The sequence below is a fragment of the Lactuca serriola genome, chromosome 3, assembly GCF_051521515.1.
Source record: "Lactuca serriola cultivar US96UC23 chromosome 3, Lser_US96UC23_V15, whole genome shotgun sequence".
NCBI classification, from domain to species: domain Eukaryota; kingdom Viridiplantae; phylum Streptophyta; class Magnoliopsida; order Asterales; family Asteraceae; genus Lactuca; species Lactuca serriola.
In genome coordinates, this window is record NC_136410.1 from 88,192,023 (window position 1) to 88,335,733 (window position 143,711).

General features: G+C 38.3%; 8 protein-coding genes, 1 non-coding gene and 1 pseudogene across 9 annotated transcripts; 7 read left to right on the forward strand and 3 right to left on the reverse strand.

Moving 5' to 3' along the window:
• Window positions 1–17,639: 17,639 nt before the first annotated feature.
• LOC145092835 (uncharacterized) lies at window positions 17,640–21,058 on the reverse strand. Its single transcript, XM_079030819.1, has 2 exons — window positions 18,265–21,058; window positions 17,640–18,118 (listed from the first exon to the last, which is right to left on the reverse strand). Exons 1-2 carry the CDS (start codon window positions 20,909–20,911, stop codon window positions 17,820–17,822), a joined length of 2,946 nt encoding a protein of 981 aa, XP_078886945.1. The 5' UTR covers window positions 20,912–21,058; the 3' UTR covers window positions 17,640–17,819.
• Window positions 21,059–22,605: 1,547 nt separating this feature from the next.
• Window positions 22,606–25,602, reverse strand: LOC145092837 (THO complex subunit 4D-like). The gene is made up of 7 exons (XM_079030821.1): window positions 25,344–25,602; window positions 24,657–24,890; window positions 23,774–23,917; window positions 23,620–23,688; window positions 23,341–23,525; window positions 23,197–23,247; window positions 22,606–22,987 (listed from the first exon to the last, which is right to left on the reverse strand). The coding sequence occupies exons 2-7, from the start codon at window positions 24,837–24,839 to the stop codon at window positions 22,798–22,800; spliced, it is 822 nt and encodes a 273-aa protein (XP_078886947.1). The 5' UTR covers window positions 24,840–24,890; window positions 25,344–25,602; the 3' UTR covers window positions 22,606–22,797.
• A 1,417-nt stretch (window positions 25,603–27,019) lies between these two features.
• On the forward strand, window positions 27,020–27,875 carry LOC145094568 (citrate-binding protein-like). Its single transcript, XM_079032713.1, has 2 exons — window positions 27,020–27,300; window positions 27,386–27,875. The coding sequence occupies exons 1-2, from the start codon at window positions 27,031–27,033 to the stop codon at window positions 27,782–27,784; spliced, it is 669 nt and encodes a 222-aa protein (XP_078888839.1). The 5' UTR covers window positions 27,020–27,030; the 3' UTR covers window positions 27,785–27,875.
• A 25,020-nt stretch (window positions 27,876–52,895) lies between these two features.
• Window positions 52,896–55,987, forward strand: LOC145092838 (uncharacterized). The gene is made up of 2 exons (XM_079030822.1): window positions 52,896–55,387; window positions 55,531–55,987. The coding sequence occupies exons 1-2, from the start codon at window positions 52,951–52,953 to the stop codon at window positions 55,815–55,817; spliced, it is 2,724 nt and encodes a 907-aa protein (XP_078886948.1). The 5' UTR covers window positions 52,896–52,950; the 3' UTR covers window positions 55,818–55,987.
• A 7,659-nt stretch (window positions 55,988–63,646) lies between these two features.
• LOC145095502 (citrate-binding protein-like) lies at window positions 63,647–70,381 on the forward strand. Its single transcript, XM_079033366.1, has 3 exons — window positions 63,647–63,857; window positions 69,581–69,855; window positions 69,986–70,381. Exons 1-3 carry the CDS (start codon window positions 63,647–63,649, stop codon window positions 70,379–70,381), a joined length of 882 nt encoding a protein of 293 aa, XP_078889492.1.
• Window positions 70,382–103,060: 32,679 nt separating this feature from the next.
• Window positions 103,061–103,167, forward strand: LOC145096374 (small nucleolar RNA R71). Its single transcript, XR_013703782.1, has one exon. It is a non-coding gene; the product is annotated as a small nucleolar RNA R71 (small nucleolar RNA).
• A 16,263-nt stretch (window positions 103,168–119,430) lies between these two features.
• Window positions 119,431–120,489, forward strand: LOC145095503 (citrate-binding protein-like). The gene is made up of 2 exons (XM_079033368.1): window positions 119,431–119,703; window positions 120,100–120,489. Exons 1-2 carry the CDS (start codon window positions 119,431–119,433, stop codon window positions 120,487–120,489), a joined length of 663 nt encoding a protein of 220 aa, XP_078889494.1.
• Window positions 120,490–125,229: 4,740 nt separating this feature from the next.
• On the forward strand, window positions 125,230–128,719 carry LOC145095504 (citrate-binding protein-like). Its single transcript, XM_079033369.1, has 4 exons — window positions 125,230–125,254; window positions 125,724–125,796; window positions 128,007–128,247; window positions 128,330–128,719. The coding sequence occupies exons 1-4, from the start codon at window positions 125,230–125,232 to the stop codon at window positions 128,717–128,719; spliced, it is 729 nt and encodes a 242-aa protein (XP_078889495.1).
• Window positions 128,720–129,754: 1,035 nt separating this feature from the next.
• Window positions 129,755–130,252, forward strand: LOC145092839 (histone H4). Its single transcript, XM_079030823.1, has one exon. The coding sequence runs from the start codon at window positions 129,827–129,829 to the stop codon at window positions 130,136–130,138; it is 312 nt and encodes a 103-aa protein (XP_078886949.1). The 5' UTR covers window positions 129,755–129,826; the 3' UTR covers window positions 130,139–130,252.
• A 94-nt stretch (window positions 130,253–130,346) lies between these two features.
• LOC145095505 (egg cell-secreted protein 1.3 pseudogene) lies at window positions 130,347–130,790 on the reverse strand (annotated as a pseudogene).
• Window positions 130,791–143,711: the final 12,921 nt, after the last annotated feature.

The following is a 143,711-nucleotide window of genomic DNA, read 5'->3' on the forward strand; positions in this document are numbered from 1 at the left end:
CAAGTCACCCTTCACAAGTACATGTGAAAGGGGTGATGGTCTATTGGACCTAATACATACTGATGTATGTGGACCGTTTAGATCAACCACGAAGGATGGGAACCGCTTCTATGTGACTTTTACCGATGACTATAGTAGATATGGGTATATCTACTTAATCAAGCAAAAGTCAGAAACTTTTGAAAAGTTCAAAGAGTTCAAAAATGAAGTGGAGAATCAATTGGGCAGGAAAATCAAGATGCTTCGATCCGATCGAGGAGGAGAGTACCTAAGTCTTGAATTCCACGATTATCTCAAGGAGTGTGGAATAGTTTCACAGTTGACGCCACCTAGGACACCATAATTAAATGGTGTGGCAGAAAGGCGTAATCGAACCTTGTTATACATGGTTCGCTCTATGATGAGTCGTGCTTCACTACCTATCTCTTTTTGGGGGTATGCCTTAGAGACTGCCGCCCATATCCTTAACTGAATCCCTAATAAGAAGGTTGCCAAAACACCTCACGAGATGTGGATGGGGAAAGCTCCCTCGTTAGCACACATCAAGGTTTGGGGTTGTGAGGCTTTCGTGAGACGAGATACTCACGACAAGCTCGAACCTCATAGTGAGCGATGTATTTTCATCGTTTACCCGCAGAAATCCTTTGGATATCTCTTCTATAGACTTAAGGACAATGTAGTCTTCGTTACGAGGAGAGGAGTTTTCCGAGAACGAGAACTCATAAGCCAAGGAGACAGTGGGAGGCAAATCGAACTTGAAGAGATTCAAGAGTCGATAGATGAAGGAACCTCTACCGCTGGCACTCAACTGAGGAGGAAACTCCGGTTGAACCTATTGACCAGTCCTTACCTCTTAGACGTTCCGAAAGAGTTAGAGTTCAACCCCAATTTTATGGTTTTCATATTACTACCTAAGGGGACATGTATATTAGTGATGGTACACTAATAAATTTAGATGAACCTAATAGCTTTAAGGAAGCCATGGCAGGCCCGAAGTCTGCAAAATGGAAAGAGGCAATGGACAGGGAGATCCAGTCCATGTATGACAACCAAGTTTGGAATTTGGTTGATAATGTGCCCGGACGTAAGACCGTTGGGTGCAAATGGATCTTCAAGAAGAAGACCGACGTGGATGGAAACGTACACACATATAAAGCGCGATTGGTTGCGAAGGGCTTTACTCAAACTCGCGGAGTTGACTATGATGAGACCTTCTCACCAGTTGTGAAGATAAAATCTATTAGAGTGATGCTAGCTATTGCCGCATTTCATGATTATGAGATTTGGTAAATGGATGTCAAAACTGCTTTCCTTAATGGGAAGTTGGCCGAGGATGTTTACATGGCTCAACCAGAAGGTTTTGTCGATCCGAAGCATCCAAATAGAGTGTGTAAGCTTGAGAAGTCCATTTATGGACTTAAGCAAGCGTCTCGCAGATGGAATCTTTGCTTCAATGAGAAAGTCAAAGAGTTTGGATTTGTACGAAGCGAAGATGAGTCGTGTGTATATGTCAAAGCCAGTGGGAGCATAGTTAGCTTTCTCGTTTTAGATGTTGATGACATACTACTCATAGGAAACGACATTCCGACTTTGCTGGAAGTTAAGTCCTGGCTCGGGATGTGCTTCGCTATGAAGGACCTCAGAGAGGCTTCCTATATTTTGGGAATAAGGATAGTGAGAGAAAGAAGTAAGAGACTAATAGGACTTAGTCAGAACACTTACTTAGATAAGTTACTAAAACGTTTTAGTATGGAAAACTCAAAGAAGGGAGAATTACCGATACAAAGTAATGCCAAGTTGAGTAAGACTCAAAGCCCGAGTACCGAAGCTGAAATAGCCGAAATGAGCCGAGTACCATACGCTTCCGCAGTTGGCTCAATCATGTATGCTATGACTTGTACTCGCCATGATGTAGCCTTTGCTTTGAGCATGGTTAGCAGATATCAAGGGAATCCTGGCAGAGCCCATTGGATTGCAGTGAAGAATATCCTTAAGTACCTTCGGAGGACGAAGGAATGGTTCTTAGTCCTCGGAGGGAGTGATGACTTGAAGGTGCGAGGGTATAGTGATGCCAGCTTTCAGACCGACAGGGACAACTACCGTTCGCAGTCGGGCTGGGTCTTTACCCTGAATGGAGGAGCAGTGACTTGGAAAAGTTCCAAGCAGGAAATCGTAGCTGATTCAACGTGCGAATCAGAGTACATTGCAGCGAGCGAGGCATCAAAGGAGGCAATATGGTTAAAGAACTTCATCGGTGATCTTGGAGTTGTACCTGCCATAAAGGAGCCCATGGAGATTTTCTGTGATAATGAAGGAGCGGTTGCCTTGACCAAGGAACCAAGAGATCATGGTAGATCTCAACATATCGACAGAAAATATCACTTTATTAGACATCGTGTAGAAGAAGGACAACTCATAGTGAAGAGGATATCATTAGAAGATAACCCAGCATATCTGCTTACGAAGGGACTGAGTAGGGTTAAGCATTTGCAGCATGCTAGGAGTATTGGGCTGAAGGATGATATTAGTATAGATTAGATAGTAGTGGAAACGTGTAATAGATAAATGTAATTAACATTTGATGATTAAATAAAAGAGTATTATTTATGAGTAATGTTACTGTCTTATGTTAATTGTTTAACTATTGTCTCATTTTGCATGTTTTGACTTCGAGAATAATTGAATTTATTAAGAATAATCGAATTATTCAAATAGTCCACAATCGTTCATATTTTCGAAGTAGATATGAATGAAGATTGTCATGAATTTGTGTGTAGATTGTCTAACTGGTATTAGACATAGCAAAAGTTTGCTGCAACGTTCATGAGTGCTTATGAACTAGTTTTGAGCATTGGAACAAACCCACGCTTGCTGGAATCACCTTATGGAATATGATAAAAAAAAAGGGTGATCGCAAGACGATAATATCATATGGTCTTAAAACCTAGATATATGGTTTGTTATTTGTTAATTGGTTGTACATTGATAATGCGAAACCGCATCAGTAACTTGATGTTATAAAACGCATTGTTGTGTATAGTTGATTAATGAATAAGTAAATGCATACAAGTCGAAGTTTATCTGTTACTTTTATGCTAAGAAGATAAAAGCGATATCTCAGCCGCTCGATGATTTGATTTGACTTATGTGTCGGGCCCGGTCAGAACAGAATTGATGTCTTCGATTAAGTTCTATGTCAAATAAATCGGAGATCGAGAAACCAAATGCTAGACAAATTAGTTCCATATATATGTCAGCATGATATCTAAACAGAGGATTATACGATCCCTTATCTAAAGGACAAGATTGATTAGATCAGAGTTTGACAGCGTCTTTGAGACCTACGATTGCTAATCGGATTATACTTGCGCATATAGTTAGTAGACTTATCCAATGGGGAGAATGTTGGAATAGTGTCTAAGGCTGCAACTATATTAGGCAAGTATTTGACCCGGTTGTGCATGGTCCTTTTGGGTTGCCTTTGTCACACCCCGAAACCGATGGCGGAAACGTTCCGGGGCGGAGGACGTCATGAAGTATCGCAACCAATGTACATAGTAAGCATAGTAAACACAAAACAATACATTACATATGAATAATTACATTTGTTTGAAACTAAAGTGTTACAAGTGTCATACATATATATGATATGAACAAAAGTTAAGACGAGTCTTCTATATGCTCCGTCTTCTCCAAAAGATTGCGGTGTACCTGTCTAATGTGGACCTGAGAATACAAGCAGTTTGAAAATCAGCATAAAGCTGGTGAGTTCATAAGATGTTTGTTTTCTGAAAATGTTTAAGTTTCCTTTAGTTTTCCGAAAAGTTACGAATCCAAGAAAATCCTATATTTTCTTACACGATTCTGGTTATGTATAATTGTTATCCCAGGAAAATCATATATTTTCCTAAAAGTAAAGTTTTAGTTAAAAACCACATTGTATAGTTTTACACATAAAACTATTTACTGAAAATCATGGGATTACTATCTTGTACCAGTTATAAAATAGTTTGATATACACAAAACTATAGATAGATATAGATTTAAAACCATAGGACTATCATCCCGTACTAGATATAGATTAAAAACCATGGGATTATCGTCCCGTACTAGATATAGATTCAAAACCATAGGACTATTATCCTGTACTAGATATAAGATACAAAACCAGGGGACTACCATCCCATACTAGATATAGGAATTATAGATAGAAAGTAGATGTGAAATTAAATTCCGTGAATAAGCTTATATTAATACGTATTGTGAGTCGGGTAACCATGCTGATACAACAACGAGACCTCCTTGATGTTTGTCACACGTCGAAACAAGATCCAGAATTTGTCACCCCAGGCGTGCCCGCCTAACTGTAACTAGCAGTTTAGGTGTGGGATTGTCAGTCCCGAATATATCTATCCACAAATTCCACGCTCTCCCTCTAGGAGACTCTAGTTACACTTCCGGGGAGGATTTACTAATAATAATGATGACGAACCTCACAAGCTAGTATTATATTATTCACGATGTTCTCGGATGTTATCAAACATACTATCATTTAGAAACATAATACAATACAAACAGTTTGATACAATGAAATGATCTGGCAATATATTCTAAATTAAACGGAGATAAACTGAATAAGACATAGTTTATCTATTAACTTTATGTAATTCTATATTCATAAAACAAGAGCTAAAGATCCCAAATTATTCCCATAATAATTTAATTGATTTGGTTGTTTCTTTTACTGAAATTCACGTAGTTATAGCCGAGAAAACATCCCTTATGCTCAACATAATACATAAGGGGTAAAGATATTTAAAAGTTAGCCAGATATTTATAGAAATATATCAGTATTAGGTTTTTGAAAACATTTGTAGTTTTGCTTGTATTCCCCCATGAAAACATTGAAAAACACCGAAAAAGGGTAGGGGTATGAACTCACCGGTCGAGAAACGTGTCGGATTGGATGCTAAACGTCAGTTCAAGGCTTGAAAATGCGCGAGGTTCCTATGTATTGTGAAATAATATACAATGGTATCTAATTAGACTTTAATTCACTAATTAGATATGATTATACACTCCAAGATGCGAAAACACTTCGAATCAAGTGTTTGGAGTGACCCGGGTGACATCTAAGGACGTGTAGGACCTAGATATGAAGTTTACTCTTCAAGAGTAAACTCCTTGAGGAGTTCACGGTCCATTGACTATATCCCCATGAGTTTACGGCCGTAAACTCATGGGTGGTGGGTTCTTGGATGCCAAATGGTCATACAATGCACACGGGAAGGTTCTAGGATTGATTCCATGGCTTAGGAAGTGATTGGGACTCTAAATGACCTTGGGTAAGAGTTTACGGTCTATGAAGATGTTCTTCAGGAGTTTACTACCTGAAGCACGAGTTTACTACCTTAAACACGAGTTTACTACCTTAAACACGAGTTTACTACCTTAAACACGAGTTTACTACCTTAAACACGTGTTTGTCCATGATTCATGAGTTTTAGTGGTTGAAAGTTAAGCATACTAAGTTCTAGACCCATTTCTAAGCCATACAAGGTGTTAAGGGCACTTTAACACCCATGGAAGGAGTTTAAGGTCTAAGGAGATGAGTTTACGGTCTAAGAATGTTCTTGGACCATAAACTCAAGCTTGTCCCATTTGAATAAGTTTTGGTGCATTTCTTGAAGGATTATAGGGTTCTATACTCTCATGGAAGCTTGTTGGAGGTGTTTAGGGGCATACTAACACCTTAAATTGAGTTTACTCCCCAAGAATAGGTGTTTATGGTCCAAGCATGTGCTTGGGCCGTAAACTCATGCTTATGTCCCAAATGATGAGTTCAAGGTGTTCCAAGTCCATGCAAACAAGTCCTTAGGTCATATCTAGGCTCCAAATGAGGTTTGGAAGGGTTTTAAGGCTCAACCCCCCCCCCCCTCCCCATAACATGTGTTCACGGCCTAAGGAGGTTCTAGGACCGTAAACACATGTTTATGGTCCTATTCCTCATATTTTTCACGAATTTGAAGGCCAAAGGTGTTATACTAGGAGCTAGGATAGTTACCTTGATGATTTGGAGCTTGTTTTGGATGATTTTGGCTTGATTTCGAGTTTTAGAGAGAGAGAGAGAGAGTAGAGAGAGAAAGTATAGAGATAGTGGAAAGGCTTCAAATGAGGCTCTCTCAACTTTATATATGTTCAAAGTTTGGGACACGGTGGAATTCTACACGGTGGAATTCTACCCGATACTGACTCTAGACGAAGCTTTTGGTCGCACCCGATTAATTACCGTAATTACGACTTAGATGAAAACTAAATATTTTCTAAATGAAAATAGAAAATATTTTAATGAATTAAAATGTATCCCAACACTTATGAAATTTAAGTAGAAGTCGCAAATAAAATAAATTAAAACAAAGTTAATGGAAAATTTCGGAACGTAACGGCTTTATTAACGGAACCAGGTTACGATAACGGAATGAACTTCGGGTTGTCACATTATCCCCCCGTTCGAGGGAATTTCATCCCAAAATTCAAACGTTAGTTGCGACTCTCGGATTTGGAAAAAGAATACGGATACTTTTGTTCTATTGGATCATCATGCTTCCAAGTGAATTAAGATTCTCGCATGGCATTCCAGCGAACCTTCACTATCGGGATACGGTTTTGTTTCGTATGTTTAATCCCTCAATCTATGGTTTCGATTGGTTCTACCATGATGTTCAGAATTTCGTTGATTTCGGTCTCATCAAAGGGATCACTATGGTTTCGTCGGGTAGGTACTTCTTAAGGACAGAGACGTGAAATACCGGATGGATGCTGCTAAGTCCTGAGGGTAGTCGGAGTTTGTATGTTACGGGATCGATCCTAATGAGGATTTCGAAAAGTTCTGTGCACCTCGGGATACGCGTTTCAGAATGTGACATTCCTTCTTCAATTGCTACATGGCTAAAGGAAATGGTTAGACCGAAGGGTATCACTACATCTTCGTAGTGAGTATATCGAGTCCTGAATGTTGTTTTGGAAACGTCATTCTTGTGAGCTTGTAGCTGACTGGGTAACTTCTGCATTTCTGCTGAAGTCTATCGATACAGAGATTTGACTACAAGGTTTGCTCCAGGAATTTGATCGATGCGAAACCTTACTTGACGTTCTGGAGAAATTTCCAGAAGTTCTTCGGAAGGACATCAGGAAAGTTGCGGACCTCGGGGATGCAACTTCCTGTTTCTCGATGGTCACATAGACTAAGAATTTATGGCACTGCCTTCAGAGAAGCCTTTTGAGCTTTGATGTACGAAATGATGCAACAACTGAAACTAAGTTCATCGTCGCACATTATAAGAGTTTGACCGGGGGAAGGTTGAGATGGATAGATTTTTTAGAAAATGGATATCAGCACAATTGGGACTCAATCAATCCATGCCAATGAATACTTCGAAGCTCTTAATTGAAAAACTGGTATAAGATCGATGGGAAAAGTATGATCGTCGAGAGTAAGGGTTCAACCTATGAATATATCGCTAACATCCTCTTTCTCGTTGTTAGACATATCGGCGGTAGACATTTCGGTTGTTAATGGAGGACTAAGGTTAAGATAATGTTTGATTTGAATAGATAACAAATTCTCTTTCAACAATATAATCGAAAAGGTTTGCAAGATTAAGGGTTGTCGAGGAAGAATATATACATGTGGCAACGGTGGGATCGGCGGCTGCCTCAACTTGTCCCATAGCTAGGACTCTCCCGGTGTTGCCAGTTGTTGCTGCCTTGGGGCAGTTTCGCTTGAAATTTCCGGCTTCGCCGCAACCGTAGCAGGCCGGACTGATTCCTGCTCCGGAAACTTGATTGGTTGATTGAGTTGGTTTTCTGCAGTTTCGAGTAAGGTGGCCCTTCTTGCCACAGTTGTTGCATAGTCTTTCGCGACATGGCCTGGGAATACGATGATGGTAGTTGCACTTGTCGCACCAAGGAAGGGTACCGATATATCCACTGGTAGTAGTTTGAGCTGTGGATCCAACGGCAGAGATAGCTGCAGGGACAGTAGCAGCGCAGACTGCTATCGTTTGCTGTTTCTTAGAGGATCCCTGTGTACTTTGGGCCTTCCGCTTGTTCCAGAATTCCTTTTTACTTCCACCACTACTCTTAATTAGCCTAGGAGCGGTGGTGTCCTCATCAGGGTTATCTTCGTGATCGATCAGGATTTGCGCAACACATTTGGCGCTGTCATAGGTGTCTGGCTTCGCAGCCAAGACATTTCCCTTGGTTGGCTGGGTCAACCCCAGATGAATCTCTCAATCTTTTTACTCTCCGGGGTAACCATTCCCGGACAGAGTAGCGCCATGTCATCAAACCTTGAAGTATAAGCGGCTATGTTGGAACCTTGCATCTTTAGATTCCATAGTTCATGTTCTAACTTTTGCATCTCACCTCGTGGGCAGTACTCGGCAAGAAGAAGATCCTTCATGGCCTCCCAACCCATAGCATTAGCTACAGGTAGAGTTAGAGATTTGACTCGGCCGTTCCACCAAGTCAAGGCTTTATCGGTGAAGGTACAAGCGGCGAACTTCACTTTATCCGATTCAGAGCAAGCACAAATTTCGAAAATAGATTCGATTTTCTCGAACCATCAGGTTAGGGAAATGACACCTCCAGTGGCATCGAAGGATGTGGGTTTTGCATTCATAAAATCTTTATAAGAACACTCTTTCCGGTGTCCCTGGCTTCCTTCCTGAGATTGGGACTGGGGAATACCTCCTGAACCACCGGGGTTCATTTGAGACATGGCGGCTGCCACTGCGGCAGTAACAGCTGCCTGGAACATTACGGGATCAAATTGAGGAGGAGGTGGTTGTGGAGGAGGGTTGTTGTTGTTCTTTGAGCCGGGTCTCTTTCTTGGAGGCATCTTGTTCTATAAAGATCAAGAAAGAGAGGTTCATAAGTCCTCTGAATTGAATTAAGAGATATGGAACAGAGGATATCTCACTAAGACATATATAGAATTCCATTAAACGATAAAGCAGGAAAGAGTTATCAAAGCAGATAAACTATCGTTAAGGAATGATTGAGAAACAACGCTGGGATGAGAATTTCTATAACAGATTTGGCTCGAGAAATACCCCTATAGTATTTCATGATTTGTTGAGACGACGGCTCGTTGTTTAGATATTGGGTAAGTTTTAGGCACGCTGCATACCACAGTCACTCCCAATCACATGTTGGCCATGTCTCGAATGAATATAGTTGGCCAGGCTATATTGATCCTAGACACGACTACATAACTGCCCAGGTTTAACCGCAGCGTACAACACCCGTTTACTTATGTTTTGTTCTACTTGTAGTTACGGATTTTGACGGTTGGGTATACTTGTATACTCTTGAAAATACTTATATTTTAAAGTATACTTTTAGTTCAGAGCACTTAGTCCCCTTAGTGTTTATAGTCTTATACCATGTAAGGTTTGGTATACTAGTTCACTATAAACAAGGGCTCTGATACCAATCTGTCACACCCCAAAACCGATGGCGGAAACGTTCTGGGGCGGAGGACGTCATGAAGTATCGCAACCAATGTACATAGTAAGCATAGTAAACACAAAACAATACATTACATATGAATAATTACATTTGTTTGAAACTAAAGTGTTACAAGTGTCATACATATATATGATATGAACAAAAGTTAAGACGAGTCTTCTATATGCTCCGTCTTCTCCAAAAGATTGCGGTGTACCTGTCTAATGTGGACCTGAGAATACAAGCAGTTTGAAAATCAGCATAAAGCTGGTGAGTTCATAAGATGTTTGTTTTCTGAAAATGTTTAAGTTTCCTTTAGTTTTCCGAAAAAGTTACGAATCCAAGAAAATCCTATATTTTCTTACACGATTCTGGTTATGTATAATTGTTATCCCAGGAAAATTCTATATTTTCCTAAAAGTAAAGTTTTAGTTAAAAACCACATTGTATAGTTTTACACATAAAACTATTTGCTGAAAATCATGGGATTACTATCTTGTACCAGTTATAAAATAGTTTGATATACACAAAACTATAGATAGATATAGATTTAAAACCATAGGACTATCATCCCGTACTAGATATAGATTAAAAACCATGGGATTATCGTCCCGTACTAGATATAGATTCAAAACCATAGGACTATTATCTTGTACTAGATATAAGATACAAAGCCAGGGGACTACCATCCCATACTAGATATAGGAATTATAGATAGAAAGTAGATGTGAAATTAAATTTCATGAATAAGCTTATATTAATACGTATTGTGAGTCGGGTAACCATGCTGATACAACAACGAGACCTCCTTGATGTTTGTCAGACGTCGAAACAAGATCCAGAATTTGTCACCCCAGGCGTACCCGCCTAACTGTAGCTAGCAAATTAGGTGTGGGATTGTCAGTCCCGAATATATCTATCCACAAATTCCACGCTCTCCCTCCAGGAGACTCTAGTTACACTTCCAGAGAGGATTTACTAATAATAATGATGACGAACCTCACAAGCTAGTATTATATTATTCACGGTGTTCTCGGATGTTATCAAACATACTATCGTTTAGAAACATAATACAATACAAATAGTTTGATACAATGAAATGATCTGGCAATATATTCTAAATTAAACGGAGATAAACTGAATAAGACATAGTTTATCTATTAACTTTATGTAATTCTATATTCATAAAACAAGAGCTAAAGATCCCAAATTATTCCCATAATAATTTAATTGATTTGGTTGTTTCTTTTACTGAAATTCATGTAGTTATAGCCGAGAAAACATCCCTTATGCTCAACATAATACATAAGGGGTAAAGATATTTAAAAGTTAGCCAGATATTTATAGAAATATATCAGTATTAGGTTTTTGAAAACATTTGTAGTTTTACTTGTATTCCCCCCCCCCTGAAAACATTGAAAAACACGGAAAAAGGGTAGGGGTATGAACTCACCGGTCGAGAAACGTGTCAGATTGAATGCTAAACGTCAGTTCAAGGCTTGAAAACGCGCGAGGTTCCTATGTATTGTGAAATAATATACAATGGTATCTAATTAGACTTTAATTCACTAATTAGATATGATTATACACTCGAAGACGCGAAAACACTTCAAATCAAGTGTTTGGAGTGACCCGGGTGACATCTAAGGACGTGTAGGACCTAGATATGGAGTTTACTCTTCAAGAGTAAACTCCTTGAGGAGTTCACGGTCCATTGACTATATCCCCATGAGTTTACGGCCGTAAACTCATGGGTGGTGGGTTCTTGGATGCCAAATGGTCATACAATGCACACGGGAAGGTTCTAGGATTGATTCCATGGCTTAGGAAGTGATTGGGACTCTAAATGACCTTGGGTAAGAGTTTATGGTCTATGAAGATGTTCTTCAGGAGTTTACTACCTTAAACACGAGTTTACTACCTTAAACACGTGTTTACTACCTTAAACACGTGTTTGTCCATGATTCATGAGTTTTAGTGGTTGAAAGTTAAGCACACTAAGTTATAGACCCATTTCTAAGCCATACAAGGTGTTAAGGGCACTTTAACACCCATAGAATGAGTTTAAGGTCTAAGGAGATGAGTTTACGGTCTAAGAATGTTCTTGGACTGTAAACTCAAGCTTGTCCCATTTGAATAAGTTTTGGTGCATTTCTTGAAGGATTATAGGGTTCTATACTCTCATGGAAGCTTGTTGGAGGTGTTTAGGGGCATACTACCACCTTAAATTGAGTTTACTCCCCAAGAATAGGTGTTTATGGTCCAATCATGTGCTTGGGCAGTAAACTCATGCTTATCTCCCAAATGATGAGTTAAAGGTGTTCCAAGTCCATGCAAACAAGTCCTTAGGTCATATCTAGGCTCCAAATGAGGTTTGGAAGGGTTTTAAGGCTCAACCCCCCCCCCCCATAACATGTGTTCACGGCCTAAGGAGGTTCCCGGATCGTAAACACATGTTTATGGTCCTATTCCTCATATTTTTCATGAATTTGAAGGCCAAAGGTGTTATACTAGGAGCTATGATAGTTACCTTGATGATTTGGAGCTTGTATCCCAAAACTTATGAAATTTAAATAGAAGTCGCAAATAAATTAAATTAAAACAAAGTTAATGGAAAATTTCAGAACGTAACGGCTTTGTTAACGGAACCGGGTTACGATAACGGAACGAACTTCGGGTTGTCACAGCCTTCACCATAGCAACTTGACAGGATGATTTATAATGAGAGAAGGTATATTATTGATATATTATAAGGAATAATAATATTGTTATAAGTCATAAATTAATTAGGAATTAATTTGGTGACTTAAAGAGATTAATTAAACAAAGGGGTATAAACTGTCAATTGTTTAATAGTTGCACTTTGGGCTTTATATCCTTTAAGGATAAGGGGTGGACGATTTCTAGGGCTTGGGATAGTCATAAAATCGTCCAAGGCTTATCATGGAAAGGATTTGGATTGCTTAGGGCTTAAGTTATCCAATTAGGGTTTAAGGGTGAAACCCTAGGAGCCTTACAAGTATAAATAGGCCCTATGGGTTATAGAAATCGGCACTTGTGTGTTTAGAAAGAAACCCTGGCCGATTTTATACCCTTTCCTCTCTCCTAAATCATCTTCTTGCTAGTTGGTGTTTGTAAGCCATTAGAGGAGTGACAATTGTGACTCTAAAGCCTCAAGGACAACAAAATCAAGCAAGTGATTCAAGGTAAACTTCTAATCTCTGATTTCATATTGTTATTATAGTCTATTAGTCATTAGAAGTCTTGGATTCAATGTATATTCAATTAGAGAAACCTAGATCCAAGCATTAGGGTTGCATGTTCACATAGGAATGTTCATATGGCTAAAACCCATCAACCTCAACTCGCCAAGTACCCTCGGCTACTCACCGAGTTCCTTGAAGCAAATTCCAACTCGCCGAGTCATCGAGGTGACTCGTCGAGTTCCTTCGATTCTCGATCAAACCTTAAGGCCACCTATCGAGTTTCCTCCTTACAACTCGACGGATATACACACAAACATATCTTGGAGAAAACTCATCTGACTCGCCGAGTTGTTCTTCAACTCCTCGAGTCTTATGGCAATCTTCATCGGACTCGTCGAGTTGTTCGTCCAACTCGTCGAGTTCACGGCCATCTTCATGTGACTCGCCGAGTCAACCTTGCGACTCGTCAAGTCTATTCAGTCCTTTTTCCATACAGACTTGTTTTGAGCCATGTAGTGGCTCCAAATCACAGATCCAAGCTTCTAAGGCATGCTTATCACGTAAAGTTGCAAACTTTACGAGCATGCATGGCTTTAAAGGCTCTAAATGCCTATTTTAAGTTCTTAATGGAGCTTCATGCTCAAGAGGGACCTCAATCATGACTAAAACTGCAACTTTATGCTTCTAGAATCCAAGGAGGGTCCAGATCTAAAGTTACAACTTTAGATCTAGCCCATACCTCATCTTATCAACTTAATGTTCCACAAGAAACCCTAAAACTCAACCAATAGAAGAGGTTTACAAGGAGAATGACGATTTGAGTACCTATGGAAGATGATAACTGAGATAGTGTTTGATTCCCACACTCTACTTGCTCCAAACTCCTCCTCCAAGCCTTCTTCCTCCAAAGATCTTCTTTTCAAGCTTCAACCACACAATGGCCCAAGGAAGGCTAAGGCTCCTTTAAATAGGGGTGCAAACCCCGGGATTTAAGTTTTCATCTGTCAGCTCCTACTCGCCGAGTCCCAATATGGACTCGTCGAGTAGGTCACTTAACACGTGATCCCATCCCGCTGCTATTCGACGAGTAGGTTAACCAACTCGTCGAGTAGAGCTTAACTCAATAAATCTTATTTAAACAATACCTAAGAATCGGGGCGTTACACGCCCTACTTTCTATTACAACATATCATATTTGTGTATTTTTTTTTTCAAATTAAGGAATCATACTATGAAATATCTTATCCAAATTATAGCATTGTACTTTCATACTTCATCTTATTAGGACATTGTTATAATTGCGTAGATTCTTCAAAGTATGATATGATGTAATAGGAATAAATAATACTAATATTGACAAAAATATAGTAAACCCTACCCAGATGTACGATTAAATGCAGCCCCCACTACAAGAAATTAGAGTATTATCGGCGACATGCGTCGCCGCTAATAGTAGCGTTTGTCGCTGCTAATAGTATTAGCGGCGATGCGCCGTCACTAAAAGGCCGCCGCTAATGCTTTGTTGCTGATAATCAAGATGTCACTGGTAATGCTAGGTGTCGTCACTAATAACTAGATTTCACCGCTAATAACCAACTGTCAGCACTAAAGGTGTCGCCGGTATTGGTATTTTTTTTTGTTTCACATTAAAAAAAAAAAACTTTATAAAAAGTATAAAAACTATTATGATATTAATTAAGCTAATCCTACATCCTTCCATTCTAAAATATTAATCCAACATCCGTTTAAAATACTCATCCAAGTTAACATAATACAAAATATTGAAAATACTAGTCTAAATTACTTACAAAAACAAAACATACAAAAATCCTACAATTAGCTACCCGTCATCATCGCTCTCATCGTTTCCTCCGGTCTCATTTCATTGTGGCAACGAACGAAACCAATCTTCAAGTGCGGCACTACATGTCGGATCTTTTAACATTGTTTGAAGCATTTTCAACTACAAATAAAACAACAAAGTCTTATAAGTTAAACCAACATTATAACATTCTATATACAAAATACATTCCACATACAAGCAAAGTACAAAATATAGCATTGTACAATAACTAACAATTACCAAACTACAAAATACCATTATAGCATTGTACTTTCATAAACTAACAATTACCAAATTACATATATTGCATATAGCACATTATAGCATCGTACTATAACTACAATTACCAACCTACAAAATACCATTATAGCATTGTACTTTCATAAACTAACAATTACCAAATTACACATATTGCATATAACACACCATAGCATTGTACTATAATTACAATTACTAAACTACAAAATACCATTATAGCATTGTACTTTCATAAACTAACAATTACCAAACTACACATATTGCATATAACACATTATAGCATTGTACATTTTTTCATTTTTTCCATCATAGCATTGTACTTCCATAAACTAACAAAATACATGTCAGTGGTTGTTCCTGATCGTATATCAACAAAACCTTAGAAGGTTTACGCCCGATGCTTCTGATGTGGCCCAAGGCCCTATCTTTGACTATTAATATTTAATAATCCAAACCTACTACTACCCAATTTGACTATTCCAACACCACAACCCAAACCCAATTTGCTTAACCCATTACTTGGTCCATTTAAATAAATGAGTGGGACAAGCCTTATAAGGTGGGAAAAAGTTTTCTCTTCCACTAATGTGGGATAAGTCCCACATTGTAATTTTATAGAGCAAAGTTCCAACAATTAGTTCTGTAACTGAGACTATTATAGAGATGATCCATGTGAAAACTGTGTGAATGGAGTCAATGGAGATAGGGACATAACATAATGGTCCTTTAAAAGAATCTAAAAAACAAATGGACATGGTGTGTTCATTGAAGGTGTGAATGATGGAAAACCATAAATTGAAGAATATAAATAGGAAGATAATTAAATAAAAACTGATGGTTTTTGTTGTTCCCTGCAATCTATTTCATTTGTTAATTCTTTTTAACTCCTGAAGCGTCTAAAGCGTCATACTTACATAGACTTAAAAATAAAGATAATTAAATAAAAAATGAAATACAACTGTATTATTATTTGTTTCTCATATTTCTGCAACTGATTAGTTTACACAAATCATTAGAATTCATCTACACATCCCATTTCGTGATCAATTCTTTCTCTTAGGGTCCTTATCTTCACATATTAGTGACAGAATACTCAGACAGATTTTTTGTTGGGATAAAAAGTGAAATGTAACTCAGAATACATTTATGTTTGTTTTCCAAGTAATTCTAATAAATCTTTCTTTCCAAAAGAAAACACACCTATCAAAATGATGAATGCTCCCAATTCAGCAGCCAGAAGAAAGGAGGAATTAATAAGTCTTGAAAAGAAAGCAACACCAAAAAAACGGTTGAATTTTACCAAAGCAACACCAGGGGCAAAATGGTCAAAAATTGAATCGGAAAAAGAGAAAGCCATCTCACAGCATGTATGTAGCAGCACCAACCAAAAACGTTGAATTTTACCAAAGCAATGCAAGGGACAAAATAGTCAAAAGTTGAATCGAAAGGGAGGAAGTCATCTCACAGCATGTATGTACAACACCATAAAACTACTGCCTCTGCTACTTATCCATTCATCAACACCACAAAGCACCAGACCCCCCTCCCCTGAGAATGCAGTCAGGAAGAAAGAGGATCAATGCAACAGTTCTCCATTGCAAGTTTGAATCTACTGCCTCTGTTATTTACCCAGTTGAAGGATGATAGCAATTGAATCTCATCAAACACTTTATCTTTAATGATTGTAACAATGATTAAAAACTCTGGAAGTGCGTGTTTTCCAAACAGATCAAACACTGTATAACACAAGGCACCCAACATTTCTATACCTTCAGACCCCTGTTTGGAGAAGTTCACAACATCCTCGCCATCTCAGACATTGAAGATGAGGGTTTCAAGACTAGCTTACACCATTGACAAAACCAATTCGAGATTCCGAAGAGACCATATATAGCACAAGGCACCCTACAATTCTACTTTCCCACCCCTGCTTACACCATGGACGAAGTCAATTTATCCATCCAAATCATTAGAATCCAAGTGCAGAAACCACAAGCAAATCATTTGAATCCATCCAAATCGCACAAAATTTATCAACTTAAAGTCAGATTGGTGATTACACGAAAGTGTGAATCCATTTCCATAGTAGACGCAGAGTGGTTTGAAGTGGTGGTCAGGATCGTTGAAGTGGATATCAGTTAATTAAAAGGTATGTATTGGTGTCTTTCCTCATTTTTCTGTTCTATCTTCTTCCAACACTCCATTTAGGATCGCTTGTACATGCTCCTTGCAAAAATGTTAGTCTAATGAATATTAACTGTTTGATGAAATGCCTCAATGATTTTTTTTTTTAATTTTTTTTTTCTGAATTTAATGCCACATCAGCTGTATGGTATTGGTTTGTTCATAGTGTAGTGTATTGATATTATAGAGTACTTGAAAACAAAGAATATTTACAGAAAATAAATGATCTCCAAGACACCCAATACACCAATACAGAATGAGAGAAGTATGATTTCCAGGCAATGCTATTGACATATTAGCTGATTTTACACTTAAAATGTGAACCAGACTTACCTATTTTTGTAGCTGTTTAATGTTCTTATGGTGTCTTTGCAAAAACTTGGTTAGCATTAAATAGCATGTCTTTGGAAAAAATTGATGCCCATCAATATATGTGGAGGGAGAGACCTTGTTTTATTTCTTTCCTGATTTGCAGTAACAATATTCTCAAATGACAATCACTTTGCAATTTCTTCCATCATCCATTGAGTATCCATGGTGTCATTTTGGTGCTAGCTACCAATAGACATGGAAGGGAGATTCAGATGAAGAAGCTTTTTATACTTGCATTAATAAGATTACATCCAACACTCAGGTAGTCAAAGCTTGAATTTTTTGTGATTTTCATTTACTTATTTGTTCACAAACATATGTGAATTTTCTTAACAAAAAGCCATTCATATGAATACATATTGACATGATGCATATAGGGAACAAAAGAAAAGTAAAAAGAAAACTGAAAGTACACTATTTCAATCAGCCCAAGAGATGTCAATTCAAAGCTGATCCTTCATTAACAAATTTGAAACTTGTTGCATTGTTGGCCTTTCATGTGGATTGGAGTTCAAACATGCTCTTGAGAGACTCAAAACCAACCTAACTTGTTTCTCAAGTTGTGATGAGGGAGGAGGTATCCGACTATCTTCCACATTTACTGGCACCAGATAATCATCAGACAATGTTGGTAAAGAAGCTATCAATTCTCCAGGATGCTTTCCCATTATCACTTCTAGTGCAACAACTCCAAAGCTATACACATCGCATTTCTCAGTAGCCACCATTGTATAAGCAAGCTCTACATTCAAACAAACATGAGACAAAAACAAAGAGCTATATCAACCCCACTAGATTCTGACATAGATACATATATGTGCATATACTTATTTATATATATCATGAAACTTAAGAATATGTAGAGGCACAATCAAAAGAATGTGTTACCTGGTGCAATATAACCATAGGTGCCTGCAATTGTAGTCCAGTTGGATGAATCGAGCTTCAAAAGCTTGGATGTGCCAAAATCAGAAATATGTGCTTCATAATCAGTGTCAAGAAGGATGTTGGCTATGGATATGTCTCTATGAATTATTGGAGGCGAGCAGTCGTGATGCATATAAGCCAAACCATTAGCTATTCCCTTTACAATATTTACTCTTTTCAACCAATCCAATTCTTTTGCTAAGACATCGCTTCTTAAGATTGATCCAAGGCTTCCCTTTTCAAGGTATTCATAGATCAAAAATGAGTGGCTAACGTGGGAGCAATATCCATAGAGTTTCACTATGTTTCGATGCCTTATGTTCGTTAACGCTCGTACCTCATTTAGGAATCCATTGGGATCAACATTCTCAGATGATGAGTGAAGTTTCTTGACAGCTACCACATTGTCAGGTTGTAGCTCGGCTTTGTACACAGTCCCATATCCTCCGGTCCCAATGCAGTATGCTTCATCGAAATCATTTGTTGCCTTCAAGATATTAACATACACTACTTTTCCATCAAAACTTGTAATGGAGAAATAATCACCACTTTCTTCGTCCGATGGTTTTTGTGGAGACTCTTTCTTTTGTTGTTGATAAGCAATGAGGCCATACGCGAATACACCAAGTAAAACAGCCCCAATAAGAGGGAGTGTAATTACAAGGATGCGCTTGTGATGAAAGGGATCATTTTTCTTCTTCATAATCTGACTTGGACAAAGTTTCAATCCGGTAATATTCCCACACAAATTTGGATTGCTTTCTATGGACGCATTCACAAAGTTAGCTGAAAGGGGGACTGGACCTGAGAGCTTATTGAAAGAAAGGTTGATATCAATACCACGAGGTAAATTTACAAAAGCATCAGGAATAGAACCAGATAATCTATTATGAGAAAAATCCAATTTTTGCAAACTCTGCAAACTTTGAACTTCAGCTGGTATCTCTTTTGTGAGAAAATTCTGAGATAAATCAAGATCTGTAAGATGAACTAATTTACCAATCTCGGATGGAATTTTCTCACTGAGCTTGTTATTACTAAGATTCAAGTAGTGGATGTGTTCCCATTGACCAATACTTGTTGGAATCGACCCATTCAATCTGTTTTTGGATAGATCGAGTACTTCAAGAAGTTCACAAAATCCAAGCTCTAGAGGTATAACACCTGAAAGTTTGTTGCCAGCCAAGTACACTTCCAACATACTATTCATCTTCCCAATCTCCTTTGGGATCTCACCAACCAAATGATTCGAGGACAGATTAAGTCTTTGTAGTTGAGTTAAATTTCCAAACTCTGGAGGAATAGAATCACTAATTTGATTGTTGTTCGCCCGAAAATCAGTGAGATACTTCAACTTCCCAAGTTCACCAGGAATGGGACCAACAAGCTCATTTTGATGCATATAAAGGAGATTTAAAGATGTCAAATCACCAAATGATGAAGGAATAAAACCATTAAGCAGATTTCTGCTCACCGCAAGATGAGTGAGAGACTTCAACTTCCCAAGTTCACTAGGAATGGGTCCAGATAAATCATTGACACCGAGGATCAACCACTGTATGTTGCTGAGGTTTGCAAGTGATGAAGGAATAGAACCACTAAGTTGATTATCGCTCGCATCAAGGTTATTGAGGGACTTCAAATTCCCAAGTTCAACAGGAATGGGACCAGAGAGTTGATTGGTGTGCAAATAAAGGAGATTCAAAGATGTCAAATTACCCAATGATGAAGGAATAGAGCCATTAAGTTGATTCTCATTCACAGCAAGATCAGTGAGAGACTTCAAATTCCCAAGGTCAACAGGAATGGGACCAGAGAGCTGATTGGTGTGCAAATAAAGGAGATTCAAAGATGTCAAATTACCCAATGATGAAGGAATAGAACCAGTAAGTTGATTGTAGCTCAGACCAAGCTTAGTGAGAGACTTAAAATTCCCAAGTTCAATAGGAATGGAACCAGATAATTTATTCGCACCTAGGTAAAGAATCTGTAGGTTACTCAGCTTTGCTAGAGATAAAGGAATAGAACCACTAAGTTGATTGTAGCTCATGAAAAGTTCACTGAGACACTTCAAATTGCCCAAGGATGAAGGAATTGAACCAGATATATTGTTTGTGTTTAGGTACAAGATGGTTAGCTGGTGCAGATTTCCTATTTCAGGTGGTATTACTCCAGAAAACTTATTCTCAGAAAAATCAAGATATACAAGTTTGGACAAAAGTTGAATTTCTGGTGGGATGGGGCCAAAGAAGTTGTTTATACTGAGATTAAAATGTGTAAGATTGTGTAGCAAAGAGAATGGAAATCGATGAAGCGTACCCTTTAATCCAGATGATGTGAGGTTCAACTTCTGAATGCTCCCATCAGAATTGCAAACTACTCCAGACCAAGAAGTGCATGGAACCAATGCACTGGAATTCAAAGGGACGGGAATCCATGAAGAGAGCAAGGAGTTTTTTGGGATTTCAAGGCTTTCTTTCCATTTAAGAAGAGCATTGGCTTCCTCCAAAGAAGCAGATGCGAAATTTGGTATGGTGGAGAGTGTGATGATTAGTAGAGTCAGATAGAAAAATAACAAGTTTGAAGAAGACATTATTCGCTTTGCCATGTAGCTTTTAATAAATAAATAAAAATGGTTTGCATGTCCTAATTTATACTTGAGCTACCTTTTTCTCTTGTTTTCTTTTTCACGTATTCGAAAAGAGAATTTGCCCAATGTCATATTTTTCCAGAAGGAGTGTCTTTTACGTTAGAAGTCGGTGTCAAATTTTTCCACAAAGGAGTGTTTTACACTTTGAATTGTATCTATCTGTCATAACATTACTCATTATTCTTATAACAAAAAAATTCGTTGTAACCCAAAATTTAGCAAGGAGCTATGATTTCGAAAAGACAACATGCAGTATTATATGTTATGGTGGAATTTAACAATGTCATAATAAAACTTAACTTGATTATTTAGACATATTTCTTTTCGTTTTCTGATTAATGCTAATAGAAGTTTCACTCAAACTGTGTTTTAGTTGATAATCAGTTCTATAAATGAGTATTATGTAGATGATCCACGTCAAAACTGTATGAAGGGGTCAATGGAGATAGGGACATAAGGGTCCTTTGAAAGAATCTAAAAAACAAATGGACATGGGTGTTCCTTGAACGTGTGAATGAGGGAAAAGAATATAAATATGAAGATAATAAAATAAAAACTAATGGTTCTTATTGTTCCCTGCAATCTATTTCATCTGTTAATTGACTTACATTCTTTTATCTCCTGAAGTGTCTAAAATGTCTCATATACTTACATAGACTTAAAAATGAAGATAATTAAATAAAAAGTGAAATACAACTGTATTATTTTTTGTTTCTCATATTTCCACAGCTGATTAGTTTACACAAATCCTTAGAATTCATCTACACATCACATTCCGTGATCAATTCTCTCTTAGTGACAGAATTCTCGACCAAATTTTTGTTAAATAAAAAGTGCAATATAACTTCGATTAAATTGAGACATATTTATTTATTGTTTTCCAAGCAATATTAATAAAACTTTCATTCCAAAAGCAAATATACCTATCAAATTGATCAATGCTCCCAAAGGAGAAATTAAGTCTTGAAACAAAGCAACACCAAGAAAACTATATACTTTGATATGAAAGAATTGTGCACATGAAGCTTGCTTTGAGATGAAAGCAAGGGCAGCACACTAAAAAACGGTTGAAATTCGCCAAAGCAACGCCAGGGGCAAAATGGTCAAAAATTAAATCGAAAAGGAGAAAGCCATCTCACAGAATGTACCAGCAGAAATGTTGAATTTCACCAAAGAAACACCAGGGGCAAAATAGTCAAAAGTTGAATCGAAATGGAGTAATCATTTGTACATGTGAGTCTAATGAATGTCAACTGTTAGAAGAAATGCCTGAATGAATTTTTTTTTTTTGAATTTAATGCCACATCAGCTGTATGGTATTAGTTTGTTCATAAGTGCAGTGTTGTGATTTCATAGAGTAGTTGAAAACAAAGAATATTTACAGAACATAAATGGTCTCCAAACATTTGTTACTTCTGCCCCAAAAAACTGATTACCAATGGCTGGTTGCCTGGAAGTCACAAGTTACCCTTTAAGCACAGAGTGTATACAAGTATTGGTAGTTGTATATTGCATCATCCACAAATAGATCCAAACCTAGCACATTGCATTAGTGGCCATGACAATATGTTTTATATTAGAAACTATAGTATTGATGGGTAGACTTTGGTGAAGTTTTTTCAAAAAATCAAATAAAGGTAAAACAACATAAATTAAGACCTAATAATAATAATAATACCCACATTTTAAGGTGTCACATGAAGCAACAAAACACCCACAACTTACAAAAGCAGAAAACACAATCTCCACTCTTTCAAAAACCAAATACGCTTTTTGTACACAACTAATCAAATATTAAATCTACTTGTATTTTTCAGTACTTGTGTTTTCCGAAAGCCTTATTATTAGGTCTGCATGGCATGATACTTCTCCAGTTCCTTATCAAGTTCATCAACCGACTTGTCACCCCCCGCCGCCTTCCTCCCTCTACCCCGCCCACGACCACCACCGCCCCCACCACGACCACCGCCACGGCCACGCTTGCTTACAATACCACCACCACGGCTACTCTTCATGCCCCCACGGGTCCTCCGACTAAAACACAAAAAAACACAGATATTAACTACTACACAAACAATTGTATGATTAAAACCTACTTCCATTTATTTGTAGTATTTATTGTTTTCCAATTAAGAAATCACACCATAAAATATCTACCCAATTGGATGACATTGCTATCATTGTGTAAGATTTTTCAAAATACAATGCTCTAATAGAAATAAATAAGAAACAATAAACCCTACCCAGATGTACGATTAAATGCACCCCCTCCTCTTCCACGAGCCACTCCAGGCCTGCAATGCAAGTGTACCCAATTTTACAAAACAGGAATTCAATAAAGAAAGCAAAGGACAAAAAAGTAATTTCACATAAGAAAGGCAACTTACATCATGACAACTGTCCTCTGTCCATTCACTCCTCCAACCAGATTGACACGTGGCGAAAGAGGAGCATCCGACTTTGACCCAACAATCTCAATCTTCATTGGCTTCCCATCCAACTGTACATTGTTGTAACGTTTAAACGCTTGAAATGCATCATTTCTTCTTGCAAATATCACTTCAGCTGTTCCCTAAAACAAAAATAACAAAAATAATTTTTTTTTAAAAAAACAAACTATATACTTTTTTTAATTAAAGAATTTGATACTCTTTAGTTACACTTACATTTGGACGACCACTTTTGTCATAATGAATTGCATATCTATTCAGCTCTCCTATCTCAGAAAACAGTTCCTGTGGTGGGGCCCAAATCATTTGTTAAACTTAAAGAAAATATTAAAAAAAGAAACAAATTGGCAATAATTGATAGTTGTGTTACCCTTATATCTTCATTGGTGACTCCAATGTCTAAATTGGAGACATATAATTTTGCAGCATTATCCAATCCTGGTAGACCTGCTGCTTTGAGGCTGTCTTCCAACAAGTCACGCTGCCATGGCAAAGGCTTGGGTCTGCGAAAAGACTGATGCGGGCATGCCACGTGTCAGCATATTATAATACAAAAAAAGTTTCACCTTTCTTCATGACCTATAATCAATTATCATGATTCATGGTGTATCTACAACTAATCCGAATCATTTTTTTTAAATAAAGATTGGATCTTGAGATTTCATTATTATAAAATGACAACCTATCTTTAACACTTGACATAAAAAGAGATCTTGAGATTTTGGGGAGTTGAAGACTAAACCCACTCCACTCCTTAAAACATGTGAGAATATGAACAGGAGTAAGCACCAGTCCTGTAGTTCAGTGAAGGAATCTCCTTTGCAGAAACACCATGAACTTAGGATAGTAGGATGCATCTTTGAACGCCATGAAAATCTCACTATGAGTATGAGAGATTCCAAATATAGCAGTAGGATGCATCATCAACTCCCTTTCCAAACATCCACAAAATTAAAGTAATCATGATTAATTAGTAATGATCAATGATCAGTGAAGCCCCTTATCATCAAGTAATTCGTGTAAGATCCAGAGAACAATCCATGAACATCATTAGGTGATAATTTCTTGGAAGGTGAATGGTTATGCCAAAATGAACTTCTCCATGAGCATTATACACTGTGTCATATATAGTAGCCCTTACACTTTGAAATTTGAAAAAGAGAGATGTAATGAGTAGTTCCTCAAGTTTGTGATTGAAATCAGAGTCTGAATCAAATGCATAAGGATAAGATATCCATAATTGTGGAGCTTGCCTTGGCAATGGTGTGAGCTGATGGCGGAGCAGAGTTCACCCTGAGGGGGCCTTTGCGAGGTGGCCCTGTGGCTGTGGGTCTTCCTTGTCCACGCCCCCGGCGGGCCCTACCTCGCCCTCTACCTCTCTCAGTATTGCGCCTGCTTTTAATCATATCATCAAGAGACATATCCAATGATGCCATTATAAACTAGGCTTTGCAACCTTGCTTTTAGTCTTCAGAAATAGAAAATTCCTGTCAAAATGGAAAAGGACAAGTCAACCACCATATTCTGTTTTCAATCATATCATGAAACCTAGGTCTAATAATATGAGAATGAGTACGATCCTTGATCTGACGTTTGAACTATCAATATACAGAGATTTCATTAAAAAAAAAAACCTATGTATCGAAATTTTGAATGTTTAATATGCTAATTATCATTCCACTACTGTTCGTATGATAAGATCTGGTAATAATATAAGACCGATCTCCGATTCCCAGGCTTACATGGGCAAAGAACTAATCCATATCCAAGGTTAATTAAAAAAGACGACGTTCGTCATAACACGTATGACGAATAGCTAATACTTATAAAAACAACGATAAATAACAGATCACAATCAGATGTGTAAAATTTAATGTGTATTCTGATATGCGTATATGGTTCTATACGTATAAATAAATCAATACGTAAAAGAAATTTACCTGAATCACAATAGATATGAATAGATCTTTGAATTTAGGGTACGAACTGCGACAAAGAACCGATTGCCGAAAACGTACGCAGACAAGGAGAGAGGTTAGAGGAAGAAAAGGATGATGAAATTGAAGATGTTGAAGAAAGGGGCATATAGATCTTAGATCGATCGTGAAGAGAAATTGGAGAGATCTGTTTGGGGAATAGAAATATAGAATTAGGGTTTGATTTGTACTTTGATTTCGATTGGCGAAAAGATGTTCTGAATCATGACGAAGAAGATAAGGGTAATAGTGAATAACGCGTTTGGGCCTCTATTGGGCCACAATAAATAGCTTTCTTAAGCCTATTTTATTTCCAATTTTTGAGAACATTATCATATAAGTTTTCCGATCTTTATTATTCGTTCTCTATAATTAAATAATTATTGAAAATGATTTACGTTTAGATTACTGGAGGACCTTTATAAATATTTACTCTGTATCTTAATAATAACATAGATGGTTATTAAATTATGCGTTAAATCATAAAGAAACGATTCGAGAGCTTCTATCTTTGTCTAGTGAACCATGCTACATTATACTAATTCAAGTCACAAATTTTGTTTATATAAGCCAAGTGAACAAATAAAGTAAATGAGTATGGGAAATTGGGACTACATGGAATGGATGGGTATGTATATTGCATTGATATAGTGTTTATCAACCAAACAGCATTTATGATGGTAAAATTCTCCGACATTAAACAAATTGTGAAACATTTGATTGTGTTATGTCTTATGCCACATGTGAATTGTGATATATTATCGCCTAAATACAAAATTAGCATGGCTCAAAATAACCACCCCATGCACATATCATTTGTTAGTATGAATTTATTAGAGGTGAGCAAAAAACCGACAAAAACTTAAAATGAGAAACTAAAACCGAAACGATAATCAAAGTTGCGGTTTTAGTGATGCAAAAGTGAGTAAAATATGGTATTATCAACAACTTGTGATAAGTATTAATGGATAAACAATTAATCTTGAATTATATTTGTAATGGGAAAGAAGGTATGTAAGTGAGAACAACCCAAAACAAAAATGTCACATTTCATAGACTAATAAACAATGAAAATCTAACATAAAATTAAAATGTATATAATAGTTCCGCCCTTGCAAGTTGCAACAAAATCATCACCACATATTGAATCAGTCGTCTTTCTCCAAATCTTTTAATATAAGACGAAATATGAATTGATATTTGTAAACTCTTTCTTTTTCTCTTTCTTGCTAAAACGCCTTAATTAATAATTTAAAGATTCTCACAATTATTGGGATCATCTAGAGGGAGTCTTTTTGGCCCAATAGATCAAAAAAACGTAATCAATAATCATGAACATGTTATGGAAATTCTAGATCGTGTATTAACTCTTATTACATAACGTAAGCCCTATAGCAATTTGGCCGGCATTTCGAATCATTTAGAAGCTTTTCAAGATTCATTTTGTTCTTGTTTTTGAACAATATCTATGTAACCATGAGGGATTTTCGATGATTCGTATCAATGGACCATTTCAACGTCAAAGCTATAACTAACTTGTTTTACTTTGTAATCTTCTCACTTTTTGTTCTATCTATATACTTGTCACTTTATATAATGCTCATTATATATAGTCGTTCACAACCATACACAACCAAACATCCAAGAAAATATGAACTCTCACTCAAATTTCATGCTCTACATTTCACTGGTTTTTCTCTTTGTATACAAAGCCATGGGGAGTGGACCTATTGATACCACCTTAGGGTTTGTATCACAACCACTCGGTCGCTCCAATTTCCGTATACAAAAGCCATATGATCTTCCAGTTGACAAACGATACAGCTTTATCAATGGAGTCCACAAGCTTTGGGTATTCAAGACAGATAAACCTCATTCAAGGAAAAGCAAAACCAACCCACGTACTGAAATTCGCATTCAAGTAAAGATATTATCATCCATGTTGCTTTTTTTAATTCCTCTTAAAGGCCAAGTTAACTAACATAAAGTTTTATCTTATTTTGAAGGGTTATGATTACTCTTCGGGTGTTTGGCAATTCGAGGCATATGGATATGTGCCTAGTGGCACTACCGGGGTGAGCGTAATGCAAGTTTTTGGGTCAAAACCCCCGTATGCTACAACCACAATGCTTACAGTATATAATAATAATCTTTACTATTACAGAAGAAATGTTATTCTTTCTAATTTATACAACAAGTGGTTTCGTTTAAATGTTATACATGATGTGGAAGGCAACAGTGTTAAAATCTATATAAATGGGGTTCTTAGACTTGAAGATCGACCTGGACGTAGTGGACCCAACGTACATCATTATTTCAAGTGTGGAGTCTACTCGCAAAATGATGGCTCCTCCTATATGGAATCCCGTTGGAAGGATATTAAAATCTTCAGACTAAGTGATTAATCTTTGGATTTTGTATGTTAAAATTTCAAGATACGATGATAAATTTATGGTATTCTTGAATCTTCATGTTCATGTCTTTCAGTTGATTTCCACTTGCGGCCATGTTTTATAATACTTTCCTATTTTATTCACTACTTTTTTTAACAGCAAAAAACTTATATTATAAAACTAGTAATGAGCCTATGAAAAAAATACAAGGCCTAAAAAAGCCATAGTTGAATCCTTAATCCAATCTATTCATTTAACATTATTCTTATCGTACTTTACTAGAAAATCAAAAGAACGATTGTGACAAAAGATTATCAAAAAGAGTAACATTTGTATGTTTCTAAGGTAGGGATGTCAACGGGGGCAAACAGGGCGGAGAGTGCATCTCCCGCCCCGCCCCCAAAAATTTTCCGTTCCCCTGCCTCCGCCCCCGCCCCCGCCCCCGCCCCCGCCCCCGGATTGTTCAGTCTTCCTACCCCCGCACCCGACCCCGAATCCCCTTTATTACCCCCACCCCCGCCTCCGATTGATTTTGGACTATTTTTTTTAGGTAAAAAATAATTATTTATAGTAGAATTTTACATTTTAAAAATAAAAAAGTTATGGCATTTTAAAAAATTATACTAACAACTTAAAAACATGTTTTTTGATAAACTTTGGAGCTCAAAATCATGTTATTGTTTTTTATATTTATATAATTAATATATTTAAATATATGTGTAATTTATTAACGGGGTCCCCATGGGGGTTTCGGGACGGGATTGCCTACCCCCGCCTCGGGCCCCAAAATTGAAACAGGGGTTAACCTTGTCCCCGCCCCCGATTTTTGAAAAAAAAAATCCCCTAAACTAAGCGGGGCCACACTGTGACATCCCCATTTTTACGGTCAGAAAAGACCGATTTTGTTTATACTTTGTAAAAATCAAAGTACTTCTTTTCATAAAAATGTTGCGGAATTTGTCCCCAGAAAAACACGATAAATACGTTATTAAAACATTTTCAAATAAACGTATTTTATTCATTTAAAACTTTTGGGATGTCATTGTCAATACATAAACATAAGCATAAACAGAACTTACATTCATTTACACTAGTGATCTACATCTCTTTTAAATCTCTCAGTGCAAAGTAGCTTCGTATCGACACATGTGATACAAATAAGCTGGAGTGGGTCAAGTTGGGAAACCTGGTGAGTACATAGGGTTTTCAACCTACAATAATATAACTATTATGTTTAACAATCAAACAATCAACCCAATTACACATCCCCATTATCTTCTTTAATCTTAAGGATCTACCCTAAAAATCAGTTATTCCTCGTTCATTCATTCCTAAGGAATCGGCAATAAATCCATCGTTGCCACGGTTTACACAACGGGTACTAAGTCTACATAGTCGCCAGGGTTTAGGCATCAAGTCTACATGATCACCAAGGTTTAGGCATCAAGTTTGCATGATCACTAAGGTTTAGGCATCAAGTATGCATGATCACCAAGGTTTAAGCATCAAGTCTGCATGATCACCAAGGTTTAGGCACCAAGTCTGCATGGTCACCAAGGTTTAGAGTACACCGGGTGAACACATCGTTCACAACACCTACAGGTTGCGAGCCTGCTAGTGTTCCACTGGACTGTCTAGAATAGTCCATGGTTGTCATCCATACTCTGCTGAATGACGGGGCCATCGTTTGGGAAAAGGCTTCTCACATCGTCCACCTCTCACCATCACCTCGTGGTCTATAACACCTCTCAACTCATATTCAATCTATTACATCTACCCATGTTTTACCCCAACATTATCGTAGATACAAAATACATATACAGTTTAAATCATTTAAAACATGTATAAAATCATTCATCCAGCATAGACAACAAGTATTCAGATAATATGCACACATAACACGTAATTTATATAAAATACTTCATATCTATGTGTAAGCTGAAAGGGACCATGCACTCACCTTGTAAGGTGGTGAGTCGGCACTCGAACAGCACTTCGTTTCTCTTAAAACAATTATCCCTTGACGAAACCTAGTATCATTACCACTAGAGTTTAGTCTAACGTTTGACGAGACTAATTAATAGTCTAGCTATTATTACTATTATATAAGTGTTAAACAATACTTATATAACCCATAGTAATAGCCCAAATACTCCTTATAAGGTCCTAATAACATTACTATATTGAAACATAAGTTATGCTAAAGAAATGGTAGGTATAGCTCACTTACAGCGGGTTTCCTTGGAAACCGGGCTCTGCCGGAGCAGAGTTTCTGAGCCGAAGGCTCTTCCTTTCGGAGCTGTCAGGCGCTCCGGGGCTTCCGCCTCGTGCTAGGGGGTTCCTAGGCTTTTTTTTTGGGGGGGGGGGGGGGGGGGGGGGGGTTAGGGCTTAGAGAGAAGTTCTAGAAAGAGAAAGAAGTGGGGAAAGGTGTGAGAAAAAGAGGCAGCCTCGAGCCTCTATTTATAGGCCTCCAGGGGCGTCACCACGTCATGGTGTTTCGTAGGCTCCAAGGTTTTGCCTGGTGCTGACATGTGGCGACGCACACAGGGTGGAAATCAACCGATTTTTAAAAATTCATAACTTTCACATATGAACTTCGTTTTCGACGTTCTTTATATCCATGCGTAGGTAAAAATAAGATCTACAACTCTCATTTAGACTTCGTCGGCTAATTCTCGACCGATCTTAAATTTAACAGTAGGAGGAGATAATATTGTTAAATGTCCGCGTAAAATTCATAACTTCTACATACGGACTCCGTTTTCGTCTATGTTTTTACCGTTGAGATCCTATTAATGAGATATTCAACTCTCATTAAGGTTGCGTAAGCCAAAAACCGCTCGAACTAAAATTCGAGTTTTGGGGTTGTACACTGCTAAGCCGAATCTTAGAAAAATCATAACTTCCTCATACGAAGTCAGATTTGGGCGTTATTTTTATGAATGTTTTTGGTTTAATGTATACTAAAATTTTGGTTTATATCACTAAGGCTAAAAAGTCCTCCATCGTAAATTCACTATTTATGTCTCCTGGTGTCGTGTCAGTTTTGCCGTAAAATTTCGACGGACCATAACTTCTTCGTTATAACTCGGATTTCGGCGCTCTTTATATGTAACATCTGGATTCCCAGGTATATTATTTTATTGTTTTATTTTGGAGTTTGTGGAGGAACTCAGCGAGTTGGTGCTTAGACTCGCCGAGTAGGGTCGCGGATTATCATCCGGGTTCACGACTAGCGTCGGCGAGTCCATGAGTGGACTCGGCGAGTCCACGCTGTTTAATGAAACCCTAATTTCCTGGGTTTTGGAGCCTATTTAAGGGCACTCATAGCCTCCCATTGCGGCTACCAGTCCCTTGAGAGAAACCCTAAGTGAGCTAAATCGTTTGTGAGGAAGGAGAGGCCATATTTGATCTTTCTATCATTGGTTTAGCAAGAAGAAGGTGATCAAGATCAAGAGAAGGCTAAAGGAGGTTCTATTTGGAGGAATTCTGAGCTTAGGAGTGCTTATTTGAGGTATAATCTCGATCCATCTTCTGTTTTGGTGATTGTTTATAGAGTTAGGGTTTTCTAGACCCTTTTGGTAGATGGTTTTGTTGAGTATATGGTTCCTATTCGTATTATGGTTTTGGATCTGGATCCATAGAGGTCCAGAGACCTTTCTCCTTTGAGCTTTATGAGGATTGTTGGTGAATATGAACTTAGGATGCCATATTAGAGGTCATTTCTTCAAATACAACCTTGGAGCCTTTGCATGGGCATCAAGATTCGAACTTTACGTGATTATTAGGAGTAGAAAGGACAGATCATTGAGTAGAGCATCAGATCTGACCTCAGGAAGCCATTTGAAGTTGAGCATGGATTGGACTCGCCGAGTCCATGAACAGACTCGATGAGTCGAGTCGAGTAACCCCGAGACTGTGAGTCTAGAGAATGACCCGCCGAGTTAAGTGAGTGACTCGGTGAGTCATAAGAGAATCAGAGGAGTAGAGTTCACGACTGGACTCGCCGAGTCGTTGAGACAACTCGACGAGTCTGGTCAAGGTTGACCGTTGACTTCGTTGACTTTTAGGGTTTTGGTCAACAATTGTACTTTCGGATCAGGAAGGGGTAAAATGGTCTTTTACCCTTCTGTGGAATTGTAGAAAGGGGTGTAGTCTAGCCTTGAGAGCCATTAATGATTGATATAATTACTTTATGTGATTAGGTGGGGCTAGGTCGTTGTTTCGAGGTTCAGAGATACCGAGTTGTGACTTTCTGAGACATTCTCGAGTTGAGTCTTCTCACTATACATTACCTAGTGTGGTAACCCTGAGCAGACCGGAGGGTCTTATATGTTATGTGCTATTTGTGTAGATGTGTTTGTGATATATGTATGCTGTGTGATATAGACCGCATCGGAGGGTCCAATGATATAGACCAAGCAGGAGGGTCCAACGAGACAGACCGGGTCGGAGGGCCCAACAATACGGAACTGGAGGGTTCCGCTGAGACACATCGACCGGAGGGTCATATTGTAGCCTTAAGTGGCGTATGTGTTGTATGTGGTATTTTGGAGAACTCACTAAGCATTTATGCTTACCGTGTTGTGTGAAATGTGTTTCAGGTACCAGGGAGGATCGCGGGAAGGCGCCAGCTTGATTGTACACATTGTTGGAGTATTTTGATGAGATTCTGGGGAGATGTTTTTGGATACTTATATTTTGAGATGGATGTTTATGATTTGAGATACATTTTGATTTTTATTATGAATTACGAAATTTGAAAATTTGTTTTGAAAAAACTTGGTGTTACAAGTTGGTATTAGAGCCTTGGTTTGAGGGATTCGGATTCACCTTCGGGTGTATTTGAACTCAAACTGAGGATTTGAGAAAATTTTTATAAAACAAACAAATTTTCTAGAAGTAAAGAAATATGAAAGAGATGGAAAGAATGTCACACCCCAAAACCGGAACGGCGGAAACGTTCGGGGGTGGAGGACGTCATGTTAAGTATCAGCAGATATGTATATTGTAAGCAAGTAATAAAAAACCACTTCATTTCAAAAGAAAGTGTTTACAAAGTGTGTTTACAAAACATAGAATTCATACACAAATAACAAAACAAGACTTAAAGCTGTAATGCTTCATCTTCTAAATCCCCAGCACGAGCACCTGTCTAATAGCCTCCTGAGAACTACAAGTTATTTGAAAGAGTTGATCAGCAATTAAGCTGGTGAGTTCATAAGATTTTAGTGATGTGAGTAAGTTGTAAAGTGTTGTTGAAAATGTACATGTAAAAGTGATGTAAGCTGTAAGGTGTTATGGAAAAATTGTAAGTTCTATTTTGAAAAGTTCGTCTGTTCCTCTAGAATATCCTATATTTCCTACTTGAATGAAAGTTAAGTAAAATGACACTACAAGCCTTTCTATGAGTACTAAGTGAGTACAAGTTATATATAACTCAGAGTAAACAAACAATCGATTGTGCGCATTTGCCCTAAACTCACAACCCAACGGGGAACAGAAAATGAGGCGGATTGCACATATCCCATTGGTTGTTAGATCGTTGTCATATATAACCCTGGTGTATTCACTTGTTACTCATGGAGTTAGTTGTAATGGTTCTTTTATATCTAATGAAAAGTTCATTTAAGAAAACATATATTTCTTATAGTAAAATATTGACCACAATGACCACTTTTATAATAGCTTTGTTTATACTGCTATATATGATCTGATATCGGGTAGAAAGTTAATTGGGTGCATCTGCCCTAAATCCACAACTCAACGGAGAACAGCAAATGAGGCAAAAAACACGCATTTAGCTACCTATTGGATATTAGTTTTATATATAAACATGGTGTATAAACTAAGGTATTATAGAGTTACTCACTTAAAGTGTTTAAAATTGTACTGGCTTAATAAAATGGATTAAGCCCTTAACTGGGAAATCTCTAGTTTTGTATATCAAAAGTAATGACTCTGAAAAGTATGTTTTGTACTAGAAAAATTGTGCTTCGACTCTGTGTCTTATAACCTGATCCATACTTGGTACCCTTATGATGACTTAATATATACTAAGCATAAATATATATAGATTCGAGTAGATAATAGATTAGGGGAACTCAGTTCAAGACCACAATCCAACGAGAACAGGAAATGAAGCGAAGGCACACATCCTACTAGCTGTCAGAATTTATTAGTATATATGTATCCTATAGTGTATACATTAAGGAATCATAAGATTAACACTATGGTCCTAACTTTTAAATGTAGCCTTCTACCAAGACTCGACTGTTTTGAAAGTAGTCTGCTACCAAGACTCGACTGTTTTGAAAGTAGTCTTCTACCAAGACTCGATTGTGTTGAAAGTAGCCTTCTACCAAGACCCAATTGTTTTGAAAGTAGCCTTCTACCAAGACCCAACTGTACGACTATTATTAATTAAATCTAATCTACCTCATCGATTATGTGAATATGACACATGGTAAAGGTATTAATAATATTGAAACTGGAATTTTATATCCTTCTGTAATTGTCGTGTTGATAGTGTAAGTGCAGTAGTATTTGAAATAAGGGACTACTTTTAGTACTATTGTGCCTTAATTGAGGGTTAAGGCATAATGTGATGGCTAGATCCTATGCTAGACGCTCCCTTGTCAAGAGATTCTAGGAACTACACGCGACCCCTGCATGAGTGCAAGTCGCGAACATCCACATTACTATGATCATGTATACCTAATATAACTATCACAAATGCAGAAGTGATTCATTGGTATAGTTAGATCCTGAAAACGTTCCATGCTATAGACTTGTGAACTAAACTGACTCTTTGTGTGCTTCATTGTACTAGAAGTAATGAATAGTGTTCTCCTATACTATCCCTATAATAGTTTACTAATGTTCCAACTGTACTACTACTGAAAAGACTGATTTATCTACCAAGTTATGCTTTATACTTTAAAAACGGAGTTTTATACAACCATAAAGTAGCATAACCTTTAAAGGAGTTTTGAAATGTATTGACAACTTATAAATAACATAAGTAACATTTTGAAAGATGTTTATAACAAACATTTAGACAATTATCATTGTGTTTAACTTGTATTCCCCCTTAAAACAGTTAAAATAGTTTAAAAGATTTATTACGGGGTATGAACTCACCTGATGTGGGTGATGCAAACGGGTATGCGCGTACGGATGATAAGTTCCATGAATGAAGTCCTGAGACACAATAAGTCCTAAATGAAATATAAGGACACATATTGACATGAATATAGTGTTTATAACAACTATGTGAAAGGAAACACCTTCAAGGACTAGGAAACACCTTGGTTAAGTGTTGGAATCACATGTGATTCAACAAAGGGAAGTGAAATGGTAACTGAGGGTGTTTAAGGTTTTGGGACCAACTCCACTTGAGTTTACGGTTGTAACCCATGAGTTTACTGCCGTAAACTCATGTTCCTTTGACCATTTTGTGCTTTGAAGTCCTAGAAGTCCTTTTGAAGCATCCTAACTTCAAGTCTTAGCCTTAGGAAGTGATTAGGGCAACATATCACCCCTTTATGGGGTTTACGGTTTTTGGACCATTTGTCTTTGGGTTTACGGTAGTAAACCCAAATGGTTTATGGTCAAATGATGTTTTCAAGTCTTATACACTTCTAGGTAAAGGTCTAGGCTAGTTTCTAAGCTTGAGGAAAGAGTTTGGGGCATTTAAACATGCCTTTGAGGTGTTTACGGTTTTGGGAGCTCCCCAAACTGTAAACACATGTACATGGGACATTTTTGTGGTTTTCATGTGCTTAACATATCAAAGGAAGGTTCTATGAAGCTTCTAGGTTTGTTTCCAAGGCTTGGCAAGAGATTAGGGGCACTTTGGCAACCTTTTTAGGGTTTACGGTCCAAGAATATTCTTGGGCCGTAAACACCTTATCCTTTGTGATTTTGTGTGTTTTCTTGATGCTCTTAAGTTTTAAACATGTCAAGGTTTTATTTTTATGCTTGTTTCCAAGGTCTAAAGGGACATTGGGCACATTTAAGCCACACTTTTAGTGTTCACGGTCCAAGAAGATCTTGGGTCGTGAACACCTTGTCCTTGGGATTTTTGAGTGATTTCATGATGTTAAACACTTGATCTAAACATATTAGGGCTAGAAACACTTACAAGTTGAAGATCTTGAAGAAAAACGGGATGATACTTGAGAGAGAAATGGCTTTAGTCTTTGGAAATGTGAAAAAGTGAATAAAATATGTAAGTCTCACTTATATAGCCTTTACGGTTTACGGTCCCAAATAAATTTTGGACCGTAAACTCCAAACTCTTGAAGTTTTGGGCACTTATTGCTACATAATAAACCCTAGGGTATCCACTCTCCTGATATCTTCTGAAGCACTAACTTTAAAACACTCAAACTTATTCCAAAAAGCTTGAAAGTTAGTAGAAATAGTTTTGATTCTTATTGAAGTGGGTGGTTGTTCAGAATAGAAATTTTTGGGTTGTCACATCATCCCTTCGTTAGAATGAATTTCGTCTCGAAATTTGCTCTCTTAGCATTACTACTGGGGTTGCGCTCTTCTGATTTGCAGAATACTCACTCGTAGATCCGGCAACTTGCCCTGGTGTTCTTGATAGGATTCATACTTGGTCCATCTATCATTACTTCGTGTATACAAGTTGTATATAATTAGGATTAGTTGGACTGTCGGATGTACGACTCTGCCCCAGGTCCACAACTCAACGGAGAACAGGATATAGGGCGGAAACACACATACTAGATCTGCGTAATCATACTCATATACCACTCTCGCGTATATACTAAATAATAATAGGTGGGTTGTATTCATCCTTAGCCTCTGTGCTCGAACTTGGTTTGTTGGACGAGTGGTATGTCGTGACAGTCTGCGGACGTCTAACGATAAGGCTTCGGAGGACAAAGTACTCTTCGCATGAGTACTTCGGGGGTTTTAGAGTGCAAAAGATAAAGTTCAGGTTTAGGTCGGACCTTCGATACGAATGACGAAAGTTTTGAGAATTTGCCGATCGAGGCGATAGGAACATATGAACTCAGTATGGTGAGGACCACGCCAACTCGTGACGAGAGAAAACAACGGACTCTATATTGAACAAAGTTTTGGTCAAATGAAAGAAACCTCTGATATACGACGATGTATCCCTGGTGTGCTCGATACTGTACTCCTAGTATGTTCAACAATGTACTCCTCGTATCTGATCTCATGTTTCCTGTTTTCTATATGAAGTTAACACTCTTATGTATCGTACCGCTATGTGCGCATGCATACAAATAAAAGTGCTTTATTAACTGAAGGGATACTTTTATACTATAATCCCCCTTGGTACCACTATCATCGCCCGCTATATACAAGTTTTGGATTATTAAGATGAGCCAGGCAGTCGACTAAGTATCTCTGCCTCAAATCCCCAACCAATTAAGGAAAGGGGGACCTAAGCGGAGTCACTCACTCTAAGTCTGCAACATCTTAGTTGTGCACAACCCTGATGTATGTAGTGGGCCATAATAGCTTCTCTGAGGGATCTTTTTAGTTCTCTTGAATACTGTGACCTATTTCAACATGTGGGTTGTTATAGTTACTTTTAAGTGTCATCCCCAAATGTTAATCTCATGTGAATATAAATTATTTTTAAAAGTAATTACTATTTTGAAAAACATACCACTACTCGTCGACGGCTCCGGGGTAGATTCTCCTACGGTGATCATCAAAATACGTTTATCCACTCCTGAGTTCTTTATTATTGGGCAGTCCCTTTGACAGTGTCCAGTCTCCCCACAACCATAGCAGGCTTGGTTCTCTTCAGTTTCGGGGACTTGGGAGATCGGTTAAGCCGGTGCCCTGTAGTAACGGATCGTGTGTCCATTTCTGTGGCAGTTCAGACACTGCATTTCCTGGCACACTCCAGTATGGTCAAAGTTGCACTTTCCACACGTCGGAAGGTTTCCAACATATCGACTGGCAGGTGCTGAAACAGTAGGCGTCGTAGCGGCGTACACAGTACTTGCTTGTTTCTCTCTCGGGGTGTCTTGTGTTGTTCGCTTCTTCTTCCTCTTGTTCCCCGACTTCTGATTATTGTCCTCTTCCCTTGATGGCTCGGGAATCGAAACTTTTACACTGTGGTGGACTCCATGATCGATGATTCGCTGAGCCAGGCGTTTAGCACTATCAAATGTGGCTGGGTTAGAAGATAACACATTTCCTTGGGTCGGAGCAGTCAGACCCCAAATGTATCTCTCTATCTTCTTCTTCTCCGAGGTAATCATCCCGGGGCATATAGCTGCTAGTTCGATGAAACGGTCAGTGTAGGTTACTATATCTGAGCCGACCATAGTGAGATCCCACATCTCTTGTTCCAGTTTTTGAATTTCGCCTAACGGGCAATATTCTTCCCGCATTAACTCTTTTAGGTTTTCCCAACCTATTGAGTTTGCCACTGATAGGGTCAGTGACTTAACATGGCTGTTCCACCATATTAGGGCCTTGCCATCGAAGGTACAGGCAGCAAACTTCACTTTGCTTCCTTCCGGGCATAAACAGATTTCGAAAACCGACTCTGTTTTCTCGAACCATTTCATAAGGGCAATGACCCCTTCAGTCCCATTAAAGGACTATGGCTGGCATCTGGTGAAGTCCTTGTAAGAGAACTCTCTCAGCGCACAGGGACCTCACCTTGAGTAGAATCGGTAGGCTTTTCACCTCCACTTGTACTGGTGGGGTGATATTGGGCCATGGCTGTTGCCACCGCCGCAGCCACTGCAGCGTTTATCATTGCCATATCGATTTGCGAAGAAGGCGGTATTGGAGTTATCGGAGTAGTGTGTATGGGTGATCTGTGAGGATGCATCTTTGCTAAAAAGAAAACAAAGATGAAACGGGATAAGCTTAAAGCAATGGACTCAAGCCGAAAGCTGAAAAGGCAAGGTTATCCTAGTTCTGGATGTATCGGGTCCTGACTTCCACAGGGTTCTAGAAACAATTCATAAATGAGTCTATACCTAATAAACTCTATGAATTGAAATGACTATCCTCAAATGAATATCTGTTTCATGAATAACTGTTACCAGCTGCATGTAAGAAAATTATTCTAACACATGTAATGTGAGCAGTGTTTCCACTCGCTCGATAAATTAACCTAATTAATATTTATTAGTGTGACGCGCAAGACGTTTTGGTTACTTCGGCTGATCTTTCCTTGAAAACTTCTCATGAACTTGTCCTTTTTCCTCCTGGACTCTTCTGTTGTATACTCTGAGGATGTGGTTACATTTATCTGGGTTTGTCGTGCGAGAATGAAAGTGACTAAAGAACCTATGAGCTTTAAGGTAACTTTATGGGGCGATCCTTACAGAATCCTCCTATAATTGTACAAGGTACACAAGTTTGTATATAATGGGGGATTAGATAGACTTTCGAATAATTGTTCCCACCTCAACACTACACCCTTTAGAGGAATGGATAGTGAAGCGTAGGCCATAGATTCTATGTCTATAAAATCCCGATTATATATAACACTTTAGGAATATACCTTGCAAGATTATAGACTTATCCGTAAGGGTCTTTTAAATTCTCACATAAGTTATTTATTTGAACTAAAATACTCCTATAGTATTCTAACGTAATGTACTTGGTATGTTCTAAACTCGTTATCGCGTAATCGTATCATAGAATACTCCCATAGTACTCTAATTCTAACTATACTTGTTCTGGCGTTCTCTTGACTGGTGATTAGGTAAGTTTTAACCCTGTTGCAACACCACATCATTCCCAAACACATGTTGGTCACATCTCGAATGAATATAGTTGATCAGGCTATATTGATCCTAGCTATGATTACATAACAGTTCGGGTTGACGACAGTGCCCAAACTTTAAATACTTTTAGTTCTGTTCTCCTCGTGACACTAGTTCTATTATGTACATGTATAAGCAAGTAGGTATATTTTTATAACTTGAAGTTATATTCTAAAATATATCATTATCCAGAGCACTTAAGCCCCATTGTATTTATAGCTGTATATCTTTTATCAGTTGATATACTTAGTTCACTATAAACAATGCTCTGATACCAATCTGCCACACCCCAAAACCGAAACGGCGGAAACGTTCGGGGGTGGAGGACGTCATGTTAAGTATCACGAGATATGTATATTGTAAGCAAGTAATCAACAACCATTTCATTTCAAAAGAAAGTGTTTACAAAGTGTGTTCACAAAACATAGAATTCATACACAAATAGCAAAACAAGACTTGAACTGTAATGCTTCATCTTTTAAATCCCCAGCGCGAGCACCTGTCTAATAACCTCATGAGAATTCTAGTTATTTGAAAGAGTTGATCAGCAATTAAGTTGGTGAGTTCATAAGATTTTAGTGATGTTAGTAAGATGTAAAGTGTTTTTAAATATGTACATGTAAAAGTGATGTAAGCTGTAAGGTGTTATGGAAAAATTGTATATGTAAAAGTGTTGTACGTTGTAAGTTCTATTTTGAAAAGTTCGCCTGTTCCTCTAGAAAATCCTATATTTCCTACTTGAATGAAAGTTAGGTAAAATGACACTACAAGCCTTTCTATGAGTACTAAGTGAGTACAAGTTATATATAACTCAGAGTAAACAAACAATCGATTGTGCGTATCTGCCCTAAACTCACAACCCAACGGGGAACAGAAAATGAGGCGGATTGCACGCATCCCATTGGTTGTTAGATCGTTGTCATATATAACCCTGGTGTATTCACTTGTACTCATGGAGTTATTTGTAATGGTTCATTTATATCTAATGAAAAGTTCTTTTAAGAAAACCTATAATTCTTATAGTAAAACATTGACCACAGTGACCACTTTTATAATAGCTTTGTTTATACTGCTATATATGATCTGATATCGGGTAGAAAGTTAATTTGGTGCATCTGCCCTAAATCCACAACTCAAAAGAGAACAGGAAATGAGGCGGAAAACACGCATTTAGCTACATATTGGATATTAGTTTTATATATAAACATGGTGTATAAACTAAGGTATTATAGAGTTACTCACTTAAAGTGTTTAAAATTGTACTGGCTTAATAAAATGGATTAAGCCCTTAACTGGGAAATCTCTAGTTTTGTATATCAAAAGTAATGACTCTGAAAAGTATGTTTTGTACTAGAAAAATTGTGCTTTGACTCTGTGTCTTATAACCTGATCCATACTTGGTACCCTTATGATGACTTAATGTATACTAAGCATAAATATATATAGATTCGAGTAGATAATAGATTGGGGGAACTCGGTACAAGACCACAATCCAACGAGAACAGGAAATGAAGCGAAGGCACGCATCCTACTAGCTGTCGGAATCTATAAGTATATATGTATCCTATAGTGTATACATTAACGAATCATAAGATTAGCACTATGGTCCTAACTTTTAAACGTAGCCTTCTACCAAGACTCGACTGTTTTGAAAGTAGTCTTCTACCAAGACTCGACTATTTTGAAAGTAGCCTTCTACCAAGACCCAACTGTTTTGAAAGTAGCCTTCTACCAAGACCCAATTGTACGAATATTATTAATTAAATCTAATCTACCTCATCGATTATGTGAATATGACACATTGTAAAGGTATTAATAATATTGAAACTGGAGTTTTATATCCTTCTGTAATTGTCGTGTTGACAGTGTAAGTACAGTAGTATTTGAAATAAGGGACTACTTTTAGTACTATTGTGCCTTAATTGAGGGTAAAGGCATAATGTGATGGCTAGATCCTATGCTAGACGCTCCCTTGTCAAGAGATTCTAAGAACTACACGCGACCCCTGCATGAGTGCAAGTTGCGAACATCCACATTACTATGATCATGTATACCCAATATAACTATCACAAATGCAGAAGTGATTCATTGGTATAGTTAGATCTTGAAAACGTTCCATGCTATAGAGTTGTGAACTGAACTGACTCTTTGTGTGCTTCATTGTACTAGAAGTAATGAATAGTGTTCTCCTAAACTATCCCTATAATAGTTTACTAATGTTCCAACTGTACTACTACTGAAAAGACTGATTTATCTACCAAGTTATGCTTTATACTTTAAAAACGGAGTTTTGTACAACCATAAAGTAGCATAACCTTTATAAGAGTTTTGAAATGTATTGAGAACTTATAAATAACATAAGTAACATTTTGAAAGATGTTTATAACAAACATTTACACAATTATCATTGTGTTCAACTTGTATTCCTCTTAAAACAGTTAAAATAGTTTAAAAGATTCATTACGGGGTATGAACTCACCTGATGTGGGTGATTCAAATGGGTATGCGCGTACGGATGAGAAGTTCCACGAATGAAGTCCCGAGACACAATAAGTCCGAAATGACATATAAGGGCACATATTGTAATGAATATAGTGTTTATAACAACTATGTGAAAGGAAACACCTTTCGGGACTAGGAAACACCTTGGTTAAGTGTTGGAATCAGATGTGATTCAACAAAGGGAAGTGAAATGGTAACTGAGGGTGTTTAAGGTTTTGGGACCAACTCCACTTGAGTTTACGGTTGCAACCCATGAGGTTACTATCATAAACTCATGTTCCTTTGACCATTTTGTGCTTTGAAGTCCTAGAAGTCCTTTTGAAGCATCCTAACTTCAAGTCTTAGCCTTAGGAAGTGATTAGGGCAACATATCACCAATTATGGGGTTTACGGTTTTTGGACCATTTTTCTTTGGGTTTACGGTAGTAAACCCAAATGGTTTATGGTCAAATGATGTTTTCAAGTCTTATACACTTCTAGGTAAAGGTCTAGGCTAGTTTCTAAGCTTAAGGAAAGAGTTTGGGGCATTTAAACATGCCTTTGAGGTGTTTACGGTTTTGGGAGCTCCCCAAACCGTAAACACATATACATGGGACATTTTGTGGTTTTCATGTGCTTAACATATCAAAGGAAGGTTATATGAAGCTTCTAGGTTTGTTTCCAAGGCTTGGCAAGAGATTAGGGGCACTTTGGCAACCTTTTTAGGGTTTACGGTCCAAGAAGATTCTTGGGCCGTAAACACCTTATCCTTTGTGATTTTGTGTGTTTTCTTGATGCTCTTAAGGTTTAAACATGTCAAGGGTTGTTTCTATGCTTGTTTCCAATGTCTAAAGGGGCATTGGGCACATTTAAGCCACACTTTTAGTGTTCACGGTCCAAGAAGATCTTGGGCCATGAACACCTTGTCCTTGGGATTTTTGAGTGATTTCATGATGTTAAACACTTGATCTAAACATATTAGGGCTAGAAACACTTACAAGTTGAAGATCTTGAAGAAAAATGGGATGATACTTGAGAGAGAAATGGCTTTAGTCTTTGGAAATGTGAAAAAGTGAATAAAATATCTAAGTCTCACTTATATAGCCTTTAGGGTTTACAGTCCCAAATAAATTTTGGACCGTAAACTCCAAACTCTTGAAGTTTTGGGCACTTATTGCTACATAATAAACCCTAGGGTATCCACTCTCCTGATATCTTCTGAAGCACTAACTTTAAAACACTCAAACTTATTCCAAAAAGCTTGAAAGTTAGTAGAAATAGTTTTGATTCCTATTGAAGTGGGTGGTTGTTCAGAATAGAAATTTTTGGGTTGTCACAAAGAAGCAGTGTGTATAATCAGCAAGGGCCTGAACGATGATTTCCCAAAATACCCTTACGTTTTATATTATGAGATATTATGTGATGAGTTATACATGCTTGAGTAGGCTAGGTAATTATGATAGGACTAGAGTGGCCTGATTTGTGATGCCTTAGCCTAGGAGATTCCTGCTAGTAAGAGAATACTTGTGAGTGAGTAAGTAGCAGTAAGGAGCTTATGAGGGCTGATTAGGGTATAGCCTGTATGTGGTATGCTTGTCATTTGGAATTCTAGGAAGAAGACTGGGAGTGAGTACTGATACGATGTGGAAGGTAGTATAGGGCCCGTACTACTGGAAGCATCGGATTAGTAATCAGTCCGAGTAAGATTCCTTAGGAAACCAAAGAATCAAGTAGGGTGAGTGATCGAGTGTGAGTGATCTCAATTGAGTCTCTGATTGTTTTGTGATTTTACTTTAGAGACAGCATGGTGGTTACGAGATGACAGGATGGGGATAGTGGTACTAGTGGTATCAGTGATGAGGAGATTCGGAGGATCATTCAGGAGGAGGTAGTTGCGGCTATTCGGGCGGAGATTCCCGATATGTTTGGGTCTATTAATAACATATTGATTGAGACATTTGACGAGCGTTATGATGCTTTGACTGATGCTGCTGTTGTCGTAGCCACTGCAGCTGTTGCTGCTGCGAGACCCCAGGGTGGTGATTCGTTGTTGTACCGAGAGTTCAGCAACACGAAACCACAAGAGTTTGATGGTACGCAGGATCCGATCGCTGCGATGAGGTGGATTTCAGACATCGAGGGATGTTTCTATACGTGTTCGTGTCCGGAGCACTTAAGGGTTCGGTTCGCGTTGAACCAGCTTCGCTTAGGGGCGAAGGACTGGTGGAAGTTTGTGACGGCGGACTTTTCGATGGAAGACCTGACTGCAGTAACCTGGGAGAGGTTTACTGTAATGATCTGTGATGAGTATGTTCCACCAGTTGAGAGGGAACGTCGAGCCCAGGAGTTTCTGACACTCAAGCAAGGGACTTAGTCGGTGACAGTGATTATGAGGATGTTCCATGAGCGGGTGTTGTTTTGCCCTGAGCAGGTGCCTACCGAGCAGGCTCATATGAGCCGTTATCTGAGCATACTGAGAAGGGATATCCGTGAGTTCGTGGCGAACTCGACTTACCGGACATTTGCTGAGCTCCAGGCAAATGCCCGGAAGAGGGAGATCGAGCTAGAGACCTAGGTGAGGGAGGAGGCTGAGTCTCAGAGGGGTGATCGGCGACCGACACAGTCGTAGCCGGCCACCAAGTGGGCGAAGCCCGCTGATTCGAGGTTTGGTGGTCCGAAGGGCCGCACTTGTGGGAAGTGCGGCAAGAGCCTTGATGGGGTGTGCAGGACGGGGGTGTGTTACAAGTGTGGGAAGGAAGGTCACTATGCGAGGGATTTCCCTAAGGAGTTCTTGGTTTGCTTTCATTGCAACCAGACCGGCCATCGGAAGGCCGAGTGCCCCCAGCTTCAGAGACCAGCGCAGGGATCTGCACCTGCTGCTAGAGTTACTGAGACCCGGCCAGCGAAGGCCGAAGCACCGAAGGCTAGGGGGAGAGCCTTCCAGTTGACTGCGGAGGAGGTCCGTGCAGCACCTGACGTCGTGGCTGGTATGTATTCTTTCATTTATTTATGCTGAGATTATGTTATTATGCTTATTTTATGATATGTGTAGGTACTTTTCTTGTGAGTTCTGTACCTGACTTGGTGTTGTTTGACTCGGGTGCGAGTCGGTCCTTTGTATCTTTAGCTTTTAGTCAGCATATCAGTATTCAGAGAGAGGCGTTGAGTCGACCTCTACGAGTTTCCATAGCAGATGAGCGAGCGGTGTATGCTACTGATGTGATCCGTGGGTGTGTACTTGAGATCTTCGGGGTGAAGTTTTTAATAGACTTGATTCCGATTGCTATGGGGGATGTCTGTGTCATTGTAGGCATGGATTCGTTGAGTAGATTCGGGGCGGTTATCGACTGTGAGCGACAGTTGGTGACCATTCGGAACCCTAGTGGGGGAGATCTTACAGTGTATGGTGAGGGTACACGATCGGGGTCAGCATTTTGTTCAGCCGCTAGAGCAAGACAGAGTCTACAGCAAGGCTGTCAGGGATTTGTAGCGTATGTGATGGACACGAGGATTGATTTAGAGAGACCGAGGTCAGTTAATGAGGTTCCGATAGTGCATGAGTTCCCGGATGTATTTCTAGAGGATTTGCCGGGTGTGACTCCCGAGAGGCAGGTAGAGTTCAGTATCGATTTGGTTCCGGGGGCTGCGCTTATCGCCAAGGTGCCCTATTGCCTTGCGCCTCCAGAGATGCAGGAGTTATCCTCGCAGCTTCAGGAGCTGCTGGGGAAGGGGTTTATTCGGTCGAGTAGTTTGCCGTGGGGAGCGCCTATCCTTTTTGTCAAGAAAAAGGATGGTTCACACCGGATGTGCATTGATTACCGGGAGTTGAACAAGTTGACGGTCAAGAACCGTTACTTGTTGCCGAGGATCGACGATTTGTTCGATCAGTTGCAGGGAGCATCTTGGTTCTCCAAGATCGATTTGAGGTCTGGATATCATCAGGTGAGGGTGCAAGATGAGGATATCCAGAAAACAGCTTTCAGGACTCGTTACGGGCATAACGAGTTCATGGTGATGCCTTTCGGGCTCACCAATGCACCGACGGTGTTCATGGACCTTATGAACCGGGTGTGCAGGCCGATGTTGGATCGTTCGGTGATCATATTTATCGATGACATTTTGGTGTATTCTAGATCTCGAGAGCAGCACGAGGAGCATTTGAGGGAGTTCCTCGGAGTTTTGAGATCGGAGAGGCTTTATGCCAAATTCTCCAAGTGTGATTTCTGGTTACGAGAAGCCCAGTTCCTAGGGTATCTCGTTAACCAGAAAGGGATATTGGTCGATCCGGCCAAAATTGAGGTAGTGATGAGTTGGGAGGTGCCGAGGTCACCTATAGAGATCAGGAGTTTCCTAGGATTGGCAGGCTATTACCGGAGATTTATCAGAGATTTCTTCAAGACCACCGTGCCACTCACCAAGTTGACCCGAAAGGGTGTTTCTTTTTCATGGGGCCCAGAGCAGCAGGCCTCCTTCGAGACGCTTCGCCAGAGACTATGCGAAGCCCCGATGTTAGCCCTTCTGGAAGGAATGGAGGATTTCGTGGTGTTTTGTGACGCGTCGATATCAGGGTTGGGAGCGGTGCTTATACAGAGGGGGCATGTGATAGCATACGCATCAAGGCAACTGAAGCCTCACGAGACGAGGTATCCCACCCACGATCTACAGTTGGGGCAATAGTGTTCGCCCTCAAGATCTGGCGTCACTATCTGTATGGGGTCCGGTGTACCATATACACGGATCACAAGAGCCTGAAGTACTTGATGGATCAGCCCAAGCTGAATATGCGACAGAGGAGATGGCTGGACGTGGTAAAGGATTATGATTGCGAGATCCTATACCACCTGGGTAAGGCTAATGTGGTAGCCGATGCCTTGAGCCGTAGGGCGGAGAGAGTCCCGATTCGAGACATCAGCATGAGATTGACAGTGATGACTCCGGTGTTGGACACCATTCGAGGGGCCCAGGCGGAGGCCGTGAGACCAAAAAACCAGATGAGAGAGCGAGTTATCGGGCAGGTATCGAATTTTGTTACCGATATCCGAGGGCTTATGACATTTCAGGGTCGGATTTGGGTACCGTTTGTGGGCGGGACGCGTACCATTCTGATGGAAGAAGAACATCGATCAAAGTTCTCGATCCATCCCGGGGCCACTAAGATGTATTTGGACCTGAAGAGGGAGTATTGATGGCCCTGTACAAAGAGGGACGTCGCGTGGTTTGTTGAGAGGTGCCTCACCTGTCGTAGGGTTAAGGTCGAGCACCAGAGACCGCATGGTAAGCTGCAGCCGTTGGAGGTTCCCGAGTGGAAGTGTGAACAAATTACTATGGATTTTATCACCAAATTGCCGAAGACTGTGAGGGGCGTCGATGCAATTTGGGTGATTGTAGACAGATTGTCGAAGAGCGCTCATTTCCTTGCTATCAGTGAGAGCTTTTCCACAGAGGTTGGTAGAGATGTACGTGAGGGAGGTGGTATCGCGGCATGGAGTGCCGATCTCGATTGTCTCCGATCGAGATGTGCGTTTCACTTCCAGATTCTGGAAGAAATTTCATGAGGAGTTGGGTACAAGGCTGCATTTTAGTACCGCATACCACCCACAGACTGACGAGCAGAGCGAACGGACGATTCAGACGCTCGAGGACATGCTCCGAGCATGTGTGTTGGATTTCGGCAGGAGTTGGGACACGTATTTACCCTAGGTAGAGTTTTCCTACAACAACAACCATCATTCGAGCATTGGTTTTCCACCCTTTGAGCTGTTGTATGGGAGGAGGTGTCGGACCCCCATTTGCTGGGGAGAGGTGGGGCAACGTGTAATGGGTAGTACAGAGATCGTGCTTCAAACGTCAGAGCAGATACAACAGGTCAGACAAAGGTTTTTGATCGCTCAGAGTCGCCAGAAGAGTTATGTGGACAGGCGTCGGTCCGAGCTCGAGTTTCTGGTCGGCGACTTCGTGCTCCTGAAGGTCTCTCCTTGGAAAGGAGTGATCCGATTCAGGAAGAGGGGAAAGCTGGGGCCCCGATATATTGGTCCTTTCAGGGTGATCGTGCGGGTAGGTAAGGTATCCTACCGCTTAGAGCTGCCTACAGAGTTGAGTCAGATTCACGATACCTTCCACGTGTCCCAGTTGAGGAAGTGTATCGTTGATGAGTCGGCAGTGGTTCCATTAGAAGATATTCAGGTGGATCTGGGTGTGAATTATATTGAGAAGTTGATTGCGATTCGAGATTAGAGGGTAAAGGTTCTGAGGAACAAGGAAGTGCCTATGGTGCAGGTCCAGTGGCAGCATCAGAAAGGGTCAGAGCTAACTTGGGAGCCGGAGCGTGAGATGCGTGAGCAGCATCCAAAGTTGTTTGCCGAGTGAGACTTCGAGGGTGAAGTCTGATTCTAGTGGGGGAGAATTGTAATATCCGGATTCCCAGGTATATTATTTTATTGTTTTATTTTGGAGTTTGTGGAGGAACTCGGCGAGTTGGTGCTTAGACTCGCCGAGTAGGGTCGCGGATTATCATCCGGGTTCACGACTGGACTCGGCGAGTCCATGAGTGGACTCGGCGAGTCCACGCTGTTTAATGAAACCCTAATTTCCCAGATTTTGGAGCCTATTTAAGGGCACTCATAGCCTCCCATTGCGGCTACCAGTCCCTTGAGAGAAACCCTAAGTGAGCTAAATCGTTTGTGAGGAAGGAGAGGCCATATTTGATCTTTCTATCATTGGTTTAGCAAGAAGAAGGTGATCAAGATTAAGAGAAGGCTGAAGGAGGTGCTATTTGGAGGAATTCTGAGCTTAGGAGTGCTTATTTGAGGTATAATCTCGATCCATCTTCTGTTTTGGTGATTGTTTATAGAGTTAGGGTTTTCTAGACCCTTTTGGTAGATGGTTTTGTTGAGTATATGGTTCCTCTTCGTATTATGGTCTTGGATCTGGATCCATAGAGGTCCAGAGACCTTTCTCCTTTGAGCTTTATGAGGATTGTTGGTTAAATATGAACTTAGGATGCCATATTAGAGGTCATTTCTTCAAATAGAGCCTTGGAGCCTTTGCATGGGCATCAAGATTCGAACTTTACGTGATTATTAGGACTAGAAAGGATAGATCTATTGAGTAGAGCATTAGATCTGACCTCAGGAATCCATTTGAAGTTGAGCATGGATTGGACTCGCCGAGTCCATGAACAGACTCAACGAGTCGAGTCGAGTAACCCCGAGACTGTGAGTCTAGAGAATGACCCGCCGAGTTAAGTGAGTGACTCGGTGAGTCATAAGAGAATCAGAGGAGTAGAGTTCACGACTGGACTCGCCGAGTCGTTGAGACAACTCGACGAGTCTGGTCAAGGTTGACCGTTGACTTCGTTGACTTTTAGGGTTTTGGTCAACAATTGTACTTTCGGATCAGGAAGGGGTAAAATGGTCTTTTACCCTTCTGTGGAATTGTAGAAAGGGGTGTAGTCTAGCCTTGAGAGTCGTTAATGATTAAAACAATTACTTTATGTGATTAGGCGGGGCTAGGTCGTTGTTTCGAGGTTCAGAGATACCGAGTTGTGACTTTCTGAGACATTCTCAAGGTGAGTCTTCTCACTATACATTACCTAGTGTGGTAACCCTGAGCAGACCGGAGGGTCTTATATGTTATATGCTATTTGTGTATATGTGTTTGTGATATATGTATGCTATGTGATATAGACCGGACCGGAGGGTCCAATGATATAGACCGGGCCGAAGGGTCCAACGAGACAGACCAGGTCGGAGAGCCCAACGATACGGAACTGGAGGGTTCCGCTGAGACACATCGACCTTAGGGTCATATTGTAGCCTTGAGTGGCGTATGTGCTGTATGTGGTATTTTGGGGAACTCACTAAGCATTTATGTTTACCGTGTTGTGTGAAATGTGTTTCAGGTACCAGCGAGGATCGCGGGAAGGCGCCAGCTTGATTGTACACATTGTTGGAGTATTTTGATGAGATTTTGGGGAGATGTTTTTGGATACTTATATTTTGAGATGGATGTTTATGATTTGAGATACATTTTGATTTTTATTATGAATTACGAAATTTGAAAAATTTGTTTTGAAAAAACTCGGTGTTACATAAATAATCTTTTGTCGAAAAGTCATTTTCGACCCATATTATCTCTAAATTGACTAGCTCGGATCTACGGGCGTTACAATTATCTCCCCCTTAGGATGATTACGTCCCGGAATCATCAACGAAACAGGGCTCGCATGATGACTCCATATGTTATCTCTTCATCCTAAGTAATAACCGTAACTTCAATGTTTCTTCGAACGAATATCTAACTCTAAGACTTCCTGATTGCAGGCGATGCTCGATCTTGCACTTGCTCCCTATCTCACGTTAGACTCCAAATTATGACCTTCAAGTCACGGCCTCGAACCTTAATGGAGACTCCTTCTTCTTCTTAACAAACTTAAGATAAGTATATTTGATTACTACAATAGGCCGATGTGTCACGTTCTAATGACCTCTCATCGTATGTTGCAACGCTCAGACTCAGGTCTCTTATAGTCAAATTCCAAAATAGACTATACCTTCCTTTATGTTCTAATGTGACAATCACATTTCAATATGTAGCATTTCTAGCTACCAACTTCTTTTAACATTCATCGCGATACTTCTACTGATCGCCTTGGTTAGCTTTCATTTCAATCTTCTGGTTTAAGTCAGATGCTACATCGAACTTGGTTCTCTGAACCACGTATCATACTCATCGTAGTCGGACTCAATTTGATATGACCACTAGGGTCGAAATAACAATCATCTTCTTAGTCATTATCGAAACGATGGTAACGACATGCTTGAATAAATAGGAATCAATTATTGGCTTCTTGGTAACCTTGTGACTTTCCCTGATCCAAGCGTGAGTCCTGTGCTTCCGGTAGTATATGCATCTACTACCTTTCACACCTACTCATACTTGTCCCAAGTATTGTCTCGCAGTCCCCAAGTCCTAAAATCACAAAACAATTTATCACATACGAGTGTGTCCAAATAATCATAAAAATTTCCCTAGACTCTACTAGGACTTCTTCCACGTGTATCTTCAATCATCAATTCTGCTTCAACTCGGTTGGTGATGGAAATTCAAGATGATAGGAAAACTTTAGGAATTACACCAATCTTTCTATCATCCCGCCAATCAAATGTGTACATTCAGATGTATCGTACTACTCTAGACGTACTGCTATTTTATCAGACGTATTCTAAAGGCAATATACCTCTCTTATGATATCTTCCGATATGTATCATTCACTATCATAATCCATCTCATTTCATCTGTTTTCTCAGTCTATCATGGTTCGCATCACTTCCTGAACTTCTGCCCTTGTCGAAAAGTCATTTTCGACCTCTATTATCTCTAAATTGACTAGTCCGGATCTACGGGCGTTACACCCCCACGGGACTTTTTGACATCCCTATTCTAAGGATGCGTACTGGAAAATCAAAAAGATGTTTCCTTAATTCTAGGTAGCCGTATTTTAAAAGGATTTGGATAGTAGCTACCAGATGAATGAGTAGTGGCGAGTGTAGAACAGAAAATAATAAGCTTATTAGTGGCAAATCTAAAAAGAAAATCATGTAGATCCCTAGCTAACTGAAATCGATAAAAATAAAAGTGTCAACGATGCTTGTGAAGAACCTGGTCATATACCTATAAACAACTCTTTCAGTCGCACTCTTACAAATATTTTTCTAGAAGTTTTTTATAGACCATATGTGTTCACAATTCACATTCTCATGGTTTATAAAAACATAGTTAAAGAGACAATATCAAAACGAGAGACTAAACTTGTTAAAGAAAGAAATATACATACAACAAAACCTCAAAGACGAGATGAGCCGTGGGCGACGGAGAGTGAGAGTTATTGACATTTTTTGGCTTCAATTATAACACGACGATCCGAGATTAGCACATGGGGTTAGTGGTTTTTTAATTTTTACTTTAAGGTTTCTTGATCTATTTTTTGACTTTTTTTATGGTTTATAAAAGTTAATAGTGAGCATGACTTATGGGCTTCTTTTTTATCAGTGTAGTTTCTTTGTTTTTATAATTACAATAAACAATAAAAAAAAAAAATTTATTATTTTAATTGTAAATCTGCTGCTAACAATTTACAGATTTTCCTCGGTTTAAAACATTTTTGGACTGTTTTAGTCATAGGAAACACCCTAAACTCTCAATATATTTAGTAAGTTATTAAACAAAAAAACGTAAGGTGGTTCCATATAGGAAACACCCTAAACATTTTTGGACTGTTTTAAATGAGTGTGCTTTGATAATTTGAATATGTGAAATAATAATTATGGTTACACGTCAATGTTTACTGAAATTTAATGGTGCGGACCAAATTTGCAATTTGTCAAACAAATCCGACAACTTACAGATCCACATTACAGGCTTGGGTGGCTTCGATGGCTTTTTTCTATTCTACAAGAATTTATTAGATATACCATTAAATTCAGAAGTAGACAAGATCCTATTTTGCTTTGTCAACGTTCCATCTACCCTTTGCATAATTGAATAATAACTTTAGCCATCAAATGATTGAAATTTTTGTCGACCACATACTAAGTAAGTAATGTAATTAGTCAGAATTTTTTATATTGTGAAAGTAAGTAACTTAATTAATCATAATTTTTTATATTGTGATGAAATTATATTATACTTATGTTGAACTAACATTACTCAGTTTCACTTTTAATCAATTTTCCTTGTAAAAATAGCTAGGGAGAATAAAAAAAAAGGAAAGAAAAAAGTTGCCAAGTATAAATTAGAGGGGGCACAAATCATCAATTTTCAAAAAATAACATGGCAAAGCAAATAATATCTTCTTCAAACTTGTTATCTTTCTCTCTAGCTCTACTAATCATAATGCTCTCCCCCATACCAAATCTTGCTTCTACTTCTTTGGAGGAAGCCAATGGTCTTCTTAAATGGAAAGCAAGCCTTGAAATCCCAAACAACTCCTTGCTCTCTTCATGGCTTCCCCTCCCTTTAAATTCCAATGCATCAATTCCATGCACTTCATGGTTTGGAGTAGTTTGCAATGCTGATGGGAGCATTCAGAGGTTGAACCTCGGTTCATCTGGTTTAAAAGGTACACTCCACCAGTTTTCATTCTCTTTGCTACACAATCTTACACATCTTGATCTCAGTGTAAACAACTTCACCGGACCCATCCCATTAGAAATCCAACTCCTCTCCAAACTTGTTTATCTTAATATTTCATTGAATAACTTTTGTGGAGTAATCCCACGTGAAATAGCAAATATTCGCCAGCTAACCGACTTGGACCTTTCAAAAAACAATCTAACTGGTTCCATTCCACAAGAAATAGGAACCATGGTGTCACTTAAGGGCATAAGCCTCGCTTTAAACCATCTATCCGGCTTAATTCCTTCATCATTGGGTGATCTAACATCGTTGAATATCCTTTATTTGTTTTATAATAAACTCTCTGGTCACATTCCCAATGAACTTGGGAATTTGAAGTCTCTCACTGATCTTGAGTTGAGCCTAAATCAACTTAGTGGTTCTATTCCTTCATCACTAGCAAACCTCATCAACCTACAACGTCTGTTCCTCGGTGCTAATTCTTTTTCAGGTTCAATTCCACAAGGACTCGGAAGGTTAGATTTGATTAAGCTAGAATTGGATGACAATCAGTTGTCTGGCAATTTGCCTGATGATCTGTGCCATGGGGGGATGCTTCAAAAATTGACAGTATCAGGTAATCAACTCACTGGTCCTATTCCAAGAGGTTTATTGAATTGTCCTAGCTTAATAAGAGTTCGTTTTGATCATAATCAATTAAGTGGAAATATATCGAATAGCTTTGGGTTCTATCCAAGCTTAGCTTACCTTGATATCAGTCACAATCGTTTTCATGGGGAGCTTTCTCAAAACTGGAGTAAATGTAAGAATTTAACAGTCTTAAATATGGGATACAACAACATCAGTGGTTACATACCTCGGGAGTTTGGAAGTTCAACTCAACTACAAAAGCTTAATCTTTCTTCAAATCATTTTATTGGTGAGATCGCAAAGGAGTTGGGGAAGATGACAAGTATGTTGTATTTGTCTTTGGATGATAACCATCTTTCAGGTATTATACCTCCAGAGCTTGGATCACTGCATGATCTCCTTGCTATCGATCTGTCCTCAAATAGATTAAATGGCTCGATACCAAGAAGTGTTGGTAATTGGACACACATCTACAACTTGAATCTTAGAAACAACAAGCTCATTGATAAAATTCCATCTGAGATTGGTAAATTAGTTCAGCTTACAGAACTTGATTTATCTCAGAATTTGCTCAAGGAAGAGATACCATCTGAAGTACAAAGTTTGCAAAGTTTGCAAAAATTGAATCTATCACACAATAGACTGTCTGGTTCTATTCCTGATTCTATTAAAAGTTTGCCTCGTGGGACTGATATCGACTTGTCTTACAATGAGCTCACAGGTCCAGTTCCCACTAACACTAACTTTGTGAATGTGTCCATAGAAGGCAATCTACATTTGTGTGGAAATTTTATAGGACTAAAATTTTGTGCAAGTCAAATCTCGAAGAAGAAAAATGATCCTTTTCATCATCAACTCATCCTTGTAATTATGCTCCCTCTTATCGGGGCAATTTTACTTGGTTTTTTCATGTGTGGCCTCATTGCTTATCGAAAACGAAAGAGACATTCTCCACAGAAACCATTGGACAAAGAAGGTGGTGATTATTTCTCCATAACAAGCTTTGATGGAGGAGTAGCGTATGATGACATCTTGAAAGCAACAAATGATTTTGATGAAGCATACTCTATTGGAACCGGAGGATATGGGACTGTGTACAAAGCCGAGCTACAACCTAACAATGTGCTAGCCGTCAAAAAACTTCACTCATCATCTGAGAATGTTGATCATAATGGATTCCTTAACGAGATACGAGCATTAACGAACATAAGGCATCGAAACATAGTAAAACTCTATGGATATTGCTCCCATGTTCGCCACTCATTTTTGATTTATGAATACCTTGAAAATGGAAGCCTTGGATCAATCTTAAGAAGCGATGTCTTAGCAAAAGAATTGGATTGGTTGAAAAGGGTAAATATTGTAAAGGGTGTAGCTAATGGTTTGGCTTATATGCATCACGACTGCTCACCTCCTTTAATTCATAGAGACATTTCAATTTCCAACATCCTTCTCGATTCTGATTATGAGGCACATATTTCCGATTTTGGCACATCCAAGCTTTTAAAGCTAGACTCATCAAACTGGACCACAATTGCAGGCACCTATGGTTATATCGCGCCAGGTAACCTAATCTTTTGATTGCAGTTCTGCATCTTCTTTAGTTTCATGATATATATAAAGTTGTATATGTGCATATATGTATTTATGTTAGAATCTTGTGGGATTGATATAATCTTTTCTTTTTTTATGTTTCTTTGGATATAGAGCTTGCTTATACGATGGTGGCAACCGAGAAATGTGATGTGTTTAGCTTTGGCATTGTTGCACTAGAAGTGATCATGGGAAAGCATCCCGGTGAACTACCAACATTGTCTGCTGATTATCTGGTTTTGGAAAATGTGGGAGATAGTCGGATTCCACTTCCCCCGCCACAAGCTGAGAAACAAGTTAAGTTGGTGTTGAGTCTCTCAAGAGCATGTTTGAACTCCAATCCAAACGGAAGACCAACTATGCGCCAAGTTTCAAATCTATTGATGAAGGATCTGCTTTAAATTGACATTTGTTGTCTGATCGATATAGTGTACTTTCAATGTTCTTTACTTTTATCAAGTTCCCTATATGCATCATGTCAATATATATGTATTCATTTGAATGCCTTTTTGTTAAGAAACTTTAGGTATGTTTGTAATAGGTAAACAGATAAGTCAATGAGATTGCTATACTTCTAAAACTCACTACCGGAAACCAAGGGCAAGGTCATACACAAATCTCCCAAACAGGAAATTATGTAAAATTTGTTGTTATACTTATATCTGTTTGCATTGGGAAATTTTGTGAGACACTTTGGCATTTATTATAAGTGAGAGGTGTCATTACAACGATGGCAAAATATTAAATATTAAGAAAAAAATTCAAATATTAAAGCAATTTAAACGTACAGCCTGGAAATTTTTTGACTCCCCACTCCATGTCTCCGGTCCTAGCATGCATTTGACCTATTGAGTTCCAATTAACATTTACACTTGTATTATAACTAATTAAATCCTTCAAACAAAACATACATGATTTCACACTACAAGAATATTGACCATTAGTGGCGACGGGCGTCGCCGCTAAAGGTCCCGAATGTCACCGCTAATACCTATAGCGGTGACCCGTTGCCGCTAATGGGTCGGCGTTGTTGGCTCGTCGCTAATGCTCCAATTGTCGCCGCTAATGTTTACCGTCGCACTAATGCCCTGTCGCCGATGATACTATCCGTCATCACTAAAAGTGTCGCCGCTAATTGTAGTTTTCTCTTTTCTTAGTTTTTTGAAAATGTTCATTCCATATACAAAACAAATGTTATAAAATTATTTAAAAAAAAACGTTATAAAAAATATAAAAATGTTATAAAAACATATAGCCAAAAACACATACATACATACATACTCAAATACATAAATAATACACATACAAAAACACATACATACATATATAATACATATACAAAAACACATATACATACATGATACACATACGAATACACAAATACATACATAATGCACATACAAAAACACACACACACATACAAGATATACATACAAATACACATACATATACAAAACATACATTCTTCATACAAAAAATAAAATAAACATATATAGAACATGTGGTGGTGTGTAATCCAGTGGAGAAGAGTGGTGGTGGACTGGTGGCGGTATTCCTGAAATAAGACCACTTTTCTGGCCAATTTTCGGCAGACAACAACAAATTCCGGCAGATCTTTAGCAATTACAGCAAAGGACCGAAACAATCCGACACCACCAACGAGTATGTCACATAGGGAGAAGATAAAGAATAAGAAAAACAGAAAAGGAGTTGTCAGCGTTGTGAAGAGAAAAGAGTCACAGAAGAAGAAAGAATGAGTTGAAGGGGGTTATATCTGCGAAGAGAATTAGCGGCGACGGCTTTTAGCAGCTATAGATAAAGTATTAGCGGCGACATATCGAGTATTATCGGTGACACCTTTGGCAGTGCCGGTGATGAGGTTGTGCAATCTGTACACATGCATAGGGCCTTCATCTTTTAGGGGCCCAAAAAAAAATTAATACTAATATACTATATCAGTTTTGGCCCAAAGTAAAGTCAATGCAAAATAGACAAATAGTCCACTAATGGGTCATGTAAGTAAGTAGGCGACATGAGCAATGTGATAAAACCAATTCGTAAATTGTTATTCACTAATTCTCCTTCTGCTCTAAGCCTTTATTCCTCTAAGCGACACAACGGGTCAGCAACGACAACAACATCAAAGGAGATCGACAACTCAGCCTCAGCGAGACAGGCAAACAACAACGACATCAACATTCAAGGGCAACAGTCGGTTTTAATCTATATTCTGTAATCACTAATTGTCAATCAGGTTGACAATCACTCAGGTAAACGATTATATCAAATTTAATTTTACAATCTACAGTTTATCAATTAGACAATTAAACAATTATCATTATCAGTTACAATATATTGACAAATTTAGTTTTTATTAGTTTTAATGTTTTATCAATTATCATTATCAGTTTTCCTTGAAATCTTGATTCTTGATTCTTGAATAGTTGAAATCTTGAATGTTGAAATCATGAATGTTGAATCATGAATGAATGTTGTCAGTGTTGGAATCCTAAACTAACTAAAAAACTTAAAATTGGAATGTTCTTCCCAAAATACCCCTTGGTCATATAATTGATTCAATCATTCTATGATTCGCGAATACTTGAAATTAAATTTTGAAATCCTGAATGTTGAATCATGAATGAATGTTGTTATTGTTGGAATCCTAAACTAACTCAAAAACTGAAAATTGGAATGTTCTTCCTAAAATACCCATTGGTCATATTATTGATTCAATCATTCAATGATTCTTGATACTTGAAATCTTAAATGTTGAAATCTTGAATGTTGAATCATGAATGAATGTTGTCATGTTTATTGCTAGAAAGTTTATCGTCGTTTTAAAAAATATCAATTTATGTAATTTTATTCATTCTTAGGAAGGAACTCGACGAGTTGGATGCCCCAAACTCGTCGAGTAGGAAATGGATTTGGACGCGGGTTTTAAAGTCTACTCGACGAGTTGGAAGCCTCAAATCGACAAGTAGGACTGCCAGAGTGAACCCTAATTTCAGGGTTTTGCACCCTATTTAAACACATTAATTCCTAAAGACTGGCCTCATGTACAACGTCCAAGTCCCAAAACCCTAGCCACGAAACCCTACAGCCTTGTATGAGCTTGTGAGACCTTTTTTTTAGAGAAAACTTGTGCTTTTGAAGCTTGTGGAAGAAAAGGAAGCTAGAGGACTCAAGAAGAAGAGAGTAGATCCATAAACTTCACTCCACTTGCAACATTTTTGGGTAAGCAAGTCTCAAACTTTCTCAATGATTTCTTAGATCTCTTCATTTCAGTTTTTATGGGGTTTTTGGTCCAAGAATGTTAGCTTTTTGGAAATGGACGACCCGAGTGGGTATTCTTCCAGATCTAGGACCTTAGAGGGCTATCATGGCATAAAGGTGCAAACTTTATGGCCATTGAAGCCCCATGCAAGCTTTAGGATGACATTTTTCGCCTTTTAAGCCCTAAAAGGTCATGCATGGAGATAAAGGCAGAAACTTTACATGTTCAAATGATGTCTAGGGTCTAGATCTTAGTTTATATGCCTTAGTTCGAAGTACATATGGCTTTAGGATCAAGATCTACATCTTGAAGAATTAGGGTTTGAGCTAAACCCAATAAAGAAAGCTATTAACTGGTAAAGTTGGAAACTTTACCTTTAAAATGACCTTTTCAGTGTGTAGAAGAAGTGTGGAGTCCAGATTTGAAGGTTAGGAGCTTAATCTATTAAGATGGCTCAACAGACGGAAGAACTCGTCAAGTCCATAGAGGAACTCGACGAGTTGGGTTAAAATGTCCTGATTCTGTAAAGGGAAAACTCGACGAGTAGAATGGGAAAGTCCTGATATTATGGATAGGAGGAACTCGACGAGTTGTGAAAGAACTCGACGAGTTGGAGTTAATATGTTAATGATAGTCGAGGAGTCGTTGGAGCGGCGGTTAGAGATTCCTCATCGCGAGATTTCACAGTCAGCTTTGCCAGGTGAGTTTCCTTTAGTAGGAACGGGTCGAAGGCACCAATGTCGACCCATGTAGAGTATGTATGATGATTAGTAGCTAATTGTGGTCAGGGACCGTATCTTATACTTGTTATGATTAGTAGCTAAGTGTGAGCAGGGCCCGTATCTTAGACTTGTTATGATTAATAGCTAAGTATGGGCAGCGCCGGTATCTTAGTATTATCTGAGTATGATTATGAATTGGTAGATTATGGTGTACGTGTTGTCTGCATGATACTTGTATGTATGTTTAGATAGTGGGGTGTGGGTGGGGGCCTGTACCACCTAGCCAGCTGAGTGTGGGCGAGGCCCGTATCTCCTAGATAGCTGAGTGTGGGCGAGGCCCGTATCTCATAGGTAGTTGAGTGTGGGCGAGGCCTGTATCTCCTAGTTACATGTTATATGTTATGTGTATGGTATGTGGTAGTTTGGGGATACTCACTAAGCTTCGTGCTTATAGTGTTCAGCTTTGGTTTCAGGTACTTCCGATAGCAAAGGGAAGATCTTGGGATGACTGTATTGCACACACCACAGTGTTTAGCATGGGAGGATTTACTCTGATATTTTGATATGTGATTTTGATACAGTGTTTTGACATGATGTTTTGAGATATTACCATTTATCTTTTTATGAGTTGATTGGATTACTATGGTTTTATTATAAATATAAACGAAATATTTGGACCGTATTTTTGGGATGTTTCAATATCGGAGGTAGGGTTTGTTTAGCATACATGGTATATTGTTTGGAAATCCCACTTTAAACACCCCACTAATCCAACCTAGACATTATTCCCATATATAGATTAATCAGTATAATGATTTGGAATCACTGATAATTATTATTTATAGGTTCATAATAATGACTATGAACATAAATATAAGTTACTATTGAAATAAAATAAGTGCAACTTAACTTACAAGAATTTTAGAGAAAATCGGGAGAATGCATAGACAGGACTGCGAAACCGAAAGCTTTTATTTGCCAGACACCTAGACCCCTAAGAAGCTTTCTAAATATCCAAAGGAATTCCAAAAATTCAAACTCTAGAAAGAGTGGTATAGCAGAGAGAAAGATATTGGAAATTGGTGTGAAAATGAAGAAAAATTCAGACTCCAAAACCTCGCCTACGAGCCTTACTGGTCCTCGTGCCTTTCGTTACGTGTCGTTGTCGTACTCGTCAACCTCACTTCCTTTTAGAAACATCCACATGTCCTTTTTTGTGGTGCCACATGTCTCATTCTCGTGGTTCCATGTCACCTTGTCTTCGATGGAGAGTCGGTTGCCGACGATGCCATGTGGCGCCCTCTCGTGGTGCGACGTCATCACTTCTACCGGTTATTTTTTGCGAACTTCGAAAGATCATAACTTTTGCATACAATCTCTATTTTTGATGTTCTTTATTTCACCAGAATCATATCTACGAGATCTACAACTTTCCTTTAGATCCCAATAGCTAATTGTCACTCTAACAAAAAAATCATTTTTTATAGAGGCTAGGCTATTAAAATCGCTGCTAAAATCATAACTCCTAAATACGGACTTTGTTCATGATGTTCTCTGTATCAATGGAATCCTATTCATGAGATCTTTAATTCTCGTTTACATTGTTTAGGCTAACAATCAACTAATCTCAAATTTGATTTATGTGCCCCACACTACTATACTGTGTCGTACCAAAACTTTGAAAAATCATAACTTCATCATACGAAGTCAGATTTAGACATTCTACCTATGCACGCTTTCGCTTTTACGAACAATACGACTTTCATTTAGATTGCCTTGGATAATAAGCAACCTATATTTGATTTGTATTTTATGACGCACTTTGTCGGTTAGGGTTGTGAACACGAAACTTCGGAAGATCATAACTTCTTTATATGTACGAATCCTTGTCACATATACAATAACTTTGGTTAAGACTATTTATCCTAAATAATATTCTATCAAAATGTCGTTTTATCACTTATTATATCTTAATTGTCTAGCCCGAATCTACAGGCGTTACACTAAAGTCCACTGCTTGCATTTTTCTTGGCTACGCTTCCAACCATTAAGGATATATTTTCTTTGATCCACATACACAAAAGACTTATGTCTCGCTTCACGTGGTTTTCTATGAAACAAAATTCCATCCTATGATGACTTTACCATCTCTAGCTATTATCACAACTATCCCTCCTTTACCTCAAAACCCCACGTCGACTCCTATCCCTTCTGTAGAACCAAATTCACCTACATAACCTATATCACCTACCTCCCCACCTATCATATTTTCTCCTATTATTCCTGCTCCTTCACATCCAATGACTACCCGAAACTATGATAACACTCGACGACCTAAAGCTTTTCCTAATCATCTTCTTTATCAAGCCAACACTACAAAAAAATTCTATCGAACCGGCTACCTTTTTTCAAGCTCAAAAATTACCTGAATGGTGGTATTTCATGTGTAGTGAAATATATGTACTTCATCATACCATACTTGGGATTTAGTTCTAAAACCTCCAAATGCAAATATAGTTGGGTATAAGTAGGTTTATCAAATTAAATGCAACCCAAATGGATCTATAAGTCGTTACAAGGCACAATTGGTTGCAAATTGATTCCACCAAACCGAAGAAATTGATTATACATAAACTTTTAGTGTGGTAGTAAAACCAACAACAATACGCCTTGTCTTATTTGTTGCATTTTCCCATGGATGGGAATATTAGTCAGGTTGATGTGAATGACACCTTCTTAAATGGAGATTCGGCTGAATCCGTCAACATGTCTCAACCGCAAGGCTTTATTGATTCTCTACCTCCAGACCATGTGTGATTACTCAAGAAGTTTCTTAGTGGAACTAAGCAAGCTCCTCGATCCCGGTTCGCTAAACTCTCAACCGCTCTCATCACCTTTGGTTTTCGACAATGCACCTTCTACACCTCTTTATTTGTGTGTTATTCTTCAACATCACTTATGTACGTTTTAGTATATGTTAATGACATTATTATTACTTGAAGCTCGCATGCTGCTATTTCAATGTTAATCCAAAAACTTCATGCTCATTTTTCTCTAAAAGATCTTGGACGGTTGAATTATTTTTTGGGTGTTGAGGCTACATATAATGAAACGTCTATGCAACTAACTCAACAATGTTATATTCATGATTTACTATATCGTATTGGAATGACTAATTGCAAACCAATCTCTTCACTTGTATGTTGTACAAGACAACTCTCTCGATTCAGTGGTGTTCCTATGACTGATTTTCTCTTATATCGCAATATTATAGGCTATACAATATGCATTAATATCCCCTGCAGTTCGAGCGGTAGGAACACTCTGAATGCTCAAACTGTCTCTAAAATCCATAGAAAAAAAAGTGAAGTAGGAAGCCCTTTAGTAAAAATATCATAATACTGAAGAGTAAAAGTGATGTGAAGGGCACGAACTTGACCAGTGGCAACCTTATCGTGGCGAAATGAATGTCAATTTCAATGTGTTTTGTCTTTTGATGTTGAAAATGATTGGTTGAGAGATAAAAAAAACACTAATATTATCGCAATAAACAATAGTAGCTTTCAGAATGGGGGTATGGAGCTCACAAAGGAGATTTTGCATCCAGCACGTCTCAACAACCACATTAGCAACACCACAGTATTCTGCTTCGACACTAGATCTCGAAACAGTTCATTGATGTTGGGAGGACCATACGACTAGATTATCTCCGAGGGCAACACAATAATCACTTGTAGATCGGCGTGTAGATGGAAAACTGCCCCATTTGGCGTCTGAGTAAGCAACAAGGCCAGTAGTAGAAGAGTGGTGAAACCAGAGACCAAGATCTAAAGTATCACGTATGTAATGCAAGATGCGTTTTAGAGCTGGAAGATGAGGTTCGCCTGGGTCACGCATGTTTAAGCAGATATGTTGTGCAACGAATGAAATATCTGGTCTAGTGAAGGTCAGATACTGCAGGCCACTAGCAAGGCTACAATGCAAAGTAGGATCTGCAACGGGAGAATCAAATGCATCAAGCTTAGATTGTGTGTCAGCTGGATTTCGACACGAATTGCAGTTTAACATATTTTCTCTTTCAAGAACTTCTAAGGCATATTTGTGATGAGACAGGAATAAGGCCTCTTTATTTGATGTTCCCTTAATACCCAAAAAAATAAGATAGGGAGCCCAGATGGTTTTTGGCGCCACTGCTGCTGGTAGTTATTCGGTGACCTGGGAATAGCCCATGGTGGTGGTGCAGGCCAGCCGTACGGGCTCCATGGGTAGTAGAGAGAAGTCCACTGGTTGGTTGGAGCTGGAGGGTAGCGACAGCCAGAAGGGGCTGAGAACGGCGACTCTTGGAGGCGTCAGTTGGGCGACGATTGGAAGAAGATCAGTTGTGTTGTGGACGTCGGTATTCATCCCTGTTATCATTATGATTGTTGTTGTTGCTATTGGTGAGGATCACATATAGAGAAGATCCATGATCATAGTGATTGGGAGATAAGGTTGGAGGGCGATTGATACGGAATTCTTCGGAGACAAGGGTGGAACGAGCCTCAAGAAAGGTAAGGAACGGTTCCTTGTGATGGATGAGCATGGAAATATTCTCGAACTTGGGTGAGAGACGATTGAGCATAAAGGTAATGAGGGGTTTCTCGGGGACCGAGGACTCTATATTTGCAAGTAAATCCGAGATAGCCTTCAGCTTTTGACAATACTCAGTTATGGTGCGGTCACCTTGAACCTGAGAACAAAGCTCATTATCGAGTTCAATGGAACAAGAATGTTTGTTGTCCCAAAACAGAACTTCAATAGGGTTCCATACAGAAGTGGCAGTGGCGTTTGGTTTAATTATCATGGTGATGAGAGATTAAGTCATGGTGCCATACAACCAAGATTTGATTAGGTTGTCCAGATTATCCCATTCAGTGTCTATGGCATCTTTGGGTTTGCTGGTACCATCCAGGTAACCATGAACGTCATAAGCTCTATAGTGGGTAAGGAAAAGTTATCTTTAAGAATCATAATTAACTCATTAAGGTCGAGCAATAAAGGGACGTAAGATTTGATACGGGTGCATGTAAAGGGTTTAGTTTTATCAGCCATGGCTGATGAAAGAATAAGAAGAAGACAGATGGAGGAAGGTTGCACAGAGGAGAAAAAATAAGAGAGGGGTAGGTCTGGCTAGGGTTACTAGGATTAGTTGGTGTGTTATACCATGTTTGGAATACCTTTCCCTTTGCGTAAATCAATAAACACGAAATAATATATACAAATACATATGGGCTTTTGAGAGAATCTATTGGACTAACTAATGGACTAATTGGTGGTTGTCGAGGCCAACAAAATTAGTAACCCTAAATCTTTTACACTAAAATAGTGTATAGTGGTAAAGGGGTCGAATCCACGGGGATTGGCTCAATTTGTTACTCAATGAAAATCTCTTTGTAAAAATGCTTGTTAAATAACAATAAAAATAAAAATGGGGGTTTTGGTCTTTTGAAATACTTGAAATAAACTAAAACTAAACTAAGATTTAAATAGATAGTTTCAACAAAAACAAGAGTTTGATATAAAATCAATAAGAGAAAGATGGTTGACTTGAGGTTTCCTCACTTTGACTTTTGATGAACATATCATTAGAATCCAATGGTGCAATACTAGATTTAAACCCTTAATTTGGCTAAAGTAATCCAAGGATCTTGAGATTACCTAGACTTTTCTTAGTTGTTGAAATGGTTAGAGAAGCTCATAACAATTTCCTTAGTCAAACTCACTAATTCCAATAAGCATGTAATTAGTAAAAGTCAACTAGAATTAAGAATTAAAAAGTCACCAAGTCCAAGAGGAGTCAAAAGCTTCCACTACCATGTTGGAGAAAATGTTTTTATGATTGTGTGAAGTAAAACTAACAGAAAAATCACTTGTTGCTTGCTAATTTGAAGATCATTTACTTAATCAAGAAATTAGCCAACTAATCACCACAAACACATTTAAACTCATGAATAAAAATATACAAGCAAGGATAAGATGTTAAAACACAAAACATTTTCATACAGATTCAAACACAAATTCATGAATTCTTCAATATTCAACAAAATTTCAAAGGATTCAACAATAGTCAACCAAGATTTGTTTAGCCAAGCATGGCTAAACTTAAGAAAACAAAGTTAGTGAAGATTGTACCAAACATTTAGCAAGAATTAAGAGATGAAATGGTGAAGTTCTTGAGGGTTCTTGGCCTTCAAAATGCTCCAGAACTCCAGAGAGAATGCCTCTAAATCGGATGTAGAAGATAAAGTTGAATAGGCACACCAACCTTCTCAATATAGAGCTCCAAATGAAATCCCGAAATTACCCCTGCAGGAACCCACGCGGGTCGTGTAGATTCTTACGCGGGCCGCGTAACTATGATGGAGTTTTTAGGATTCTTCAAGTTTTGGGCCCCCACAACTATTCAATTGGCCCAGGTCGAGTCTAATCAACTTCTAGCCCATTTTTCTTCAATATTTCATAAATTTGAGCCCAAATTGCCTCTCCAAATCACTCGAAGCTTCCACAAACTCCCGATCATCGATCTCTGCATACTTGAAGATTCTCCCGTGCCTTGAAAATGTAAGGTTCAAATCTTCCAAGCCTTCAAGCAATTGACAAGCCCACACCATGAATCACCTCCATAGTCATCAAGCACGAAATCCCCATCGCCATTCTAGTCCAATCGCCTCCCAAAAATCCCTTCCGCTAGTTTCCACAAAAATCTGCAATAATGCTCAAGAAACTAGAAAGTACCCGGAATTGTCATAAAATAACAAAAAGGAAAATATGCATGGAAATTAACTAAAATACGAATGAAATGTGCTAAAATAAATTATAAAAAGAAGTAAATAAAATGAAGCTATCACTAATCGTACTAAAATGTCATACATGCTATATAATATACATTTATATACACTTCATCTCCAAGGTTCCATTGATTTATGATTTATTAATCATCAAACATCATCAATTTTATTATTCTTAGTTTGTTTATGGATTTTATATCAAAATCCATTGTTTTTATTCAAGTAGTGTTTTTTTTAATTCAATGGAAGATTAAATCATTTGGGTTACTTCCGAGAATGTTTTGGATGATGTGATGAACATATTTTGATTATTATTTGTATTCCAAGTAATTTAATCATTGATCCGTTTCTAAAGTTTTGAGGTTTATTTACAAGAATTGGATTTGGGTTTCGTTATCGTGCTTGGTATTGTCATTAAGATAGTGTATTTTCAATTCACTAATCATTCTGAGTGCAAGTAGTTTAGGAACTAATATAATCGGTTGAGTCTACATACACTATTCCAACTTGTAATATTAGACATTTAACATTGTAATATGTAATCATCAGACACAATATTGTCGAGCCACTCATTTGTTTCTAATCCAAATAAACATAAGGAGTAAGTCAATTAGTTGGAATAACATCTTACATACGAATGAGCTTTAGAACCGGACCGGTTCGAAACCGGTTTTCCTATATTATAAGGAACGGGAACCGGACCGCCGGTTCCGGTCCCGGTTTTTTGGTTATTTTTCAAACTAGAACCGGTTGAAATTATATAGATTATATGTTATCTTTCGGAGCCAGTAAATGATTCAATATTTAACCAAATTATGACTTTTTACATTCTAAATTGAAGTACAAACACTAAATTACATGATGAAAAAAGAATCAAGTAATTCCCTGACTTCATATGAGTGAGTTATGCGCATTGTAAAAACGGGACAGATTCCAAAAAAAAAAATGTTGAAACAGAAAATACGCAACATTGATATGTTGTCTTTCGGGGTCTATAATTGATTCAGTATCTAACCAAAATATGTGTTCTTGCGGTCTAAAATGAAGTACAAACACCAAATTACATGATGAGAAAAAATTAAACAATTCTAACGTCATATGAATGAGTTATGCACAGTTAAAAAACGGGACAAATTCAAAAAAAACAAAAAAATGTTGAAATAGATAAAACGCAACATCGATATTCTTTCTTTTGGCACATGGGTCTGATTCAATATCTAACCAAAACATATGTTTGTACAAGAAAATTTGAATTACAAACTCCAAATTACATGTTGGAAAAAAAATTAAGTAATTCCGACTTCATATGAGTGAGTTATGCGCATTTTAAACAAGAAAAATATCAATCCGGTTCCGGTTTTCAGAACCGGAACTGGTTTTCATAAAAATGGAGAACCGGTAACCAGACCCTATTACCAATTCTGATTCTGATTCCGGTTCTGGCGGTTCTAATGTTCATCTCTAATCTTACATACCTAAAGTTATTTATTATTGTTTATGTTTTCATAATTAAATTGGAATTTAAAGGAAAATATTTTGAGTCTTAATCATTCGACATTGAACTGAAAGTGCGTTGTTTTTCTCAGCAATAGTATTTCAATTTTTGTAATTTATACAACATATAATTTCCATATTTTTAGTTCAATCTTAGTTTAAATATTTTCGATGACAATTGTTAGTAATCTCCATTAACTATTTTAGCACTAAGTTTGACCACAATTTTTTTGTGGATTCGACCAAACTTACCTATATACGTAAGAGTATTTGGTTTATTTATGATTGAGACAACGACCTTGATTGGTACCTTGTTTTTCTCAACAATAGTATTTCACTTTTTGTAATTTATATAACATATAATTTCTAGTTGTTTAGTTCCATCGTAGTTTAAATATTTTCCATATAACAATTGTAAGTAGTATCTTTTCCATTAATTATTTTAGCACAAATTTTGACCACAAATTCTTTGTGGATTCAATCCAACTTACCTATATACATATATACGTAAGAGTAGTTGGCTTATTTTTGACTGAGATGACGACCTCGATCAGCAAGTATAATATCGAAGTGATGCTAACGAGATTTTTAAGACCACTTGGATGCGTAATCTTTTTACGAGAACTTCATGCTCCTCTCTAAATAACCACTATGGTCTACTGTGACAACGTAAGTTTCATCTCATGGACAAAGTAGTCATCGGTCACATACGGGTCCTCCATATTCGATATCGCTATTTGTATGTCGATATATTCACCAAAGGTTTTCCATCTCCTTTGTTTACCGAATTTCGGTCCAACTTGAACGTGTGGTGTTAGTTGATATGTATTTATGTGCTTAGGCCCATAGTTGTTGTATGTTTCGTATTGGGAGATTGAGCCCTTTGTCTTGTTCCCTTTGTGTATATGCTGTAAGTCACTGCTGTACGGGGAAATATATTGGCTTTTAATTAATTATTATTGGATGCTCCCAATTGACAAAACCAATATAATCGGTTTATTTGCATACTTGTTATAATAATGAGACAAAGTTGACAATTCTAATGATTCATTTTTATTTATCGCAAATACCTTTACCTTCCTTCATCTCTTGGATTATTAGGTGGGCATGGTTTGTGATTATTCCCTTTGTCATGTGTTCTAGGTCGGTAAAAACAAAGGAACAAGTGATAGTCAATATTAACAATAAACAACCTAAAATTTATGAAATAAATTTAATCTATTCCAATCAATCACATTAATATATACGTGGTTTGTTACCCAAAAAATATGGTTATATTTTATCTATAATAACATACTTAACAACATAATTAATTTGTGTTACCGAGATAGCAATATATAATCAACAACCGTACGTAAGCATTTTATAAGTTTTAGGTTATATATTTTTATTAAAGTATGTTGTCATTACGAGTTATTAAATAGAATTATCAATATTGAATGGGAACATGGACTGGATTTTTATTGAGAAAGAAAACTTTATGAAAGTTCGTCATCTCAAATTGAAAATTTTACATTTGTTAGATTAAATGTACGATGTAACGGTTCCATTTTTCAAAAGAAATTATGGTGATGTTATGGAAGTTCTAAGAAGTTTGGACATTTATCCTTATGAATATGGAGTGAAGATCGAACCCTATACAGGCTTTTCAAAATTTGTTTATCACTTTTTATAAATTAAAGAGTGTATATATTAGTTGACCTTCTCAAAGTTAAAGTATATATAGCTAGCTTAATTAATGTACTTTGTAATCTTCACACAAATTTTGTTTCATGTAATTGTCACTCTATATAATGCTCTAAACATCTCATCAAACATAACCCATGCCCAAAGATCTTAAGAAAAGACGAGCTCTCACACAAATATGTGGTTCTATATTTCACTTGTTTTTCTCTTCACATACAATGTCATGGGGTCCGGACCTATTGATACCACCTTAGGATTTGTATCACAACCACTCAATCAATCCAATTTCGACATTCAAAAGCCATATAATCTTCCAGTTGACCAACGATACAACTTTTTTGGAGAAGTCCACAAGCTTTGGGTATTCAAAACTGATAAACCTCACTCAAGGAAAAGCAAAACCAATCCACGTACCGAGATTCGAATTAGAGTAAATATTTTTTTGTTTTCATCCACGTTGTAGTTTCTTTTCTTCTTCATTTGCATATAGAGTGACATAAATGATATAAGCTAAGATGACTAGCTAACAAATATATTTATTTTTTTATCTTATTCTGAAGGGTTATGATTACTCTTCGGGTGTTTGGCAATTCGAAGCATATGGATATGTGCGTAGTGACACTACTGGGGTGTGCATAATGCAAATTTTTGGGTCAAAACCCCCAAAAGCTTCAACCACAATGCTTACAGTATACAATAGTAGTCTTTATTATTACAGAAATCAAGTTATTCTTTCTGATTTATACAACAAGTGGTTTCGTTTAAATGTTATACATGATGTGGAAGACAACAATGTTAAGGTTTATATAGATGGGATTCTCAAACATGAAGGACGTGTACGGGTTGGCCCCCACATACACCATTACTTCAAGTGTGGAGTTTACTCGCAAAAGGAAGGCTCCTTCTATATGGAGTCCCGGTGGAAGGATATTAGAATCTTCAGACTGCATGATTAATTAATCTTTGGATTTTTTTTATGTTAAAATTCCATAAATTTACACTATTCTTTAATCTTCATGTTCATGTCTTTAGGTTGCTTTCCCTGTTACTTATGATTCTTTCCATTTCCAATTAATTGCTTTTATTTTAACTACCAAGTATAGTGATTGTAATCTTTAAACGATATAATAAAAGTAATAATATTATTTGTTACAGGATATAGAAAAGAGTTAAATCTGTCTTTGGTGAAGACACATGCACTAATACACACATATATACATGTCCACATTGCAAAGGGATAAGGTGCAATAGGAGCCTTATGCATGCCTTTGTAAAGACACATGCACTAAGACACACATACAAGCATGTATACGTACATACACAATGCACACACCTATTACTAAACGGTAAATTAACACATACACTATTTATGTCTATTTATTGCAAAAGATGCAAGCACATAGTATACAAGGAGCATCACTAGTACAGAATAGCTTTTTTAGTGCGAATTTTTTTTTTTTTTTTTTTGAGGTGGTTGTTTGAGGAAACCGCCTCATCAAATCCATGTAGCATTAAAAAACACGAAAACCGCATTAAAAGAGCAAAAAATTCCTCCAATAGATTTATTAATACGGTTCACCAAAAAGAAGCATTAAAAACGATTTTTTGATGCTATTTGCTATAAACGCACTATTAAATTATGATTTTTTGATGCGTTTTTTTCTAACCGCTTCATTAAACAACGATTTTTTGGTGCCATATTCCAAAACCTCTACATTAAATTACGATTTTTTAGTGCCATATTCGAAAAACCGCATCAATTAAAAGCTAATTATTATCGGTACGAGGGTTCTCTTCTTTGTAAATGTGAATATTCTTCTTCGACGAAGATCCCTCTGCAAGTGACAAAAACTCAAAATAGCCTCATTAAATTGTCTAGTTATCTTCCTTAAAGGTAAATTAAATTTTATTGTTCTTTTGATTTTATTTTACCTGTTTATTTATTAAATGATTGTTTAATTGTTATTTTTAAATTGATTTTTATAGATTATTAATATGTTAAAATTTACATAACCTGTTTGTTGAAAATCGATATATTACATTGTTTGTTTGGTTATTTTAATTTTCAGAGGACTCGTGATTATTGGATGTACAAAGCTTCACCAAGGCCGGAACACAGACAATTTAACTGGAGGGGCCAAAACCGCTATTCAATGTTATTTTTTATTTAGATGTAGACTATGTACTATAATTTACGAATAGTAAACAAAATAATAAATTATAATCACAATCTATAACTATATTTCGATTAAAAAAAACTAAGTATTTCAACTTTAGTAAAATTTATTTTTCAAAATTAGTAATTATATATTATTGGCAATTAGCATAACAAACATTAAATAACATTAAAAATAGTACAAACTTATAGCCTAGTTTCGAGAAAAAAAACTCATTATAGCCTATCTAGTTCTATTAAAACTAGTACATCCTAGCTAATTCTTTAAAAATGGTGCATAAAACGTCACATTTTAGGGAGAGAAATATAGAGAAAGAGATAACAAAAGATATTATTCTTCCGCTTCAGTAGAAAGCAACGGCAATGGAGGTAGTGAGGCCAAAAAGCAACGGCAATGGAGGTAGTGAGGTCTCACTGAGATGTAATGTAGCGTACGATGGAGAAAGCCCTCCGGCGGCGGACTGCAGAGGTCGATTTTGGAGTTGTTGGTCGCTTGAACGGATGAGGGGAAAGACATGGATCAGCATAGACGAACAAAAGAGAGCTAGTAGTGAGCATTCCGGCGGCGGTGATATATTCTAGTTGGAAGTCCGCTGGTAGCTATGTTTTCCGGTGAGAAATCGTATTTTATTTATTTATTTATTTTTTTCGGCAGAGAGACGAGTTTTATTCTATATCTTCTGAAGTTCCGTGTGAATAGACCGGATATCAATATAGTTTTTTTTTCCTAATTTATTAGAATTCTAAATTTACTCAAATTCGTTTTGATGTTTTCAAATTTAGTTAAATGTGTTGATTATTTATTTACCTTCCGTTTGTTGGATTGTTATGAGATTATCAAATATTATTGTCTTTCTGGTTTAGAGTTATTTATTTAAAATTGCATATAGTATATCATGAACATAGGGGCCAAATGGTTAGTCAACAAATAAAACCAAGCTTTTATATATAACATTAGTATTAAGGAGGTTAAAAATCAGGGGGGCCATGGCCCCCTCTGGCCCTATAGAGGATCCGCCTCTGAGCTTCACGTTTTTCTGAACTTTATATAGAGGGTGTTCGAACTTTTATTAGGGTTGCCGAAGCAAATCGCGTGAATAATGGAAATGAATCGATTTCTTGTCCTTGTAACCTTTATAAAAACTTTAAAACGTTTAATTTTATTGGAGAAATAGAGTATCATTTGTTGCAAAATGGTTTTGTGCCTAATTACACTTGTTGGTCAAGACATGAAGAAACACTTCTTGATTGTGGAACATCGTCGAGCAATATAAATATTCATAATAGTACATACAACAATGATTTATATGTTGATGAAGATGATCATCATTCAAATGACCCAAATGACAATTTCAATGAAATGTTTGATGACATGGAGACTAACATGGATGATGTTGAACAAGAAAAGTTACAACGCGTATTTGAAGAAGCAGAAACACCGTTATATAGCGGTTCCAAATTTATGAAACACCGTTATATAGCAGTTCCAAATGACAATTTCAATGAAATGTTTTTGATTTTTTAGTGCTAATATTTAATAGAGCGGTTGCTGATTTTTTAATGTGATTTGTTATTTTAATTTTGATATCTTATAAGGCGGTTTCTAGTGTTTTTAATGCGGTTTGTAAACCGCATCATCAAATAGTACTATTTTTTAGTGTCATATTTTTTGGTGCGGTCAGAAAACCACATCAACAAACTATATTAACCGCATCATCAAATCTCTTATGTACTAGTGCATCCAATTAAAAAATATAACAAATACAGCAACCCCTTACCATACAATACAAAAGGCATCGGTTGGATTTGAAACTTGCTCTGATAACATGAACAATTCAAGAACAGGGGAGGAAGAAAGAACAAACAGGGACAAAATAAATTTTTAAATTTACTTCTAAATAACCTCCTATTTATACTAAACTGAAACAAACTCCTATTCCCAAATTGCGCCTAGGACCAATTTGTCGCGGGTTCTGAATTATCCTAACGGCATCCAAGTAAGCAAAAACAAGAAGTCTCAAACTACATCAATATGGAAGGATACGTGGACGACCACCAATAGATGATTAAAACAAACTGAAACTATATGCAAATGTTAGTAATTAAAATATTCTAACTTTAGTAGCTATAGTACATGCATCAATCCAAGTTTATCACTGCAAATACAAATTACCAAGACACATGATATTCTTACATGGCTCGATGAACACACCAAAATATTTGAGGCCATCTCCAAAAAATGAGAAACCCAGTCGAGCAAACCCAAATAACTTTAATGTGGAAACATTTCAAACAAATAAAAAGAAAGCGGTGAAATAACACATTCAATATTTGAAAAACTGGTTCGAAACGGTCAGATCAGATCGGACCGGAAACCGGGGACAACAATGACCAATTTTATGTCAAATTTTAGACCGGATCAAACCGAACATTTTCTTCAAAAACCGGTGTGATAGAACCGGTACCGATTTATTCTTTGATAGTTGGATTTCATTTAAGCCCTATTTGTTTAGCACTTAATACCTCTTAATAAGAGGCACCTCTGTCAGAGTGATATATATATATATATATATATATATATATATATATATATATATATATATATATATATATATATATATCGTCTCTAATAAATCAAAGTTTTTTTTGCCAATTGTCACACTCATTCAATTTGACAAATGTCATTTTATGGTTATTTTAAATTTTTTTTTTTTAAATGTCATTTTATGAGTTTTTCTATTATATTAAATTCAATTTTAATGTAATAATTGCAATAAATATAGTAATAAATTGATATCAGTTTTATACTTTTATTAATGAACTTACTTTTTAATTTCAAATTTTTCAAAATTAAAACTAATTAGTTTCTTTTATTTATATATATTATTTTTTTAAATTTAAAAGATAAAAAACATTTTCATTATAATAATACATTATTTTTCTTATTTTCCTTTAAATTCAAAGTTATTAAATATTTTAACCTACTTTTTTTTTAAATTAACTCATGCAATATATGAATCTCACAACTAATTGTTTTAATATGAAAAAGAGCACTTAACGAATAAGATGATGTGTCCTATTTGAAAACATTAAAAAAAAAAAAAAAGACTCCCTCTATCCCTCAAACGAATCCGTCTCCTTCTCGCATGCTTCTGTCTCTAGTTCTCTACCTTCATCGTCCACTGCAGGAGAACAGCCAAAGCTCCTCCCCATCGCCATCTCCGACCGAAGTCATTGCAGGTATGTGTTTTGTTTTTTGTTTTTTTGCTGATTTGTTGGTTTTTGTTAATTTAGCTGATAAATTAAACACAATGACTTGCGATTTTGTTGATTTTGTTGTTGTTTTTGTTGATTACTGATTTTGCTGGTCTTGAAGTAGGTTTGAAGCTATATGAAAACTTTTCTTGAAATTGATTTATGATTTTGCTGATTTTGTTCATTTGCTGAATTTTGTGTTCTAATTTGCTTATTATATGCTTATGTATTGCCGAAAATGGTTCTGATTAGCTGAAAATGTGTTTATTTGCTGATGTGCTGAAAAAATTGTGTTGATTTGTTGAAAAACTGTGTTGATGTGCTAAAAATTTGTTCCAAAATTCTATTTATGTGCTAAATTTTGTTGAATTTATACTAGACATGGCAAAAAGAAGTATGGGATTAATTAATTCAACGGGGTATCTTTTATAAACAAAACCATTAAATTCAACAAAATAAAATAATACAAAAGCATAAAATTGTTATTTCTTCATTCAATACTGTAATTCACAGAGGTTGCACCAGAAAACCAATTAAAAATTCAAACATCTTAAAAGTTCAGATCTTAAAATTTCACATCCTGCCAACTTGAAGCAAAATAAATAGATTGATCGATCAGGTTATGTGTGGTTTACACAACTTGAAGACCGACATACACCACGACCAAATGTAGATCGATGGTTGAACTAGCAGTTGAACCGGGACCGATCATCGTAACAGTTCAAGTAAAAAACTGATTGTTTAAATATTAGCCATGTTATACCCATATATAGTAGTATTTTTAAATTTTTATTTACACATTTAAACAAAAATATAATATAGTGACAAAATTATTATTATTATTATTATTATTATTATTATTATTATTATTATTATTATTACTATATATATATATATATATATATATATATATATATATATATATATATGAGTAGGATCAAATGAGAACACCAAAAAGGTTGAGAACGGGAGAACAAAGTATATTCATTTGTGATTCCATGTATTCATTTGTGGAGAAATGATAATTTTTTACGTCTTTAATTTCAACTGAAGAGAAAAATCATATTCATGTTGATTGTGCATAAAAAAATTTCATTTCTCCACAAATGAATGCATAGAATCACAAATGAATATACCCGTTATCGTGTTCTCAACCTTTTAGGTGTTCTCATTTGATCCTTTCTATATATATATATATATATATATATATATATATATATATATATATATATATATATATATATATATATATATAATATTTGTAGTTAGCCCTTTTTTATGTATTGCTCATGTCAGTCTATGTATTATTCTTAGCTCATTACTCTTGTATATGTATTTATTGTGGATTAATGGAATACGCCTCATTAAGGGAGAATATCAATTGTAACATGGTATTAGAGCACAAGATACCTTAGCCTTATTCCCTTTCCCTCTCATTCTCATTCTTGTTGCATATCATTCTTGTTGTGTTTTCTGTTGCTTCTCCTATTTCTCTTATCTTATTCCTCTTGCATTGCTATCATGGTAACAGAAACAAGCTCCTCCGATCCGAAACCAAAATCTATAGACAATATTTATGGCATTCTAAATATCAAATCTTACGTTCCTCTTCTTCTTGATCTTAATCGTCTCAATTATGAATCTTGGAAGGAACTCTTTAAGACTCATTGCATCGGATACAAAGTCTTCAACCATCTTGATGGCTCCTCAACAAACACCACTAAAGATCCAGAATAGGACACTATTGTTAACATTGTCAGACAGTGGTTGTATAGAACCCTAACTCAACTTGTTCTCCAGTCCAACATTAAACTCAATGCTACTGTAGCAGATGTATGGAAAGATAAAGAAGATTTATTCCATGAAAATAAAGAAACCAAGGCCATGGAGATTGTTGATGAACTACAAAACATAGTTATTGGAGACTCTTCTATAGTGGAATACTGCAACTGAATTAAGTCCATAGTCGAACTTCTTGTAAACATTGGAGCACCCAATCCTAAGAGAAACCTTGTCATCTACACCATCAATAGACTGTCCAAAAATATGCCCCTTTGGTCATTACAATCCGGCATCAAAAACCCTTGCCCTCTTTTGTTAAGATGCGTTCCATGGTTACTCTCTAGGAACGCTCCATGCTAAAGGATCAAAACAGGTTGGTTCAAGCTTCTCATTACAATCATTCTTCCTCTCCCATAAAACTTTTTGTTGAACACAACAATCGGGCTCCAAATCATTCTCGTGGGACTCAAAATAATGGCCATAGTGGCGGCCGAGGTGGTGGCCGAAACTACCATGGAGGCGGTAGAGGAGGATGGTCCAACAGGGGTCGTGGTTGGTCACATGGTGGAATCTGCCTTAGTTTTAGTTTAGAGGATGGGGAGGCTTTATGCCTTGGCAGTCGTGACAGCCTCATCAATGAGGTATTCTTCAAGCGCCTTCATCTCCTGCATCTATAGCTTCCTCGTGGGCTCCCTCTACTGGTCCAAGAAATCAGCAACAATAAATGAAATGGCCCGCTCTAGCAACCACTTTTCTCATCATTGGGCCTCGCCAACATCAGCCCAACACCAGGCTCTTTTATCTTCCGGTTCATCTCCATATATTCCTAACACATGGTCTTTTGCTCAGCAATTCAACACGTCAGATCAGGCTACCACCCTTCAACAGGCATTTAGCACCATGAGCCTTCAGGACCTAGGAACTATAGAATGGTATATGGACACTGGGGAAACCTCACACCTTTATACCGACTTAGGTATACTCAATTCTTATAGTGATAAGTGCAATAATTCTTTCTAATTATTTTGGTTTTAGTCAGAAATGGATCTCAGATACCGGTCTCTAAAATTGGTCACTCCTCATTACCTATAATCCTTTTCGTACCCTAAATCTTAAAAAATTCCTTATTACCCCTTATATTATTAAAAATCTTATATTTATTCGTTAGTTTACTCGTGATAATAAATGTTCTATTGAATTTGAAGAATTTTGTTTTTTGTGAAGGACTTCCTAACCAAACAAATCCTTCTTTGATGTGATAGCACGACTGATCTCTATCCAGTATTGGTCCAGCTCCTTAAGCTTGTCTCTGCTAGTTCTTCCTTATGGAACCAAAGACTTGGTCATCCTGGCCAATCTATTTTTCAGCATTTAATTCTCGTAATTCTATTTTGTGTAATAAAAGGGACTTTCCCTTGCTATGTCATGCATGTAAACTTGGCAAACATGTACATTTATCTTTTGAGCTATCCAAACCTGATGCATTATTTCCTTTTCATGTTATTCATTTTGATGTATGGACTACTCCTATTTAAAGTCATAGCTGAATAAATTACTATGTTATTTTCTTGATCAACTTACTCATTTTGTAGGGGTATATCCTCTTATAAATAAATCTGAAGTGTTCTCTAAATTTCTTCATTTTCGTGCTTACATTGTAAATCAATTTCTCTCCCAAATTCAAATTTTCCAGTGTGACAATTGCAAATAATATAAAAACTCTAACTTTCATCAACTTTGTGTCACCTATGGAATCCACATGTGTTTCTCTTGTCCTTTTACCTCTCAACAAAATGGAAAATCTAAACGCATGCTTTGTACGCTTAACAATATCATAAGTACTTTGTTGTTCCAAGATCATCTTCCTCCTACTTATTGGTCGGAAGCTCTTCACATGGTCACCCATCTTTTGAATATCCTTCCCTCCACAAATCTTCAAAATGACACTCCATACCACATAATTTTCCATAAACATCCCTCCTATACTCACATTCATGTCTTTGGTTGCCTGTGTTATCCTCATCTCAACAACATGTAACGACCCAAATTTTCAAATAATTTTTTTTTTCATTTTTAAAACAGTCAATCACTTTTGCATAAGTCATAAAATCCCAATCATAATTGTTTTCAAACGCATGTTCATTACAATCTTAAAAGAAATCATCAGAGTGTCCCCAAATCATATCGGTGAAAAAGAGACAGAGTGCACGTTGCGCCATCATGCCTTGCCCTTGCCCTTGGGCTCAGAAGTACCTGAAACAAAACCACAAACGGTAAGCATGAAAGATTAGTGAGTTCCCCAGAGCATACCCACACACATAAGCCACATAATACATATCATCTCAACCATATAAACTAACTCTACCGCATGTCACATATCACATCAACTATGAGCAAACTCTACAACACAGTGCATATCATTTTAACCTAACGGTTATCTCTACCGCGAGCTATAACAGCTACCTTTACCCAAGCCTGGAAGGCCATCTCTACTACTAGCCATAGAGGCAGTCTCTACCACATATTATCACAAAAATCATACTACATGTCTCTACACTCAGGTATATCAACTATTATCAAATGGGTCGGCCTTGGTGCCTTAGACCCATTGGTATGGTGAGGAGACTCACCTCTGTCTGCTGAATACAAATGTTGCTCTTTTAACCGTCCGCAGCCTCCTATGCAGAATAACAATATTACTCAATGTTAGGACCTTTAATTATTCAAGGGAAAATCCAAACTACCAAATCCCTTCCATGAGGCCCAATTATCCTTTCCTTCTTAATGGGCCCAAAGTCCAAGTCCAACATCATTAATGGGACTTTTGGCCCAATAAGGCCCAACCAATATATCCACGGCCCATAGCAAATGGAATGGCCCATAATTCACAAAATACAACCCAATCCAATAATCAAATGAGGCCCAAAAGCTCAAAGGCCTAAAACATATTCGGCCCAATTTGTAGCGCGTACGCTCGGCGTACCAATCTGGTACGCGCAACGTACTGGGGTTTTAAGGACTACGCGCAGTGTACATTGAATACGCCCGGCGTACTTCCAGATTAAGCACCTACTCCATTAAGTACTTAATACCTGATTTCTTTACGTCCAAAAGCCAGATCTAAGTTGCTTAATACGTCCTAAGGCATAAAGATGGCAACTTTATGCCTTTGCATGCTTCATAAACACCCAACATCCCCATTAAGACCTTTCCAAGGTCTTTAACCCATGCATGAGGCCACTACTTCCACCAAGACTCCATTTTTATGTTGAAACAGGACTACGGGACCTCAGATGTATCATTTCCATTCTCTGGAGTTACTTAACTCCCAAGAAGAGGTCAAATATCAACTAAAGGGACAAACTAGAAACCCTAACTAGATCTAGTGATTTAGATGGAAAGGTCTAAGTTTTTTACCTCCAGAAGCTTTGCAAGATGAATATGATGCAGGATCTTGAAGCACCCACTTGTTCCAAGCTTGCTTAACCACCTCTTCCCCTTGAAATGAACACTAAAAGGCCACAAATTCACTCTTTAAAGCTCAAAATGGTCTCACACAAGTTCTCTAGAGTGTAAGGGTGTTATAAGGCAGTGGAGGCTCTCTAGGGCTAAGTCCAAGGGACTAAAGGCTTAAATAGATCTCATGCCCGAGAATTAGGGTTTTGAACCCCTGACGCATATGCCCAACGTACGGCTTGGTATGCCCATCGTACTCCTAGTTCCTCTGCGACCAACGAGGCGTAGTACGCTAAGCATACATTTAAGTACGCCCAGTGTACTCAAAGGACCACTTATGTTAAAATGTAATTCTTAAGGGTTTCATGACATACCAGATTTAGGGTGCTACAACTCTCCCCCACTTGGACTAGACTTCATCCCCGAAGTCCGTAGATGCAAACAGACCGGGGTAATGCCCCCGCATCTCCTCCTCCGTCTCCCAAGTCCATTTGGAGCCCTTTCGGTGCTGCCATTTCACCTTCACTAATTTCATTTCCTTGTTCCGAAGCCCCTTTGTCTTCCTGTCTAAAATGGAGACCGGCCTCTCAACATAATTCAGGTTGCCATCCACCTTAATGTTATCCAAGGAGATAACCTCGGACTCGTCAGCAATGCACTTCCGAAGCTAATACACGTGGAAGGTGTTGTGAATCTGATTAATCTCCCCTGGAAGCTCTAAAAGATAAGCCACCTTGCCCACTCGGGCTGTGATCCTGAATGGACCTAAGAATCGAGGCCCTAACTTGCCCCTCTTCCGAAACCTGGTAATTCCCTTCCAGGGCAACACATTCAGCAATACAAAATCCCCCACCTGAAACTCGAGATCCAAACATCGTCGATCCGCATAACTTTTTCGGAGTGCTCTACGCGACTCGCAACCAATCACGCACCTACTGAATCAGTCTGGTGGTCTTGAGCACTACCTCGGTGCTCCCAATGACCCGATGCCCAACCTTGTCCCAGCACATTGGGGTCCTGAACCTCCGTCCATATAACATCTCAAATGGAGCCTGGTCTATACTGGCATGATAATTGTTATTGTACGAAAACTCCGCCAGTGGGAGGTACATATCCCAACTCCCTCCAAAATCCAGCACGCATGCTCGAAGCATGTCCTCCAGTGTCTGGATTGTCCTCTCACTCTGACCGTCAGTCTGAGGGTGGTATGTCGTGCTGAAATATAGCTGTGTACCCAATTCCTCGTGGAACTTCTTCCAAAACCTATATGTAAACCGAACATCCCTATCCGAAACCACCGACACTGGCACCCATGCCTAGCCACCACCTCTCGAACATAAATATCCACCAACTTTTCTGTGAATATACTCTCAGAAATCGGAATGAAGTGGGCACTCTTCTTCAACCTATCCATGATAACCCATATGGCATCCACGCCCCTTGCTTTCCTCAGAAGCTTTGTAATGAAGTCCATAGTGATCTCCTTCCATTTCCACATAGGGATAGGCAACGGCTGAACCCTGTCATGAGGCCGTTGTTGCTCAGATTTGACCTTCCTGTAGCTCAAGCATCGCTCCACAAACCAGGCAATCTACCACTTCATGCAGGGCCACCAATAACTTAGTCTTAAGTCTCTATACATTTTCGTAGCTCTTGGGTGTATAGAGAACTTGGACTTGTGCGCCTCCTCTAATAGCCTCTGCCTTACTCCCCTGTCACTGGTACACAAACTTGACCACACTGCATCTAAAGGCCGCGACTATCCTTAACAAAAAAAAAGGATACTATCTTCGTATTTTCTCTATCTTCCAATTCTCTTTCTTCGCCCCCTCGACCCGAGCCTCCCTAATCATATCAAACAGAGGCGAAATCACAGTCATCCTCATACAAATGTCTCTAATCGGGGACCCAGCCATCTTGCAGCTCAGTGCATTGGCTACCACGTTGGCCTTCCCTGGGTGGTATAGAATCTCGCAGGCATAATCCTTTAGCGCATCCAGCCACCTCCTCTATCGCATGTTGAGGTTCTGTTGATCCATCAAATATTTCATGCTTTTGTGATCGGTATAGATAGTGAACCGTACTCCATATAAATAGTGCCTCCAAATCTTAAGGGTGAACACCACTGCCCCCAATTCCAAGTCATGAGTGGGGTAATTCGCCTCATGAGGCTTCAACTGCCTCGAGGTGTAATGTATCACATGCCCCCTCTGCATCAGTACCGCACCTAACCCCGAGATTGACGCATCGCACTACACCACCAAATCATCTAATCCCTCAGGTAGTACTAGAATCAGAGCCTCGCATAACCTCTGTCTCAGGGTCTCAAAATCCATCTGTTGGTCCGCACCCCACCGAAAAGTCACATTTTTCTTGGTCAAGCGAGTCAATGGCACAGAAATCTTGGAGAAATCCTGGATAAACCTCCGATAGTAGCCTGTTAAGCCCAAGAAACTACGGATCTCTGATGCATTCCTTGGTACTTCCCATCGCATCACAACCTCAACCTTGGCTGGATCAACCGAAATACCCTCCTGATTGATGACATCCCCAAAAACTGTACTTCCCACAGTCAGAAATCACACTTGGAGAACTTCGCATAAAGCTTCTCCGTCCTCAGAGTCTCCAATACCTCCCTCAAATGTTGCATGTGCTGCTCCTTGGTTTTAGAATATACTAGGATATCATCGATAAAAATAATCACCGACCAATCCAGCATCAGCCTACATACCCTGTTCATGAGGTCCATGAACGCTGTTGGGGCATTGGTGAGCCCGAACAGCATCACTACAAACTCATAATGCCCATACCGAGTCCTAAAAGCCGTCTTCGGTATATCCTCATCTAATGATATCCTGACCGCAGATTAATCTTGGAAAACCAAGACGCACCCAGAAGCTGATCAAAGAAGTCATCAATCATCGGCAACGGATAGTGGTTCTTCACCGTTAATTTGTTCAGTTCCCTGTAATCGATGCACATCCTATGGGATCCGTCCTTCTTTTTCACGAAAAGGATCAGTGCTCCCCACGGGGAACTGATTGGACAAATGAACCCTCGGTCTAGCAGCTCTTGAAGCTACGTAAATAGCTCCTGCATCTCTGGTGGTGCCAAACAGTATGGTGCCTTTGCTATCGGGGCGGCACCCGACACCAGGTCAATACGAAACTCCACCTGCCTCTCCGGAGGCACCCCTGGCAGCTCTTCGGGGAAAACGTCCTGGAAATCTCGTACCACTGGTACACTGCCCATATCCGTCACAGTCTCTACTCTTGTATTCGACACATAAGCCAAAACTCCCGTGCAACCCTGCTGTAAAAACCTCCTAGCCCTCACAGCCGAGCAGAGGGTCGATCCCTGCGAGGCCTTCTCGCCATGAATAACCAGTTCTCCCCTACTTGGGGTTCGAACCCTGACCAACTGGTGCTCGTAATCAATCATGGCCCCATTGGCCCCCACCCAGTCCATCCCGACAATCACTTTCAACCCCCATAACGGTATCAGAACCAGATCAGTACGGAACCTCTCACCCAACACATTCACGACACAGCCCTGATATACCCTCGCTGCACTAACGGTGCGATCGTCGGCGATCTCTACCTCGAGCGGGGAATCTAGTGCTCCGGGCGCGTTTTGGAACTTCTTGCTAAGCGCAAGAGATACGAACGATCGGGTAGCACCCGAATCAAACAAAACATGTGCCGACATACCATTGACTAGAAAGGTCCCTATACAAGCATAATATATACATAAGTCATACAAATCATAAGGAGCAGAGAATAATTGATACGTACCAGCCACAACGCCTGGCGCGGCACGAGCCTCCTCGGTAGTCAGCTAAAACGTGCGACTCTTCACCGTCGGGCATCCGCCTTAGCAGGGCGGCCATCAGTGATCCTCAGCGTGGCGGGCGCAGGCGCCATTACTGCTCCTCCCCCTCCCTGCAACCTCGAGCAGTTGACCTGCTTGTGGCCGATCTGGTTGCAGTGAAAAAAATCAAGCCTTCCATGGTGCAATCCCTGCTCATATGACCCCGCTGGCCACAGGCATAACATCCCGAGCCTGTGATACGACAAGCTCCACTGTGCACCCTACTGCACTTGACACATCGGCCCCGACCCTACTGTCCCTTGTCGGACGTGTCCGAGGTCTTAGGCTTTTTAGCCTTACCTACTGTTGTCTGGGCTTGCTTGGTCTTCTACTTCGTGCGGGAATCCAACTCCATCTCTCTCTCACAAGCCTTCTCCACCATCTCGTTCAGGGTTTTGCACCCTGTAAAACTCACAAACTCCCGAATATCATCCCCCAGCATGGAATGATACCGAGTCCATCTCATCTCCTCATCGGTAGTGTACTGTGGGATCAACTAGGCTCATTCCCAAAACTTGGCGGTGATCTCTGCCACAGTCTCGGTGGTCTGATGCATTTCATGAAACTCCCGCACCAATCGTTGCACTTCAATGGGTGGTGAAAACTCCAAATCAAACCGCCGAACAAACTCGGCCCATGTCATCTCAGCCACCCCGACTGGTCCCACCTATCTGGTAACCTCACCTCACCAATCCTGGGCTCGGTCTCTCAGCATGCAAGAAAAAAAAACCCAACCTTCGCCTCGTCCGAACAAGAACTCGTGCGCTGGGCATTTTCGATATCTACCACCTAGCATCAACTGATAATGGGGTCCCTGACACCGAAGAACTCTGATGCCCCACACGCCTTGAACTCCTGAAACGAGGGAGTCCGGGCCCCGACCAGGCCTGCATCAATCTCGGTCCTGAAAGCTCTTAATCTCTCCTCTAAAATATCCATAATGCCCTTCTTGACCGTCCCAAAGATGACTGGGGTCGCGTCAAGGATGCCCCTGGTAACCTCGGTTGTAATGAGCTTGTGCAGCCTCTCATCAATGACATCGGTAGTGTCTCTCGATCCCGCCCTGGATCCAGATCCCGATCCTGATCCCCCGACTCCAAAACGTGTCACCACCATGCTGAACTGAAATATCATAAATCACAGTGATTAGGATTACTATATAAGGGATCTTCCCACACTGGTCCTCCTTGGAGTCATCAGATCCAACATTGGTTCTGGTGCAGGTCATGTGCTTCCGGTAATACTGGCCCAATACTACCTTCCACAATGTCACACCCCCAAACCAGACGGCGGAAACGTCTGGGGGCTCGCGTGACTCAAATTGAATATTATCGCAATGAATATACATGAAACATAACATAAACTTCACCATGCATCAATACATTACAACTGACATTGTTCACATCAAGTACATTGTTTAAACATTACATATCCATAGCATAAATTGTTTGATAGTTTTCAAAAGCATAACTGTAACAGCCCGGAATCTCAGGTATTGTTAAATTATGTTTTTGGGGTGATTTAAGAGGGGACTCGGCGAGTTGGAGCCTAGACTCGCCGAGTAGGATCGCAGACTTGGTCGCGGGTTCGCGACTGGACTCGACGAGTCCAGATATGGACTCGGCGAGTCTACGCTGTTTAGCGAAAACCCTAACCGTTCAGGTTTGGGACGTATAAAAGGGACTTATTGGCCGTCATTGTTCATTTTAGCCTTCTGAGAAGAACCCTAAATCGATTGTGTGCATCTGGAGCAAGGATTATAGGCCATTGTTGATTATAGAAGAGTTGTTGTGCAAGGAAGAGAAGGGATTGGCTAAAGGAACAGCAAGGGAGTCACATTCTGAGGATTGGGGACACAGAGAATACATCATCCAAGTAAGAATTCGAGTATACTCTGCTATGTTGATGTGATTATGGAATTAGGGTTTATGGAACCCTTTTGTGAATAGATTGAATGTTACCCTAGTCCCCTAAACGATTGTAACCCTGTATTGGGATCCTTGGAGGTCCAGAATGTCCCATGTCTGTGCATTTCAGGAATTGATGAAGGTTTTGGATTGGAATCCTTATGCCTTAGGTCAAAATGTAAATTATGAATCTTAGGGTGTATCATGAGCACTGAAATGAGGACTTTACGTGATGGATCAGCCTAGGAAGGCCAGACCTAGGAATGGTCGGAGCAGTTCTGACCTTAGGATGCAGTTTGAGCGGTTGCATGGCATGGACTCGCCGAGTTCGATGAACAGACTCGGCGAGTATCTTGAAGATTAACTGGGACTCGTCGAGTTGTTCTTCAGACTCGGCGAGTTGATTTGGGGTGGCCCCGCGATTCTTCCAGGAGTAACTCGTCGGGTCAAGGAGGATACTCGACGAGTAGAAAGGGAATCTCAGAGAATTGGAGGACGTCTAGACTCGCCGAGTCGCCATGGCACTCGCCGAGTCCGGTCGAGTTGACCGTTGACCGTTGACCAGAGTTGACCTAAGTCTGACTTCTTAGGGATAGTCACACTTAGAAGATATAAGTGTTAATGAGAGATATGTGATGTTATAGGGAGGTTGTAGCTCGATGGATTGTGCACGAGTGATTTCAGGATTTGCTAGCTTTCAGCATTCACGAGGTGAGTCTTCTCACTATACTGTACCCGGAAGGGTTTGACTGTGTGACCGGAAGGTCAGATATGATATGTGATATGTATGCTATATGTGGTAAGTTGTTTGTTATATGTGCTATTATGTTATGGGTCGGAAGGCGAATATGTTATGGGCCGGAAGGCATTGTGTTGAGGACCGGAAGGTCAGGGCCTGGAAAGGCGCATGTGCGTAAGTTGTATATTGGGGAACTCACTAAGCATTTATGCTTACAGTTGTTATGTATGTGTTTCAGGTACTAGCGAGGACCGTGGGAAGGCACCGGCGTGATCAGTACACACTGAAGGATGTTTTTATGATCTTGGGATTTAGACAATTTGTATTTGACATGACACTTACATTATTTATGCCTTGTTTTGAATGGAAATACTTTATTTTTAAAATAAAAAAAGTGTTTGAAAATTTGCGTTGTTACAAATTGGTATCAGAGCCTTGGTTTGAGGGATTCGGGTGCACCTTCGGGAGTAACTGAACTCAAACCGAGGATTTGAGAAAAACTTTTGTTAAAATAAAGGCATAGACTCTTGTAAATGGTTTTGTGGTAAGCAAGAAAGAAGCAGTGTGTACGATCAGTCAGCGCCCGAACGGTAAAGATCCCCAAAATACCTTACAATATTACATGATATGAATTGTTATGCATGCTAGAAGACTAGGTATTCATGATAGGACTAGAGTGGCCTGATTTGTGATGCCTTAGTCTAGGGAAGTTTGCCGATATGAGATGCTTTGCTAGTGTGCGGGTAGATAGTGCATAACAGAAGTAGAGTACTCACCATCCGGGGTTTGGGGAGGAAGACTTGGGATGAATGCTGATGCGGTGTGGTCGGTAGTATTGGGCCCGTACTACCGAAGACACCGGGTCAGTGGGAGACCCAAGTAAGAATCCCTGGATATCGGAGACTGAGTAGGGTTGCGTTATCGAGTGCGATTATACTCGATGGAGTCTCTGATAGTTTATGTTGTATTTCAGAGACATCATGGTTAGACCACGCCACGGAGCGAGTTCGAGCGGTGTGAGTGACGAGGAGATTCGTCAGATGATTCACGAGAAGGTAGCTGCGGCGATCCGGGCTGAGATCCCGGAGATGTTTGGGTCTATTAAGACCACCCTGATGGAGACGTTTGAGGAGCGGTACGCCGCATTGACTGAAGCTGCAGCCGCTGCAGCTACCGCAGCTGTGGTCGCTGCCAGGCCACAGGGGGGTGACTCGTTGCTGTTCCGAGAGTTCAGCAACACGAAGCCACCTGAGTTCGATGGGACGCGGGATCCGATTGCTGCGATGAGGTGGATCGCGGATATAGAGGGGTGCTTCTACACTTGTTCATGCCCGGAGCACCTGAGGGTACGGTTCGCTTTGAACCAGCTCCGTCTGGGAGCGAAGGATTGGTGGAAGTTTGTGACGGCGAACTTCACTCTGGCAGAGATTACAGCAGTGACATGGGAGGGGTTTACTGCTATGTTCAGGGACGAGTACGTTCCCCCGGTGGAGAGGGAACGATTGGTTCAGGAGTTCTTAACCCTCAAGCAGGGTACTGATTCGGTTGCGGCGATCACGCGGAAGTTTCATGAGAGGGCGATGTTCTGCCCCGAGCTGGTGTCCACAGAGCAGGCTTGGATGAGCCGGTACTTGGGTGTTTTGAGGAGGGATATCCGGGAGTTTGTGTCGAACTCCACCTATCATACTTTTACTGAGCTTCAGGCGAATGCCAGGAAGCGTGAGATCGAGTTGGAGACCCAGGCCAGGGAGGAGGCCGAGTCTCAGCAGGTGGACCGGCGGCCGGCTCAGTCTCAGCCGGCAGCCAAGCGGACCAAGTCCGCCGATTCGAGGACGGGAGGTCCGAAGGGCCGCACTTGCGGAAAGTGCGGCAAGGGTCACGATGGGGCGTGTCGAGCTGGTGCTTGCTACAAGTGCGGCAAGGAGGGGCACATTGCTAGGGAGTGCCCCAAGGGGTTTATGGTTTGCTTTCATTGCAACCAAACCGGCCATCGGAAGGCCGAGTGGCCTCAGCTTCGTCAGGGATCTGCACCTACTGCCAGGACTACTGAGACTCGACCGGTGAAGGTCGAGGCCCCGAGGGCTCGTGGGAGAGCCTTTCAGCTGACTGCGGAGGAGCTCCGCGCTGCGCCCGATGTTGTGGCAGGTATGCTGTAATTCATGTATTTATTTTAAAGTTGAGATGTTATGCTTATGTTATTATATGCGTAGGTACTTTCCTTGTGAACTCTGTGCATGCCTTAGTGTTATTTGACTCGGGTGCGAGTAGGTCCTTTGTGTCCTTAGCCTTTAGTCAGCATATCAACGTTAGTCGTGAGTCATTGAGTCGACCTTTGAGAGTTTCTATAGCTAACGAGAGAGTGATTTGTGCCACGGAGGTTCTTCGGGGATGCGTGCTAGAGATTTTCGGGGTTGAGTTCCCGATTGACCTGATTCCTATTGCGATGGGTGACGTCTGTGTCATCGTGGGCATGGACTGGCTGAGCCGATTCGGTGCTGTCATCGACTGTGAGCGTCAGCTGGTGACTATACGAGACCATAGTGGGGGAGTCCTTTCGGTGTACGGCGAGGGTACCCGTTCGGGATCAGCTTTTTGTTCGGCCGCTAGGGCGAGGCAATGTCTACAGCAGGGCTGTAAGGGTTTTGTGGCGTATGTGATGGATACGCGGGAGGTTTCCGAGAGACCGAGGTCAGTTGAGGAGGTCCCAGTGGTGCGTGAGTTTCCAGATGTTTTCCCCGAGGAGCTGCCGGGAGTACCTCCTGTGAGGCAAGTAGAGTTTGGTATCGATCTGGTTCCAGGGGCCGCGCCTATTGCTAAGGTGCCTTATCGTCTTGCACCTCCAGAGATGCAAGAGTTGTCCTCGCAGCTCCAGGAGTTGCTGGGGAAGGGATTCATTCGGCCGAGCAGCTCGCCGTGGGGAGCACCTATTCTGTTCGTCAAGAAGAAGGATGGTTCACACCGGATGTGCATTGATTACCGGGAGTTGAACAAGTTGACGGTCAAGAACCGTTACCCGTTACCGAGGATTGATGATTTATTCGATTAGTTGCAGGGAGCATCTTGGTTCTCCAAGATTGATCTGAGGTCAGGATATCATCAGGTGAGAGTGCGGGATGAGGACGTCCAGAAGACAGCGTTTAGGACGCGATATGGGCATTATGAGTTTGTGGTGATGCCTTTCGGGCTCACCAATGCCCCGGCTGTGTTCATGGATCTCATGAACAGGGTATGTAGACCGATGTTGGATCGGTCGGTGATTGTATTTATCGACGACATTCTAGTGTATTCGAGATCTAGAGAGCAGCATGAGGAGCATTTGAGGGAGGTCCTTGAGGTATTGAGGTCGGAGAAGCTCTATGCAAAATTCTCCAAATGTGACTTCTGGTTGCGGGAGGTCCAATTTCTAGGACACGTTGTTAATCAGGAAGGGATATTGGTCGATCCGGCCAAGGTTGAGGCGGTGATGAGTTGGGAGGTGCCGAAGTCACCCTCTGAGATCAGGACTTTCCTTGGGTTGGCAGGGTACTATCGGAGATTTATTAAGGATTTCTCCAAGATCGCAGTGCCGCTCACCAGATTGACCCGGAAGGGTGTTGCATTCTCATGGGGACCCAAGCAGCAGACCTCCTTTGAAACACTTCGCTAGAGGTTGTGCGAAGCCCCGGTATTAGCTCTCCCGGAAGGGATGGAAGATTTTGTAGGATATTGTGATGCATCGATCTTGGGACTGGGTGCAGTATTGATGCAGAGGGGTCATGTGATAGCTTATGCGTCGAGGCAGCTGAAGCCTTATGAGGCGAGATATCCCACGCATGATTTAGAGTTAGGGGCAGTAGTGTTCGCTCTCAAGATTTGGCGGCACTACCTGTATGGGGTTCGATGTACGATATACACGGACCATAAGAGCTTGAAGTATTTGATGGATCAGCCCAACTTAAATATGCGTCAGAGGAGGTGGTTGGATGTGGTCAAGGATTATGATTGTGAGATCCTGTACCACCCAGGCAAGGCTAATGTGGTAGCCGATGCATTGAGCTGCAGGGCGGAGAGCACTCCATTGCGAGATGTATGTTTGAGATTGACTGTGATGACTCCAATATTGGATGCTATTCGTGGGGCACAGGCCGAGGCTGTGCGACCAGAGATGCAGAAGAAAGAGCGGGTCGTTGGGTTAATTCCAGAGTTCGTTAAGGAGGGACGAGGGCTTCTGACGTTTCAGGGTCGGATCTGGGTACCATTCGTGGGCGGTACACGTATTACTTTGATGGAAGAGGCTCATAGATCGAAATTCTCGATCCATCCCGGTGCTACGAAGATGTATTTGGATTTGAGGAAGGAGTATTGGTGGCCCTGTATGAAGAGGGACGTCGCATGGTTCGTTGAGAGGTGCTTGACCTGTCGTAGGGTTAAGGCCGAGCACCAGAGGCCGCATGGCAAGTTGCAGCCATTGGAGATTCCCGAGTGGAAGTGGGAACAGATCACTATGGATTTCATCACCAAATTGCCAAAGACTGCCAGGGGAGTCGATGCAATTTGGGTGATTGTGGATAGGTTGACAAAGAGTGCACACTTCCTTGCCATCAGCGAGAGTTCTTCAGCGGAGAAGTTGGCGGAGATATATGTGAGAGAAGTGGTATCTCGGCATGGGGTGCCGATCTCGATTGTTTCAGACCGTGATGTACACTTCACTTCCAGGTTCTGGAAGAAATTCCATGAGGAGCTGGGTACTAAATTGCATTTTAGTACCGCATATCATCCCCAGACAGACGGCCAGAGCGAGCGGACGATTCAGACGCTGGAGGACATGCTTCGAGCGTGTGTGTTGGACTTCGGGGGTAGTTGGGATGCATATTTGCCATTGGCAGAGTTTTCCTACAACAACAGCCATCATTCGAGCAATGGTATGCCACCTTTTGAGCTGTTGTATGGTAGGAGATGTCGGACCCCCATTCGCTGAGGAGAGGTGGGACAGAGGGTGATGGGCAGCACAGAGATCGTGCTTCAGACGACAGAGCAGATTCAGCAAGTTAGACAGAGGTTATTGACCGCCCAGAGCCGACAGAAGAGTTATGCAGACAGGCGCCGATCCGAGCTTGAGTTTCAAGTCGGCGACTTCGTTCTCCTGAAGGTCTCTCCTTGGAAAGGAGTGATTCGATTCAGGAAGAGGGGCAAGTTGGGGCCCCGGTATATTGGGCCATTTCGTGTGATTGCAAGGATAGGTCGGGTAGCCTATCGGTTGGAGTTGCCAGCGGAGTTGGGATAGATCCACGACACTTTTCATGTGTCGCAATTGAGGAAGTGCATAGCCGATGAGTCGGCAGTGGTTCCATTGGAGGATATTCAGGTGGATGCGAGCCTGAATTATGCTGAGAGACCAGTGGCCATCAGGGATCGGAAGATCAAGGTTCTGAGGAACAAGGAGGTACCTCTGGTGTTGGTCCAGTGGCAACACCGGAAGGGATCGGAAATGACTTGGGAGCCGGAACGTGAGATGCGGGAGCAGCATCCGGAGCTATTTTAAGAGTGAGACTTCGAGGGCGAAGTCTAATCCTAGTGGGGGAGAGTTGTAACAGCCCGGAATCTCAGGTATTGTTAAATTATGTTTTTGGGGTGATTTAAGAGGGGACTCGGCGAGTTGGAGCCTAGACTCGCCGAGTAGGATCGCAGACTTGGTCGCGGGTTCGCGACTGGACTCGACGAGTCCAGATATGGACTCGGCAAGTCTACGCTGTTTAGCGAAAACCCTAACCGTTCAGGTTTGGGACGTATAAAAGGGACTTATTGGCCGTCATTGTTCATTTTAGCCTTCTGAGAAGAACCCTAAATCGATTGTGTGCATCTGGAGCAAGGATTATAGGCCATTGTTGATTATAGAAGAGTTGTTGTGCAAGGAAGAGAAGGGATTGGCTAAAGGAACAGCAAGGGAGTCACATTCTGAGGATTGGGGACACAGAGAATACATCATCCAAGTAAGAATTCGAGTATACTCTGCTATGTTGATGTGATTATGGAATTAGGGTTTATGGAACCCTTTTGTGAATAGATTGAATGTTACCCTAGTCCCCTAAACGATTGTAACCCTGTATTGGGACCCTTGAAGGTCCAGAATGTCCCATGTCTGTGCATTTCGGGAATTGATGAAGGTTTTGGATTGGAATCCTTATGCCTTAGGTCAAAATGTAAATTATGAATCTTAGGGTGTATCATGAGCACTGAAATGAGGACTTTACGTGATGGATCAGCCTAGGAAGGCCAGACCTAGGAATGGTCGGAGCAGTTCTGACCTTAGGATGCAGTTTGAGCGGTTGCATGGCATGGACTCGCCGAGTTCGATGAACAGACTCGGCGAGTATCTTGAAGATTAACTGGGACTCGTCGAGTTGTTCTTCAGACTCGGCGAGTTGAGTCGGGGTGGCCCCGCGATTCTTCCAGGAGTAACTCGTCGGGTCAAGGAGGATACTCGACGAGTAGAAAGGGAATCTCAGAGAATTGGAGGACGTCTAGACTCGCCGAGTCGCCATGGCACTCGCCGAGTCCGGTCGAGTTGACCGTTGACCAGAGTTGAACTAAGTCTGACTTCTTAGGGATAGTCACACTTAGAAGATATAAGTGTTAATGAGAGATATGTGATGTTATAGGGAGGTTGTAGCTCGACGGATTGTGCACGAGTGATTTCAGGATTTGCTAGCTTTCAGCATTCACGAGGTGAGTCTTCTCACTATACTGTACCCGGAAGGGTTTGACTGTGTGACTGGAAGGTCAGATATGATATGTGATATGTATGCTATATGTGGTAAGTTATTTGTTATATGTGCTATTATGTTATGGGCCGGAAGGCGAATATGTTATGGGCCGGAAGGCGTTGTGTTGAGGACCGGAAGGTCAGGGCCTGGAAAGGCGCATGTGCGTAAGTTGTATATTGGGGAACTCACTAAGCATTTATGCTTACAGTTGTTATGTGTGTGTTTCAGGTACTAGCGAGGACCGTGGGAAGGCGCCGGCGTGATCAGTACACACTGAAAGATGTTTTTATGATCTTGGGATTTAGACAATTTGTATTTGACATGACACTTACATTATTTATGCCTTGTTTTGAATGGAAATACTTTATTTTTAAAATAAAAAAAATTGTTTGAAAATTTGCATTGTTACAATAACACCCTAACATACTTGGTATTACTCCTCAGCTTACCTGTTACCTGAGAATACAAGTTATTTTGAAAACGGTCAACATATTGAATGTTGGTGAGTTCATACGCAGGTTTGATATGAAAATCTTTTGTGTAGTTTGTAAAAACACCCCAGAAAATATGATATTTTCTGAAAAAAGACAATTGTTTATACCAGCGTGTGAAGATCCATAGGTTTATGCATGAGTGATTTCAAAACATGTATAAATGAGAAGCTTTGTATTAAAAGTACCAGTGAAAAATGTTGATGTCCCTCGGAAAACCCGATGTTTTCCGATAACATAATATTATATAATTCTTTCAAATTGTTATACCATCACAACGAATAATTATGGTTTGCCTTGATTACTCGAATAGTATTGGATTTATTTCTGTGAGTCATTATAACCATGCATGATAATGATTAGTTAGTCTGTCTTGGGACTCTGGCGAACGCCGGAATTGATCTTAAGATTTTGTCACCCTAGACTGGCCGAGTCTAACTCTAGCGAACAACTGAGGTGTGGGGGAGTCACCCCCGTATAGATCTATACACAAACTCTCGCTCTCCCTCCAGGAGACTTTGATTATAACTACAGACTACGACCGACACTCATTGGTGCCGCCCGTTATAACTCACTAAATCCCAAATGAATTTGATTACTATTGATTATCGACTTGTACTTGTTTACTTGAATTGATGGTGAGCCTAACAGACGAGAAGAAGAGGACCACGAGATCCTACTAATCACGTTTGTTATTTAAGGCTGTCGAGTATGCGAAGGACGTGTTGGTCTAGTTTTCATATGATTTATTTGGACCTTACTAGCAACGCTAATGGGCCACTGAGGCCCAATAGCACCTAAAAGCCACTGAGGGTCCCCTTAAGCATGTAATTGGGCCACATGAGGCCCAATAAACATTTACTTTTACCGTTGGGCCCAAAAGTTATGTTAATAGGTCACGAAGGCCCATTAAGCATGATTAGAGACTTTCAAGCCCAAATATTTGAATATTTACTTGTTTTAGGTATAGAATAACTGTTGAAAAGTTTGATTGAACGATTTTTAATTTCGCATCGGCACGAGGCCGGTCGGTTGTTTATAACGATATTTGGAATTTTACGTATATTCATCTTTCTATTTTTATGAGTTGTAGTTTGGTATTTTCGACTCAGATATCTTAATAATAAAATAATTGGTTCAAAATGTTGGTTTGACCCTTTTCAGCCCTTCTTTAATGAAAATGACAATTTTAGTCCCTTATTTTGAAAAAAAGACATTTAAGGCCCTTAAACCATTTTCTTGACATTTTAGACCCATAGACTTGTTTAAGTGATGTTTTTAGTTCAAAATTTACTCTTGGGAAGTTTCAGCCCCTCCAGTAAATAGTTTTTCAGTTTAAGCCCAAACTTTTCGCAACTTTTACAATTTTGGCCCAAAATCCAAAAAGTTTACATTTTTTATCCTTGTTTGGAAAATAAATCATTTTAACCCCTGAATCAGTTTTGGTTACCCTTTTACCCCCTTTTTTGAGAATTTTACCATTTCAATCCATTGAAATTTGTATTTTTTGCAATTTTTGGCTCAATGGGCCGAAAAGCCCAAATTTTGGCCCATTAAGCTACAAATTACATTTCTAGCCCCTAAAAGAGTATGATATTCATAAAAACATTTATTTTTACTGTTTTGACTCTTTTAGTCCTTAAGAGTGGATGGCAAATTTTCAACCCAACTTTTGATTATTTGACAAATTAAGTCCAAAATTGGGTTTTATGTTGTAACATGCTTATTATAACCTTGGATGATAAATTTTTCTTAACTTGTTTAGTGTAACACATCCTAGATCGCATATTTTTCCCCCATGAACTATAGATCTCGAAATATCATTTATTTTTGGCACATATTTCCCCCATAACACAAGAAATCACACATAGCATACAAATACACATAGATCTACACATTTTACTTGTATTATCCCCCATAAAACATATGAAAGCCAAAAATAGAGGGGTATGAACTCACATTTGCTTGTTGTTTTCGGTTTGAAGAAGAAATGGAAGAAGTTTGATGCTATTTTCGTCCTTAGAAAGCTTCTTGAGAAGACTTTGGCTTATATAGGTTCTAAGAAGCATGATCATGAACTTTCATGAGTTAGAAGGAGATTTATAAAAATTTTAAGAAGATAAACCATGGATCTAAGCATTAACTTACCTAGAATGATGATTTTTGTGGAAGATCCTCTTGAAATGTTCCAAGATCTTTGAAATTTTTTATGAAGAAAGGAGAGGTTGTTGTGAGTTCTTAAGAGAAAAATCTAAGTGATTTGTGTATGTTAGTGTGATTCTCGGCCGAAAGGGGATAAGAAGAGGGGAGTGGAGAAGTTGTGAGGTGATAGATGCATGGAAACATGAGAATGGTGCATGGAAGTATAGGTGTTATTGCATGGATGCCCAATATGTAATAAGGAGGTGGCTAACCCTCCTTATTTCATGAATTTCTAATATTTTTTTTTGTTTTTCTCTTGGGTCGAGAAAGAGGGAAGAAAGAAAAGAATTTGGGCCTTTTGTGCTTAAGTCCATATTATGGGCCCATTTTGATGATTTTCGGCCCAACAGGTTAATTAGATTTATTATGGCCCAATAAGGGTATTTTATTTCATTCTAGGCCCATTATGGCCCAAAATGTTAAAATAAATGAAATTTGGTACAATTAGAGCCCATTTAAGAGTTCTAAGCCCAAAATACTCAAATTGGAAGCTTATTGGTCCATTAGGCCCAACAAGAAAATCCTAGTCCAAAATGGACTTAAACCAGGATTTTTAAGGTTTCCAACTTTTGTTGACTATTTGAAAGTTTGTATAGGGTATTTGATGGAATTTTGTTGTCATTGAATAAACACCATACATGCTTTAGCTATAATGTCATTTTTTGTTAAGTGTTTACAACGTATCAAAATTCCTAGTTGTGACACACACCTACCTGTACCTTTTCCTACTGCTATACCTGATAACTCCAAATTGTCCCTTAGACAAACCATATCCCACAACTACCACACATACTAATCCCAAGATGTCCTAGGATTTACCACATTCATATCATTTAGACCAATCATAACAGGTTGCCTTTATGCATGCAAATTGTACACAGAAAATATCAAATAGACTTTCGAATAAAAGATTCTACCCTAGGACTACAACCAAACAAGGAACAGGAAATAAGGCCAAATCAATCATTCTGAGGCTATAAGCTCCTAACCGTATGCAATTTAAAAGCATACACACAGCAGGTTTCCACTTAATCAACTAGGCTCATATATCAGTATAACATGGCAAACACGTTGGGGAACTACTTACTTGGTTCGGCTGATCACGCACGTTGCACTCTTATCTTTTCATTTTCAAAAACAAAACTTTTAAGTTACTTTGAAAACAATTTTACCATTTCCTTAGTTTGAGTCCCGACATACTCAAGAGTATGCCCGAATCTCTCAAACCAAGACTCTGATACCAACTTGAAACGACCCAAATTTTCAAATATTTTTTTTTCATTTTTAAAATAGTCAATCACTTTTGCATAAGTCATAAAATCTCAATCATAATTGTTTTCAAACGCATGTTCATTACAATCTTAAAAGAAATCATCAGAGTGTCCCCAAATCATATCGGTGAAAAAGAGATAGGGTGCACGCCGCGCCATCATGCCTTGCCCTTGCCTTTGGGCTCAGAAGTACCTGAAACAAAACCACATATGGTAAGATTAAAAGATTAGTGAGATCCCCAGAGCATACCCACACACATAAGCCACATAATATATATCATCTCATCCATATAAACTAACTCTACCGCATGTCACATATCACATCAACTATGAGCAAACTCTACAACACAATGCATATCATTTTAGCTACCAAAATATCTCTACCACTAGCCATACAGCTATCTCTACCATTTCTCTACCATTAACCTTACAGTTATCTCTACTGCGAGCTATAACAACTACCTTTACCCTAGCCCAGAAGGCCATCTCTACTCCTAGCCATAGAGGCAGTCTCTACTACATATTATCACAAAAATTATACTACATGTCTCTACACTCAGGTATATCAACTATTATCAAATGGGCCGGTCTTGGTGCCTTAGACCCATTGGTATGGTGAGAAGACTCATCTTTGTCTGCTGAATACAAAAGCTGCTCTTCTAACCGTCTGCAACCTCTTGTGCGGAATAACAATATTACTTAATGTTAGGACCTTTATTTATTCAAGGGAAAACCCAAACTCTCAAATCCCATCCATGAGGTCCAATTATCCTTCCCTTGTTAATGAGCCCAAAGTCCAAGTCCAACATCATTAATGGGCCTTTTGGCCCAATAAGGCCCAACCAATATATCCACGGCCCATAGCATATGGAATGGCACATAATTCACAGAATACAACCCAGTCCAATAATCAAATGAGGTCCAAAAGCTCAAAGGCCCAAAACAGATTCGGCCCAATTTGTAACGCGTACGCTCGGCGTACCAATATGGTACGCGCAGCGTACTGGGGTCTTAAGGACTACGCGCAGCGTACATTGAATACGCCCGACGTACTTCTAGATTAAGCACCTACTCCATTAAGTGCTTAATACCTTATTCCTTTACGTCCAAAAGCCAGATCTGAGTTGCTTAATACGTCCTAAGGCATAAAGTTGGCAACTTTATGCCTTTGCATGCTTCATAAACACCCAACATCCCCATTAAGACCTTTCCAAGGTCTTTAACCCATGCATGAGGCCACTACTTCCACCAAGACTCCATTTTTATGTTGAAACAAGACTAAGGGACCTCAGATCTATCATTTCCATCCTCTGGAGTTGCTTAAATCCTAAGAAGAGTTCAAAAATCAACTAAAGGGACAAACTAGAAACCCTAACTAGATCTAGTGATTTAGATGGAAAGGTCCAAGCTTTTTACCTCCAGAAGCTTTGCAAGATGAATATGATGCAGGATCTTGAAGCACCCACTTGTTCCAAGCTTGCTTAACCACCTCTTCCCCTTAAAATGAACACTAAAAGGCCATAAATGCACTCTTTAAAGGTCAAAATGGTCTCACACAAGTTCTTTGGAGTGTAAGGGCGTTATAAGGCAGTGGAGGCTCTCTAGGGCTAAGTCTAAGGGACTTAAGGTCACTTAGATAGGTCTCATGCCCGAGAATTAGGGTTTTGATCCCCTGATGCGTATGCCCGATGTACGGCTTGGTACGCCTAGCATACTCCTAGTTCCTTCGCGCCAACCCGGCGTAGTAAGCTAAGCGTACACTTAAGTACGCCTAGCGTACTCAAAGGACCACTTATGCTAAAATGTAATTCTCTTGGGTTTCAAAATATACCAGATTTAGGGTGTTACACAGCACCAACAAACTTCAACATTATTCAGTTCCTTATATATCTCTTGGTTACCCTTAAATTCAAAAAAATGTTTTTGTTGCCTTAACTGCAACACTAAACAAATCATCATTACTCGTCACGTCACATTTGATAAAACTATTTTCCCTTTCAGATAAATAACTTCAAACAACTTTCCCAATTGTGATTTTCTCAATGTTCGGGATTCTATAGATTCGTTTAATGACCCAAACACTCCTTATCACCCTATTGAGTTTCACTAATCCCCTCAATCTTACCCTCCTATTTAACATAATGCAACGACCATCGACCAAAATCTAACCCCTGATCATCCATGTATCACTACAACCGACCCATCCTCCCTCGCTACCTCACTTAATAGTGTTCCTCATTCCACTTCAACTTACATACCTCCTTCTTCTAGCAAGCCTATAAACCATTCGGCTTCATCTTGCTCTCACCCCATGGTCACCATTGATCGTCATGGTATTCATAAGCCCATCCAAAAACATAACTTTCACACTGGCACCACAATTTCATCCTCCACGCCTCTTCCTTGTAACTATTTTGATGCCTTGCATGATCCAAACTGGCTAAATGCAATGAAATATGTATATGATGCACATATTTCTAACGGGACTTGGGTACTTGTATCTGGGCCTCATAATTCTAATTTGGTTAATTGTATATGGTTGTTCAAAAAAAAATTAATACAAATGGATCCTTAGCTCGCTACATGGCCCGATTGGTTGCTAATGGGTGCAGTCAGCAACCAGGTGTAGACTATGATGATACTTTTAGCTTGCTTGTTAAACCGGCCACTATTCAAATTATTCTTAGCCCCGTGGTCTCCTATCACTGGATTGTTCATCAGTTGCACTTAAAGAATGCTTTTCTTCATGGTCACCTTAAGGAGACTGTTGACATTCACCAACCACCAAGTTTTCATAATCCTTCTACTATAGATCATATTTTACTTCTTCATAGATCTTTATATGGGCTCAAGCAGGCACTTCATGTCGGGTATCATAGATTTGTTGAGTTGATCACCCGCTTCGGTTTCACAAATAGCAAATTAGTTTCTTCTTTGTTTGTCTACAAAAGAGTGACCATTTTTCTTATCTGCTCCTATATGTTGATGATATCGTTTTGACTGCTTCATTAATAGAGCTTCTTCAACATGTCATTACCATCCTACGGTTTGAGTTCTCCATGACAGATTTGGGTACGTTAAACTACTTTCTTGGTATTGTTGTTTCTCAGTATCAACAAGGAATGTTTTTATCTTAGCAAACATATGCAACTAAAGGTTACACTGTGCGAACATGTCTAACTGCAAACATGATTGCACTCCAGTTGACACCTCTGCCAATTTTCCGGTTTGGGTCTTCTAGTCTCTGATCCGACTCTATATCGTTTTCTCGTTCATGCACTTCAGTAGTTGACTTTCACCCGTCCGGACATATCTTATGCCGTTCAACATCTCTTTTTATACATGCTTGACCCTTGGGAAACCTATTTTTCTGCCCTTGAGCGGATTCTCAGATATATATATATATATATATATATATATATATATATATATATATATATATATATATATTGGGTGCCTTACACCATGGCCTATGACACTATGCTTCTCCATCGTGTGAGTTAATTGCTTACTCTAATGCCAACTGGGATGGGTGCCCCTCTACCAGATGCTCCACCTCTGGTTACTGTGTTTTTCTTGGTCATAATCTTCTATCATTGTCGTCAAAGAGACAAGGCAGGATTTCACGATCTAGTGTCGAAGCTGAGTATCATGGTGTTGCAAATGTTGTTGCAGAGATGTGTTGGTTGCACAACCTATTACACAAGTTACTTTATCCCCCTCTATCTACTACCTTGGTCAATTGCGACAATGTCAGTGCGGTTTACTTGTCCTCAAACCCAGTACATCATCAGTGCACGAAACACATCGAGATTGATATTCATTTTTTCTAAGACACATTCCCTATGGGTCAGATTCGTGTTCGTAATGTCCCTTCATATATCAATATGAAGATATCTTCACCAAAGGGATTCCATCATCTGTATTTCTTGATTTCAGATCCAATTTGAACGTACGTTCGAGACCTCTCGTTCATACTACCGGGGAGGTGTTGTTAGCGTGTGTGTGTGTGTGTATGTATATATATATATAATTGTAGTTAACCCTTTTTTATGTGTTGCTCCTGTCAGCCCATGTATTATTCTTAGCCCATTACTCTTGTACATGTATTCATTGTGTATTAATTGAGTATGACTCATTAGGGGAGAATACCAAATGTAAAGTAAATAATAACACACGTTCAAAAAGACACAGAAGTATAACGCTATAATAACCAAAGAAAACATGTTGCTTTTTATTATTAAAAAGTTACCACTACCTAAATACAAACTAATCTCACAATTTAACAAAACCAAATTATAAATTGACAAAAAGAAGCATATATAATTTTCATATTTTTGTGTGTTTTTGTTTCAAGATACATTGTTCTATAGATAGTCTTATACAAAAAAAATATTTTCTAAAATATTCTCATGATTGGTAACTCCTAAATCTAGTTCACTTTGCAAGGGTAGCATAAGTAGGGTCCTTTTTATATAACCTCGTTAATCCTACAACCATAAAGAATACATCAAAATGGGTTATAATCCTCTATCTTATAGTCTTCGAGTTCCATAAATCCAACCAAAGCTTACTATATTCTATCATAAAATCATATGAACGAGCACGACCATGCCCGGTCTAACTATGAAATTTATTTAATATTAAAAATTACAAATTACAAATTGTAAAGATCGTATTGAAAACCTTGTTTAGAGTAAAAGTGTGAAACATCAAAACATTTGTGCCATGGTTGTCTTTAAAAATATCTCTCGGAGTAAACACGGAAAATATCATTGTTCAAGTACTAACCAAAATGAAAATTGTCCAATGTCACAACCCCAAAACTGAATGGCGGAAACATTTGGGGGTTGATGACGTCACGTAAAGTATCACAACAATTGTATAATAGTAATCAAAGTACAATAACCATGCATTTAATAAAGTATAAGTTTTTACATATGTGTTCAAAACATTGTATACTGACACCAATATATATATATATATATATATATATATATATATATATACACACATACACAAAGAAGTTAAAAGACATGAGTCTCTAATGGTCCGTCTTCTCAAAAACGTGTGGTTGTACGAGCAAGTTGCCCAAGTTGCGTTTCTATATTGTGGATAGATGCTTGCTGGTTCCTTAACATAGTCCTTGTTGCTTGAATAGCAACTTCATGATCGCTATGTCTTTTTTCTGAAGCAGCTACAAATTTGGTGAGCATTTCTTCCAAGCTTGGCTTTCTCTCTTGTACCGGCTCCTCCTTTTGGTAGAAACCTCTCCCCTTTTGTCTAAACTTTTCCTCCCTGGCCTTCTTGTACTCTTCATAAGGGAGCCATTTTTTCTTTTGTTTGCGCCAGTCTTCATCATATTGGTCTCCACTTGAGTAACAAACTTGCACCTTCTTATTGCCATTTTCATCTTAATCACAGTCTCTAGTGAGGTGAGGCCCGTTGCAGTTTCGCAACCCCCCGAACAGCATGGATCGTTTGATCCATTTTATCCATCCTCCTATCCATGGTTTTTAGCATAGCCATGACCGCTGATAAGTCTTCAGTTGCTGCACATGCGGTTCCCCTAGTGACATCATGTCTCGGGTTGTGGTATTCTCTAGAGTGTTTAGAGAATTTTTCAATCAATTCTTTGATCACCGGGGGCGGCTTCTTTGTGAGTGGGCCTTGCGAGTCTAGTAGCTGCCTGGTTGTGACATTGACTCCATCATAGAAGATGGAGACTTCTTGCTGGCTGTTTAGGTCATGGTGTGGGCAGTTTCTTAGTAAGATCTTGTACCTCTCCCAAGCTTCATATAGTGACTCTCCAACTTGTTGTTCAAAGTTTGCAATGGCCTTCTTCAACTTGGCTATCTTGGAAGGTGGGCAAAAGTGATCAATGAATTCTTCCTTCATCTTGGCCCATGTTGTGACTGATCCGGGGGGAAGTGATTTGAGCCAGTCTTTTGCAACGCCTTTGAATATTACTGGAAGCATGCGAAGTAGCTGAGTTTCACGAGGCACATTTGGAACATTGAAGTAATCAGCTACATTATTAACTTCATCCAAATGCTTGTAGGCGTCTTCGTGGTCTTTTCCATAGAAAGGTATTTCTTTAAGTAAAGCTAAGATATGACCCTTGAGCTCGAAAGTAGCAGTCGCGGGAATTGCGGGTTGCACAAGTCCCGGGCCAGTGTCATTGCGCATCCTCTTTTTCCATTCCCCCATGGGGATTTCATCAATGTTATCCATAGTGATAGCTAACTCTTCCTCGAAACCGGACTCTTGCTCGTATGTAGGCTCCTCTTCTTCCTCGGTATCGTACTCGATATCTTCCTTAACCGGTTCTTCGATTACTAAAGAGGCGTTGGATGCTCCTGATTTGCTGCTCTTTTTCTTCCCAAAAACAGTCTTCAAGTTGGACAAAGGTGACTTCTTTGGTGTGCTCAAGCTTTCCACGTTCTTTCCTTTGTTCCTTTTCAATGCGGATTCGGGATCTTCAAACGGGGGCACCAACGGGGTGTTTGATCCTCTGATCATGAAGGTCCTTAAATAACAAGATAAAAACGTAAAAAGAACAAAAAAAAATGCAACTAAAAACAGAACGAAAATTAATTGACAAATATACTGGTACTCGCCAAGTAGGTGCGACTGCACTCGGCGAGTATCAGTGTAAATTTGAAGATATTTAAGACTGAAAATTAAAACTCAAACAAAAGTTAAAACCTAATTCCTAACTACTAAATTGCAATAAATTAACTTTGTGCCAGTAAACTCACACAAAGGATCGAAAAAATTAGGAATTAGAGTAACTTTTTAGAACCGTTCCCCGGCAACGGCGCCAAAAACTTGATGTGTGCAAACTCACCTAGTTTTAAACCTACTTTTAATTATAAAATAAACACACAAAAGCAGTGAACCTGTCTTATAGTGGTATAGTTGGATAAGTAGGGTGTCGAACTCAGGGAACGAGAAATTAAACTAATAACTGATTCTAACTAAGCAAATAATAAAAGTAAAAGGTTTTTCTCTAGTTTTGCAAGACTAGAAACTTAAACACACCAGAAAAACACTTAATTAACTAAGTAACTAAAGAAAACAACTAATTCACCAAATTTAATAAAGATGTTTCCATTTTAGGTTCAACCAATTCACTCCTATGGTTATTTTGAATTTATGATAGATTAATTGCTATTGGCTACCAACTAATGTGGTTAGGTTCATGTTCATTACTCCTAACCCTTAGACAATTAATTAATTCAAGCGGTGATCAAGTGTTTAAACTAATTAATTCCCTAGATTAATGATTTGGATTAAATAAGATTTGTAGTGGTTAATCAAATTGGTGGTTCAACTAACCTCTTGTTTGTTGGTTTCTCAAACAAGCTCACACATTAACCTTCCTAGTATCTTGTTAATCTTAGTTTCATATTCATTATTCCTAAGCATATGATTAAGTGTTCACATAGACATATGAGGTTAACAATTAAGAGATGTTCATGCAACTTAATTATCTTCCAATTAACAGAAATTAGTTATGATTAATGCATAAGGTTCTTTAACAAACTTAATTTAATAAATCACCAATAAACAATCAATCAAAAACTAAGAATTAAACCATAGGAGTTACTTGGTATCCCCAAAACAGAAACAAAAACGTATTTAGTTCATAGTTGCAGCTAAAACAAACACAAAAACAGATTTAATTAAGCTAAACATACTTAATTCCTAAAGCTAAATGGAATGATTCACCTAATTGCCTTGATTCTTCAAGAGATTGAAGATTAGGGCTCCTCAGCTCCTCCAAGGGTTCTTCAATCGTAGATGAGTCTCTAAAAACACCAAAAAAGTGTTCCAATTGGATTAAGGTTCGATTTTTATAATTATCTCAAAACAGGGTGTACTCGGCGAGTAGCAGACCCAACTCGCCGAGTAGGCTCATAGTTATCCGTCTCGTATTAGGAATCTTGACTTATCTTCTGGAATATTCTCTTGTACTCGCCGAGTATACTCGTATATTCGCCGAGTATATAGACTTTTGTTCCCCATTCTTCATTCTTTTAACTCTAATTGCTTCCCCTTGTTCCCTTTCTCTCCTAAGCATGTCTTTTGGACTGAAAACACAATTTAAACAATATTAAGTACCTTTTGTCCATATTATACACATAATTAGTTAAAAATAAATAAAAATGTATGCTAAATGATTAACCAATTTTTCACATATCAACCTTCCTGCAGGTCAGGCACCTTTCCACATACCAGGCGACATCCCGCTTCATGCAGGGCCACCAATAATAGGGTCGAAGATCTCTATACATCTTCGTCGCCCCTGGATGGATGGAAAATCGAGACTTATGGGACTCGTCCATCAATACCTACCGCACACCGCCCCAGTATGGTACCTAAACTCTCCCATGAAGGGTCAACAATCCTCTACTGTCATAGTCAAAGGAAGTTACTCGGCCCACAATCCTCTCACACTTCTGCCTCTCCTCCTTGAGGCCCTCGACCTATGCCTCTTTGATCTGCTCCAACAATGGAGTAATCATTGTCATTCTTAGACATATATCCCTGATCGGAGCTGCTGCCGCCTTGCGGCTCAGGGTGTCGGCCACCACGTTGGCCTTCCCCGGATGATAAAGGATCTCACAATCGTAATCATTCACCACATCTAACCACTGACGCTGCCTCATGTTAAGATTCGGCTGATCCATGAGGTATCTCAAGCTCTTGTGATCCGTGTAGATGGTACAACGGACCCCATAAAGGTAATGTCTCCAAATATTGAGGGCAAACACCACTGCCCCCAACTCTAAATCATGCGTAGGATAGTTAGCCTCGTGAGGCTTCAACTGTCTAGAGGCGTAAGCTATCACACAGCTTCGCTGCATCAACACTGCTCCCATACCTGTGATCGAAGCATCACAGTAGACTACGAAATCCTCTACCCCCTCTGGCAGGGTAAGTATCGGTGCCTCGTACAATCTCTATCTGAGGGTCTCGAATGATGCCTGCTACTCAGGTCCCAGCGAAACACCACCGACTTCTTAGTTAGTCGGGTGAGCGGTATAGCTATCTTGGAGAAATCCTGGATGAATCTCCTGTAGTACCCTGCCAAACCTAGGAAGCTCCGAATCTTAGATGGAGACTTCGGGACCTCCCACTGCATCACGGCCTCTATCTTAGCCAGATCTACCGGTATACCCTTCTGGTTGACGAGGTGCCCAAGGAACTGCACCTCGCACAACCAAAACTCGCACTTGGAGAACTTCGCGAAAAGTCTCTCCCTCCTCAAGGTCTCTAGCACCTCCCTCAGGTGTTCTTCATGCTGCTCCCGAGTCTTGGAATAAATCAAGATGTCTTCTATGAATACTATCACAGACCGATCAAGCATCGGCCTGCATACGCGGTTCATGAGGTCCACGAACGCGACTGGAGCGTTGGTGAGCCCAAATGGCATCACCACAAACTCATAATGACCATAGCGGGTTCTGAAAGCGGTCTTCTGCACATCCTCGTCCCTAACTCGCATCTGATGATACCCGGAGCGCAAATCAATCTTGGAGAACCAAGATGCTCCCTGAAGCTGATCAAATAAGTCATCTATCCTCAGGAGTGGGTAACGGTTCTTCACGGTCACCTTATTCAACTCCCGGTAATCTATACACATATGGTGCGACCCGTCCTTCTTCTTTACGAACAAAATTGGTGCTCCCCAGGGCAAACTACTCAGCCTGATAAAACCCTTGTATAGCAGCTCTTGTAGCTGCATATACAATTCCTGCATCTCTGGGGGAGCTAACCGATATGGTGCCTTGGCTATCGGAGCCGCACCATGAATCAAGTCAATCCTGAACTCAACCTGCCTCTCTGGGGGTACTCCCGACAAATCCTCTGGAAATACATCTGGGTAGTCTCGCACTACCAGAACATCTTCAAATTTCGTATTGCCCTTCTCCCGGGCATCTAAACACATAGGCAATGTAACTGGCACAACCCTGCTGGAAGTAGCGCCTCGCTCTCGCTGCTGAACAAAGAACTGGTCCACGTTGTGGCCTCTCGCCCTGAATCACTAACTCTCCCCCACTGGGTGTGTGAAACCTCACTAACTGCAGCTCACAATCAATCATTGCCCCATTGGGGCACAACCAATCCATGCCTACTATGACCTTATTCCCTCACAGGGGAATAAGGACCAAGTCCACCGAAAACTACTCCTTGAATAACTGAAGAGAACATCCTTTGTGCACTCTCGCAACCCTAATGGTCCTATCATCTGCGATCTCAATCTCAAGTGGACAATCCAGCTCCCCTGGAGCTCCGCTAAATCTCTTGCTAAGCGCAAGCAGAACGAATGATCGGGTAGCCCCCGAATCAAACAATATTGTGGCTGAAATGTCGTTCACTAGGAACGAGCCTATACAAAACATATAATCATAAGAAACAATCAATAATAAATGCAGAGATAGGGAAAAAGACATACCGGTCACCACATCAGGAGTCGCTCGCGCCTCCTCTGCTGTCAGCTGAAAAGTCCTACTCTTCGCCACTGGCATCTCAGCTTGGCCCTGGAGGCCGTCTGTAATCCTCAAGTTAGCAGGGGCAGGTGCTGACACCTTCCCTGCTGTAGCTAAACTCGGACACTGGGACTTTTTATGTCCCCTCTGATTGCAATTGAAGAAAATCAGATCATATGTTGCGGTGGCGGTAGTAGTAGCTATACAATCTCTACTCATGTGCCTAGTCCGACCGCACTTATAGTAGCCGACACTCCCTGCCTTGCACGCCCCATCGTGCAATCTCCCATACTTGCCACATCGACTGTGGCTCTGCTGACTCCTAGATCTGTGATTTGAAACCTTGGGCTTTTTGCCCGAACTCCCTATACTCGAAGCCGCCTCCGGCTTCCTCATCCTCTCCATCTCAAGGTCAATATCTCTCTCCCGAGCCCTAGCAATCATGGCATCCAACGTTTTACAGCTGGTCCAGCTCAAAAACTGGCGGATGTCACTCTGCAACATCTCGTGATAATGAGCCTTCTTCATTTCCTCATCAGTTGCGTATTAAGGAACGAGAAGTGCCCTCTCCCTGAACTTGGCGATAATCTCCGCCACTGTCTCGGTAGTTTGGGTGAGATCCTGAAACTCCATGGCTAACTGTTGCACCTCAATAACCGGTGCGAACTCAGCTTTGAACCTAGCAGCAAAGTCAGCCCAAGTCATGGCATCTAAAGCCGCGTCATCTCCAATGACATGTCCAACCTCCTCCCACCAATCTCGTGCCCTGTCCTTCAGGAGACAGGACGCTAATCTGACCTTGTCCCCCTCGGGACACCTGCTAGTGCGGAATGCGTTGGCCACATCTGCCAACCATCTGGTACTCGCTATGGGCTCCCACACCCTGTGGTAATCTGGATCCCCACATGCCCGAAACTCCCTGAAAGTAAGCATGTGCGACCCCATCATGGCTGCCACCTCAGCACGAAATGTGCCTAGCTTCTCCTCCATCAACTCTAGTATAACCTCCTTGATCGAACTAAAGATCACTGGAGTCTGATCAAGAATGATACGGGTCACCTCGAAGTGAAAAACTCTCTAGTCTGCTCATCCAACTGCTCGGCCCCCGAGCCTGATCCTGATCCCTCCCCGGCACCTGAACTGTCGCATGCTGGTCTAGGGCGTAAAACCACAATTCTGAAAACACATCATGATAAACGTCATAAATACTGATATATCTCGAGGGATCACTACTTCTGCAAGCTTTCTGGTCTCATCTCAGCCTTCCTCGATTCAAGTACGGATCCTATGCTTCCAGTAGTATGGGCCCCTACTACCTTCCACATCTATCCGTACCTTCCTCAAGGACCGCCTCGACTCCACCAAGCCACTACTACTGCTGCTGATCTCTACTACTCTCATCCTAGGTTTGCCCTAAGGAAATCTCCAACTCAACCAAAATCAGTCATCATCCGCTGAAGGCCTCCTTGTAATGCCAATTAGTCATCACCTGAATACCATCACATGTTACGAGGCTCAGATAATCCTTCGAGTAAAAGACTCGTCCCTACAATGGTTGGACTCAAGCAAGAGCTGAGCAGTAGGGCCAAGTCCAGCACTCTGAGATTATTCAACCCTGATCACATGTGACGTGATGTATTCACCTAATGGCTAACTCCCATTACTCGGAGTCCCACAAAGCACAAAGCAAGTAGCATTCGAACACAGGAAACTACTCAAGAAATTCTATCCTTATAACGAGAAACTGCACTAGCATACAATGCTAAGCTCATACTACCAGGCATAACTTAAACATGCTATCCTACTGCTGTCTACTCAATACTAGCATCAATTCTCATAAAGCTGGAACACATATAGCAGGCACATAAGGCATCCTCCTAGATCCTTAGTCCTATACTAGCATGTTGTTATGCTGAAACTGAAACAGATAATCATAATATAAACTTGTATGGGTAATTTGGGAGTACTTACGCAAGCTCAGCTGATCGCATGCACCACACCCTTTTCTCTTTATAAAGACTCTTTTTCTTTCTAAGTTCTTTTTCAAAAATCCTTTTCGAAAATGTTTTCTTTTGAAAATATTTTACCGTGTCCTTAGTTTGAGTTCAAATACACTCGAAAGCGTATCTGAATCCCTCAAACCAAGGCTCTGATACCAACTTGTAACGTCCCAAAATACGACCCAAATATTTTTGTTTAACAATACTAAAATCATCATATCAATAAGTAAAAACCCATACGTCAATATCTCAAAACCATAATAAAGTATCGTGAGAAAAACTGTATCAAATCATATCTAAGAAAAACTGAATCAACTCCCAGGACAAAAACTGAAGTTGTGGTGTATGCGATGCCATCATCCTGAGCTCTTCCCTTTACTTGCGGAAGTACCTGAAACCAAAACTGAAACTGTAAGCACGAAGCTTAGTGATCTCCCCCAAACTACCACATACCATACAATAACATATAAATCACATACTGGGCCTTGCCCACTGCATTGGACCGAAGTCTGGAAACTGCATCGGAACGGAGTCCGGAAACTGACCAGGGCGTTGCCCTCTGCATCGGACCGAAGTCCGGAACTGACTGGGACCTTGTCTGTGACAACCCGAATATTTCGTATATATAATTTCAGCAGTCTATCACTTCATTTAAAAATCAAATTCATTTTCTCCATCTTTTAGCCCAAATTAAAGTCTGTATTAGTATTCCGAGCCGACTACACTTAAGGATCAAGTGTTAGAAAACCACCACTAAATCCCTAACATCAAAAATGATGCCATAAACTCCATAAGATGGAGTTTACGGCCGTAAACATGGAGTTTACGGTGGTAAACTCTGGGCAGTAAACTCTGGACTGTAAACTCTGGGCGGTAAACTTTGGGCGGTAAACTCCCTTGGGCAGTAAACTTACCCTATATAAGGAGTGAGTGGCCTTCCTTTGCACTCTTTTCACTCTCTTCACACTCTTAGAAGTCCCTCTCTCTACTATCCCTCTTCAAACTCGAGTTTAGATCAAGAATCTTCAATTGTAAGTGTTTTTCTTCCCAAATTTGTTCATATAACACTTATTCTAGTAATCTTATACCATTCCATCCATGAATTCATTCAATTATGTTGATCTACTAGAGTTCTTGGCCTAAATCATCCATTTCAAGCTCCTAGATTGTAAGTATTCCTATACTAACTCATTATACACTAGGATTAACATATTTAGGGCTTAGAAAACATCATGAATCAAGGATGAATGAGAGTTTACGGCCAAGGAATGTTCTTGGGCCGTGAACTCCCTTTAAGGGTCCAAGTATGCCCTTTCTTCCTTCCTTATGCCTATAACTAAACATAGAACCAACCACCATTGAAGTAGGGACCTTAAACATCAAAGAAATCATGTTCTTCTAGAGTTTACGGTCGTGAACCCCCAAGGAAATGGTCCCTTGGCCGTAAACTCCCTAAAAGGGGTCATATAGTGCCCTAACACCCCCCTATGGCTTGTATAAATGGCTAGAAACTTGTATGCTTAACCTAAAAACACCAAAACATGAAATGATGGGACAATTATGAGTTTACGGCTGTAAACTCATATGTTTACAACCGTGAACTCCCCTAAAGGTCCATTTGGAGCCCTAGTCACTTCCTATGCCTTAGAATTGAGTCTAATTTGCTTCCCTAAGTGACATAAGACTTTTAAGCAACCAATGGCACCACTTCCATGAGTTTACGGTCGTAAACTCATGGGGGAAGTGGTCTTGGGGCCGTAAACACCTCTAGGGACCCTCAATCAAAGAGTAAACTCCAACATGAGGTCATACTCTCTTTATATGAAACCCTTGGTACTCCTAGCACTCATGGTAAAGTGTTTCGTGCATTAGTATGTTTGTACTTGTATAATTAGTTATTAACTAACTAATTAGATACTTAAATGTATCCTTATATGTTAAATAGGATCCGAGTGTGTGTTCAAGTCGTCACTTGACACCTAATGTCCTACCCGACACTTCCATCCATTCTACTCACAGCAGGTGAGTTCATACCCCTACACTTTTCCGAGTTTTTCATGTTTTCAGGGGGGGAATACAAGCTAATCATAAAGGATTTTGTAACTTAAGAACTGATGTAATTACAACTATTTTCTATCAAACATTTAGATACCTTTATCCCTTTTGTAATATGCGAATCATAAGGGACGCTTTCTAAATATAATTACATAGTTTTTCAAAACAGATCAGGAACTTAATCAATCATGCAAAATATAATGGGTATAGTTTGGGGTTTTATTACCTATCTTACGGATTCGAATTTCATGCAAAGTCAAAATATAAACTATGTCAGATTTAGTTTATCCGTTTCTAATCTAGAGTATCATGCTAAATAATTATTTTGTGTGTAATTATTTATACTCCACCTTGTTCCAAACGATTTCGAACTTGAGAATTACCAAATATTCCGTAAATTAGTTAATACTAGCTTGTGAGACTTATCTACGTTATGCCCATCGGGGTACCAATAAATCATCTCGGTAATATAACCAAAGTCTCCTGGAGGGAGAGCGTAAAATTTGTGAATAGATCTATTCGGGACCGACAACCCCACACCTGAACTGCTAGCTACAGTTAGGCGGGCACACCTGGGGTGACAAATTTTGTAATCGTACGACGCCTGAAGAACGTCAAGGAGGTCACGGGTCAAATCAGTATGGTTATACGACTCACAATATGTATAAACTAAACTTGTTTACAGAATTTCTTTCTTTTATAGTTTTATTTATGTAATAAAACTACCTACCTACTTACTGGAGGGTATTCTAGGGACACAACTTATGGTTTTATCTTAAGTAGTAAAACTACTATACTTACTGGTGGTAACCAGGGTTTTCTTATCATATAGAAATCAACAAACTTGTTAGAAAATATGGGATTTTCTTGGAAAACATGCATATGTATTTCATAACTCAGTAACAATGGTTTTCGATATTTACTGCATTCTTTATCAATGGAAATGAAGTATTTTCACAAGATTTAGTAACCAGTTTTTCCTTACAAAACATGCTTATGAACTCACCAGCTTTATGTTGATATTCTTTCAAACCACTTGTATTCTTAGGTCAACGTTAGACAGGTACTTCGCTCACTTTTGGAGAACATGGAGTATATAGAAGTCTCGTCTTTACTTTTGTTTATACTGATGTATATAAACTATGTATTTCTTCGCTTTCAAACATATGTAAATATTCTTATGTAATGTAATGGTTGTGTTTACTATGCTTACTATGTACAATGGTTGTGATACTACGCATGACGTTCCCGCCCCCGGACGTTTCCGCCGTTGTTTTCCTGACGGTTCGGGGGTGTGACATTGTCCCCTGCATCGGACCGAAGTCCGGAACTGACTGGGACCTTGTCCCCTGCATCGGACCGAAGTCTGGAACTGACTGAACATAGCATAGCATAAACACATATCAACTAGCATAAACACATATACTGCATATTGCATCGGACTGAAGTCCATAACACATAACACATAGACATGCTTGAATCACAAAGACATCAAGCACCCTAAACTACTGCATCGGACCGAATTCCGGAACTGAATGCTAACTAAACGGGTCGGCATTGTGGCCGTAGACCCGTTCCTATTAGAAGGAAACTCACCTCGTGATGCTGACTGCAGAACTCCTGAATGTGAAATCCCTGACTGCTGCTCCGGCTGCTTCCCGGCTATCATGGGAAATAAAACACTAAATCAGAATAGGAATTCTCCTATGGGTAAAATGACCCTTTTACCCTTGCTATGGCATGGGTCACAATATGGCCCAAACCCTCAATTCCCTCTAAGTCCATCAATAGCCCCACTATAGGCCCACTAATGGCCCATTTTTCTATATTGGGCCCAAAACCTTTTATTGGGCCTTACTCAAGCCCGATACTAATCCTTGGTCCAAAGCAACTGAATTCTGATGGCCACTAAGGCCCAATGACCCTAAGTCTAAAACTCAGCCCACACCGAGGCCCAAAACACTTGAAGCCCAAACTGGCAGCGTATGCGGGGCGTACACCCAGGTACGCTGAGCGTACTGGCTGCTGGCTTGTACGCGGCGCGTACCTCCTTGTACGCCCAGCGTACAACCCTGTTAAGCCAAAATCTCATTAAGTGCTTAATAATCCGATCCAGAAGCTACAAATCCATATGCTAAGCTTTTTCCATGTCTTAAGCCATAAAGTTGCTTACTTGATGGCTTACAAGTCTCATAGAGGCTCAAACTTCCATAAATAACATTCTACTTCCATGGAGCTACTAACTAGATCTCATGCACGGTTTCATATAAGCCACAAAGATTGAAACTTTATTGCTAGGAAGATGTTTTTGAGCCTTAAGGATGGCAACCCAAGCTCCAAAACCGACTTACAAGATCAAGACTCAACCTTTGGATCTAAAAAGGTCCAAACTTCTATAACCTAGATCTAGAAAGGAAAAGGAAGAAAGTTCAGAACTTTATACCTTCCTTTGATGACCAAGAAGGTGCTAAGTCCAGATTCCTAAGCTCAAGCTTCTTCTCCAACTTCTTCTCTTCCTTCTTCACTACTTCCTTTCACTAAAACACTCACAAAAGCTTCTTCACACACACAAGAGGGGATAAGAACGAATTAGGGTTTTCTTGAGGGTGAGGAGACTGATAGGAAAACAGGGAAGAAGGCTATAATGGGGTTTATATATCCCTTAAACCCCTAAAATTAGGGTTTCCTCTAGCCGCGTACGCTGGGCGTACCTTATGGTACATTGCACGTACGCTTCTCATTCACGCGTTTCATTTAGGCATTACGCCCCGCCTACAACGGGTTACGCCTCGCGTACGGCTTATGGGCAGCCTATGCCTCAGCCCAAAATTAAAAAGGCCCAATCCATAATATACAATTCTATTATAGCCCAAAATAAGACTTAAGAATTTAAATAAATTTATACCTCGGAAGACGATCGCTACAATCTTATGATTACACAATAAGTCCCTTAAGTTTAATTAATCTCTTTTAGCCACAAAATTAATTCCTAACTAATTCTTGACTAATATTAATTAAACAATTTGATTTCTCCTTTAATATATTATTCTTAGAATATATTAATAAATCATAATTAATCATTTTTCTCCTTAATTCATCCTATATATTGCTATGGTGAAGACAACCGAAAAGGACCACGCTCATAATCGGGTCAAGTACATACCAAAATAGTTATGGACTTAGACACTAATTCAACAATAAAAGTCAGTCGCATACAAGGAATGTGTGACGTAAAAAGCTACGAAGAGAATGGTTGACTTTTAGCTAAAGTCACAAAAAATAAAAGTGTAGTACTCTTTAAAATATGAATTTTGAGAAAAAGAATGCCAAAAGCGGAGTCCATACGAGAGAGTTATGATTTTAGCAAAATCATTTAATTTTATAAAAAATATGGACGAAAAATAAAGTCAAAATTAGTCGACGAATTCTAATAGAAAGTTGTTGATCTCGTTGATAGCTACCCGTAGATATAAAAAACATCAAAAATGGAGTTCACTTGAAGAAGTTGTAACTTATAATGACGTATTTACGTATTAAAATAAAGTATAAATCATATATAAGTATATATATATATATATATATATATATATATATATATATATCATTAAAAATGTATCGACGATGCGGTCGTTATAAGATTAATGTTGAGTACTTTCGACATTAGTTTAGTACAAATATCGTTAAGTCTATTTAAAATGATATTATAAATTGGTGTTTAGTCGTTTAAGTAACTATAGATGGTGATTTTTGAAAACCACAAGTAGCACAACTGGATATAAGCGACACCTATTCTCCAATTTACTTTTAGAGGAAATTACTGAACTAGCCTAAAACTTTAATGACTTATCCATTTAGCGAAAAAATATTGATTTATCCTAAAAGAGCCCACGAAACCATAGACAATGAGGATTGTCTACGGTCAAACACAGTTTAGAAAATTTGAAATTTGACTACTGTTTTAGGCAACGGGCTACTCTTTCGTGGTCTGTCTACTCTTTCATGTCTACTCTTTCAGGGCCAATCGGCCCATAATATATAATAGTGTATTTTTCAAATTATATCATTTTACCTACTTTTTTCTTGGTTTGGCCTACTATTTTTTTCTCAATGGAGTCTTCAAAGAACAATGATGTATATGCTGTTTTTTGCCGAAATGTTATCATAATATTGATTAGGAGTAATTTTTATATGTATGGTTTCTTTGTTTTCAAAAAAAAAAAACAAAAAAAGTATGAAATCGTAGGCTTCATTCGAAATCTACGGTGTGCAGGTATACAATGCAAAGATTGTGCATTGTGTACTTGTACACTGTAGGTTTCGTATGAAGCCTACGTTTTTGAGTTTTTTTTTTTTTCTATTTTTCAAGTTAATTTGCTTGTAAGTTTTATATACATGTATTATGTTCACATTTAATGCTTTTTTTTTAAAAAATAAAAGGAAACCATAGCCCAACCAAGAAAATACCATAGGTAAAATAATACCCAAGGTTTTAGTCCAAAAAATTGTAATAAAACCGAAATAACAGATGAAAATGCGAAACAGTAGGCGAAAAGATAAAATGGTAGACAAACCTAAAAGTCTACAATTTCAAAGGCTATTTTGAGACATTTACTAATTTTTAGTTAAAAATAATAATTCATTAATGTTTTTGGCTAGTTTAGTAATTTTTATTTTGTCATTTTGATGATGAGGATTGATTCCCATCTTACTCGTTATTTTTCTTTTAATAAGTTTAACAATCCATATAGATTTTTATGTAAATCAGCTCAAAAATGATTTGAAGGTCACATGGCCAAGAGATCATTTAATAACTTGCCCTTCCTAAGTTACCAATGTTTGGGGAAAATGCCATAAAAGTTTTTAAGTTTTTACAAAAATATCAGTTTTACCTTTGGACGTGTTTTAGGTCCAGTAAAGTCGGATGTTTTGTTTAATTTGTTCATTTATACCATTTTAGCCGGTTTCCAGGTAACCTGTCGGTTACCTAATGACAATAAGGTCTTTAAGTTTTCAAAAATATTCAGATTTAACCTTAAGTTATAAAAAAACGTTTGGATTTACCCTTAATTTGATTATTATTATTATTATTATTATTATTATTATTATTATAATTATCATATATGTTTAATACGTTTTTAAATATATAAAAATATTTTATACGTATATTTTTAAATACATTTTTAAATGTATAACAATATTTTTATAGATTTACAACTATATTTACTTGTATGTAGTATTTAAAAATATATTTACTTCTATTTAGTATTTATATACATTTGAATGCTAATGTACGCCTTTAAAAACGTATTTATATATTAAAAATATATTTATTTGTATTTAGTAGGTATTGATAGATATGTATTTTATATAAAATATATTGTATACATATAAATATAAAAATATCTATTTATAAGGTTTATATTGAATAAAAGATATAATTATATGTATTTATACATATTACTAAGTATATGCATATATATATATATATATATATATATATATATATATATATATATATATATGGTAAAATACATATAAACGAAACATTTTTTTAATTCTTTGGGTTATTCATTAACCAAAACAAAAAAAAAAGTTTTTGATGTTTGTTTACTAAGTATAAATATGTATTTATTTCATATTTATATGTATATGATAGCTTTTGTACAAAATAAATAAATATTTATATTTATTGAATACTATTTAATACAAATATATATATATATATATATATATATATATATATATATATATTAAATACAAATAAAAACATATTTATACATTTAAAAATATTTTTATTTTTATTTAACAGATATAAACATGTATTTATTTTGTATAAAAACTATCACATGCATGTAAATATGAAACAAACACATACTTATACTTAGTAATATGTACAAATACATACAATTATAAGTTTTATACAGTATAAACCTTATAAATATGTATTTTTATATTAATATGTATATAATATATTTTTTATATGAAATAAATATATATTTATACCTTCTAAATACAAATAAATACATTTTTAATATATAAATATGTTTTTAAAGGAATATATAAGCCTTTAAATGTATATAAATACTAAATACAAGTATATATATATATATATATATATATATATATATATATATATATATATAAAAGTATATTTTAATTAATAAAAATATTTTTATATATTTAAAAGTGTATGTATAAAATATTTTTATACATTTAAAAATGTATTGTATATATAATAATAATAATAATAATAATAATAATAATAATAATAATAATAATAATAATAATAGTAAGGGTAAATCCAAACATTTTTTATAACTTAATGATAAATCCGAACATTTTTGATAATTTAAGGGTTTTACTGTCATTAGGTAACCCGTAAGTTACCTGAAAACCGGCTAAATGAGCAAATTAAACAAAATATCCGGTTTTATTTGATCTAAAACACGTCCAATGGTAAAACCGATATATTTGTGAAAATTTAAGGACTTTTATATCATTTTTCATTTCTCTTGACTTAACTTTGTTTTTTTTTCTTATTAATGAATCTTCTTCCTTTTTTTTATTAACCAACTATTTTTATTTTTTATGTTTTTTTTTCTTTCTAACTAATCAGTTTTTTATTATTGTTTATTATAATATTCATGAAATTTATTTATATAAAAAAAATTATATATTTAGGGACTCATTCTCCAAAATCAACAAACCGGCCTCATAATTATTTTATGAGTATACATTAATAAACATATGCTACATTGTTTTTTTGTTGAAATTCTTCAAATAAACTAACATAAACGGCATTTTGAAACAAGAGAAAGATGGTAATAACAATTTGATTAAAGAAAACATTGATTAGATTTATGTTAGGTAATAATAACAATAACATAAATGTCAAAAATTTTAGAACTATAAAAGTGTAAACATGTAACTGATAACGACAAGAACCGGCGGAAGGTTTCCTTTGCCGACCATTTCGATATTTACATTGGCTTTTGCTAAATAATTTATAATTTTATATTGGGTTGGCTAAAAAGACATCTCATTGCAATATGGACATCTTAATTAATTTTTTTAATATTTTATATCATAAAAATATATTTGGTAGAAAGTGTTGCCACATTTTGTATAAGTATTTTTTTATGTTTAAAAATAAACTATTTACTTTATATATATATATATATATTAGTCATATTTTTCTTGTTCAACTTTATTTAAAACAGCTAATACGTTTGATTATTTTCAGGAAAACAAAACGATTGGACGAAAAACATAGTTTAACAAAAACAATATTAAAATATCAAATATTATCAATAATGTATATTAGGTAAATCGATCAAAACTGAAAAAAAAAAAATTGATATTATATTAGCATAGATATTGTAATGATATATATTATCAAATTTGATTATAATTAAACTAAGTAATTATGTTTTATTAGTTTGTCATTATCTGTAATATGATATGACATATATACACAAAACACACAAACAACTCTTACGTCGCTCTTATATATATTTTCGGTCAATCATAGTCATCCAATTAAACATCTTCATCAAAAGATGAAATATCTACAATATTTTGAGTTATGTGTTTCCTTTGTTAATGTCTTCCTATATATATCTGTAGTAGGGTTTGAAACCATTGATACCACGTTAGGGTTTGTATCAAAGCCACTCAATGAGTCCAATTTCATCATTCAAAAGCCATATGATGTTCCACTTGAGCAACGATACAGCTATTCCCATGGTGTTCATAAGCTTTGGGTGATCAAGACAGACAAACCTCATTCTGAAACTAGCAATACTAATCCACGTTCTGAGATCCGCATTCAAGTATTGTCCTGGTTAATTTAATCATTTTTTTTATTTGATATGTGAATTATATAAATGTTGAGTCCTTCAATGCAACGAACTCTTTAGATTTTAGTGTATTGTCATATTATTATTCTACTTTTCATATAATTCTATCTTTTTTTATCTCATAATGCATTAAACTTAACAAAAGTTCAATGAAAATTTTATTTTAGACTCTAAAAGTTTCATTTTCCTGTTAGAGAGTTTAATGGTCATTGAATTTCATATTCAATGCCAAATGTTATTTCAATATAATTGAATATAGTGCATTGGATGTCAACTAGGTATTCCCCTTCATTTAATCGTCTTATTAAACTATGTAGTGCAGTTGATCTAAGTAAATTGATAAATACATTTTTGTTCTCTTATTTGAAGGGTTATGACTACTCTTCGGGTGTTTGGCAATTTGAAGCATATGGATATGTGCCATGTGGGACTACTGGGGTGAGTATCATGCAAGTTTTTGGATCAGCCCCACCCAACGCTACAACCACAATGCTAAGAGTATATAATAGTAGTCTTTATTATTACAAGGATCCTATGATCATTCGTGACTTATATAACAAATGGTTTCGTTTCAATGTTATCCATGATGTTGAACAAAACAACGTCAAAGTTTATGTGGATGGAGTTCTCAAGTATGAGGGATGTGGACACGGTGGAACATCCCATTATTTCAAGTGCGGAGTCTACACACAAGACCATGCTTCGTTTTATATGGAGTCTCGATGGAAAAACATTAGAGTTTTAGAAAAATATTATTAGATTTTGATACTCGTTTCAAAATTACATCGACAAGTCTTCAAATTAGGGCTATGTATCTGAATGAAATTTTAATATCTTGTGTTGATGTGTATTTGTTGATTTCTCTTATTTGGAAACTTCCTATAAATTATTTGTTTTGATCTAAGATATAAGAAAAATGTTTGATTGAAAAAACAATATACTTTAGCTCGGTCTATATCTCAAAATAATTTGATTAAAGAAACTTCTTGTCTAACATTTCTCAAGCCATTGATAAATTTTTGAATCACAGTGAAGTTATTGGTAATTTACTAATATAACAACGAAATATAATTCATTGTGTCATTTTAAGAGTAGCAATAAGTTGTTATGTCCGCTAATTTTGGTGCACATTGGAATGAAGGTTATTTTTTATTCACCTTATTTGTTTACTAATTAAGAAGTACTCTTGGTGATGAAAGAAGTGAGATACACTCATAAAATTATAAATAATAGTTAATGACATGAACCAATATCAAGTGAGTTGAAATTATGATGTGGAAGAGCTACATGTTTGAATCATGAGTAAAGCAGACTCATGTTGAAGCGTACGTGGAAGTGTAAGATAAGTATTGTTGTAAGTTAAGGTCACAAATGATTCACAATGAGAGGGTTTGGTATGGTAGTGAGACCAATAGGGAAACATAATAAATAGGGAGTATGTGAAAGATCCATGGGTGGGAACACAATCGATGTGTCACAAGAAGGCAGTGATGAAGTTGGTGATTGTTGCCTATTAGTATTAGAGATGAAGATAGAGGAATGCAAACTAGTTAACTCCTCTATCATGGGAAAGAGAGAGAGAGAGAGAAAAAGAGAGAGAGAGAGAGAGAATACATGACCGGGGGGGGGGGGGAGAAGTGAAGCAGCTTTCTCCTCTATGGATGGAGGTAGGCCCAGCCCAGGCTTGTGCGGTTAAGGTTGTTGTAAACGAAAGGGACGTCTAATAATTTTATCCTAGCTCGCGGACAGCTGCCCGCCTAGAAGAGCCACTCACTCTGTAGTGTTGTCACACAAGATAAGCATGTCGCCCACATGCTGGCCGGGCGAATCTAAGTTCTCTTCCGGTCAACTGTCCACCCAGTCAAGTGCAAAAAAACACAGTAGAATCATGCAACGCACGCTGCTGGTGGGCTTCCTGCTCGCGAGGAAAGAAAGAAGAGCGACAAGGTTAAGTTCAGATTTGACTGTTTGCAGCCCCCCCCCCCCCTTTTACTAATAAGGAAAAGAAAGCCTCAACCAGAATGTAACATCCCAAAAATACAGGCCAAAATTTTCATTTTTAAATACATTATTATGTAAAACCATTGGCATAAAAACATTCATATTAATATCTCATGTCAAAACCAAAATGTCAATAATCAAAACATATTATCATAACACCATATCAGAGTGTAATCCCAAAGATCTCATGTGCAGAAAACATAGTGTGATGCGCTGCGATCAAGTCGGCTCCTTTCCTTTGAAAACAAGTACCTGAAACCAAAACTGTAAACCGTAAGCACAAAGCTTAGTGAGTCCCCCCATCATACCAAATACCATACAATCACATAGCATACATACTGTCAGACAATTCTGGGGTGCCCGACCTACCCGTGTCAAGCCATTCTGGGGTGCTGACCTACCCGTGTCAAGCCATTCTGGGGTGCTGACCTACCCGTGTCAAGCCATTCTGGGGTGCTGACCTACCCGTCGGTCCTAACAACCGACCCTCGGGGACTATTCCACCCCCTACTGCTACTATCACATATATCATAACATAAACATACTATCAGACATATCTGGGGTGCCTGAACTACCCTTCGGTCCTAACAACCGAACACGGGGACTGGTCCCCTCATACTACCTCTATCGCATATAACATAACAAGCCAGCATGCAAACATATCATTACATACTGTCAGACGTATCTGGGGTGTCTGACTACCCTTCGGTCCTAACAACCGAACACGACTACTATCACATACAACATATCACGCTAGCATATAACATATCAGGTAGTAGCAAATCTAGATGATATCACAAAGACAATCATCTATCATACGTCTCCTACTGGTGGGCCGGCATTGTGGCCTTAGACCCACCGCTACTGGAAGGTAACTCACCTCACATTGCTGAAGTCCCGAGACATAATCCCACACTTGCTGAAGTCCTGCAGACTCGACCCCAACTGCTGGCTGACAGATTCCCGAACTGTCAACACCAAAATAACACCCAATTAATAATTGGGTCCCAATACATAACCATACGTATATTCTTTGGGTAATTACTACATTACCCCTAGCTTGGCTTATTTAAGCCCAAGGCCCAATCCATAGGCCCAAAGTCAATTAGAAATCAAAGCCCAACACATGGCCCAATTTTCCAAATTGGGCCTAGGCCTACACATGGTCTCATTCTAAGGCCCAACATCCTATAATCATTAAGGCCCAAACTATGGCCCATATATGGCCCAAATTTCCAAATTGGGCCTAAGCCCCTTACATGGGCCTTACCCTAGGCCCATTAAATTATTCTAGTCTACTTGCTTGACTTTGGATGGCCCATTAATAACCCGATCATCAAAGCCCAAAAGGAAGGCCCAACAATAAACCCAAGTGAAATTAGGGTTTCACATAAAATGATGATTAGGGTTAAGTTTCCTACTTAACCCATTAAGGACTTAATCCATTAATGACTTAATCCATTAAGTCCATTATCGCTTAGATTAATCTTTGCCAAAGTTTATTATTTAATATTCCAAGTTATTAAATAATTCTCGTGTGTCTCGATTAATTCCCCAAAATTAGGGTTTTGATGACATTAGGGTTTCCAACCCAAATACTAGCCCATTAATTAATTTGTTGGGCTTTTAGATCAATTAGGGCTTTATTGGGCCTATTAAGCCCACTAGAATATCATTAAGCCCATTAGGGTTTTATTAGGGTCCATTAAGGTTTTATTAAGCCCATTAAGTCTTATTGGGCCCATTAGGGTTTCAAACCCTCCGAACGAATCAACACAATCGAGACAAGGCACACCGCCACCCGACACGGTGGTCGGTGGCGGCGGGAGGCGGCAGCCACCACCCTACGGTGGTGGTTTGATTTTTCCTTTCATTATTCTTTTGCTAATTACATTTTACAACTCGAAGCTCAATAACACACACACACACACTAACATAAACACGCACACATACAGCCACCTTGTGGTGGCCGGTGGTGGTGGTTCTCGGTTTTCCGGCCAAGCTACATTATACACACACAAACCCACCAAGGAAAACAGAAACACACCCACCCATTCTTCCGATCGAAATCAATCAGCCACACAAATACACACTCCAAAATGCAGAATACCCTCCAGCACCCACCAAGTGGTGTTTGGCGATGACAGCCACCACCTCACGCTGGTGGCGGTGGTCCTTCTGTTTCCCAGCCGAGCTAGCACCTACACATGCTAGCAAACCCGATCTGAAGACCAATATCCCTTAACTCAGCCACAGAAAGTGACAATCGAAACTAGAAACGGCGGCCAAAGCGCACCGTCGATCTCAGTCGACATACACGACGTCGGCCACCGGGGAATGAAGAAGAAGGAGTGAATGTAGCTGGGGAGGAGGCAGTTAGATGAGAATCAACGGTTGATCGATGGATTAGGTTTAATGAAAGCGATTCCCGACATCCGGCTCCGATCCACAGCCTCTACCTCGTCGGAAATGACAGCAGCGAAAGCAGTAAGGCGGCGAGGGTTCGACAGCACCCTCCATGATCTCGGCGGTCCCTCTCGATAGCCGCTACATCGCACACGTCTCCGCCAGCGACGGAGACACCGGTGGGTCGAGCATCAGCAAGGAGATAGCGGCGGAGGTTGAAGATGTATAGAGAGAGAGCGACGGCTGATGGAAGGCCTCTAGGGTTAGGGTTACACAGCCTTTAAATACCCGACCCCATTCCGAAAGTTTGCCATAATGGCAACAGCAGTCCCTCCCCTCCTTTTTCTTTCAAATGCAATCCAACATTTACCCTTTTAACCCCATCCATGTAACTCCCTTACAAAATAAGTCCCATATTCTAACAAGTGGCCCCTCCCTCGGCGATTATTTTCAAGTAAAGTCCATATGTTACCATTCAGCCCCTAAACCTCCAAAATCTCTTCAAATTAAGTTCCAATAATTCACAAATTAGTCCCTGCCTTCAAAAATGCTTACGAAACTAATCCAAAACTTACACCTTAACCCCCGACTTCTAAAATTGCTACAATTAGCTCTTCGAGACCATCCTTTGATATATAATTATTTATTTTAGGGCTACCATCTGCTCATTAATTAATTTATTTATCTGATAAATAACAGGGTCTTACACATAACCACATTCCTTTTGCATGCGGATGTAGCTAAGTGTCTGTCTCTATTGGTCATAGTTTCCTGCTGTTGCGGCCGGTGCTCGTTTGCGCGCGCATGAACCAACCCAACAAACAAGGAAAGGATGACTCTCGGGGCATTTGAGACTGATTGGAGTCGTATGAAAGGAAACTCTCACGTACATTTTTTTTTTGGGGGGGGGGGGGGGGCGGGGAGGAGCCCGATAGGGTCTCCCCACTGACTTGGCCCAGGCCTAAGTGAAAATGAAGTGGTGGGCCTACCCATCCCAACTAGGAGTATGTTGGGATTCACGAAGAGCAGCACCTTACGATGTTCATGACCAATTGAATCCTGACATACCAATATGTACCAGAGGAGATCGCTATGATCGTTACTATATTCGTATCAGGTAGGTAAAATCTTTGGTCGAACATGCTAGCCTCAAAACCCTAGCACTAAGCTAAAGAAAGTAGAGTAGTTCTTACTCTTTTTTGCATTCCTTATTTCTTAAAACCTCGATCTTCAAAGAAAACTGACTCCTCCTACTCCTTCTTCTCCTTTAGGATAGGATCGTCGTTAGTGAACATTAAGACTTTGATTATTATTAGTTTTTTTTTTGTTTTTTTTAAATGGCAATGAAATTGTTATGTAACCTTTCAATTGAAACTGTGGTTGTGGTGAATGAGCGACTAAAATGAGAAGATGAAATTATGAAGGCATCTAATTGGATACTAATTTACGTTGTAAAACAGTTAGATGAAATGATAAAAATATTAAAAATAGGGACCTAATGTGGACAAAATTAAAACCTTATTACCCTTTTTAAACCGTTATAACAACTATGTTGGTGTAATATGTATAAAAAAAAAGACCTTAAGGACCTAATGTGAACAAAATTAAAACCTTATTACATTTTTTAAACAGTTATATATATAACCATATTGGTGTAATATGTAAAAAAAGGAAAAAAAATTAAAGGCCTAATATATACAAAATAAAAACCTTATTACCCTTCCTAATCCATCAACTTTTAATCCCCCCCCCCCCTCTTACTTAAGAGAAAGTACAAAATGAATGTTGGTGTATTAAGTATTTTTGGTTTGTTGGTTTCTCTAAAATTGAACACACCTTTGAACAAAGATGGTGGCTTTTAGTTTAATGTTTTTATTCAGTGGACGTGGTTATTGGCAAGAACTTATTGAATCCATCGTTTGGGCTCATAATAAATTAAAAGTTGCCCCTGCTACCCAGTTATCGCCTTAAGCATTGTACAAGGACGTGCTGTAGGAGTAACCCATTACCTTCTGGGTGGAATTGCCACAACATGGGCGTTCTTCTTAGCAATAATTATTGCAGTAGGATAATGGCTAGGAGGATTTGAAAGGCATTATGGCATTAAGATTTCCAAGGTTTAGCCAAGGCTTAGCTCAGGACCCCACTACTCGTCGTAGTTCGTTTGGTATTGCTATCGCGCATGACTTCAAGAGTCATGATGATATTACATGTCGGGAATAAGGGGGGACATACTGGACGTAACCACTCCCTTGGTTGGGGGCTGTGCCGCCCCGCCTTTCGATCGATACACAATAACTTTCAATTTTTTTGCATTAACTTGAAATTGCCAATTTCTATTGGACTATCATCAAGGCCGATTTAGATGGTGGGCAACCCGGACGACCGCTTATGACTCACGTCTGCAAATGGCCCAAAATTTATAAGTTATGTAGTGTGTGTGTGTATGTATGTATATATATATATATATATATATATATATATATATATATATATATATATATATATATATATAGAAACAATTATTACCTAATTGATTTTTAAGCCCTAAAGTTGATTCAAACTCAAATTAGCTCAAAAAATAAACAATTTGACTTGTTTGTTATTGCTAATTGAACATGTCTATAGTAAAGAATAAATGATATTTTTTTTGAATATTTATTATATTTATCTTTGAGGGGCCTTTTTTTTAGTAAATTACAAGAATGGTCCCTATGGTTTGGGGTAATTTACGCATTTAATCCCTAACTTAATTTTTTAACTCGGAAGGTCCCTATTATTTAATTTTGTTACGCGTTTGGTCTCTATTGTGTGTTTTTGTTACGCGTTTGGTCCTTATCTTACCTAAAAAGACTATTTTTTAAATAGGGAAAAACGATGGAGGTAAGTAAGGTAAAGTGAGAGGGTGGGGTTAGGGGTGTGTTTATTTAAATAAATTTAAAAAATCAAAGGAAAAATAGTATTTTTAGGTAAGACAGAGACCAAACACGTAACAAAAACAAACAATAGGGATCTTCCAAGTTAAAAAAACAAGTTAGGGACCAAACGCGTAAATTACCCTAAACCATAGGGACCATTCGTGTAAACAAGTATTGCCTAATTGATTTTTAAGCCTTAAAGTTGATTCAAACTCAAATTAGCTCAAAAAATAAACAATTTGACTTGTTTGTTATTGGTAATTGAATGTGTCTATAGTGAAGAATAAATGATATTTTTTTTGAATATTTATTATATTTGTCTTTGAGGGGCATTTTTTTTTTCTTTTCGTCCCGGGCTCCATATACGTTTGGACCGACCCTGACTATCATCGAGTGAATTTCGTGATACGTGTGAAAGATAGAGACGAAATATTGCTTGTGTAACTAATAATTTTTTATTAAGAAAATATAAGTACGGCCACAATTTTAAGTGTTTAAATGATCAAATTTAACTTTGTCTCTGTGAAAATGAACGCTTATTATTCTAGGAGTGGATATATCTATCCGATTTTATATAAATCATATATTAAGATTCTGAAGTTTTTTGTAAAGAAAAAAATGGTTGTCGCTATCACATGCCTCCATTGGTTCCTCCGCCAAAGCATATAATTAAGCATTATTTTAAACTCAAGAAATGCTCACTTATTCACCGTCTTATTTAAAGAACGAAAATTAAAGACATTGTAAATTTGTCATAATATTTAGTCTTATTACTTTGTCCAAAAGCTTATGTAAGACTTGGTCCAAACTTATAACTCCAGCAAATGTGGGTTACACTATATATAAAGAACAGATAGATATATGTGATTATGAGCATAATTTTAAGATTCAAACTCAGTTATATTAGATTAGAGAAATGTATCACTTGAAGCATATTACTTCGATTTGTGGATTCATTTTCCTATTTATGCATGTAATTGTTACTCATGGTGAACTTACAAACGATTTAGCTTTGGGTTTCACTCGTCTCCCTTTCAACTCTAGCTATTATATAAACCATAAACCATATAATCTTCCTCTTGAGGAGAGGTATAGCTTCATCAATGAAGTTCACAAACTATGGGTTTTCTCCACGGATGAACCATTATCTCGTGGTAGTCCCACACTCCCTCGCTCTGAATTATTCATCAATGTAAGTAGTTATTTTATAGATTGAAATTTTAGTTACTAGAAGTTTGAATTTGTTTTCAATTGATCTTTTATGCATGTTATAGGGTTACAAATATTCTACGGGTGTTTGGCAATTTGAAGCCCATGTCTTTGTGCCACATGGAACAACGGGTGTAAGTGTGATGCAAGTGTTTGGGTCAGACCCTCCGCATGCTACAACTTTTATGCTTCGAGTTTACGATGGAAATCTTTACTACTATAGAAAAAGTATTATTTTTCATAAGATATACAATAAATGGTTTCGTTTGAACGTTATCCATGATGTAGAAGATAACAATGTTAAGGTCTACATAAACGGAGTTCTCAGGTTCAAGGGGAATGGCCGAGGTGGAACCACTCATTATTTCAAATGTGGAGTTTATGCGCAAGACCGTGCTTCGTTTTATATGGAATCCCGGTTGAAAAATATCAAAATTTTTAAGAAATGTAACTAATCTTTTAGCTATCTAGTTCATAGAAACCTAACACACAATGATGGTTGATGAGTTGATGGTTTATGTTAAACTATATGTCCCCTAGTTTTAATGTTTGTTTCCTATGAATTTGGTAACCCGAATGAATAAGCCGATTTGGAACAAAATGAAGAAATTTTGAATGATTTTTTTCAAAAGGATGAGTATTTGGAGTAGGTTGATGACTCTCTTGTTATTCCAAATTTTCCTATATATGGATTTGATTCTATAGTTTTTAGAGTTTACGATTATATGATAGGGGTTCCATGGTAATTTAGTTTGAGACAATCAAATAATAGAAAAGTTCTTCGGTTCATTCATTTGGACCTACATTGACCGAACCACGTTAATTATTTGTTTCGTTTAACCGCTTTCTTTGATTGCTTGCATAACAAAATCGTTATTCTGATTGCACATAAGTGCTTTCAGTTTTAGCTACTCTAAGATATTCCTTATCAACACCTCAAGTAAAACTATTTCTAGGATATATACTAAATGACGACATCAAAAGTAGAATTTTCAAGATTTTTAAAACGACCATTCTGTTTCAATAACTTTGAAGATGGTAGGATGAAAAATGCATGAATGATTATTTGTATACATAATCCATTAGATATAATCACATAAATTACCACTTTGTGAATTTAGCTTTTTGTTGATAAATTATAAAATCATATTTCTTTAAACAATTTTATAATTATATGAACAATTCCATAATTATATGAAGATATTCGTTTTTATATAAATGTTTTACAATTACAATTACGAAACTATAAATTTTTAAAATTTTCTTTTTAATTGATAACCATTTTGTATCATTAACATATATCAATTCGTTAAATATTACATCATAATTGATAACCATTTTTTTTTAATAGTTTGGAAAGAAAAAGAACATCACGCGGATCGCTATTCAAAGGCGCAAACCACCGTCCGATTAAACAGTATCGAACGTACCTCATTCAACACTAAAACGAAAGGATCCCGCCTCTGACTATAAACAACCGATCAAATTACCAAATTTCATCATCGTCTTCAATTCCAAAACCCTAGTTTCACCTTTGAATTCGATCTTAGCATCTTTCAGAAATGTCGGGCCGTGGTAAGGGAGGCAAAGGATTGGGAAAGGGAGGAGCCAAGAGACACCGGAAAGTTCTTCGTGATAACATTCAAGGCATCACAAAGCCCGCCATTAGAAGGTTAGCTCGGAGAGGAGGTGTCAAACGTATCAGTGGTTTGATATATGAAGAAACTCGTGGAGTTCTCAAGATATTTCTAGAGAATGTCATCAGAGATGCCGTTACTTACACCGAGCATGCTCGCCGGAAAACTGTTACCGCCATGGATGTGGTTTATGCATTGAAACGACAGGGGCGTACTCTCTATGGATTCGGAGGTTAAATTTTTAGGCAATTGTTAGAAGTTAAATCAAGGAATTGTAGAACGTGTTCGTTGTTTATTTCCCGTTTTAGGGTTGTTCAAGCTATTGAAAATCTCTGATTTTTATCCTCATAACGAGTCTAAATGAACAAGATGGAAGAAAGCTATTTAATTTAAAACTGTCTTTATTACATTATTCATGATCATGGTTTGATCTTACAAAACACAATCAAAATCCGCCATTATTGCACTCTGTAGAGGTACTGTTGGTGATATTGGCCGAATGCGGTGGAGGTGTGGTGGTCGGAACATCATCATTATCATCGGAAGTATCACAATACCCACGCAAGATATCACCTTCTTCATTGGTAAACCCAAGTGATCCAAGCGAAGAAGGCCAACATTTCTTTTCAATCTTCTCAATCGCCTTGCAACAACCCATTCCAAGATAAGTCTCTCCATTCAGGAAGAACAGTATGATTTCTCCACTGCATGATTGAAGCTCGAACAATGACTCCCAACACCCAGTTGAATCAATATCTTCACCGGTGGCTAATTCCTCGAGTAGAGTTGGTGATGGAGCACCTATAGGGGTGAAGGGCCTTGTGTCAACCAACATGGAAGTGGTTGAAATGAGAAGGGTTAGGAAGATTAATTGGAAACTGTTAGCCATTGTTTTTGTTGAAGAAGATGATATGGGAGATGGATGATGAAGATGATATTGGAGTTGGAATTTATAGGAGATGGATATGATGGAGAATTACGTTTCATGGGAGGTTAAGGGACAATGAGTTAGTGAATGAGTTTGATGTTATGATGAATTGATGATGAGTTGAGTTCATTATAAATTCCAGTATGAAGTATTAACAATGCCCTTCTACCTTCGGATGACATTGGTAATTCTTGCTTTAACAGTTACACATTAGCATAAAGGCTGTTAAAAAGATCATACATTTTGAATATAGTTAAAAACAAGCATATTAAGAGCAAAACCTAATTCGAAGCCCAATTATATCTTTTAGTCATTTTCACTTTGGAAATATGACCTATTTCAAACATTTATATAAGTAGCAAAATACTTCATAAGTTTTGAATTATATTCTCTTTTTTGGGTTAATGTTAGTATTGACCAACTAATTATTCGTTTTGATCAAAATTGATCATTAATCTTAATTCTTGCATATTTTAAGTTCTTGGTATTATAATAAAATGATATATGTTTTCTATTTCAATGGTTAAATTCAAATATGGACATATCCACCTAATTTTCATTTGGGCTATAACGTTCGAGAATTATTAAATATGAAACTAAGACGAACACCAGAAATTTTCAATTGGGTGTCTTTGTTCCTTTTTAACTCACCCAAAAAACTTAATGGAAACCCTATTTTAGACCTCATATAAAATGTTGTCATCATCAACGCATAACTCAACTAGCAATAATCTCCATAAAATTTCTAACACATCATTGTTAGTTATTCTATGAAGTGGTGTTGATTCTGATGGCATGTACGAAATTAGAAAGATCTAGTGAATCATCATACAAAATCAAGAACACAATCCAGAAACTGAATGAACAGCGGACAAATCAACAAAATCAAATCAGATGTGGATATTTTGAATTTGGGCTTAGTTTTAATCAAATGAACAGTAAACATATCTTTTTGGGCTTCAAGTGAATGGGTTACGAAACACTAACATGATTATGATTTGGACTGGGCTTCGAATCAATTAATATGAACAAGTAAATTTCGAATTTGTAAGTTTGATCTAAACAAAAATAATTGGATCAACAATGGGGTTTGAAACGAAATAGATCCAATGAGGCAAATCGATCAAAAATTGAAAAACGCAAAACATGAATCGAAATCATGGACGTTTTGGAATCCATTTGAGAATTTGAGTTACCTTTTTCACGAATCGAGTTCCGTTTTCAACGAACGAATCAAATTTGGAAGATCTTGGTTCTTTTGTCGGAATGAGAAAATCTCCAAATCGAACATTGTACCACCCATCATGCGAGATGTACAACTCGTTATTCGTGTTCTTCGTGTTCTTCAACGATCCAAGAACATCTTCAAAAGAACCACCAACACTTTTGGGTTTTGACTTCAAATTCAATGAAACATTTGGAGATTGTTGCTTTGGAACCCAAATTTGTTTCACGGATTTCGACTTCAAAACATATGACGATTTTTGTGAGTAAACCCGTTTGTTCTTCCGATTTATCTTCTTCTTCTTTTTCTTTCTCATCTTTTTGCATCTTGAAGACTTGACATCATGAACAAACCCACTTTCAACAACATGAACATTTTGAGTTTGAATTAAATCTTTTGGAGTTTGATATTTGTGAATTTCTTGAACCACCGGCTTCCGATAAGGAATCATTCCTTCAAACGAATCACAAGAACACAAAATATCATCGGTTTGAACTCCAATTGAGCAAAAAACTTTTTCATCTTGAGAATCAACTTGAACTCCTTTTTCTTGAACATCAAGAACATCACATTGAACTCCATTATCAAGAACTTCAAGAAATTTAAGAGCACGAAGATCATTTGGGTCTTCAATAAGAGAAACATATTTCTTATTGAACAAATCTCTTTCTTCTCCTTCCTTTTGATTTCTACTACAGACTAATATGGACAAGGCAATTTTATTCAACCAAACAATCTTACAAAGTGGTTGAAATATCAATCTTCCATGATCATTCTTCAAATCTTCATAAGAAACCATATTACCCCATGAAATCAATTTGCTTAACACCAACCCATAAAATTGATCTTCATTGACTTTGTAATTCACATCTTTAACGATCACAATCCAAGAATCATATGGCAAACCCACCATGATCACAAAAACTTGAAGAATTCTAGAGAGAGAAAGTGATTATGAATGGTTTTCTAGAGAGATAAAGTGATACAAACAAGTATTCTAGAGAGAGAAAGTCGAATTATGGATCAAATCAAAGAAAAATTCGACTTCTAGAACACAAAAACACTCTCTAAACACGAAGATCAATGAACAAAAAGAATCACCAAATCAAAATAGCCATCAAGGATCAATTGTTGATGAGATTCAAGAACACCCGCTCTGATACCAATTGAAGTGGTGTTGATTCTGATGACATGTGCGGAATTAGAAAGATCTAGTGAATCAACATACAAAATCAAGAACACAAGGAGTAAATAAATCTTTGTAAGCTCTTATTAGATCTAGAAAGATTATACAAATGAGTTTGTATACAAATTCTCTCTCTAGTCTAACACTCTAAATGGTTCCCTTTCATAATGGGAGTCACTCACTTCCTATTTATAGGAAAGACTCAACCCATTTACACATACAAAGAGGAAAGCCTAAAACATTACATCCAAGCATGACTTTGCACCCTAACATTCTCCCCTTCAAAGTTAGGATTGGATGTTCGGCTTTAATCTCCAACGAGCTAGCGCGATCAAGACCAAACTCCCCCTCGAAGTAACACCGGTCTTCAAATCCGCAAATGAATATTCGACAAACCCGAGAAGCTTCGAATACCCATCATTCTACAATGCGACTACCTCTATCCAGCTAAAGAGCGAACCTCATCATCTGTGCTAAAGGTTCAAGAACCACCAAAATACGATGGTTAATTTACTTAGTTTTTTGTAAAAATTTTCCTTACAATATACAAACATCTTGTTACAAGGTTTAAGAACCGCCAAATACTTTGGTTAGTGTTGGTGATTTGTTTCACTAATTGTATTTAAGTGTAGTGGGTTGATTTGTTGACCAAAATCAATCTTGATGAATATTAAATAAGTAAGGAAGGTGTAGAGTGCACAGTTGTTTAATTTTATTTAAGATTCAAAGTAGATTGTCATTTAGGGGCGAAGCCCCTGAATAAACGGGGTAAGAGGCAGCGCCCCTGGGAGTGGGGTCCAAGGGGCACGAGAATTTGTTATTTGGGTTATGTTGATGTATTAAAAATGCACCAGAAATCCGAATTTTGAATATTTGACCCAATTTTGGCTTTGCATTAATCCTTATAGAAAACCCGTTTTATGACAATTTTTGACTGTTGGAAAAACTGTTTTATGACAGTTTTATTAGTTTTCAGACATGAAACTGTTTTATGACGGTTTTTTTAACAAAGGAGGTATTTAACCGAATTTTGGTTAGTTTTTTGGTACTCATGAAATTGATACTTCTCATTCTTTGTTTTGAATCTTTTATGAGCCTTATCCAATTAAAGATTAGGGAGTACCACCCAAATACTTTGATTTGAAAGTGAAATCATAATTCTCAGAATATCCAAGTGCCTTGATTACTCCAAATTTCTAACAATTAGTTTACTTTATAGGTTGTATAATTTCTCCTTACAATATATTTATTTTCTTGTTAATTTATTTATTTTGTATAAAAGACCATAATTCAATATTTCTCATTAGATTAAGAGATTGAAGCATGATTATTTCTAATGAATAGACCCACCCATTAAGAATAACCATAACATTACTCCATTTTGTCGTATGATTCGAACATAAATGAGGAAAATGGGGTTTATTTGAATTTCAAAGAACTACAGATGAAGAGAGTTCAAAATCAAGAAAATTTTATGAACCAGGTGATGAAAACGCGGGTCGAAGTCCAACATTCGAGGACTAAACTGAAGGAGACAAAGTTGTTTTGTCTTTTTTTAGTGTTTGTGCCTTCTCTTACAGTTTCTTAATACTCCTAACAATTAATGTTAGGAGTGTGGTATAGTTTTATAGGGGGAGGGGGGTAGTTAGGATAATAGGTATTTCGTGTTTGTTAGTTGTTAATTAATGATATTTTGGAATCATATTTAGATGTTAGAACATGAGTGATACTTTTGTTTAAGGTATAGTAGGTATTTCATGGTGGGAATAAAGTGAAAGTTTTTTTTTTTTTTTTTTTTTTTTTTTTTTTTTTAATATATATACTTCTTCATTTTATGTTGGTATTTTTTGTGTACTTCCACAGACCACTAACGATTGTTGGATATGATCCACGAACAAAGGTATTGAATCCACATGGTAATGTTTTTCTTAAGGTTGGGGGAGTGGTAGCCATGACAAAGACACTCCACATCATTTTTGCCATATTTTATGTCATCATGTTGTATGAAAGGGAGTGATATTGTGACAAAAAAAAGAGGATAAGAGATAAAGTGGAAGATAAATAAAGAAATAAGGAGCTCGACATTCCACGCCACATAGGTGCCACCTCCTCTTTTACCATGCTCATGTCACCCTCACTCCCTCAATCCTAATTGAACAATATATTTCATTCTTTTTTATTACCAAACAATGTACAAAAAAAAAAAAACTGCAAAAGACACCAACACTGGAAGTGAAAGTAGAACACATACTAGTTAGACATTAATGTCAACCCATGCCTAATATGGAGTTCAAGATCATCTACTAGCAAATCTAAAAACAAATTTGCTTTTTTCTTGATTTCAACACAAACCATAACTCATGCAATTAGGAATATCTGATTGTTTTCATCTTACTAATAACACATAACAATTTCCAACTGCATATACCTTTTAAGAAAACCCATTTATCCTAATTATTTTGTTACACCTTTCTATCCACCCCTTAACACCATCAATGTAACACCTGGAATCTTGAGGAATAATTGTAAGGAATGAATCCCATTTTGAGGGTTGGACACAACGTGTTGGAGGGACCAATACAATTTGTCTAGTTGAGAAAAAGCATAGTTTTCATTAAGGTCAACATGGCATGTTGGTGTCTAAACACGACGTGTTGGAGGCTGGGAAGGAAACCCTAATTTTTAGGATCTTGCACCCTATATAATCTCTTTAAGCCCCAAGGGTTGGTCTCCTTACCAGCCTCCATTGACATTAAAACCCTAAAATCGACCCCTTAGCCTCTTAATGGTGTTCCTAAGCTAGTAAGAAGTTCTTGGTGCTCATTTTTGGTTTTTGTGAAGAAAGAGGAGATCTTGAAGTTGCTTTGCTTGGGGAAAAGGATTTGGATCCAGAATCATCATGTTGTGGGGAAGATTTCCGAGGTATAAAGTTTGCATATTGTCTTGTAAATGTTTAGATCTCTTCTTTTGCACTTTGTTGTGCTTTTGGTACCTTTTTGGGTTGAGAAGAGAGTGAAGTCGTTTTAAGGGCTTATTATTGCAGATTTAAGTTTGTTTTGGTCCATTTAAGCATAAAGGTGCAAGCTTTAGGAGATTTTAGGTGTCATGCATGCATTAAGTCAATTATTAAGTCCCTTTTAAGCTTAAGATCTTCTTTTTGACATGAATGAACGTAAAGTTGGCAACTTTACATGGTTTTCCAGCTCAAGGAAGTTAGATCTATGTTTGGGGATATGTCTTCTTGGATTAAGTGCTTATTAGTTTAGCCCTTTCACTATTAAGCCTTTTGGATTTGGTTTGAACCTTTTGGGGGTAGTCCTAATGGATAAAGTTGGAAACTTTATCCTTTTGGATCATGTTTCAGACTAGATTTAAGCTTTGGAGCTCTTAGAATCGGAGAAAACAACTTATTGTATTAAGCTGTTGAATATCGGACAAACACGTGTTTGCAAGCCAACACGGCGTGTTGGCTGGGGTTTTCCCGATTATCTGGATGATTGAAGAACACGACGTGTCCAAGGGGCAACACGGCGTGTTTGGTCAACATGGGTTGTTGACTTTGAGTTTGACTAGAAGTTTGATCACGGTTGACCATGGGTTATGTTGGGATATGTTTTGGGCCTTTTGGATTGTATGTTTGGGACTCAGTCTTGGGCCAAGCTAGATAAGGGGTAAAATGGTCTTTTACCCTAAGTATAGATGGAGGATATAGATTCGATTCTAATTGTTAATTGGGTATTATTTGGTTATTAGTAGGTCAGGGGATTGTGGGACCAACTGTCAGGGATTATTAGTGGGATTCACCAGTGCGAGGTGAGTCTCCTCACTATTCTATGAGTCGAAGGCACCAATGTCAACCCTATTGGTTTATGTATTGTAGGAAGACCATGAGAGTGGCCCTTGGTATTTATATGAAAGACCCGGAGGTGGCTCCTAACAGTTAAGTAGATAAGTAATTGTAGATTTTATGTTAGTTGTCTTTGTGATGCTTGCATGGAAGACCAGGAGATGACTCCTGGCACTTATTTGTAATACCTACGATTTTGGCCCCCGACCTGGCAAAGAAAGACCATGATACGACTCGTGGCATAATGGCAAGACTATGGTTGACACATAGCATCTCTTATCTCATGTTGATATGTATGATATGTATGGCTCATATATACGTTGGACACCGCCGATGTCCCCTTTAGGCTGTGGGGAGTGGTCACACCTGTCACAACTAGAAATTTTGTGTCTTGTAATCACAATACTTAAGTAAAATGTTGAATCAAAAACTTAAGAGCATGTGTGATACCTATTATTATGACATCAAAAACTTCAATCAATACATCATACAAATACTACGAATAGTCATTAAGCAATTGGAAACCCTAGAAGTTCTTGTTTAGGTCCATTTTGGACTAGGACTTCCTTATTGGACTCAATGGACCAATAAGCTTCCAATTTGACTATCATGGGCTTAGAACCCTTAAATGGGCTCTAATTGGACCCACATTAATTTATTTCAACATTTTGGGCCATATTGGGCCTAGAATGAAATAAATTAAAAGTTTTGAACCATGATTAACCTAATCTAGCCTAATAAAGCATAAAAATCACAATTATGTTTTATAAGGCCAATAATCATCCAAACTAACTCTAATATTGGGCTTAGGGGCAAAAAGCCCAAAAATCCTCTCTCCCCTCTCCATTCTCGGCCCAAGCCCAAAGAAAAGGGAGAGTTGACTTTGTTGCCACCTCATCTTTATTTGTTGGGTCTCCATGCATGCAACTCATATTTCCAAGCAAGTATCTTATCAAGGTCTCTCTCTTCTTTTCCCTCTCTCTCTCTCTTGCTCTCGGCCATTTTCAAACACACACACACACACCTCACAAACTCTCTCTAGATTACTCAAGAAATCATCCTTCCTCTCCATTCAAAAATCTCGAAAATTAGGAGGTTTTCAAGAGGATATTTCCACAAACTCTTCAACTAAGATAAGGTTATGCTTGGATCCATGACTTAGATTCTTTGTTTTATCAAAAATCTCTTCCTAATCCATGCAAAAATCGTGATCTTGCATCCTAGAAAACTCCATAAACTCGAGATCTTCATCAAGGGGAGCTAGGGCCAAAAATCACCAAGTTTTCTTCCATCTTTTCTTCAAAAACCGAAACTACACCCCAAGGTGAGCTTCATACTCCCTATTTTTCTGTTTTATAAGTTTTATGGGGGGGGGGGAATACAAGTGAAAGTGTAGATCTATATGTATTTTGTATGCCTTGTATGATTTCTATGCTTATATGTGTATTTTTGTGTGATTTTGATGTTGGATCTAGTCATAAGCCCCTAAAAATCGAGATATACTTTATGTTAAATGACACTAGCATCAATTATATTTCTACATACAAAGTATTTCAAGAAAAATAGCTAAGTGGCTTAATAACATCTTCTTTGGGCTAAAAACTCAATTTTTGGACATAAAATGTTAAAAATATAAAGTTAAAGGGCCCAAAATGACATATTACGAATTCTGATGGGTGAGATGAGTCAAAACAGTTTCAACAAAGTGTTTTATGGAAATACATTCTTTTGGAGGGTTAAAAATACAAAGTTCAAGCTTAATGGGCTAAAAATGGCATTTTTGGCCCAATAGGGCCCAATATGCGAAATTTTCTGTTTTGAAGGGCCAAAACTGTGTTTTTCTGTAAAACAGTGGACTACTAGTGTTCCAAGTCCTTTTCTAAGGTTTAAAATGCTTTTCAAAATTAAAAAGGACCAAAGTTGCAAAAATTTTCCAATTTGGACCAAAATTGTAAAAACTGCGAAAGAGAAGGGTTACAACCGAGAAAGCTGTATTTTCAGGGACTAAAACTGTTTTCAACTAAAAATGTGCTGAAAAATATCAATCCCAATAAGTTTTGATGTTAAAATGCCAAGAAAAATAGTTTAAGGACTAAACCGGAAATTTATTTATGCAAAGGGTTGAAAAAGTAAATTTACAAAATAAAGAGGGGCTGAAAACAGAAAATTTTCAAGGCTAATTCAATACACCCATCGTGATCAAATATTGGCACCGCGACTACCGACGAAATATAATACACAACAATACCAAAAATCGTTGTTAAACGAATTGGTTCGGTCTCGAATCAATAACAACCCGAAACTACTAACACGACGATAACTCGATCCATACAAGTAACATTTGGGAGTTCAATACACATGTGAGAGTGCATAGACGTCGACGCACCATCTTTGGGCCCCAAAGTGTAAAATCTTGTTTGTTGGGCCTAGCTAGCCCAATGACCTGATCTTTAGGCCCGAAGACTTCAACCTTACGAGTTGTTGGGTCTTACATGATCCAACACAGCGTAAAAGGACTTTTAATGGCTTTTATACTATTGGTCCCCAAGGGTCCTTTGGTAATGCTAGTAAAGCCGGTTATTCTAATGCGAGTCGGGTCAAGGGCCCTTCGCACTCTTTTTTTTTTTTTTTATCCCCAACCGACTAACGGAGTTATCGAGGTCTTCGTGCCCTCTTTCTCTTCGGATGTGGGACTACCTGAAGTCAGGGCGGTTGGATTACGTGAATAGTACGGACGACGCCTACGGGATCGTTAGTATAGTTGTAAACTGGTCGTTTGCATAACGCGTGTTTATAGCAATTCACCATGCGCAATAATCCGACGTCGCCTGGAATCAATGACTTCACACGCTGCGATGGTACAACAACTACATGGAATTCAAAGTGTTAGGAAAACATCGGGTTTTCCTAGGGTTTTTCAATACATACGATTTCAAAATGTATACAAGTTTAATGAACAATTTTTACAACTATAGAAACAAACAAGCATACTTATGGATCTTCACAAACCTTTTTATAAACTCTTTTCAAAAAATATCGGATTTTCTAGTAGATTTTCAAAGCAATACAAAACGTTGTTTTTCAAATACCGCTTATGAACTCACCAACATTTCATATGTTGACGTTTTTCAAAATACTTGTATTCTCAGGTAACAAGTAACCGAAGGAAAAATGTACTCAGTGATGGCTTGCAGTTTGTTTATCTATTAACCGAACAATTTATTTTTGGGAATGTAATGCTAAGACAATGTACTCAGTGTAAACTTTATCAGTTGTACTATATTAATGCATGGTGACGAATGATGTTATGTTTCATATATATTCAATGTTATGGTATTCAATGAAGTCACAACAGCCCCCGGACGTTTCCGCCGTCTGGTTCGGGGGTGTGACAACACCCAACCCACTGAAAAGGTGCTACCACCTCTGCGTCACGTCAGCTTCACTACCAACCCACCACAAACCCACTAGATATTGGAAATGGTTATCACTCCACAAATGCATTTTTGTATTTTTTTATTTATTTTTTAAATACTATATTAAATAAAAAACAAAATACAAACCATAATTTAAATAAAAAACACACATTACATTAAAATTAAAAACACATTACATTATTATAAAAGACACAAATTAAAATCCTAAAATTCTTAAAAAAACATTAAAAAAATTAAAATCCTAAATTACTAAAAATCAAAATTATTAGAACCTAATTTCCATATTTGTCCCAGACTTGTCGTTGAATTTTAAGAAACGTCGCAAGATTTTTACAAGTCGATCTCCGGTTGGGGCTTTGTGTTTATGATTTGAAGATCGACAAGAGTTATTTTTTGGCGACGAGCTTCCTCCGTTGTTTCGTATTTTTTTCAAGAAAACTAGAGCTTTATCCATGGATGCCGCAAGCCCGTCTTCGCTAGTTGCCGATGCTTTTCCGCTTGAAGATGCTCCATTTCTCGCTTTGTCCCTTCCCAGTGGTCGACGGAGTTGGACGTCCGGTGGACCCTCCCCCTCGGTGGCGTCGAAGTAATCGTTGAGGTCGAGTCCAAAACCCACGTCCGACTCGGATGTTTTTGTCCTTTTATTGGAACCGATTGTAGATCCCGAATGCGTCATTTCTAGATATGAACGCATTTTGGACCGTTACGACAAACTTCTCACGTTTTTTTGTGGCCGAACGGTTTACCATTGGTGGTAATTTTGCATTCGCAGGCCGTGGTTGCTAAAATGTTGAAATCGTTGCTACCACTTTTATGCATATTTTTAAGCTTGTCAAATATGTCATTGAATTTGGTGCAAGCCACTCGTTACATCACACCATTTTGCATTAATCGAGTCAGACGTACGCTCTGTTTTCTTTCCTAATAACGTGTGGAAGTGGTCTAAAATACGACACCAAAAAACTTTGTCCCGTTTGCGAGTTGCCGACATCTCCATCTTGCGATATGAAAATTCAAGCTTTCGCTAAAGCTTCCTCCTTGTCTTTGTTCCATGCAATAGTTTTTTTTGGATCTTTTGTTTTTTTGTCTTCGACGAGTTGGTTGTTGTGTTTATTGGACTCGTTCGTCGTCGTCGTCATTGTCGAGGTTTATAGGTTAATATTGAGATAATGAGACTTGAGATGGTTGAAATTGTTGAGGTATAAAAGATTTGTTGTTGAAATTGTTGAGAAGGTTGTTGTTGAAAGGCTTGGAATTGAGGTTGATTGAATTGTTGTGGTTGTTGTTGGTAAACGTTTGGGGAGTATAAAGTGGTGAATAGATGTTGTTGTTGAATTGGGGAGGTTAACAATTGCATGTAGCTAATATTTGCATTTTGAGTGTTTAGGGTGTTTTGATTTGAATCCATGTAGAGAGAAAAAAAAATATATGAGAGAGATGAGTGTTTTTTGTAGAAGGTAATAAAATGTAGTAAAAATGTTTTTTGAAGTGTAAAATGTAAATATAATAATCGATAATTTATAGGTGAAGTTGATTGTGTTTAAATTTTAATATATATATATATATATATATATATATATATATATATATATATATATATATATATATATAGTAGCCGTTACCCACGCAAAGCGGCGGACGACAAATAGTTTGTTTTAACAATTAATTTCTTTTCGATGGAGAATGATTATTTTCAAATCAATCATTAGTTTGTTTTAGGAAACATGTCATATTAAAAATAAAGAAAATTCATGAAATGACCAAATTATAGGGTGTTGAGTATTTATTTCGATGAAAAAAAATCTGGTCAAAACCTTGGAAGAGAAGATTTATAGGAGTTTGTTTAAATTTTAATATTATTTTATTAGTGATTAGTTATACAATTAGCTTAATGATTTGGACGTCTTAAAAAAAATATTATTATTTTATTCAATCTATTTTTAGAAATAGTGAGATTTGTTTTATAAGATAGTGAAGATATATATATATATATATATATATATATATATATATATATATATACACACTTATAAAGCTAACATTTTTTTTTGAATCTCATGTGTTTGAAACCCCCATAAAATTTTTCCAACACCTCATGCATTTGAAACCCCCACACCCTTTCACCTTCAAAGTAATTAATCACACATAATCTCATTCCAAGAAAATCATACACTTTACAAGTTCAACACCTCATGCATTTAAAACCCCCACACCCTTTAACCTTCATTATATATATATATATATATATATATATATATATATATATATATATATATATATATATATATATATATATATATATAGTTATATAGTTATATTAGTATACTTTTCTTACAAAAAGTCGTCATTTGGTTGAAGATATCATGAATCAAAAGTTTTCATATAGTTAAAGCATTCACGATCCAAATATGATGATTTGAAGAAATGGGTTATGTCGCAATGATGGTAATTATAATATGATTTTTTTCTTTCAACCAAAACAAATGAAGCTTTTCTATTCGTTCTTTATATTCAATTTCTCATTTGACCTTTATATGTGATTTCTATGTATTACTCAATCTTGAATGTGACCCTCCAAACATTAATGTTTTGCTTAGAATATCTTTCTCATTCTTCTTTTTCAAGATAAACATTTTGATTGCAGGTAAGTGAAGAATTGTCATCAAGTTTCTATGGTTGAATGGTGTTCAATAAAGAAAGAAGATTCAGAAAACGGATATAGGTTTTTTTGTTTGAGCAATATAGACGAATGTTAGTTTTTTCTTTTGATTTAAACGTATATTTATGTAACATGTTTATTTATATATTCAACCACCCAATGTTTTATTTATTTGATTGTAGCTTTTCTATTTTGATTATGTTTATTTTCTATTATTTATTTGTCGGGTTATCCTACACAACATATTTACAATACAATATTTAAAATATAACATAATTTTTAACATTTGATATGTAATTATGATGACTTATCATGACATGTTCTTCATATGAAAGTAATTTATCCATATTACTACGACAAGAATTACATATGACATTTACGAAAATATATATCATATGTGATTTGTTTAACATATAGATATGCACCTATGTATGTTATAAATTTATAATTAAATTTCTTTATGTTTAATAATTGAATGGATTAAAATGATGCATCAAAACCAATTATTTAGAGGAATATAATAATAAT

Excerpts from the sequence above, each read along its gene's own strand:
- LOC145092835 (XM_079030819.1), bottom strand. The coding sequence starts at position 20,911 with ATGGCAAAGCGAATAATGTCTTCTTCAAACTTGTTATTTTTCTATCTG. Across the intron at positions 18,119-18,264 it reads CTATGGTTATATTGCACCAG|AGCTTGCTTATACAATGGTG; the intron begins GTAACACATTCT and ends GTTTGAATGTAG.
- LOC145092837 (XM_079030821.1), bottom strand. The coding sequence starts at position 24,839 with ATGGCATCATTGGATATGTCTCTTGATGATATGATTAAAAGCAGGCGC. Across the intron at positions 23,918-24,656 it reads CAGCTCACACCATTGCCAAG|TCTTTTCGCAGACCCAAGCC; the intron begins GCAAGCTCCACA and ends TGCCCGCATCAG. Across the intron at positions 23,248-23,340 it reads CAGAGGACAGTTGTCATGAT|GCCTGGAGTGGCTCGTGGAA; the intron begins GTAAGTTGCCTT and ends CTTGCATTGCAG.
- LOC145094568 (XM_079032713.1), top strand. The coding sequence starts at position 27,031 with ATGAACTCTCACTCAAATTTCATGCTCTACATTTCACTGGTTTTTCTC. Across the intron at positions 27,301-27,385 it reads GTACTGAAATTCGCATTCAA|GGTTATGATTACTCTTCGGG; the intron begins GTAAAGATATTA and ends CTTATTTTGAAG.
- LOC145092838 (XM_079030822.1), top strand. The coding sequence starts at position 52,951 with ATGCTCTCCCCCATACCAAATCTTGCTTCTACTTCTTTGGAGGAAGCC. Across the intron at positions 55,388-55,530 it reads CTATGGTTATATCGCGCCAG|AGCTTGCTTATACGATGGTG; the intron begins GTAACCTAATCT and ends CTTTGGATATAG.
- LOC145095502 (XM_079033366.1), top strand. The coding sequence starts at position 63,647 with ATGGTGGTGGTGCAGGCCAGCCGTACGGGCTCCATGGGTAGTAGAGAG. Across the intron at positions 63,858-69,580 it reads GATTGTTGTTGTTGCTATTG|AAAAGACGAGCTCTCACACA; the intron begins GTGAGGATCACA and ends AAAGATCTTAAG. Across the intron at positions 69,856-69,985 it reads GTACCGAGATTCGAATTAGA|GGTTATGATTACTCTTCGGG; the intron begins GTAAATATTTTT and ends CTTATTCTGAAG.
- LOC145095503 (XM_079033368.1), top strand. The coding sequence starts at position 119,431 with ATGAAATATCTACAATATTTTGAGTTATGTGTTTCCTTTGTTAATGTC. Across the intron at positions 119,704-120,099 it reads GTTCTGAGATCCGCATTCAA|GGTTATGACTACTCTTCGGG; the intron begins GTATTGTCCTGG and ends TCTTATTTGAAG.
- LOC145095504 (XM_079033369.1), top strand. The coding sequence starts at position 125,230 with ATGATCGTTACTATATTCGTATCAG. Across the intron at positions 125,797-128,006 it reads TATAACCATATTGGTGTAAT|ATTCATTTTCCTATTTATGC; the intron begins ATGTAAAAAAAG and ends TTCGATTTGTGG. Across the intron at positions 128,248-128,329 it reads GCTCTGAATTATTCATCAAT|GGTTACAAATATTCTACGGG; the intron begins GTAAGTAGTTAT and ends TGCATGTTATAG.
- LOC145092839 (XM_079030823.1), top strand. The coding sequence starts at position 129,827 with ATGTCGGGCCGTGGTAAGGGAGGCAAAGGATTGGGAAAGGGAGGAGCC.